Source organism: Macaca mulatta, chromosome 12 (assembly GCF_049350105.2).
Source record: "Macaca mulatta isolate MMU2019108-1 chromosome 12, T2T-MMU8v2.0, whole genome shotgun sequence".
In the NCBI taxonomy this organism is placed as follows: domain Eukaryota; kingdom Metazoa; phylum Chordata; class Mammalia; order Primates; family Cercopithecidae; genus Macaca; species Macaca mulatta.
Window position 1 is genome coordinate 143,294,336 of NC_133417.1, and position 107,788 is coordinate 143,402,123.

Sequence of the window (107,788 nt, forward strand, 5' to 3'; positions counted from 1 at the left end):
AAGACAGTATGAATAGAAATGATATCAGTGAAATTGGCAAATAATTTATTTTGTTTTTTTTAAGACAGGGTCTCGCTCTGTCACCTAGGTTGGAGTTCAGTGGCTTGATCTCAGCTCACTGCAACCTCCGCTTTCCGGATTCAAGCAATTCTCCTGCCTCAGTCTCCCGAGTAACTGGGATTTCAGGCATGCACCTCCACAGCTGGCTAATTTTTCTATTTTTAGTAGGGACAGGGTCTCACCATGTTGGCCAGGCTGGTTTGGAACTCTTAACCTAAAGTGATCCACCTGCCTCAGCCTCCCAAAGTGCTTGGATTACAGGCGTGAGCCACTGCGTCCAGCCAAGAACTTCTTAATCAAGCGATTCTCCTGCCTCAGCCTCCTGAGTAGCTGGGATTACAGGCATGCACCACCACACCCAGCTAATTTTGTATTTTTAGTAGAGACAGGGTTTCTCCATGTTGGTCAGGCTGGTCTTGAACTCCTGACCTCAGGTGATCCACCCACCTCGGCCTCCCAAAGTGCTGGAATTACAGGCGTGAGCCACCATGCCTGGCACACTATCCCTCTTTCACATCCTCAAACTCCACATTAGCCTTAAACACATTCACAATGAAAATGCACAGCCTGGACACTACTGGAGGGAGCAGAACGTGGCTGGAGATCCTTCGAAGCCTCATTCCTGGAGAAATTTGTCTTTTTCTTGCTATGCTGCCCAGGCTGGAGTGCAGTGGCATGATCTCACCTCACTGCAACCTCCGCTTCCCAGGTTCAACTGATTCTTTTGCCTTAGCCTCCCGAGTAGCTGGACTACAGGTGCGCGCCACCACACCCTGCTAATTTTTGTAGTTTTGGTAGAGACGGGATTTGACCATGTTGGCCAGGCTGGTCTCAAACTCCTGACTTCAGGTGATCCGCCCACCTCAGCCTCCCAAAAGGCTGGGATTACAGGCATGAGCCATCTCGCCCAGCTGAGAAATGTGTCATTTAACAAATCTTGTAGTTCCATGAAAGACCCCACTTGCAAGGCTGTATTTGACTTGAGTTAGAGCTTACTGAGGACAAAACTGCTTTTCCCAGGTTGCAATATATAAGTTCAATATACTGTAATCATTAGCAATGAACAATCTAAAAATGAAATGAAGAAAAGCAATTCCATTTGCAATGGCATACAAAATACTTAGTGATAAATTTAATAAAAGAAACAAGACTTAGAGACAAAAACTACAAAATGCCAGTGGAAGAAACTGAAGACAAATAAATGGAAAGCCATTCTGTGTTTATGCTTTGCAAGACTTAATATTGTTAAGATAACAGTACTCCCTAAATGATATGGTTTGGCTGTGTCCCCACCCAAATCTCATCTTAAATTCCCACATGTTGTGGGAGGGACCCAGTGGGAGGTAATTGAATCATGGTGGCAGGTCTTTCCCGTGCTGTCCTCATGGTGATGGGTGAGTCTCACGAGATCTGATGGTTTTATAAGGGGGAGTTTCCCTACACAAGCTCTCTCTTTGCCTGCTGCCATCCACATAAGATGTGACTTGCTCCTCCTTGCCTTCCACCATGATTGTGAGGCCTCCCCAGCCATGTGGAACTGTGAGTCCATTAAACCTCTTTCTTTTGTAAATTGCCCAGTCTCAGGTGTGTCTATCAGCAGCGTGAAAACGGACTAATACACTAAATAAACACACAGATTTAGTGCAAGCCCTCTCAAGCTAATCCTAACAGTCTTGAGAAAATTTAAGGGGTCCTGAATAGCCAACACAATCTTGAAAAGGGACAAATTTAAAGGACTCACACTTTGTGATTTCAAAACTTAACTATAAAGTCATAGTAATCAAGACAGTGACATAAGGAGACATGTATAGATTAATAGAGAATGAAGAGTCCAGAAATAAACCTATACATCTATGGTCAATTGAGTTTTTTTTTTTCCAAGTGACAGGGGTCTCACTATGTTGCCCAGGCTGAACTTGCACTCCTGGGCTCAAAGGATTTTTCCACCTCAGCCTCCTGAGGATCTGGGACTATGCCTGACTTGATCAATTTTCTTTTTCTTTGAGGCAAGGTCTGGCTGTATTGCCCAGGATGCAGTGCAGTGGTACGATCTCAGTTCACTGCAACCTCTGGCCTCCCAGGTTCAAGCCATCCTCCCGCCTCAGCTTCCCGAGTAGCTGTGACTATACGCATGCACCACCATGCCTGGCTAATTTTTTTGTATTTTTTGTAAAGACAGGGTTTCACCGTGTTGTCCAGGCTGTTCTCGAACTTATGAACTCAAAGCAGTCCACCCACCTCGGCCTGCCAAAGTGCTGAGATTACAGGCATGAGCCACTGCACCTGGCCTACAGTCAATAGATATTTGATGAGTATCAAGACAATTAAATGGTAGAAATAATTGTCTTTTCTTACCTCATGTCATATAATACAAAGATTAAGTCAAATGAATTAAAGACCTAAATACAAAAGCCTGGCCAACATGGAAACCACGTCTACTAGAAGTACAAAAATTAGCTGGGCGTGGTGGTGCACGCCTGTAATCCCAGCTACTTGGGAGGCTGAGGCATAAGAATTGCTTGAACCCGGAAGACAGAGGTTGCAGTGAGCCGAGATTGAGCCACTGCACTCCAGGCTGGGCAACAGAGCGAGACTCTGTCTCACACACAAAAAAGGTTTACTGGTTGCTAGGGTATGGGAAATGAATACTAATGAGCACAGTTATTTCTTTTTGTGGTGATGAAAATATTCTGGAATCAGTGGTGCTGGTCACACAACCTTGGGAATAGATGAAAATCCACTGAATTGTGTACTCTAAAAGGGTGAAGGTTATGGTATGTGGATTATATCTCAGTTTTTGAAAACAGTATAAAGAAATCAAGACAGAATACTGAAAACTGTTCAGGTAACCCAAAGGAAGGCAAGTAAAGAAATACAGGCTGAAAACCAGATGAAACAAACAGAAAACGGTAGATTTAAGAGCTAACATATCAGTAACTATCTTAAAAAGTCAAAGATTGGCACAGTGGATTAAAAGACACAACTCAATTATATTCTGTTTAGTAGAAACTCCCATCAAATTAAAAAACATTTGTAGATTGAATGGATGAAAACAGATATGCGGAATTTAATTTAAAAAAAAAGCAACAGTGACTATATTGATATCTGATCACTTAGACTTCAGAGCAAAGAAAATTGGCAGAGACAAAGAGCGATATTACATAACAGAAGATTCACCACCAGACAGTCCTACGTGTGCCTTTACCAACATCAGACTCAAAACACATGAAGTAAAAACTGATAGAGCTGAGACAAATCTGCAGTCATAGTTGGAAATGTCAGTTGCTGAGTCATTACAGTGAACATGCAATTACTGTATGCCCCAGCTACTACATTCCTGACCATTTATCCCACAGAAATGAAAACTTATGTTCACACAAAAACCTTTACACCAATGTTTATAGTAGCCTTATTTATAACAGCTATAATCTGGAATCAGCCCAGGTGTCCTTCAACCTGTGAATGGTTAAACAAACTATGGTACACATAGACCCTGGAATACTACTCAGCAATGAAAAGGAATAAGCTATTCACAGCAACTTGGATGAGTCTCCAGGAATTACACTGAGTTAAAAAAAAAAAAAAAAAAAAAAAAAAAAAAAAACTCAAGAAATAACATGCTGTATGTTTTTGTTTATATAACACATTTGGAAAAACAAAATTTTAGAAACAGAAGAGTTTAGTGGCTGACAGGAGTTAGAGGCAGGAATGGGCAGGAGGAGGGGGTGGATTTGTTTTAAGACTAATACAAGGACCCCTGTAATGATGGAAATGTTGTATCTTGATTGTGGTAGTGGATACACAAATGTACACATCAAAAAACTGCATAGGGCTAAACACCCCACAAATGAGTAAAGCTGGGGAAATCTGAATAAAAACAATGAATTGTCAATATCCTGGTTGTGAGATATATATATTTCTTTTTTTGATACAAAATATTGCTCTGTCACCCAGGGTGGAGTGCAGTGGTGATCTCCGCTCACTGCAACCTCTGCCTCCTGGGTTCAAGTGATTCTTCTGCCTCAGCCTCCTGAGTAGCTGAGACTACAGACACGCTCCACCATGCCTGGCTAATTTTTATATTTTTAGCAGAGGCGGGGTTTCACCATATTGACCAGGATGGTCTTGAACTCCTGACCTCGTGACCCGCCCACCTCGGCCTCTGAAAGTACTGGAATTACAGGCATGAGCTGCCTCACCTGGTCCTTGTGATGTTATACTAGAGTTTTCAAGATGCTAATCATTGTGGACAGCTGGGTAAAGGATTTTTTTTTTTTTTTTTTTTTGAGACAGAGTTTCACTCTTGTTGCCCAGGCTGGAGTGCAATGGCGCGATCTCAGCTCACTGCAACCTCCGCCTCCCAGGTTCAAGTGATTCTTCTGCCTCAGCCTCCCAAGTAGCTGAGATTACAGGCATGCACCACCACACCTGGCTAAGGTTTTGTATTTTTAGTAGAGATGGGGTTTCTCCGTGTTGGTCAGGCTGGTCTTGAACTCCCGACCTCATGTGATTCTTCCACCTCAGCCTCCCAAAGTGCTGGGATTACAGGCATAAGCCACCGCGTCTGGCCAGGATCTCTTTCATTTATTTACATCTGCATGTAAATCTACAATGATCTCAATAAAATTTTTAATTAAAAATATATATCCAGGCCAGGAGTGGTGGCTCATGCCTGTAATCCCAGTACTTTGGGAGGCTAAGGCAGAGGCCAGGATGGCTTGAGCGCAGGAGACCAGCCTGGGCAACATGGTGAGACCCCATCTCTACAAAAAATACAAAAATTAGCCAGGTGTGGTGGCATGCACCTGTAGTCCCAGCTAGTTGGGAGGCTGAGGTGGGAGGATTGCTTGAGCCTGGGAGGAGGTTGCAGTGAGCTGAGATCACACCACTGCACTCCAGCCCGGGTGACAGAGCAAGACTCTTGTCTACAAAAAAAAAAAAAAAAAGAAAGAAAAAGAAAAAAGATAAATATCCAGCAACCATCAGAGAAAATATACTATGCCTAGCATTCAATTAAAAATTACAGGCCGGGCTCGGTGGCTCACACCTGTAATCCCAGCACTTTGGGAGGCCAAGGCAGGGGGATCATCTGAGGTCAGGAGTTTGAGACCAGCCTGGCCAACATGCAGAAACCCCGTCTCTACTAAAAATACAAAAATTAGCTGGGCGTGGTTGTGCATGCCTGTAATCTCAACTACTTGGGAGGCTGAGGCAGGAGAATCACTTGAACCCGGGAGGCGGAAGTTGCAGTGAGCCAACATCGCGCCACTGCACTCCAGCCTGAGCAACAGAGAGAGACTCCATCTTAAAAAAAAAAAAAATCAAATAGAGAAAGACACTGGATGACTTTAACAGCAGGTTATATGTTGCAAAAGAAACATGGACTTCAAGGCAGAGCAACAAAGACAATCCAAAATAAAGGAAAAAAGTGGGAACCTCTCCCGCCATGAGAACTTCATGAGCTGTGAGATAACTCCTAATTGTGAATCCCCAAAGAAGCAGGGGAGAAAAATATTTCAAAAGAAAAATTTTCCAAATTGATAAGCACTCTAATCCAATGGATCTAGAAAGGTAAACCGAGAGCACGAGAGCATGAAGAACGCCACACCATAATGAAGTCTCATAGTGAAACTGCTCAAAACCAGTGACAGAGCAAAATATTTTAAATACTTTTTAAAATTGTTTGTGAAGAACGGGATCTCGCTATATTGCCCAGGCAGGTCTGGAACTCATGGGCTCAATCTGTCCTCCCACCTCTGCCTCCCTAAGTGCTGGGAGTACAGGCATGAGCCACTGTGCCTGGCCAGAGCAAAATATTCAAAGCAAGCAGGAAGGAAATAAAGAGACAACCTAGAGAGGAACAAAGATAGGGGTGACAACAGATGTCTCGTGCAGACAACACAAGCAAGAAAATATTAAAGAAGTAACTCTCAAGTGCTGAAAGAAAAAAAACTCAAGCCAGAATTCTAGATCTAAGGAACATATTAAATATGAAGGCAAAATACCGAGTTTTCGTGTGTACAAAAGCTGAAGGAAGCATACCAGCAGACTAGCAATACAAAGTCCTCTGGCAGAAGAAATGATACCAAATGGAAACGTGGAACCACATCAGGGTTTCTCCCCTTTGGCACTGATGACACTTTGGGGCTAATAATTTATTGTAGGGATGCTCAGTAGTATAAATAGCCCCTACTCACTACAGCCCAGAAGCACCACAGCTCCCGTTATGGCAACCAAAATTGTCTCCAGATACGACCAAAGGACCCCTGGAAGGAAAAATCACCCCTGCCTGAGAATCACCGTATTCAATGGACGATTTTATTTCATATTTTCCATCTCTATCCTTTTGAGCAATAATCAGAGAATTCCTAGGACCAGTTCACGAATTCACTCCTCAGCTATGCCTATTCTGCTCTTCAACCCATCTGTTGGGGGGTTCTGAAAAAAAAAAAAAAACTTTTTTTTTTTAGAGGAATTTTAGGTTCACTTGAAAATTGAGGAGTTACCATATATCCCCTGCCTGTGCACACACACAACCTCCTCCACTATCAACATCCACTGTGGTATTTTTTGTTAACAAGTGATTAACCTTCATTAACAGATCATCACCCATAGTCCATAGTTTATATTAGGATCCATTATTGGTGTTGTAGCTTCTGTGAATTTTGACAAATATATTACATGTATCCACCATTATAGTATACAAAATAGTTCATTGCCCTAAAAATTCTGTTCTCTGCCTATGCATCCTTTCCTCCCCCAACCCCTGACAACTCTGTTTTTTAAACTTCGATTATTAATGTCCAGTATCTCTTTTCACTGTTCTTGTTTCATGACTGCCTTTTTTTTTTTAATAAAATACCCATTTGTCTCAAGATCTTGCTGTATTGGAGACTTACTCTGATAGCTCTATTAACTTTTTCCCTTAGGTGAGAATTCTATTTGGTGCATGTGCTATCTTCATGGAGATGGCATTCCTCAAATGTCTGGCCACTATGGGGCAATTGCGTTTCTATTAGAGACATGTTGGTAGGTCATGTTGCGTGTGTAACCAGTACACTTGGAATGGCGGTAGCCGCTGCTGCATGTTACACCCTTCACTGTTTTCAGCTGGGCTATCTCAACACCTAGGCTTCTGTTTGTTTGTACTCAATTCTTTCTGGGTATCACCATTCCATGTTGGACACGATCTTGTCTGACTCCACCACTACACTCACTATGTCCACCTGGAAACACAAACCTTATTTCTGCCTAGGTGGCCCAAGGAGTGCTTGGGATGAATCATCACCTTGTCCGTTGTCCTTAGGCTTCTATCCTTACGGCCTTCCAAACAGATTTAGAGAATGAACTCTCCCCATACCTATCAACTTCCCTAGCCATCTTTGCTCTTAACTTCATCCCCTATCGTCTCCTCCAGGACTTTGGCTCCTCTTTCTGGCATGGCCTGTTAGCTACCTCCCTTTACCCTATGAACATGGTCAGTCTCTATTTGCTCTTTTTTTTTTTTTTTTTTTTTTTTTTTTTTTTTTTGAGACGGAGTCTCACTCTGTCTCCCAGGCTGGAGTGCAGTGGCATGGTTTCAGTTCCAGTGTGTAACCTCCACCTCCTGGGTTCAAGTGATTCTCCTGCCTCAGCCTCCCGAGTAGCTGGGATTACAAGCATGCACCACCACACCGGGCTAATTTTTGTATTTTTAGTAGAGATAGAGTTTTGCCATGTTGGCCAGGCTGGTCTCGAACCCCTGACCTTAGGTGATCCACTCACCTCGGCCTCTCAAAGTGCTAGGATTACAGGCGTGAACCACTGCACCCAGCTTGCCCGTAATCTCATACGCCGTTTTAATTCCTCCTTTCTCAACCATTTTAAGAGTTGAGTGCATTCTTCATTTTTTCATATCCCATCTTTGCATTCTAACTTCCACGCCTCTCCCACAACTGAGGCTTCTTCGCTAGTTTATCGGTGCCTCCTAATTGTTATGCACAGTAGACTTCGGATTGCCTCTCAGTCACACTTGACACTACTATCTGTCTTCTTGGCTTCTTTGACATTCCTTCCCAATTCACTTTCCTTTCCTCCTCTTTTGACTGTTCTCATGCTCCTGTGCATCCATTTGCTTCTTAAATGTTGGTGGGCCCTTTGCTATTGGCTGCATTTGCAAGAAATGAGCTGCGTTTATAGGGAAAAATGAGAGAGAATGAGTCCAGAAATGTGCAGATCTGCTGTGTTGGAAAAGTCAAGTTATTCTGGACCCCAACAGGATATAAAATAGAGAACGCCCCTGAAAAGCCAATTAAAATTCAACCTCTTGGCAAAGCATGCTTGAAATCGAATTTTGGCTCCACCGCTACTCGTGTGAACTTGGGCAAGATGCCTTTCTGTATCTTGGATTCCTCATATACAAGATACCTACCGGACTGGGTTAATCATCAATATTAAATTAGTGAACACATGAAAAATACTTAGAACACTGCCTGGCATAGTTCCAGGCTCAATTAAAGTCAGACACACTATTATGCCAAAACAACAACAACAACAACAACAACAAAAAACCAAGGGATAGTAGGATGGCTTCGTGAGAGTTCAGGGATTTTTGCTCCTTTTTACCACTTTCACAACTGACTTTTCTTAACGGTTGGTGGGACACCTAAATGGTGGATGTTTACACTTGTGACTGTCTCACAGACAACTCAACATGTCCAAAGCTCAACCCATCATCTTTCCCCCTCCCGTGTTCCCTCTTACCCCAGATAAAGGCACTAACATCTTTCCAGTCACTTGGCTAATCCTTGCTTCCTTCCTGTCCCTCATGCCCCAATTCCTATTTAACGGCCTAAACAGATCTTGAATTAATCTTTTCTGCGTTTCCACGCCCACTTAGAGTCCCTCATTTCTCGCCCTATTTTTTCAATGCCCTCCCATCCTCTACTCCAGATCCCCTTCCTCGACGCGTGACTCCAACTTCACGACATCCACGTCCCCTATGGAGCCGCTCCGACTACGGACGCGCAGGTCCAGCGGACCTGCTCATCGCTGACCAGGGCGGCCTGCGGGAGACTCCCGGGGCCCTGCCCCTGCCGCCGTGGTTCCGGCACTTCCCCTCGAGTGTTCGCGGCGAACAAGGCCACGCGGCCCCGGCTCTCCCGGAGCGCACGGTTCCACGCGCATGCAGCCAGAGGGGGGCACGCGCAAGACAGCACAGCCGCCTCGGCTTCTCAGGTCCAGCTCGGGCCTAGCCTGCTCTTACGCCGACTAGCCGGCCGCAGCCCGATAGCGGCCCTGCCCCAGAGAGCGAAGGTCACGAGGCTCCCCCGGAAGTGAAGTTGCGGGGATTTGCGCCAAGTTCCCGGGAAGCTCTGTGACGCGCTAGGCCCCGCCCCAATCCTTTACCTGACCCCCGCGCAGCCCCGCCTCCCACTGGGCGCTCTGCGGCCTTGTGAAGCGGGCGGATTGGCTGGGGGCGCTTCGCTCAGCCAATCCGGGCGCGTCCGGGCGTCGCGGCCCCGCCTCCTGCCCAGCGCTCGGGACTTGTAGCGCTCCGCGGGAAGAAGGCTGGAGCCCCGGTAACCGTGGGGCTGGGATGGAGGCGGCAGTGGCGCCGGGGAGGGATGCGCCCGCACCCGCGGCGAGTCAGCCCAGCGGCTGCGGAAAACACAACTCGCCGGAGAGGTGCGCGCCGTCAGGGGAGGGCCGGGGAGGCGGCCGGCGTGTCCCGCGCGGGAGGACGGAGGGCGCTGCCGGCCTGTGGCCGCTCTCGCGTGGGGCGTCCCGCGCGGGGTTGTCCTCGAGGTCGGTCTAAGTCAGGGATGCGAGCTTCGAGGAGGAGCAGGTGCGAGCTGTGGCCCGGGAAGGGGCCACGGAGAGGTGACTTTGGGGCCGAAACTCGAGTGACTTCCAGGGGTGAGGTTTACAGGTTCTGGGGTAGCAGAGCCTGCCAGGAAGAGGGCACAGCAGATGCGAAGGGCAGGGGACTTGTCGGAGGTGACCCGGCGGAGCCCCTGACCCGGGAAGAACTTAGGGGTTCATTCGGAGCCTTATGGGGCCTCGGAGGTTGATCACGCAGCGATGCAATTTAAGTGTTTTGAAGGAGTCCTTCTGGCTGTTTCCTAGAAAGTAGGAGCGCGGGTAGGCCTGGGACGGGAGGGAGCCGGGAAGCCAGTTGGGGATCTTGTAACCGTCTAGGAGGGAGATGTGGTGTGCCCCCAGAAACGGATGCATTGGTAGGAAGCTGTTGCACCGGGACAGGTGAAAGGGAATTAAGTATTCTCCCAGGCTACTGGCCCAGCTGCAGGAAACTGGGGATGGCCACCGCTGAGAAGCGCGGAGACCCGGAGCACGTGGTGTCCACACTTGTTAAGTCCGAGAAGGGCGGGAGGCAGGGGTATGCATTTTCCGGTCTGTGTGTCTTCTCTCTCTCTCTTTTTTTTTTTTTTTTTTTTTTTTTTTTTTTTGAGACGGAGTCTCGCCCTGTTGCCCATGCTGGAGTGCAGTGGCGCGATCTCGGCTCACTGCAAGCTCCGCCTCCCGGGTTCAGCCATTCTCCTGCCTCAGCCTCCCGAGTAGCTGCGACTACAGGTGCCCGCCACCACGCCCGACTAATTTTTGGCATTTTTTAGTAGAGACAGAGTTTCACCGTGTTAGCCAGGATGGTCTTGATCTCCTGACCTCGTGATCCGCCCGTCTCGGCCTCCCAAAGTGCTGAGATTACAGGCGTGAGCCACCGCACCCGGCGTGTGTGCCCGGCCTGTGTGTCTTCTTTTCCAGACCCCTCTTTTTCCTTTTTGTGAGCTCATTAGCTACCCATGCTTAGAATATGAGGGGTCCAGGCCTAAAGCACACACATTTGGCATTCTACTTTGGTTGGAACAAAGTGAAGGGATCTGGGAAAATATCCCCTATGGAATCAGTGGAGCGAGATTCCCAAGACTTTTTAGTTTTTGGTTAAGAAACTAATAAAGTTGAGCCTGCTCATCCAATACTGATAGCATTTTAAGGAAGCAGCAAATAATGAAGCAAAGGAATGTGTAAAGTATTAATCTGAAATTCGAGCCATAGATTTGTTTAGCCCAGCAGCAGATTGAAGAGCTATAGTCGCCCAACAAACACTAGCTAGACTAAGGTCCTTTGGATGCTTATTTATAGGAAAGAGAAACAGACTTAAGGACACATGCAAAGTCAAGCCGGGCTGGGGGTTTCCTGAGACTATTAATGTCTCACGGGTCTGTGTGAAGAGACCACCAAAAAGGCTTTGTGTGAGCAACAAGGCTGTTTATTTCACCTGGGTGCAGGTGGGCTGAGTCTGAAAAAGGAGTCAGCAAGGGTGGTGGGATTATCATGAGTTCTTATAGGTTTTGGGATAGGCGGTGGAGTTAAGAGCAATGTTTTGGGGGCGAGGGTTGGATCCACAAAGTTCTCAAGGGTGGGGAGAATTACAAAGAAACTTCTTAAGGGTGGGGGAGATTATAAAGAACATTGATCAGTTAGGGTGGGGTAGAAACAAATCACAATGGTGGAATGTCATCAGTTAAGACTTTTCACTTCTATGGATCTTCAGTTGCTTCAGGCAGTCTGGATGTATCCATGCAGGTCACTGGGGATATGGTGGTTTAGCTTGGGCTCAGAGGCCTGACATTAATACTAGTACCAGAGTGGTAAAGGACGGCAAGTCAAACTTGTCAAAGCCTTGTACCTATTGAGTGATTTTTTTTTTTTTTATTGAGATGGAGTCTCACTCTGTCACCCAGGATGGAGTGCAGAGGCGCAGTCTCGGCTTACTGCAACATCCACTGCCCGGGTTCAAGCGATTCTCCTGTCTCAGCCTCCCAAGTAGCTGGGATTACAGGCATGTGCCACCACATCTGGCTAATTTTATTGTATTTTTAGTAGAGATGGGGTTTTGCCATGTTGGCCAGGCTGACCTTGAACTCCTGACCTCAGGTGATCGGCCCGCCTTGGCCTCCCAAAGTGCTGGGATTACAGGCACAAGCCACAGCGCCCAGCCTATTGAGTGATTTTGAACAGAAAAGATGCTTCATTACAACTAATGCACATTCTGTCCACACTCTGTGTCTTAACAGCCGTAGTTAGTCATTGTATCTGGGGTTTCATGTGGATTGGTATAAGCGCTGTTTATTTTAAAACTAGGTAAATTAATATCAGGCAGGACTACTACACATGTTTCTAAAGGCTTTCAAAGATTTTGGATATTAGTAAAAACTTATACAGATAAATTTTACTTAGTGAGGGATCTTTCAGGGAATCTACTTTCTGTGGCATTTATTTTGTCATCTTATAAAAATCAGGCCCCTGCTGTGTGGCACCCATGGGCTTCCGCATTGGTGACAGGGCGGTGAGGAAAACAGAGCCCCTGTGCCCGTGGAGCCATACTTCTGTCAGTCTATGAAGGTGGACAGTAAGGGAACAAGTCTAGTGTGTCAGATGCTGCTGCTGCCTGGAAAGGAAGGAGAGAATGGGACCTGGAGGCTGGGGAGGGAGGGACATAGGTGGCTGCAGTTTTGTGGGTTTGTTTGTTTGAGACAGAGTCTCACTCCGTTGCCCAGGCAGTGGCGTGATCTCGGCTCACAGCAACCTCCACCTCCCAGGTTCAAGCGATTTTCCTGCCCCAGCCTCCCTAGTAGGGCTAATTTTTGCATTTTTAGTACAGATGGAGTTTCACCATGTGGGCCAGGCTGGTCTCAAACTCCTAACCTCAAGTGATCCACCTGCCTTGACCTCCCAAAGTGCTAGGATTATAGGCGTGAGCCACTGTGCCCAGCCGGCTGTAGTTTTAAACAGAGCTGCGGGGCAGGGGGTCACAAGAGGACTAAGTTGGAACAAAGATCTAAAAAAGTAAGGTGGAGGCAGGGCATGTAGTTTTTCTGGGCAAAGAAACGGAAAGTGCAAGGTCTGGGGCCAAAGTTCACCTGCCCCAGGGAGAAGCCCAGGTCACCACGAACCCCACAGGCCATCGCAAAAACGGGTATGGGGAAATAAGGCGAAACTCTGATGAAGTTAAAACAGCAAACAGGAAAGTTCCCTTGGGAATATGCAGCTGTTCCCCTCCTTCCATAAGAAAGAGGCCAACGATCTGCCCTTCATAGCTGTCAGATGGGTAATCTGGGCCCTACCAAGGGGTAGAAAGAGTGTTTGTTATTAGAGGCAGGATCTGGCTGTGTTGCCCAGGCTGGAGTGCAGTGGCTATTCATAGGCGCCATCATAGCTCACTGCCTCAAACTTCTGGCCTGAAGAGTTCATTCCGCCTCAGCCTCCCCCGTGGCTGGGACTACAGGCACGATCCACTGTGCCTTGCTAGAAAGAAATTTTGAAAACCTAAATGAAAATCCAAGTCCTATCAATTATAAAAGAAATTGGCAAAAACTAGATTATTAGAAATTGTGCATACGTTTTCCACAAGTAGTGCAGATCCTGGATATTCCCAAGTGCAGCTTGTGGGTGTCTGCAGTGCTTATGCAGGAGACCGCCGTGCCCTTGACATTATTTGCTCCTGCTGATGGGATAGACACAGAGCAGCCGTATTTCCCATGTGCTGTCTCCTTTTCCTTAAGGGGTGTCTTTGCTTTCTTTCCTTCAGGAAAGTTTATATGGACTATAATGCAACCACTCCCCTGGAGCCAGAAGTTATCCAGGCCATGACCGAGGCCATGTGGGAAGCCTGGGGCAATCCCAGCAGCCTGTATCCAGCAGGTAATTCTAGAAGATGCACATGTTCACAGATGGGAGATAATGGGGATGGGACGCTCTTAGAGAAATTGCACACCCACATGTGATGGCTTTGTTTTGAATAGATTTCTGTTAGCTGCAAATCTTTAGCTGTAATTTTTGATTGTTTCTTTTCTGAGAAGTCCCAATTTATAAGCTGAGCCTTGCTGCTACGGTAGTCTTTAACCTTTAATGTTTAATCTTTAACATGCTGTCCTGTCACCCTTTCCCCGATGAGAAAGGTGTCCACTGAGAGTTCCTTGCAGTGGCTGTCAGTGCCTGTTGAGCACTGCACAGATCTAGCTAAGTCAATCCTTACAGAATTCGCAAAATATGTCTTTTAGGTCATCAGGATAACGTACAATCCTGGCCCTTTTAAAAAATGAAAATTACTTTTTCTTTTTTTTTTTTTTTTTGAGACGGAGTCTGGCTCTGTCACCCAGGCTGGAGTGCAGTGGCGCGATCTCGGCTCACTGCAAGCTCCGCCTCCCGGGTTTACGCCATTCTCCTGCCTCAGCCTCCCGAGTAGCTGGGACTACAGGCGCCCGCCACCTCGCCCGGCTAGTTTTTTGTATTTTTTAGTAGAGACGGGGTTTCACCGTGTTAGCCAGGATGGTCTCAATCTCCTGACCTCGTGATCCACCCGTCTCGGCCTCCCAAAGTGCTGGGATTACAGGCTTGAGCCACCGTGCCCGGCCGAAAATTACTTTTTCATTAATCAGTTATAAATATTCTTATATGTTTCCAATTTATTCTTATTGTAATGTAGAGCATTAAATTGGAGGTTTTGGAGAATAATTTGCTTCAAGTCAGTTATATGGCAGAGTTACATTCTGTTTTTCAGATAGATGAGCAAACTCAAGTCTTACCTTTCTTATTTAATGTTTATTAGGGATAATTAAGATAAACTATGTTAACTGTGGATTATGATGAACTAAAATAACTTCAAACAGAATATTGCCAGGCCATATGGTTTAGTAACACTTGTGTACAACTTTACAGGTTTAATATGTTCTCATATTCAGTTGCTGTTAAGTTTCACAGCAACTTAATAACAAAGCCCTCAGCTTAGATACTAGTCATTCATTAACTTATTTGTTGGCTTATTTGTTGGTCTATTCTGGCTAATCTTCTGCACATTGCCTTGTATCCAGTCTCTCCTTTAGTAAAATTGAACTTTCTGACATATTAAACTTGAAAATACGGAGAATAACTAAATGCCAATGACAGGCATTGTCTCATGAAAAAGTCTAGGAATCGCTCTCACAGAGAAATCATGTTCTGGACCTGAATGAAGCCTGGCAGTGGCTTTTAGGTTTCCTTGACAGCCTTTGTTTCCATGAATTAAGAACCATAAACTCAGAAGTGTTGCAGTTTACTTTCTGTTGCTACTCAGATAGAAATGCAAAAGAAAAAAAATCAATTTATAGAGTGGTTTAATTATTTTCACAGTATTATTATTTAAACATTATTTAATAATATTTAAATATTATTATTATTTTGAGACTGAGTCTTGCTCTCACCCAGGCTGGAGTGCAGTGGCACTATCTCAGGTCTCGGGTCACTGCAACGTCCGCCTCCTGGGTTCAAGCGATTCTTCTGCCTCAGCCTCCCAAGTAGCTGGGACTAGAGGCACGCGCCACCATGCCCGGCTAATTTTTGTATTTTTAGTAGAGACGGGGTTTCACCATATTGGCCAGGCTAGTCTTGAACTCCTGACCTCGTGATCCACCCACCTCGGCCTCCCACAGTGCTGGGATTACAGATGTGAGCCACCACGCCCGGCCTAAATATTATTATCTAAAGTCTTTGAGGGAAATTTATTTTTATTTGTTTATTTTTTTTTGAACTCTGAACTTTTTATTGGCCTCCTGCTCCCCAAAGGGTACCCTGCTTCTGCTGGCTTAATGCCTCAGAACTTTGGTGTCGTTGGTCTCAGACACCACTTTGCCATCCACTATCCGGCAGGTGGTGGTCTTTTGGATGGTTTGCGTGGAGTTGCTGCTGTCCAAGGCATCACCAAGATTGAATTCCTCGCCATCTTCCAGCAGGCAGCGGTCGGTGGCGATCTCAGCTTCCAGCTTGACCTTGATGTTCAGCAGGGCCTCATACTCCTGGGCCTGTCGCTGTCCCTCTGTCCGGGTCTGTGCCAGCTCTGACTCCAGGTGCAGCAGGATCCCATTGAGCTGCTCCATCTGTAGGGCGTAGCGGGCCTCCACCTCCCTCAGGCTGTTCTCCAAGCTGGCCTTCAGATTTCTCATGGAGTCCAGGTCGATCTGCAAGGACTGGAATGTACGTCTCAGCTCTGTGAGCGTCGTCTCAGCAGCTCCAACCTCGGCGGACTGTGTGGTGACCACTGTGGTGCTCTCCTCAATCTGCTGAGACCAGTACTTGTCTAGCTCCTCTCGGTTCTTCCGAGCCAGCTCGTCATATTGGGCCCAGATGTCTACCATGATCTTGGCGAGGTCCTGAGATTTGGGGGCATCTACCTCCACGGTCAACCCAGAGCTGGCAATCTGGGCTTGTAGGCCTTTTACTTCCTCTTCATGGTTCTTCTTCATGAAGAGCAGCTCCTCCTCGAGAGCCTCGATCTCTGTCTCCAGCTGCAGTCGAGTGACGTTGGTGTCATCAATGACCTTGCGGAGCCCATGGATGTCATTCTCCACAGACTGGCGCATGGCCAGCTCTGTCTCATACTTGACTCTAAAGTCATCAGCAGCAAGACGGGCCTTGTCAATCTGCAGAACGATGCGGGCATTGTCCACAGTATTTGCGAAGATCTGAACCCTCAGGTCCTCGATGATCTTGAAGTAATGGCTCCAGTCTCTGACCTGGGGTCCCTTCTTCTCCAAGTGCTCCCGGATTTTGCTCTCCAGCCTCCGGTTCTCGGTCTCCAGGCTCCTCACTCTGTCCAGGTAAGAGGCCAGGCGGTCGTTCAGGCTTTGCATGGTCTCCTTCTCGTTCTGGATGCCGCCCATTCCTGCCAGACCCCCGGCCATCCCTGAGGCCAGGCCCCCGGACCCCATGCCGCCCCGGAAGCTGGTGGAGCGGGACACGGAGATCCGGGAACCAGAACCCCCAGCGCCTGCATAGACACTGGCCGCGCTGCTGACCGGCCGGGCGCCATAGCTGGGCGCCTGGACAGAGCCCAGGGACCGGTAGTTGGTAGAGAAGGTGGAGCGAGTGGTGAAGCTCATGCTGTATGGGAGGAAGGTGAGACAACAGGACTCAGGCTTTGCCGACGAAGAAGAGGGAAATTTATTTTAAGGAAAATGTTGAGGATGTGGGGAAAGATTTTACATACCTAAGATATTTATCACAGTCTTGCTTATAATAGCAAAAAAAAAAAAAAAAAAAACCTGAAAATAAGCTCAGCGTTCATGAATGTTTGTGAAAAATAAACTATCTTCGGCAAAACAGAAGAAACCTCGTGAGCGTGGCCCTGTTGTGCGTGTGGAGGTCTCTTTACAGCCTGTTGCTGGAAGATAGCCAGTGCTCAGACCTCCCTGTCCAGCCCACTGAAGTCACTACGTCGTCATAGCGACAGAAGCCTCTGGAAGCTTCACTGTATACCTGTGAGAAAAGGAGCGTCAACAAGGCAGCTGATCTTTTAGTATCATCATGAAAACAGTTTTGACTTTGTGGAGCTCGTGAGAGGGCCTTGGGGTTTTGGAAACCGCTGACGTAAGCGGCCCTGACTGACTGAGCATCAACTGTGTACTCAGCACCCTGCTGGGGAGGGATGAAGCACGGTGCCCAGAATGTGTTTGGGTTTTTGAGGCATTACCTTGTCCACTATGTGGAGAATGGACCCTGGTGGGGGCCTGCTAGGAGAACATCACAGCAGTGGCCTTGGCTTGGTTGGTGGCTGGGCGGTGGAGAGGCGGAGTCAGGTTCGGAATGTCTTTTTTTTTTTTTTTTTTGAGACGGAGTCTGGCTCTGTCACCCAGGCTGGAGTGCAGTGGCGTGATCTCGGCTCACTGCAAGCTCCGCCTCCCGGGTCCACGCCATTCTCCTGCCTCAGCCTCCCGAGTAGCTGGGACTACAGGCGCCTGCCACCTCGCCCGGCTAATTTTTTGTATTTTTAGTAGGACGGGGTTTCACTGTGGTCTCGATCTCCTGACCTTGTGATCCGCCCGCCTCGGCCTCCCAAAGTGCTGGGATTACAGGCGTGAGCCACCGCGCCCGGCCGGAATGTCTTTTGAACACAGAGCCTACAGCATTTGCTGGTGGATTAATTGGTGGGGAAAGAAAAGAGAAAGAGCCCGTGCTTTTGCCCTGGGCTGCTGAGGGATGGAGTTGCCATTTCCTCAGTGTATTAGTCTGTTCTCATGCTGCTAATAAAGACCTACCTGAGACTCGGTAATTTATAAAGGAAAGAGGGTTAATGGACTCACAGTTTCCCATGGCTGGGGAGGCCTCACAACCACGGAGGAAGGCGAAAGAGGAGCAAAGTCACACCTTACATGGCAGCAGACAAGAGGGCGTGTGCAGGGGAGCTCCCCTTCATAAAACCATCAGATTTCCTGAGACTTAATGACTGTCATGAGAACAGCATGGGAAAGACCTGCTGCCGTGATTCAGTTACCTCCCCCCGGGCCGCTCTGATGACACGTGGGAATTATGGGAGCTACAATTCAAGATGAGATTTGGGTGGGGACACAGCCAAACCATTATCCCTGAGAGAGGGAAGGCTGAGAGTGAGGGTGACAGTTTATTACGGTAACTTTTAGTGTCACCAAGTAAAATGCTGGAGTTTTCCTAAACACCATAGGCCTTAGGTGTTTAGGAAACTGCTACTAAAACTGACATCTATACAGTAGCGTTAAGGAGCGGCAGAATTACTTTGTGTATTTATTTTACCTCAGCTTTTTATGTTTCTCTTTTTTATGATGTTTTGTAATAGTATATGTTTTAGTGGTGCCTGTTCAATTTTTTTTTTTTTTTAAACAAGACTGAATGGTCAAAAAAGTTTGGGGACTCCTGGTGTGTACAGTAAGGATGGTCACTGAAACTTTCAGAATTCCCATGCCAGAGCCTTTCTTTCTTTGCCCCAGCAAGCATGGTTCCTGTGTTTTCCTTCTAGCCAGTGAAACTGGGTGATGGCCGGATGCATAGCCCTGTTTGAAAGCAGGTGTGTCCCTGAGACAGTAACCTTCGCAGCCCAGGTACACCGTGGGCGACATGCAGAATGAGATATGGCACTGGACTTTGTGTTGAGGAGTCATGAGTTCTGTTTTTGCTTATTTTTGTTGTTTGCAACTCATTCCATCCTTTCATTCTCCACTCTTCTTGAATGGGAAGCAAGGCAGATGGCCACAGCTTCCCCCCGCAGCAACTGGTAAGAAGAAAGCCACATCTTGTGGGACATCCAGGTTCTTAGCCAACCTCCCGTACTTGTTTCTGGGTCTCATGGAGTTAATAACTCTCAGTTTGGTCACTGGTTCGCTGCTGTCTCACGGCCGCCCCTTTGCCAGGTTGTGTCTAGGTTGTAGTGTTTTGCTGTGCTCACATTAAGGGGGCAGGTTTTTCTTAGAACGGCCCACGCAGATGTCTTACTCCTTTGTATTTGGTTGTCCTTTTAGAAGCGTTGATAGGGCTTGGTGAAGCAATGTTAACGAATTTCCTTTTTGGTCCCTCAAGGAAGAAAGGCCAAGGATACTATAAATGCAGCCCGGGAAAGCCTCGCGAAGATGATAGGGGGGAAACCTCAAGATATAATCTTCACTTCCGGGGGCACTGAGGTAAAGCTTCTGAACACGCTCACGTTCTTTTAGCTACAAGTTATAATAAAATACACAGAAAGTGATTCCCTTTTGCTACATTTTCATTTAAAGAAAGAGTAGGCCAGGTGTGGTGGCTCATGCCTGTAATCCCAGTACTTTGGGAGGCCAAGGCAGGAGAGTTGGTTGAACCTAGGAGTTTGAGACCTGCCTGGGCAACATAGGGAGAGTCCATATCTACAAAGAAAAAAAAATTAGCTGGGTGTGGTGGTGACACCTGTAGTCCCAGCTAGTAGGGAAGCTGAGGTGGGAGAATCATTTGAACCCAGGAATTCAAGGCTGCAGTGAGCTATGATCACGCTGCTGTACCCCATCCTGGGCAAGAGAGTGACACCCTGTCTCAGAAAGAAAGAAAGAGTAATGTGTGGTCTTGCTATATTGCATACTAGCTCGAGATAATTAGTATATATCCTTTAAGTAAATTTCAGGTAGCTAATAGGATTTTCGTAATGTAATATGTAAAGTAACCTGCTTTGCATTGTTATTTCCATAAAGGTTTCCCCATCATTTTTGCCCTGGAATCATTCCTTTTAATCCCTAATTGATAGATATTTAAGGGCTTTCCAAGGTTTTGCTGTAAGAAACAGTGCTGCACTTAATGTTAATAAATAACCTTTATACACACTATTTGGTTTCACTGTGAGTGTAGCTGTAGGAAAAAGTCCAAGAACTGGACTTGCTGGGTCACGGGGCTCATTTGGTAGATGTGACAGATGGCCCACAGTAGAGATTGTACCAATTTATACTCCCACCAGTAGTGGGTGGCTGGACAAAATACTCTTTATGGCAGATTTATAAAATTTAAAAATTCATAATATTCTATGCATATAACAAAACTGCACTTATACCAATACATTTATATGAATTCTTTTTTTTTTTTTTTTTTTTTTTTTTTTTTGAGACGGAGTCTTGCTCTGTCACCCAGGCTGGAGTGCAGTGGCCGGATCTCAGCTCACTGCAAGCTCCTCCTCTCGGGTTCACGCCATTCTCCTGCCTCAGCCTCCCGAGTAGCTGGGACTACAGGCACCCGCCACTTCGCCCGGCTAGTTTTTTGTATTTTTTAGTAGAGACGGGGTTTCACCGTGTTAGCCAGGATGGTCTCGATCTCCTGACCTCATGATCCGCCCGTCTCGGCCTCCCAAAGTGCTGGGATTACAGGCTTGAGCCACCGCGCCCGGCCCATTTATATGAATTCTTAAAAATTAATAATATTGCTTAACAATAAAATAGACATGATTGACTGGAAATGAATCTCAAGTTTTTGAATGTTGGAAAACCCCAAATCTTTCAAAAGGTCCAACCCAGGAAGCTGAATTTCTTTGAAGCTTTTTTGATATTAGCCACAAAAGAAATTAAGTAACAGAAATTGTTGCTCTAACCCTTACCTCAGCACAGTTTTTGTAAATGCTTTTTTTGCTGTATCTCTGCAGTCAAATAATTTAGTAATCCATTCTGTGGTGAAACATTTCCACGCAAACCAGACCTCAAAGGGACACGCGGGTGGGCACCACAGTCCAGTGGAGGGGGCCAAGCCCCATTTCATTACTTCCTTGGTGGAACACGACTCCATCCGGCTGCCCCTGGAGCACCTGGCGGAAGAACAAGTGGCAGGTGAGTGGGTGCAGGGTGGCCCTGGGGCCAGCCTGCTGGGCTCCAGCTGTGAGGCGGGGAGCGGCCTGCAGGCAGAGCCCGGGATCCACTGCGGAGATGTGGATTCAATGTGCCACTCACTGTAACTCCCCGGTTCTGATGGGGAGCCAGGCCCTGGCGCCTTGGTGAATAGATGCCCCTCACTGCGCTGGGCTCCCTGGCTGCCCCTCTCAGTGCAGAGACCAGCTGCCACGAGGGCGTCAGCCAGTGTGTCCAAACCTTCCCTTAGGAAAAACATCCAGAATGAATATGTAGAACTAGCCATTTGTGTAAACTGAGTGATATTTGAAACTTGCATATAAGAAATATTTAACCTTTAAATAGTACGCCTGCAAATGGGCAAATGAAGCTTGTCATTATTTGGTTTTCATCATAAAATCTCAGCTCCCACTCTCCTCTCCCATGAAGGGAAAGGATCAGATAGCCCTAAACTTCAGGTGTGAAGCCTGGAATAAGCGAGCTGCCGCACCTGATCTCAGCACCCATGAGGCAAGGCCTCCCGCTGTGTGCGGAAAAGCGGAGCGAGGTGGGGCCCAGGTGCAGCAGGAGGCGCAGGGGCCCGCGGGGAGGAGGAGGCTCGCTGCAGGAGCAGTGGCTCTGTGGCTGTCACACAGCACAGACAGAGCCACCTCTCAGTTTTCCTGCCATAGGACGTCCCAAAAGGGAGTGACATGTTCACCAGGTGTAGACCATTAACTTGTAAAACTGAGGCAGCCCATTAATCAACACTGTCCTTGAAACAGATTTTCTTCTCAGCCTGAGCTTTCTTGTGTAATCTATATGAAAACCTGAAAGCCCTTAAATATCTATCAATTAGGGATTAAAAGGAATGATTCCAGGGCAAAAATGATGGGGAAACCTTTATGGAAATAACAATGCAAAGCAGGTTACTTTACATATTACATTACGAAAATCCTATTAGCTACCTGAAATTTACTTAAAGGATATATACTAATTATCTCGAGCTAGTATGCAATATAGCAAGACCACACATTACTCTTTCTTTCTTTCTGAGACAGGGTGTCACTCTCTTGCCCAGGATGGGGTACAGCATATAATATATAATATACAAAATATGTGTTAATCAAGTGCTTATGTTATCATTTAGGCTTCTAGTCAATAGTAGGCTATTTGTTGGTTAAGTTTGCGAGGAGCTGGCCAGGTGTGGTGGCTCACACCTGTAATCCCAGCAATTTGGAAAGCCAAGGGGATACGGATCACTTGAGGTCAGGAGTTCAAGAGCAGCTTGGCCAACATGGCAAAACCCCATCTACTAAAAATACAAAATTAACTGGGCATGGTGGCACATACCTTTAATCCCAGCTACTTGGGAGGCTGAAGCAGGAGAATCACTTGAACCCAGGAGGCAGAGGCTGTAGTGAGCTGAGATGGTGCCACCACGCACCAGCCTGAGCGACAGAGCAAGACTCCATCTCAAAAAATAAAAATAAAAAGTTTTAGGGGAGTCAAAAGTTAGACACGTATTTTCAACTGCATGAGTTGCGCCACGCCCCAACCCTCACATTGTTCAAGGGTCAACTGTACAGTTGATTTTGTATGTTACTCTTGTATTCTGCAACCTTGCTGTATTTATTAGTTCTAATTGTTAGTCTTTTTTTTTTTTTTTTTTTTTTTGAGACAGAGTTTCACTCTTGTTGCCCATGCTGGAGTGCAATGGAATAATCTTGGCTCCTGCAACCTCCGCCTTCTGGATTCAAGCAATTCTCCTGCCTCAGCCTCCTAAGTAGCTGGGATTACGGCATGTACCACCATGCCCAGCTTATTTATTTTGTTATTTTTAGTAGAGACGGGGTTTCACCATGTTGGTCAGGCTGGTCTCGAACTCCTGACCTCAGGTGATCACCCAAACCTTGGCTTCTCAAAGTGTTGGGGTTACAGGCGTGAGCCACCATGCCCAGCCTAATTGTTAGTTTCAATAAGTTTTTTAATGGATTCCTTAGGATTTTCTATATAGAGGGTCCTATCATCTACAACTAGAGATAGTTTTACTTCTTGTTGTCCAACTTGTATTTCTTTAATTTTATTTTCTTGTCTGATTGCCTTGGCTAGGATCTCCATACAATGTTGAGTAGAAGTGGCCAAAGTGGATATCCTTATCTTACTGCTGATTGTAAGGGAAAGCATTCATTCTTTCATAATTTCATATACTGTTAGCTGTGGGTTTTTAGATGGCCTTTATCAGGGTGAGGAAGTTCCCTTCTGTGCTTGGTTTGTTGGGTGTTTTTATCATGAAAAGGGTATTGGATTTTGTTAAATGCTTTTTCTGCATTTATTGAGATGATCATGTGGGTTTTTGTTCTTTATTCGGTTTGTAATGTTGTATTACCCTAACTAATTTTTGGGTGTTAAACCATTTAATCCTTTTCATATGTTTTTAGATTTAGTTCACTATTATTTTGCTGAAGATTTTTCTGTCAGTATTCATAAGAGGTATTAGTCTGTAGTTTCCTTGTGGTGTCTTTGTCTAGTTTAGTGTCAGGGTGAAACTTGCCCCGTATAAATCATGGGGAGTGTTCCCTCCTCTTCTGTTTTTTGGAAGGGTTTGTGAAGACTTGGTTTTCATTCATCTTTAAATATTTGAGAGTTTGCCAATGACAACATCTGGGCCTGGGCTTCTCTCTGTGGAGAATTTTCAAGTTGCTGATTCAGTCTCTTTACTTTTTATAGGTCTGTACAGGCTGTATCTCTTTTGAGTCATTTTCAGTTGTTTGTGTCCTTCTAGGAATTTGTGCATTTCATTCGTTACCTAATTTTATTGGCATACCATTGTTTATAGTAGTCTCTGGTAATGCTTTTTTATTTCTGTAAGATTTATATATCCCTTTCATTTTATTCTTTTTTTTTTCTCTTGATCAATTTAGTAATTTTATTCTTTTTTTTCTCTTGATCAATTTAATTAAAGATTTATCTTTTTTAAACTCTTTAAAGAACTAACTTTTGATTTTCCTGTGTTATTTTTGTAGTCTCTATTTTATTAATTTCTACACCAATCTTTATTAACCCATTTATGCCGGAGGTTGCAAGTTTTTTTGTGTGTGAAAAATCAGACCTTGGCAATAACCTTGAGCAGTAGGATATAAATAACTCCCACAAGCTTAGCGTTCCAATAATGGAACACTAGGCATAAATAGGTTCTTTCTACTTGTTTTAGGTTTGATTTGTTCCTTTTTTCCAGTGTCTTAAGGTGTCTTAGTTATGATTTGAAAAAAAAATTTTTTTTTTGAGACAGAGTCTTACTGCTCAGGCTGAAGTGCAGTGACGCAATCTCAGCTTACTGCAACCTCCACCTCCCAGACTTGAGCAATCAATTCTCGTGCCTCAGTCTCCCAAGTAACTGGGATTACAGGTGTGTGTACTACCGCATCCAGCTAATTTTTGTATTTTTAGTAGAGACAGGGTTTTGCCATGTTGGCTGGGCTTGTCTCAAACTCCTGACCTTAAGTGACCCACCCACCTTGGCCTCCCAAAGTGCTGGGATTACAGGTGTGAGCCACCACGCCTGGACCTTCTTTTTTAATGTAGGCATTTACAGATATAAATTTCCCTCTAAGCACTGCTTTAACTACATTCCACATGTTTTAGTGTGTTGTGTCTTCATCTTCATTCATCTCAGAAAATATTTTCTAGTGTCCCTTGTGATTTTTTTCTATGACCCATTAGATATTTAAGAGTGTATTGTTTAATTTCCATATGTTTTTTTAATTTCTAAGATTTTTTTTCTGCTAGTGATTTCTAATTTTCTTCCTTAAGAGCTAGAAAATACTTTGATTTAAATTCTTTATTTTTTTTTATTTTGTAGCCTAGCCATATAGTCTATCCGAGAGTATATGTCAAGTGCACTGAAGGATAATGTATGTTCTGCTGTTGTTGGGTGGAGTGTCTTGTAGATGTCTATTAGGTCTACTTAATTTATAGTGTTATTCAAGTCTTCTGTTCCCTGTTCCCTTGTTAAAATTCTGGCTAGTTGTTGTATCCATTATTGAAAATGTGATTTTGAATGATCCTGCTATTATTAATTGGTGGTCTGATTAATAGTTGATCACACTATTAATCAGTTTCTCCCTGCAAACCTGTCAGCTTTTGCTTCATGTATTTTGGTGCTCTATTGTTAGGTGCGTATACATTTATATTTGTTATGTATTATGGATGAACTGGTTCTTTTATCATTATAAAATGTCCATCTTTATCTCTAGTAACTTTTTTTAAGTCCCTTTTATTTTATGTAAGTATAGTCATTCCAACTGTCTTATGGTTGCTGCTAGCATAAATATCTTTTTCCATCCTTTTACTTTTAATCCGTATATGTCTTTAAATCTGACATGTTGTAATACAGTGTAAGAGACATATTGTGGCTTTAAGATTAATGATAGCCATAGGCCCATGCAAACGTCTTGCAGGGCTGACACTGCGTGTCAATTAGCAGTATGACGCAACATGGCCTAGGGATTTCCAGCCCTGGCTGGGGAATTTCCAGGAGGTAAGACCACCTCAGCATAGATGGAACTCTCATAAACCATAAATACAAAGCTTACCCTTACCAAAATAGCTTAACTCCCTTATGGAAGAGAAACCTGGTAACTGACCTGGACTAAATACAAGATAAGAACGGGGAAGAATCCCTGAAACTCTGAGAATGCTCTCCGGACAGAGACCCTCCGGGTCAGGCAGTCATGATACCTGAATGTATCTGACCGTTGCCACCTGCCTGCTCCTGCTAGCTATCTTGTAAGAGCGCTGCCAGAATAAACTGCTTGAACATCACACAGTATCTAAGACTTATCTTTGATGTGAATAATACGAAAAGGGAAAAGTCACCTTTGGGGAAGGTTAACTAGGCCCACCCCAAGAGCCCTGAGCAGGACACATGGGTCCCCTGTAGATTCTTTTCTTGTTTTGTTTTGTTTTGTTTTTTACAGAGTCTCACTCTGTCGTCCAGGCTATAGAGTGCAGTGGCATGATCTCAGCTCACTGCAAGCTCCGCCTCCTGGGTTCAAGCCATTCTCCTGCCTCAGCCTCCCGAGTAGCTGGGACTACAGGCACCCACCATCATGGCTGGCTAATTTTTGTATTTTTGGTAGAGACGGGGTTTCACCATGTTGGCCAGGCAGACCTTGAACTGATCTCAGGTGATCCATCAGCCTTGGCCTCCCTAAGTGCTGGGATTATAGGCGCGAGCCACCGCACCTGGCCAGTTCTTTTTAAATCTAGTCTGACAACCTCTGCCTTTATATTAGATTGTTTAATCATTCACACGTAATGTTACTATTGACATAGTTGGATTACCACCTATATTTTTACTTTTTGTTTTCTAGATGTCTCATATATTTTTTGTTTTCTTTTCCCCCTTTACTGTTTTCTTTTGCATTAACCAATATTTTCTAGTTTAACATCGAAATTCATTAGTGCTTTTTTCACTTTTTAAATTATTTCCTTAGTAGTTATCAAGGGCTTACTATATACGTATAAACTTATCAGTATTTACTTCAGATTTATACTAACTTAATTCCAGAAAGACGTAGAAATGTTACTCCTATACAGTTCTGTTCCTTCTTCTTTTTTGTGCTTTTATTGTTACCGGTGTTACATCTATATATGTTACAAACTCAACAGTGCATTGTTACAAATATCTTTTTTTTTTTTTTGAGACAGTCTTGGTCTGTCACCCAAGCTGGAGTGCAGTGGTGCAATCTTGGCTCACTGCAACCTCCACCTCCCAGGTTCAAGTGATTCTCATGCCTCAGCCTCCCAAGCAGCTGAGATTACAGGCATGTACAATCAGGTCCATCTAATTTTTGTATTTTTAGTAGAAACAGGGTTTTTCCAGGTTGGACAGGCTGATCTTGAACTCCTGGCCTAAAGTGATCTGCCCACCTTGGCCTCCCAAGATGCTGGGATTACAGGCATGAGCCACTGCACCCAGCCACAAATATCATTTTAGTTAATTTCCTGCCTTTTCCCTCCCCTCCCCTCCCCTCCCCTCCCCTCTTTCCTCTCTTTTCTTTTCGACAAGATTCCACCCTGTCACCCAGGCTGGAGTTTGGTGTCACGATCACAACTCACTACAGCCTCAACTTCCCAGGCTCAAGTGATCCTTCCACCTCAGCTGCCCTGGTAGCTGGGACTACAGGCATATCCCATCACACCCAGCTGATTTTTTATTTTTTGTGCAGATAAAGTGTCCTGACGTTGCCCAGACTGGTCTTGAACTCCTGGGTTCAAGTGATCCTCCTGCCTTGGCCTCCCAAAGTGCTTACAGGCATGAGCCACTGCACGTGGCCAATTTAATGTCTTTTAAGGAAGCTAAGGGAAGAAAGAACAAGTGTATGTTTATAGATTTTGTTCGAGTAACCTTCTTAGTTGCCTTTTCACATTATCTTCATTTGTTCCATGGATCTGAATTATCATCTGGTGTCTTTTCCTTAATAGACAATTCTGCTGTCTCCTACCTCCTTTGTGCTGTTCTCATGAAATACTGTGTTATAGCCCTAACAAAATAATTATATACATGTCACTTTATACAGTTGCTTTTAAATCAGTTGAGAGAAGCAATATACAGTTACACTGCCCTTTTTTCCCTTTATTTTTTTGAGACAGAATCTCTTGTGCGGATTTCAAGATACTTTCTCTGTCTTTGGCTTTCAAGATTTTTATTATCATGTGTCTGGGAGTGAATGTCTTTGTGTTTTATCCTACCTGGAATTCATTTAGCCTCTTGGGTATGTAGATTAATGTTTTCCATCATATTTGAGACATTTTCAGCCGTTATTTTTCAGAGACATTTTCTGCCCCTTTCTCTTGCTCCTGCCCTTCTGCTACTCCTGTTTTCCATATTTGGTGCCTTATGGTGTCCCACATTTCTCTGAGGCTCTGTTTATCTTTCTCATGTTTTTCCTCTCTTATATTTGGATTTCATAATCTGTAAATCTACCTTCATGTTGAGTAAATGTATTTTCTGCCAGTTCCAACAAACTCTTGAGCCCCTCCAGTGAACTTTTCATATCGGTTGTACTTTCCAACTCCACGATTTCCTTTTGGTTCTTTTTCATAATTTCTCTCTTGGTTATCTTGAGGACTCTCTGTGTAATGAGCCACTGTCATCATACTTTATCTCTTTAAGTACAGTTGCAGGCAGTTTTTATCGCTTGCCTTTTTTCCTGCTTTTCCACACACTGAAGATACCAGTTAAAATTATTTCAGTTTTCCTGTTCCTGGGATTGCTTCTGTGTGATCTAGAATCAGTCATTTACCTGTTCATCCTGGTTTTTCCTTGGACTTGGGGATCCTGGATTGTTCCTGTGGATGGAGGAAGCATTTCGTTGTTTGATGTAGGGGCTAGGGAGGGCTCATCTGCAACTCTCAATGCGTTTCCCCAGGAGGTGTCTCCCAGGAAGGGAGGGCCCACAGTGGGCGCTGCATAAGGTAGTGGCAGCGACCCCGCCCACTTTTCTCTGTGACTTCCCTGGACAGAGCTGCTTTTGCTTTGCTCCTCTGAGTCCCCTAGCAGATGCCTCAAGCTCTTCCCCATTTTCTAGATCGTTCCCCCAGACAAGGAGCCTGCCTTGTGCCTGTTGTTCCCCTCTGGGCGTGTGGCGCTGTCTCAGTCTGAGGTCAGTGCCTCTGCTGCTGACTTGGTGTACAGGAGCAGGGAGTGCTCGGACATTGGGACACTGTCCTCTGCCGGCCTCGGTAGCTGGCCCCTGCCCTGCGCTTCCCGCTGTCCAACCTGAACTTGCATGGCCACTGGATCCTTTCAGATTTGCCTTTAAGTATTCTCTTCACTGTTAATTTAATGCCATCATCTTGCTACATTTTAGGGACTCCTCAAAATTCCTAGTCCACATAACTCACCGCTCCCCCTTTTATTTGAGACAGTGCGTTACTGTGTCACCCAGGCTGGAGTGCAGTGGCATGATTACCCTATGTTGCCCAGGCTGGTCTTGAACCCCTGGGCTCAAGCAGTCCGCTCACCTCGGCCTCCCAAAGTGAGCCACTGTGCCCGGCCAGATACCCTTTGTTGGTGTTTTGATTTGATTCTTATTTGGAGAAGTGGCTGTTTTCTCTTTCATTTCAGTAGGACCCTGAGCGGGCAGTGGATACATTTGTTTTTCACCATTTTAAACTCAAAGGACTAAAGCTAAATAAGGTCGTCTCCTCTGCTCATTTTCCATCCGCAGTAGTGAGACTGTCAGTGCCTGGGGCAACGCCTGGCGCGTAGGAGTGGCTTCATCAGCACTGGCTGGGTGCCGAGCACATGGCAGTGAAGTGCTGTGTGCTAGGACCCTCCCCTAAAGCAAGAGCCTGTGTCCCTGTTGCCACTTCCCCTTCGGTCCCTGTAGAAGCAGAAAGGCACATAGATCCACCCACTGCAGCCACGTTAAAGACGCGTTCACATTGAAGCACCCGACAGTGACGCTGGGCGAATGATGATGGGCGGCTTATATTCTTCTTTATAGTCTTCTGAACTTGGACAACAATTTACTTTTATAATTGTAGAAAACTGTTTTGTTAAGGTCTGTTGGAATACAATTTTGAGAGGAATCAATTTGTGCAACTTAGTTCGGTACCCATGTTTGTTTCTCAGCGGTCACCTTTGTCCCTGTGTCCAAGGTGAGCGGGCAGGCAGAGGTGGATGACATCCTCGCAGCTGTCCGCCCGACCACACGCCTTGTGACCATCATGCTGGCCAACAATGAGACCGGCGTTGTCATGGTGAGTCAGCCTTTGTTTCTCTTTAGGGAGAGCTCATGGGGAAGAACAGCGGCTTAGACTCATGGCGTTTCAGGTTTCCCAGCTCTGGCTTCTCCCATTTCTCTGTTCACTTTGATAACATTTGGCCTGTGCTCACTACTCCTGATTTCTGTCATTCAGTTTTCATCAAATCGGAGCAACATACTCAACTGTTTCCTTTCCCCGTCAGCCTGTTCCTGAAATCAGTCAGCGCATTAAAGCCCTGAACCAGGAACGGGTGGCAGCTGGGCTGCCTCCCATCCTCATGCACACAGATGCTGCACAGGCCTTGGGGAAGCAGCGCGTGGATGTGGAGGACCTGGGCGTGGACTTCCTTACCATCGTGGGCCACAAGGTATGTCTGCAGAGGCCTCCTCCCTCTGTGGGCAGAGTCTGCTGCGCAGGTGGCTGTTCACTGCTCGGTCCGTAAGCCTCACTGCCCGCTGTGAGCCAGGCCTTGGGGGCACTGCGAGGAGCAACATGGGATCCCTGTCCTCAGGAACTTTAAGAGAGGAGCCCCACATGGCCAGCAGGCCAAGTTGAATGCCATGGCAGGGATGATGGGGGTGCCCAACCCACATAGGGCAGGGTGGGGCGGTGGACCAAGCTAGGGGAGGAGACGTCGAGATCTCAGGGAAGTAAGGCAGGGGGTTCAGCCAGGCAGCAAGTGTCTGCAGCGGACAGAGCATATGCAGAGGGCGTGGGGTAGAAGATGTGGGGACAGGAAATTGTTGCTTTCTCTAATGTGATTTCAGATGCGGCTCCTCAACAAAAACTTACCAGCTATCTTTAAGGTGGGAGTATGGGGGAAAGAGTTAACAGTGAAGACCCTTCTGAAAATTGTGCACATCTTTCTGACAGCTTACCAGGGCCTGAGATATTTTTAGTACTCAATTTTGAAGCACAGTCCTCAGCTGGTTTCCAAAGGAGTATCTGTGGTGGCCTGACACTTTGGCACTCCAGAGTTCTGCATTGTGTCAGTTGGAAACGTGGAATCATTTGCAGGAAAGGCCGCGGCCAACTGCTGGTTCCAACTCCTCTCTATTTATGCATTCTCTTTCTCTTTTTTTTTTAAACCGTGATCCATATGATTTGAGATCCTTGTACAAATTCTATCACATGATGTGCGAGGGAGAGCTGCCTGCCACAGAGCTGGGCACGAGAGTCTAGCACCTGCGCTGCCTCCTAGGTTGGGGTTCCACCCTGCCCAGAAGGCTTTTGTGACTCTGCATGTCAAAAGGGGTGACCCTCAGAGGCGCCCCAAGGAAGCACTGTGCATCGCAGAGCATTTCTCCTGTGTGCCTCTAGGCACTTAGCGTGTCTACAGAGTAGGTCCTTGGAAAGTTCTTGTTGAATAAATGACCAACTTTTCCTTCCAGTTTTATGGTCCCAGGATTGGCGCACTTTATGTACGAGGACTTGGTGAATTTACCCCTCTCTACCCTATGCTGTTTGGAGGTGGACAAGAACGGAATTTCAGGCCAGGGTAAGGCAGAAAGTTAACAAGGTCTCTGACCTACTGACCGTGTCATTTGTAGAGCAGTGACATTGTAAAGAAACATGGCGCCATTTCTCTGTCTCGTGGAGGCTCTGTAGCAGTGTCCACACTGCTGCTGTCAGAACTGACTCCACTGACTGATTTCACACCTAGGACTTACAGGACCTGCGGTCTCTTTGGGAATGATTGAAAGCAATGAAGGAAATCTCTGTTTCTTTTAACTGCTCCAACGCATCCAATTCCCCTTGTAATTTTGGCCCAGCCCACTGAAGAGATAACTGTTGGACCCTTCATGGCTGAGGCCTGCTGCTGTTTTAACTTCGGGGCCACACAGAAGCACCCTGGTCTCCTTTCTGATAGCTCCTGTGTCCCCTCTAGGTACAGTGACATGAACTGGGAAATTAGTTGTTGTCCCCACTACACCTTGTGTTAGAAACTTGTTAACAAGAGGCAGAAACAGTAACAGCATAGAGGTGGAGGTGGAGATGGAGGTGGAGGTGGAGGTGGAGGAGGTGAGGTGAGTTCCCAGGTTTTCTTCTCACCTTATATATCCCACACTTAGTGCTGGAGAAGCTGGCAAACCTGAAATGCCAGTAAGGGCAGACACAAATTGCCCCAACCAAAGCCTGTCCTCTCTAGTCAGTGGACCAGGAAAGGAATGGCCTAGTAAGACAGAAGACTTGTAGACAACACCTGCTTTACTCCAGCCAGATGCTACAGAGGATATTGTGCGGCCACGCCTATCCACGCCTGCAAAGATGGAGCGGGAAGCCCAGACTTCCGCCAATACAGGCTGTAACAAGGCATCCCACACCGCCCCCGGGGGTGTCAAGAAGGCCAAGTAGAGAACCAGGACTTAGGCATCCCCACCATAGTGTCAGCAGAGACCATATAGGGATCTTGGACCCACACCTGTCAGTCACAGGGAGTGTCCTCCCATAGGGTGTCAACATCAGCCAAGTAAAAAATCTTGACGTTGACCAGACATAGGCTCATGCCTGTAATCCCAGCACTTTGGGAGGCCGAGGTGGGCAGATCACTTGGGGTCAGGAGTTTGAGACCAGCCTGGCCAAGATGGTGAAACCTTGTCTTTACTAAAAATATGGAAATTAGCCAGGTGTGGTGGCGCATGCCTGTAATCCCAGCTACTTGGGAAGCTGAGGCAGGAGAATTGCTTGAACCTGGGAGGCTGAGGTTGCAGTGAGCCGAGATGGCACCACTGTACTCCAGCCTGGGTGACAGAGCAAGACTCTGTCTCAAAAAAAAAGGCTAGGCACGGTGGCTCATGCCTGTGATCCCAGCACTTTGGGAGGTCAAGGCAGGCAGATCACAAGGTCAGGAGATCGAGACCATCCTGGCTAACACGGTGAAACCCCATCTCTACTAAAAGTACAAAAAATTAGCCAGGCGTGGTGGTGCATGCCTGTAGTCCCAGCTACTTGGAAGCTGAGGCAGGAGAATCACTTGAACCCAGGAGGCGGAGGTTGCAGTGAGTCAAGATCGCGCCACTGCACTCCAGCCTGGGTGACAGAGAGACTCCATCTCAAAAAAAAAAAAAAAGAAAAGAGAAAAGAAACCTAGACTTCTACTTCCAGTTGGCAGTAATGAATGGCATACCCCTTCTCCTGCCAGCGCAACATCAGAAAATGCCAGCCAAAACAGAAAGGTTGAATAAGATCCAGATTCTCATAATGTAAGGCAAAAATGTCCAGGTTTCAAGTGAAAATCATTCATCATACCAAGAATTAGAAAGGTCTCAAACTGAATGAACAATAATAATACATGCCTGCACTAAGATGATGACGTTAAAATTATCTAACAAATATTTTACAGCAGACACAGTAAACATGCTTCAATGAGAAATTGTGAACACACTTGAAACAAGTGAAACAAACTGTCAGCAAAGAGAAGGACAACATAAAAGAACTAAATGAAAATTGGAAATTGTAGAACTAAGAACTGCAGTAGCCAAAATATAAAGCTCAGTGGATGGGCTTAATAGAAAAATAAGAGGACAGGGAAGGAAATCTGTGAGCTGAAAGACAGAACAATAGAAATCCAGACCACAGAGAAGAAAGAGAGTGGGGCTTCGGCCGGGCATGGTGGCTCACACCTGTAATCCCAGCACTTGGGGAGGCCGAGGGGAGCAGATCACGAGGTCAGGAGATCGAGACCATCCTGGCTAACACAGTGAAACCCCATCTCTACTGAAAAAAAAAAAAAAATAGCCTGTCTTGGTGGCACGTGCCTGTAGTCCCAGCTACATGGGAGGCTGAGGCAGGAGAATCCCTTGAACCTGGGAGGCAGAGGTTGCAGTGAGCCGAGATCGTACCACTGCACTCCAGCCTGGGCAACAGAGCGAGACTCTGTCTCAAAAAAATAATGGGATTTAAAATAGAGCTGCAGGGACCTGTGAGACAATAACAAATGATACAACATTCATTTCATTAAAATCCCCTGAAACAGAGAAAGATAACAGCCTGCAAAGGTACTTGAAGAAATAATGGCTAAAAAATTTCCTGAATTTGGCAAGAGACATAAACGTACAGAATCAAGAAACTGAGCAAACCCCAAATAGCATAAACCCAGAGAAATCCATGCCAGAGACATATGATTAGACTTCTAAAAATGAAAGAGAGAATTCTTGAAAGCAGTCAGAGAAAGATGACATTTCACCAATAAGGGAAAAAGAATTTGAATGACAGTGGTCTCATCAGAAACCAGAAAGACCAGAAGAAAGGGGGACAATTATTTTTCTTCAAGTGCTCAAAGAAAACCATCAAGCCGGAATCCTGTACCCAGTGAATGTATCTTTCAGGAATGAAGAAGTAATCAGAATATTCTCAGATGAAGGAAAACTAAGAATTTGTCACCAAATAGAATAGGCTTTCCTTCTCCTTTAGAGTTTTCTGAATTATGTTTGATAGCATAAGCAAAACTCATAGCAGTATCTCCTGTGGTTCAAAATGTACATAAAGGACATATTTAAGATAATTATAGAAAGGCAAAGTAAAGGAACATAAAAGCAGATGAGGTCTGTGCTTCACTAGAACTTTGAAAAAGACAACACAGGCTGGCACGGTGGCTCACACCTATAATCCCACTGCTTTGGGAGGCCAAAGCAAGAGGATTGCTTGAGGACAGGAGTTCAGGACCAGCCTGGGCAACATAGCAAGATCTCATCTCTAAAAAAAATTCAGCCGACATGGCAGTGCATGCCTGTGGTCTCAGCTACTCAGGAGGCTGAGGGGGGAGGATCACTTGAGCCCAGAAATTCGAGGCTGCAGTGAGCTATGATCACGCCATTGCACTCCAGCCTGGGCAACATAGCAAGATCTCATCTCTAAAAAATTTTTTTTTAATTAGCCGACATGGCAGTGCGTGCCTGTAGTCCCAGCTACTCAGGAGGCTGAGCGAGGAGGATCACTCAAGCCCAGAAGTTCGAGGCTGCAGTGAGCTATGACCACACCATTGCACTCCAGCCTGGGCAACAGAGCAAGAGCCTGTCTCTTTAAAAAAAAGGCCGGGCACAGTGGCTCAAGCCTGTAATCCCAGCACTTTGGGAGGCTGAGACGGGCAGATCACGAGGTCAGGAGATTGAGACCATCCTGGCTAACACGGTGAAACCCTGTCTCTACTAAAAAATACAAAAAACTAGCTGGGCGAGGTGGCGGGTGCCTGTAGTCCCAGCTACTCCGGAGGCTGAGGCAGGAGAATGGCGTAAACCCAGGAGGCGGAGCTTGCAGTGAGCTGAGATCCGGCCACTGCACTCCAGCCCGAGTGACAGAGCGAGACTCCGTCTCAAATAAATAAATAAATAAATAAATAAAAAGACAGTATTAGCCAGGCATGGTGGCTAACACCTGTTATCCCAGCACTTTGGGAGGTCAAGGCGGGCGGATCACCTGAGGTCAGGAGTTCAAGACCAGTCTGACCAACATGGAGAAACCCCGTCTCTATTAAAAATACAAAATGAGCTGGGCGCGGTGGCTCAAGCCTGTAATCCCAGCACTTTGGGAGGCTGAGACGGGCAGATCACTAGGTCAGGAGATCGAGACCATCCTGGCTAACACGGTGAAACCCCGTCTCTACTAAAAAATACAAAAAACTAGCCGGGCGAGGTGGTGGGCGCCTGTGGTCCCAGCTACTCGGGAGGCTGAGGCAGGAGAATGGCGTAAACCCGGGAGGTGGAGCTTGCAGTGAACTGAGATCCGGCCACTGCACTCCAGCCTGGGCGACAGAGCCAGACTCAGTCTCAAAAAAAAAAAAAAATACAAAATGAGCCAGGTGTGGTGGCACATGCCTGTAATCCCAGCTACTAGGGAGGCTGAGGCAGGAGAATCACTTGAACCTGGGAGGCAGAGGTTGTGGTGAGCCGAGATTGCACCATTGCACTCCAGCCTGGGCAACAAGAGTGAAACTCCGTCTGGAAAAAAACAGAACAAAACAAAACCATTAGCTGGGCGTGGTGGCTCACATTTCTAATCCCAGCACTTTGGGAGGCCAAGGCACATAGATTGCTTGAGGCCAGGAGTTCAAGACCAGCCTGAGCAACATGCTGAAATCTTGTTTCTACAAAAAGAAAAATGCTGTATGTGGTGGCACAGGCCTGTAGTCTCAGCTACTTGGGAGGCTGAGATAGATGGTAGGATTCCTTGAGCCCAGGACAGACCTCTATGAAGACTAACCAGAAAAACAGAGAAGTTATAACATCAGGAATGAAACAAGGAGTATCACTCCAGGCCCTGCAGCCATCAAAAGGATAAGAAGGGAATGACACAAACAGCTCTACACATAGGAAGTTGACAACTTAGATGAAACTGACCACTTCCTCAAAAAGCACAAACTACCACAACTCACTTGATATAAAATAGGTCATTTGAATAGCTCTATAACCATTAGGAAATTGAACTTACAGCTTTAAAACTCCACAAAGAGAAGTCTTCAGGCCCAGTGGCTTCACTGGGGGAATTCTATCGAAGAATTCTTTGTTTAAAGAAGAATTAACATTTCTATACAGTCTCTTCCAGAAAATAAAGAGGAAGGACAACTTCCCGGTTCATTTTATGAACCTAGATCCTGATACTAAAACCAGGTAAAGACAGTACAAAAAAATCCTTTACAGCCCAACATCATCATGAATTTTGATGCAAAAAATATTTAACAAAATGTCTACAAATAGAATTCAGCAATACATAAAAGAATTATATACAGCTGGGTGTGCTGGTTCACGCATATAATCCCAGCACTTTGGGAGGCTGAGGCAGGGGAATTGGGAACACTTGAGCCCAGGAGTTCAAGACCAGACTGGGCAACATAGTGAGACCCCTCTTCAAAAAATAAATTAGCTGGACATGGTGGTACATGCCTATAGTCCCAGCTACTCGAGAAGCTGAGATAGGAGGATTGCTTGAGTGAGCCTGGGAGGTCGAGTCTGTGTTGAGCTATGATCACAACTGTACACTCCAGGCTGGGTGACAAAGTGAGACTCTGTCTCAAAAAAATAATGATACACTGTGACCAAGTGGCATTTATTCCACAGATGCAAGGCTGGTTCAGTATTCAAAATGCAATCTAGAGCCGGGAGTGGTAGCTCAAGCCTGCAATCCCAGAACTTTGGGAGGCCAAGGCGGGTAGATCACTTGAAGTCAGGAGTTCGGGCCCAGCCTGGCCAACATGGTAAAACCTCGTCTCTATTACAAATACAAAAATTAGCCAGGTGTGGTGACGGACACTAGTAATCCCAGCTACTTGGAAGGCTGAGGCACAAGAATCACTTGAACCTGGGTAACAGAGGTTACAGTGAGCTGAGATGGCACCACCACACTTCAGCCTAGGCAACAGAGCAAGACTCTGTCTCAAAAAAAAAAAAAAAGGAAAAATGCAATCAAGGCAGGGCACGGTGGCTCATGCCTGTAATCCCCCAGTACTTTGGGATACCAAGGGAAGTGGATCACTTGAGGCTAGGAGTTCAAGGCCAGCCTAGGTGAACTGCAAGACCCATCTCTACAAAAATAAAAAAATTTAATCAATGTAATCTACCATATTAAGAAGCTAACGAATAAAGAAGATAACATGTTCATGTTTGATGCAGCAGAAGCATTTGACAAAATTCAACCATTCATGTTAAAAACTCAGAATAATAGGATTAGTGGGGAACTTTCTTGATAAAGAACATCTACATAAAACCTACAGCTAACATCGTTCTTAGCGGTGAAAGCCTCAGTGTTTTACTCCTGTGGCTGGGGGAACAAAGCAAGGATGTTCACTGTCACCACACTTATCCAACATAGTGGTGGAAGTTCTGGTCAGCGCAGTAAGGCATGAAAAGGAAGCAAAAGGCATATAGATCAGAATGGAAGAGGTAAAGTTGTTTCTAATCATATCACACGATTGTCTATAAAGAAAATCCCAAGGAATGTACAAGAAAACTGCTAGAACTAATAAGTGAGTATAGCAAGGTTGCAGGACACAAGATAAACGTGCAAAAATCTGTCTTATTTTTATATAATGGTAATGAACGAGTGGACAGTAACATTAAAAATAAAATACCATTTACGACTGGGTGCAGTGGCTCAAGCCTGTAATCCTACCACTTTGGGAGGCCGAGACGGGCGGATCACGAGGTCAGGAGATGGAGACCATCCTAGCTAACATGGTGAAACCCTGTCTCTACTAAAAAATACAAAACCTAGCTGGGCGAGGTGGCGGGCGCCTGTAGTCCCAGCTACTCGGGAGGCTGGGGCAGGAGGATGGCATTAACCTGGGAGGCAGAGCTTGCGGTGAGCTGAGATCGTGCCACTGCACTCCAGCCTGGGCGACAGAGCAAGACTCCGTCTCAAAAAAAAAAAAAATACCATTTACAATGAAACAAAATTACTCAGATATAAACTAGCAAAATATAAAGGACTTATATGCTAAAAATAGTATACCATGGATGAGAGAAATTAAGATCTAAGCAGAGACACATACCATGTTCATAGTTTGGAAGATTCTACATACCAAAGATGTCAGTTCTCTCCAAATGGATACACAGGCCTAACAATTTCTGTCAAAATGCCAGCAGGTAGATCAGTGGAGGAGAATAGACCCATACAGAAATAGGCCCATATGAGTTATGGGTGCAGATACAACCACAGGAGATGCAAATCAATTCAGCAAATGAAAGTCAGCTATTCAGCAGATGGCAAGTTAGCCTTTCAACAGATGGTGCCAAGGCAGTTAGTTATCAATAGGCAAAAAATTAACCTTGACCCAAGTCTTGCACCAAGCTTTTCCAACCTGCGGCCTGCAGCTGCATATGGCCCAGGACAGCTTTGAATGTAGCCCAACATAAATGCATAAACTTTCTTAAAACATTGGTGGTTTTTTTTGCGTTTTTTTTTTTTAATTTTTAAGCTCATCAGCTGTCGTTAGTGTATTTTATATATGGCCCAAGAGAATTCTTCCAGTGTGGCCTCGGGAAGCCAAAGGATTTGGACACCCCTGTCTTATACCTCATAAAATAGTATCTCAAAATAGATCATGAAATTAAATGAAAAACATAAAGCAATAAAACCGCTTAAAAATAGGAGAAAATCTTCAAGTTCTAGAACTAGGCAAAGAGTTCTTAGACTTGACACCAAAAGCATCCATAAAAGGAAAAACGGATAAATTAGACTTCATCAGAATTTAAAGCTTTTGCTCTGGGAAAGACCATATTAAGAGTATGGGAAGATAAGCTAAATCTAGGAAAAAATATTTTCAAATGACTTTGACAAAGGAATGGTATCTAGAATATATCAAGAACTTGCAAAACTCAACAGCAAAAATAATACAATAAATTCAATCAGAAAATAGGCAAAAAATATAAACAGACATTTCACCAAAGACGAGACCCATGTAACAAGCACAGGAAAAGATGTTCAACAGCATTAGTTATTGGGGAAATGCAAATTAAAACCACCAGATATCACTAACACCTATAAAGATGGCTAAAATAAGAATAGAGACACCACCAAATGCTGGTGAGGGTGCAGAGAAAATATCTACTGGTAAACAAGCAATAGCCGGGTCCAGAGGTTTAAGAAAACTTTGTTCAGCCAAACTTAAGAAATTACTGGGCTGGGTGCAGTGGCTCATGCCTTTAATCCCAGCACTTTGGGAGGCCGAGGCCAGCGAATCATGAGGTGAGGAGTTTGAGACCAGCCTGACCAACATGGTGAAACCCTGTCTCTCACTTCTCAAAAGAAGACATTTATGTAGCCAGCAGACACATGAAAAAATGCTCATCATCACAGGCCATCAGAGAAATGCAAATCAAAACCACAATGAGATACCATGTCACACCAGTTAGAATGGCGATCATTAAAAAGCACCAACAGGTGCTGGAGAGGATGTGGAGAAATAGGAATGCTTTTACACTGTTGGTGGGACTATAAACTAGTTCAACAATTGTGGAAGACAGTGTGGTGATTCCTCAAGGATCTAGAACTAGAAATACCATCTGACCTAGCCATCCCATTACTGGGTATATACCCAAAGGATTATAAATCATGCTGCTATAAAGACCCATGCACACGTATGTTTATTGTGGCACTATTCACAATAGCAAAGACTTGGGATCAACCCAAATGTCCATCAGTGATAGTCTGGATTAAGAAAATGTGGCACATATACACCATGGAATACTATGCAGCCATAAAAAAGGATGAGTTCGTGTCCTTTGTAGGGACATGGATGTAGCTGGAAATTCTCAGCAGACTCTCGCAAGAACAGAAAACCAAACACCGCATTTTCTCACTCATAGGTGGGGATTGAACAATGAGAACACTTGGACACAGGTGGGGAACATCACACACCGGGGCCTGTTGTGGGGTAGGGGGAGGGGGGAGGGATAGCATTAGGAGATATACCTAATTTAAATGACAAGTTAATGGGTGCAGCACACCAACGTGGCACATGTATACATATGTAACAAACCTGCACATTGTGCACATGTACCCTAGAACTTAAAGTATAATAACAACAACAAAAAAGAAACCCTGTCTCTACTTAGCCAGGCATGGTGGCGTGTGCCTGTAATCCCAGATACTCAGGAGGCTGAGGCAGGAGAATCACTTGAACCTGGGAGGTAGAGGTTGCAGTGAGTCGAAATCTGCTGCACTCTAACCTGGGCAACAGTGTGAGACCCTGTCTCAAAAAAAAAAATTAAGCCCACCCCCCCACACACGCACACACACACACCCCTCTTGTTTGCTGATGCCTGAAATGTTGAGAACAAAGGTTCTCCCCTGTTCCATACTGTCCTGGTTTGGCAGTGAGGACTAAAGAGAGCTGTGCCTTGGGGCCTGCGGGAGGAAGAGTGCTTGCTTTGGGTTGGCAAAGGATCCAGATAGAATTGTCACAGTGAACACCCAACGCGTCACCCACAGTGGGCCTTGTTGACCTTCACTGGGCCAGGGCAAGTGCAGACTTGGCAGGGGAGGTTTCTGGGGCCTGCAGCTGCCATTGAGATAGCCACATGGCGCGTGCTTAGGAAAGATGGAGCGTGAGTTTATTTTTGTTTTAACACAATGACTTTCATGGAGACAGGATTCCTTCCTGAGACATTTGTTTATTCTTGCTGAATCCCTTGTTTCTTACAGGACAGAGAACACCCCAATGATTGCTGGCCTTGGGAAGGTGAGCCCTGGTGAGCTGGAGGAGATGGGTTGATTGCTTTGTCATCAGTGACCCCAGTGGCTCTAGCAGGAATCCGGGGCTTTAGGGAGATCATATTCGTGATCTCATAAACAGACTGACAAGAAAAAGCCTGGAATCTGATTTATCAACCCAGAGATCTGTACTTTTTCAGATGTCTGGATTAGTGGCACTTGCTTAGCATTTAAAAGGGAAAAACTCCTTGTCTCTGTCTCTCGTGACATGAGAACCAGTGATACTCTTACAGCAGAGGCGAAACGTCAGGCCGCAGGTTCACCATTCCCACAGGCGTTGGCAGCGCCCAGACCATGGACCTTCTGTCCCCAATTGGTCTGTGGGTGGCCAATCCAGCACCTGCCGCCAGCCCTCCACGGGGGCCTGTCCTGCTTCTGCCACAGTAACCAGGCTCAGGTTTTGCTGTGCGAGGGCAGGGGTCCTGGTCACGCCTTGGCATCTGCAGGCTGTTCCCTCACTGTGCAGGCCTCTGCTTAAAGGCCACCACCTTCAAGCACCCCTCCATGAACCACAGCTACATTGGTCCCCCCATGTCCCCTGCTGTCACGCTCTATCCCTGACACTGCTTTATTTCCCCTATCTGATGTTTCTCTGTAGTGTGTTCAGATATATGCCCCACTTCCTGCTTCCCCTTCGAAGGGGCTTGTCAGCTCCACGAGAGCAGGGGCTTGGCCTCAGTATCCCCAGTACAGAGAAACGGCTTGGCGCCCAGGAGGCCGGGCCTTGGGAAGAATATGAATGGATCCCCTGTTACTTAGAATACCCAAAATTATTAACAGTGATAACTAAGGCTACATTTACTAGAAGGAAGAGTGTTTTTGTTTGAGACAGAGTCTCACTCTGTCACCCAGGCTGGAGTGCAGTGGCATGATCTTGACTCACTGCAACCTCCACCTCCCAGGTTCAAGAAATTCTCCCACTTCAGCCTCCAAGTAGCTGGAACTACAGGCATGCACCACCGTGCCTGGCTAATTTTTGTATTTTTAGTAGAGACAGGGTTTCATCATGTTGGCCAGCTGGTCTCGAACTCCTAACCTCAGGTGATCCACCCGCCTTGGCCTCCCAAAGTGCTGGGATTACAGGTGTGAGCCACCGTGCCCGGCTGGAAGAGTGTGTTTTAAGTGGAGTCCAGTACCTGCTCATACTGAACTGAATGATGAAGTAGTGGTGCGGTCCACAGGCTTTGAAATACCAGGGTTCAAATCCTGGCTTGAAGTTTCACTCACCCTGTGCCTTGGGTCAGGTCGCTGGAACTCCCTGAGTCCTGGCTATCCCCCATGCCAGATGGGAATCATGGTAACAGCTTCCTCGATAGAGCCTCAGCTCACAGTGCTCGAAGCCCCCCAGCCCCTGACCTCCGTGCTCCTGCAGCTGCATCTGCACCTGTAACAGCACAAGTGCCACAGCTTGGTCTCAGCCCGAGCACCACACCCCCGCTGGTTCTTCAGCTTCGCCCAGACCCTGATGCCACCAGCGTGTTAGACAGCCCCCCCTGCTGCCCAGCCTGGAGTCCATCCTGCACACGCCCTCCCCAACATTCTTTCCCCCCCACCCATTCCTTTCTGCCTTGGTTGCGTGCTGGTAGCCCTTCCCTGCACCTGCACTCTCGTGGATCCCTCTGTCCGTCCTGTCACTGTGATGCCTGTGCTCCTGCCTTTGAACTTGACATCTCAGCTAGGCCCTGGCCCATCTCCTGAGAGACCCATTCCTCTCAGTTCAAAGCCTGTCCCGACCGCTCTCCTCCACCCTCTTCCCACCCTGGGTACCTCCCGCTATCCAGGTTCTCGCCTCTGAAGTCCGGGAGATGCCCTCAGTCCGTCCTTGTCATCGTCCCCTGCCTCTCATACAGCAGCCGTCCTGTCTGTCTGGACTCCAGAATACACCCACTACCGGCCTCATGTCCATTTTCTTGGCCACTAACCCTAGACCACGGGTCTGGATGCCTGCCATGGCCTCCTGGGGGCCTGCTGCTGCCATTGTCTACACAGCCACAGAGTGACCAACACACAGGCCAGTCAGACCATCGCATCCCTCCCTCAGAGCCTCACTGCGTCTGCCCCGTGACCAGGCCTGCAGGGCCTGTGGATCTGTCCCTGGGCCTTCACCCCCTCTGCACTCTCCACCCACCACACCAGGCCCCTCTGTTCTAGAGACAGAATGACTGTCCCCTGCAAAGCCCTTGCTGAGACGCCACTCCCTGCCCTTGTGCAGCCATCTGCCACCACCCCACCTCGGGCCTGTGAGGTCCCTTCACAGCGCCAACTGGTGGGTAGGAGTCTGTTCCCCCCGCCCCTGCTTTTGTCTGTCTGCCTCTTGGATGCTGGCTCCTCAAGGGTTGGGATCCCCTTTAGGGCTGCTTTGCTGGGGCATCTCCAGTGCCTGGCGCTGTCAGGAAGTGCCTGGTGGAGTCAATTTCTGTGGCACTTCCACACCCTCCAAATGGCAGCACTCAAAAAATATGGTCTGTCTGTGACTGTCAGGAGAATGAGCGGTTTCAGGAAATGCTGCCTGTGCTGTTGAAAGCTTTTTTGCCCTCCTTTGTTTTGTAAGAATTGTGCTTCCACTAGTGTGTCTGCCCCCAGGCCGCGGAGCTGGTGACCCAGAACTGCGAGGCTTACGAGGCCCACATGAGGGATATCCGCGACTACCTGGAGGAGAGGCTGGAAGTGAGTGCAGTGTGGGGTGGGTACCAGGAGAGGGAGGGTGTGTGGGGCAGGTGCCCGGAGGGAGAGGGGACATGGTGCTCCTAGACCTCAGGACCTATGGGGATTGCAGCGTAGCCTGGAACTCGTCAGGATGCAGTGAGGGAAGAAATAACAGTGGCGGGAAGCACACTGGGATCAGAAACCCCGAAAGTGGGGCCCTAGGCCAGGGGCATGATCTTTTTCAGAGACACATGATCAAATACGCAGAGGTGGTATACTTCATGGTTTATGTGGAAGGTTCATATGTTTCCGAATATTTGGTTTTTCTCCTAATTAACTTTGCTTTCCATAGTCTGTCCCCATAACTATTCTGGGTAGATGCTGATTGAAAAGTATGCACCTGCTGAGATTGTGTTTCTGGAAAAGTCTAAATTTCAAACAGTTGCTGATGGTGGTGTCTTTGAAGGCCACCAAATATTTCACTTATTTTTTTCAGGCTGAATTCGGTCAGAAGAGAATCCATCTGAATAGCCAGTTTCCAGGGACCCAGCGGCTTCCCAATACCTGCAACTTCTCCATCCGGGGACCCCGGCTTCAAGGTGACGGCCCCTCACCCTGGTCTCTCCGAGTGTGAGCATAGCTCCCGCGGTGCATGGGTTCTGGTCCGAGCCAGCAACTCCCACTCTCCCTGCCCTGAGCATGACACAGCTCGGGCTGTCAGAGGGCCTTGCTGGGATTGCTGAGAGCAGGCTCAGGTGGCTGTGCTGTGGTCCATCGGGCTCTTGCTGCCAGCCCCTCCTCTCCCTGACTTGGCTCATTTTGCTGCTGCTGGGATGTGGACCGTGGCGAACTCTCATGTCTGGCATTAGCACCGCCCCAAAAGCTGTCAGGGAAGGAAGTAACATTAAATTCTAGACATTTATCTATTTTGTTGGCAGTTTTTATTAAATATTTTATTAGAGTAAGGGAAAGGGGAGGCGATCAGTTTTAAAAACTGGCAGAGGCTGGGCACAGTGGCTCAGGCCTGTAATCCTAGCACTTTCGGAGGCCGAGGCAGGCTGATCACAAGGTCAAGAGATTGAGACCAGCCTGGCCAACATGGAGAAACCCCATCTCTACCAAAAACTACAAAAAATTAGCCAGCCATAGTGGTGTGCACCTGTAGTCCCAGCTATTCGGGAGGCTGAGGCAGAATTGCTTGAACCTGGAGGTTACAGTGAGCCAAGATTGAGCCACTGCACTCCAGCTTGGGTGACAGAGTTTGTGAGACTCTGTCTGTCTCAAACAAACAAAAAAACAATAAAAATAACTGGCAGACTAAGGAGCAAGTACAAATCTGGATTTCCTGCGGCATCCGCCTCAGCTAGGAGCAGTTAGGGTCACCCCTGTCCCAGATGCACCTGAAACCTGGTCTGCCCTGACTCCATGAGAGTGGAAGTCCAGGTCATTGACCAGCCATGTGTCATTTGGGAGCAGGTTATGGTGGCCCTGAGATCACGATGAGCTGCCTCTGTAGACGAGGTTTTGACTTCTTAGAGGATGAAGGTGTTGCTTCTTTCTTCTTCCTGGATCATGCGGAGAAACCCAGCAGTCGTGTTTGGCCCATGAAGAAGAGCCCGTGGGTAACTGTCATGATGGCTGCGTTCGTGAGAACCTGGGCTGAAATGCGTTCTTGTGGGCAAGGAAGCCTGGGTTTCTTTGACCATCTCAGATTCCTCACCATGGAAAGGAGAGTTCTCTGTCAACATTCCCCTTGTTCTGGGGTCAGACTTTGTATTCAGTGACAACCTATATCACTTTAAATGAGACAGAGATTCTCATATTGTATATTTATTTTTGGATTCAGGGTCTCACTCTCGTCACCCAGGCTGGAGTGCTGTGTAATCACAGCCCACTGTAGCCTTGACCTCCTGGGTTCAAGTGATCAGCCTCCCTAGTAACTGGGACTACAGGCATGCACCACCACACCTGGCTAACATTTTTTTTTTTTTTTGAGACGGAGTTTCACTCTTGTTGACCAGGCTGGAGTGCAGTGGCACGATCTCGGCTCACTGCAACCTCCGCCTCCTGGGTTCAAGCAATTCTGCTGCCTCAGCCTCCAGAGTAGCTGGGATTACAGGTGCCTGCCACCACGCCCGGCTAATTTTTGTATTTTTAGTAGAGATGGGGTTTTGCCATGTTGGCCGGGCTGGTCTCGAACTCCTGACCTCAAGTGATCCACCTGCCTTGGCCCTGCAAAGTGCTGGGATCACAGGGGTAAGCCACTATGCCCAGCCATGACTAATTTTTAAAAAATATTTTGTAGAGATAGGGTTTCCCCGTGTTGCCCAGGCTGGTCTCAAACTCCTGGCTCAAGCAATCCTTCTGCCTCTGCCTCCCGAAGTGCAGGGATTACAGGTGGAAACCACTACGCCTGGCTGAAATTCTCATGTTAATTCCATCAGCCATGCTTGTGAAAGAAGAGGGAAGTGCCTTCTGGCTTCATAGAACTCCCACGTGTCTCTGCAATCCAGAACACAGGTGGAGACGTGATATTGTCGGGACTGCCAGCTCGTAAGGACGGAGCTGGTCAGGACTCCAGGTGTCCTCGCAGGCAGTTGATTAAAATCGAGTGCCGTTTTCAAGGCCAGCTTTGTGAGGGAGAATAGCGTCCACGTTTCTGCAGCCAAAGGAGAGAGAAGCATCTTCTTCGGCTCCTGCTGTGCGATCTCTCCCCAGCTGCCAGAATGGCCGGTGCTGGAATTCCACCAGGTGGCACGGAGGGAGGGAAGCAGCCTGCGCCAGCAGGACCCTGGGAGGGGAGAGAAGGGCGGCCTGGCTGGAGCCCCATCTCAGTGGCGCGTACTCTGTCTCCACAGGCCACGAGGTGCTTGCGCAGTGCCGAGTGCTGCTGGCCAGTGTGGGGGCCGCGTGCCACTCGGACCATGGGGACCAGTAAGTGCTCTTCACAAACCCAGTCCAGGGCATAGGGGTCCTCCGGGCACTGGGTGTGCTGGGCAGGCGGCCACTGGGCCGCGCTCTGGCTCGTGAAGGGCGGCCCTGTCTGGGTCCTAGGAGGGCAGAGGGAGGGCTTCCTGGAAGAAGTGACTTCTAAGCTGCCGTCCGAAAGACTAGGACTTGCGCGGGGGAAGAGGGCTTCTCGTGCTCAGTTCTGAAGGCAGGGGGAGCAGGGCCTGGAGGGGCAGCGTGGCTGGGGCTGGGGAGGACTGGGGTGGGCTGGGGAGGGGTGGCCTGTCAGTGCTCACTTAAATCTCATGGAAGGGGGAGCCCTGAGGGCCATGGCGTGAGCAGACTCAGGTGTCAGATCAGCCATCTGCAAGATGCAGCAGAGATTCTGGGATAGCGGGTCCAGGTGAGCGGGTGGCCTGCCTGGCGGAGACTGGGGGGTAGAGGGCGTGGGGCACCCGAGCAGCAGCCTGCTGGCAGCGGGGGAGAAGCGGTTCCGGGTCTGGCTTGCTGAAAATGTGAGACCCCTGTGGGAGGTCGGAGTGAATGTAGGAGAAACACCCAGGGCTCTGGGGAGAGAGAACTGTGGCCAGCAGCACGTGGTCATCAGGGTCAGGGCGGAGGGATTGTGTAGGAGCACTTGGAGCGAGACAGTGGTGGGCCCGGCTCCAGGGAAAAGGAGGGGCAGGACAGGGCCCTGTAGGGGTGGGGGGCAGTGCCCTGCTATAGGAGGGGCAGGAGAGGGCAGGGGAAGAAAGGGGTCTGGGTGTGATGAGGGCAAGCACCTTGGCAGAGCCCACACCTCGAGCCTCCAGCAGCCCTGCTTCCGGACGCCCACACGCAGTCATCTGTTCCATGGCTAGATACTGGCTGGATCCCTAGTGTCTGCAAAGCCCCATGCCAGGTGCCGTGAAGTTACCAAGTGGCTTAGATGGGCCGCATGGGTGAGGTACTGTCTGTGTCAGCATCAGTGTTCTCCAGGACCTCAGACCCCTCAAGGACAGGAGAGCCCCTGGCCCTAGAGCTCAGTGCGAGAGGGGGGCAGTGTCACCTGGGAGTGCCAAGTGCAAGAGAACTCTACAGGGAGAATGGTGGCGACTTTGAGCCGCACCTTGATATGGGTGGTCTTAGGGGTGTGCTTGGTCCAGGAGTTCAGCAGGAGGCGGATACCAGGCAGGGCAGGCGCGCACCCGGGTGGGCAGAGCCCCACTGGGGGAGTAGTCCAGAGCGGGGAACGCTGTGTCTCTTCCATGTGCCTTTGGCAGCAGCTGCCACCCGGTCTCGCCCTCCCCAGGCCGTCCCCAGTGCTGCTGAACTGCGGCATCCCCTTCGACGTGGCCAGGAACGCACTCCGCCTCAGCGTGGGCCGCAGCACCACCAGGGCCGAAGTGGACCTCGTCGTGCAGGACCTGAAGCAGGCCGTGGCGCAGCTGGAGAACCAGGCCTAGCGCCGGGGCCGCCCTCCCCGCCCCGCTTCTAGGAAGCCCGTGGCAGGGCTCAGGATTGTCCCTCCAGTTCCCTCCTGAGGGCTGGGCCAGGATGACTGTCTCATGCCCCCTCTGCATTCTGTCCTGGAGTGCCTGCAAGTGTGCACCCCCAGTATCCTTCCCTGGACCCCTGCAGAGCTCACAGGGCCCAGGACACCAATGCCACATAGGAACGCCCACATAGAACCGTCCTCCAGTGGTGAAGTGGAAACACCAGCTTCATCCACCCTCCCCACTGGGAACTGGGCAAGCCTGTTGGAAGTGCCCTTTCCTGGAAGGTGTTTTTATCAGGAAGATAGAATCCAAGTATTTATAACTCATCGTCAGCCAAATGCTATCATGAACATAGGAAACTTGATTTTCTTGCTTTGATCGTGGCCTCGCACCTGTACTTTTCCTGAGTGGTCTCTTCTCAGGCCCTTTTTAGTCCCTTTCCAAAGCTGCCCCCACCACCCTGCTCCTCTGGCCTCAGTGCACAGTGGCCCCCAGCCTCAGCCAGGCCTGCTCTGCTCAGCGCCTACCGCACACCACCCCTCCTGCTTCCCCGAGCCTGACCCTGTTCTGCCCACTGGCACTCAGGGCTGCGCGCTTCCCCATCCACAGTCCCCAGGCCTTCTCGTCTTGTCCCTTTTGATCATTAACTCAGGGTTTCAGCTCCAACTTCACTGAGCTGGTGCAGCTCCAGGTCATTCCTGGGGTGGGAATTGGATCATCCCTGACTCAGCTTTTACCTTAATTTTATTTGCAGAGGATTTTTTCTCAAAATACTCTGTGGCATTTGGACACACATCCCATGTCGATGTTTGCATAGGAGTCATTTTCAGTGGAATAACACTTTTAATGTGTAGTTTTACGGTTCAAGGAACTACATAATGATTTTGAGGAAACACTTGCCAGAAACTAAATGAACAAAAGATTTCAGTGCCCGGCTTGGGTCTCCTGTGGTTTCTCTAGTGGGCCCTGCGCTTGGGCACGAAGGCATCTGACGGAGCCTGTGGATGGGGGAAACCAGGGGTGCAGCAGCCCCCAGGTCACCATTGTGTGAGGATGCATTAGCCCAGAAATCCAGCTTGAGGCTGCGTCTCCAGGAGCCCCTACAAATGGAATGGGTCCCCGATCTGCAGCTTCCCATTGCTGCCAGGAAGAGGCTTGGTGGTCCTGACTTCCCTAAAGAAGAACTGTGGATTGTCCAGAACAATCTGGAAAGGGGTTAAATGTACTTGGGCTCTTTGGACTGCAGCCCAGAGACTCGGTCAGTGTAGTTGGAGAGGGGGCTGAGGCAGGGGCTGGACACACCCAAGTCAGGGTCCTGGGCCCGTCGCAGGCCCTATGGAGCCACTGCATCCCCAGAGATTCATAGCCTCCAGGGCCCAGGGCCAGATCCAGAGGCGGAGCGCTCAGCTCTGTGCCAACATAGCCAAACACGTAGACCTACTGGGCAGCCTTTACTTCAGGCGCACTGTGGTGGCGGCTGGGGGTCTGCCCTTCTGTGAGAATTGGGGGAACCATCTCCCAGGCTGCTCGGGGCTCCTGTGAGAAGCTCAGTGATGCGTGTCCTCAGCCCTCGCTCCGCAGTTGAAGAGGTGGGTTCGTGCGGTCTGGACAGATGTGAGCAGCCTCAGGGCCAGCCTCCTTTCTCTGCGGGCCATGCCCAACCCTGACCTAGCCTGGTGTGGGCCTTTCCCTGTGTGCTGCACTCCATCCTCCCAGCTCCAGGCACCTGGCGCGCTCATGCTGTGGGAGTGGCTTGGGCAGGTCCCCAAGGTGTATCCCCCCCACCCCGCCCCAACGCCTCCCATCTGCCCTGTGGCGGCTTATCAGGTAACCAGAGCCGGCAGCTTCATCCACGTCTGAAACAAGAAGCCCTGGCCTGTGCATGAGTCACCACTGAGAGCCCGGGCCAGAGGATGGAGGAGCAGCGGGCACTCGTGGCCGCCAAGGATGGGGATGTGGCAACACTGGAGCGGCTGCTGGAGGCTGGCGCCCTGGGCCCGGGCATCACCGATGCTCTGGGGGCCGGCCTGGTTCACCACGCCACCCGGGCCGGCCACCTGGACTGTGTCAAGTTCTTGGTGCAGCGGGCCCAGCTGCCTGGCAACCAGCGGGCCCACAATGGGGCCACCCCAGCGCATGACGCCGCCGCCACAGGCAGCCTGGCCGAGCTGTGCTGGCTGGTCCGCGAGGGGGGCTGCGGTCTGCAGGTGAGCGGGGACGGGGCAGCCTGGCCTCCACAAACCTGGCTGGGGTGGAACCAGGGAGGTGTGAGCCACGCAGGCTCAGCACTGGCCACCCCGGGCTCCACGGCCCTGGGCTCTTCGTTTCTCTTGAGGACTCAGTGGTCGCCGTCTCTGCCCCACGCTTCTCAGAGCACAAAGTCTTGAGAGCCAAGAACACCTCCTAAATGTTCTTATCACCTCGCCTGCCAGGAAGCTGGGTGTTACCAGTGGGGGTCTTGCCAGAGGTCAAGACCCCTTGTCTCTGATCAGGCCTGGTCCACAGGGCCCGCTTCCCAAAAGGTCTAGAAAGGGATCCTTACAGAAGGGCTGTGGGAAGTCGGGCTTGAGAGCTGGGAACCTGGTTGGGAGACGGGAGTGAGGGCTGCTGATGGTGACTGTCTTGTCTGGAGCATTTCTACTGGGCCCCTCCCCTCTCCTGCCTGCCCCATCCCCTTGTGCAGGTGAGGGCCTTCCAGCTGTTGCTCAGCCCTGTGGAGCTTTCAGGACTGAGGGTGAGCAGGACTGACGGGCCTTAGAACACTGCCCAGAGGTCAGAGTTGGGGTGAGGGCCGGTGGGACCTGCTGAGATTAGGGAGCGGGAAGGTTCCCCGGCACCTGGCTCACCAGAGGGCCTGAGAGTGCCAGCCTAGCATCCCATTCCGCCAAGCTCAAGGGCAGCAGGTGGGAGCTGCGCCTGCCTGGGGATCCATTCTGACCACAGGGCCCTTGGAGAAGGCCTCGGTCTGCTGGACCCCTGGCACCTGTGGTGGGAATGCTCCCTGGCCCCGGGGCCCTGTGGCCAGAGGGAGGGCACTGGGGCAGGGAACCAGCCAGAGGCAAGTGTCCTGGGAAGCCTTTCTGACCATGAGCAGAGTGGGCGGGTGTCTGTGGGCACCCAGCTGAGTGGGAAAGGGCCTTCTCCGCACTGGGGACGGGGGCCCAGGAGGGGCAGGGTTGCCAGAGGTGGCCTCCCAAGACCTGGACCTGAGTCCTGGCCCTCCTCTCACCTCAGTCCCAGCAGGGAGCACCTCCCTCCATGTTGCAGGCAGAAACGGAGGGAAGGAGGAAGGAGCTGGAAGCCCCTTCGCTGGGTTGCAGGCAGTGTAAGCCCTCGCCTGGGGCTCCTCCAGCAGCTGGCTCTGGCCACACGGCCTACCCCCCACTCACTGACCTGCCTGGGCCTCGGTAGGACCAAGATGCCTCGGGCGTCTCCCCGCTGCACCTGGCCGCCCGTTTTGGACACCCGGTGCTGGTGGAGTGGCTGCTCCACGAGGGCCATTCGACCACACTGGAGACCCGGGAGGGGGCCCTGCCGCTGCACCACGCCGCCGTCAGTGGGGACCTGACCTGCCTGAAGCTCCTGACAACTGCGCATGGCAGGTAAGGAGCCCAGGGTCCCACCTGAGGGGCAGCCTGGGGCCAGCTGGCCAAGGGGAGGCTGCACCGAGGAGGGCCAAGAGGACAGGCTGGTAGCCTTTGAGGTGAATCCTGCAGACGGGCATGCTGTCACTGTGGGGTGAGCTGGCAGGAGTCAAGGGCAATGAGGCCTCTACCCACAGGCCAGGCAGTGGCGGTGCCATGCCAGGGCCCAAGGGGACACAGGCCAGCGCTTCAGCCTGGAGAGTGGCTGGGGGCAGTGAGGACAGCAAGATGCTGCTGTGATGCCCAGGGCAGCTCTGGCCCCGCCTGGGGGCGTCTCAGGACCTAAAACAGCTCGGGACGTGGGCAACCGGCGACCTGTGAGGGCACCCTCCCCTCACCTGACAGGGGTGGGGACTGTCTGGTGGACTTGGGGACACAGAGACTGGAGCTGCCTCTGCACTGCCCCATCCCTAGAGCCAGGCACTGGCCTCATCGTCTCCGGGGCCCTGTGCCCCTGCCAGAATTGGTGGATGGTTAAGGAGGAAGGACAGGGTCAGGACAGCCAGTGAGGCAGAGGGCTTCCCTCCCCACCTGCACGCTCCTCCAGTCCTCGCCCTGCTTACCAAGGTCACCGTTGTCATAGGAACAGGCCCTCTGCCTCCTGCTGTCTTGGCTGAGGGTAAACCTTTCCATCCCCCAGGGACCCACCTACCCCTGACCACGGCTCTTCTCTCTTCGAGGGAGCATCTCATTTGCCTGTCGCTGCCCCAGAGGCCTCAGTCCCCACATCCTCTTAGCTCCAGGACAAGCCCCATGCTTGTGGAATCGGGTTCTCACTCCTGGGTGTTCCCATCCTGGACCGCTTGGCAAAGGCCTTGGGATTCGCTTCTGTGGCTTTTTCCCCAAGCATCCACACCACCCCCAGCCTTGGCTGGCCACAGTCTCTCTCAGACCCACCTGGCTTTTAAAGAAGTTTCCGCCATTGAAAACTGGGAGACTTGGGCTGAGTGCAGTGGCTCATGCCTGTAATCCCAGCATTTCTGGAGGCTGGGGCAGGAGGATTGCTTGAGCCCAGGAGTTCAAGACCGGCCTGGGCAATATAGCGAAGCCCCCATCTCTACAAAAAATGTATTTAAAAATTAGCCAGGCATGGCGATGAGTGCCTGTAGTCTCAGATACTCAGGAGGCTGAGGTGGGAGGATCACTCGAGTCTGGGAGGCAGAGGTTCCAGTGAGCTGGGATTGTGCCACTGCACTCCAGCCTGGGTGACAGAGCAAGACCCTGTCTAAAAAAAACAAAAAGAAAACCAGGAGACTTCATGTTAATATGTACACACACACACACTCACACACACAAATGGGAAGGTCCTGTACCCCTAGCCTAGTTCCCACCTAGCACTGACCAGCAGCCGAGAGGTGGCTGCTGCTGGCCAGACCATGCCCCTCCAGTGGCCCCCGACCCACTGGCTGCATCATGGCCTGCTCCCAGCCACCGCACTGGACACTGCCTGTTCCAACCCTGGATGCAGTTAAGGACGCCTGGCAGAGTCCAGTGAAAGCACGGATCCTTCCCCGAGAAGGACACCAAGGCATACTGGCAGCCCTTTGGGGCACGTTCCATGAGCAAGTGTACCCTCAGGCTCAGCAGGTGCAGGGGACGATCTCTGTGTGGTCCAAGGCCAGGGAACAGCCACCAAGGTCCTGTGTCCCCCTTGCTAGGAGCAGAGGAGAGGTTGGTAAGGCAAGGGGGCTGGTACTGGCAGGGACTTTGTGAGGGGAGGGGGGCTTAAACCCAGGTGCAAGCTCCTGGACAGATCAGCTCCCAGCCTCTGTCTCCCCTCTGCCAGCTGAGGCCTGTGACTAGACTCTCCTCTGGGGTGGACCCCGAGTTGCTCAGATTCATCCATCAGAAGTGGGGAGCACGTGTGGGGGTGCTCGTGAGATCCCTTCATTATTACCCAGCTTCTCCTCTTGAGAGAGGAAGGGCCTGGAAGTGGAGGGTCTGGAACAGGGTGGCGTGGTCAGCAGGCTTGGTGGGAAAGGAGGCACGAGCCGGAGAGTTGATCCTCCCTAGTGACATTGGCCCTGCCTCCATACCGCCACTGCGACCCCAGCCCAGCCAGTGCAACCCTCACCTCATCACAGGCTGCCACAGCTACCAGGCACCCAGCATCACCTGCCACAGGGCACAGGGAAACCCCTAAGGGAGTCGGGGTCAATCCCGGGCCTCCACTGGGACAACTGAGAACCTGGAAGGCAAGACCGTGACCCCTCAGATCTAAGAAGATGCATGTTTCTGACCTGGACCCAGGAGTTCCCAGAAAAGGACAGAAGGATAGGAGAGTGGGGTTGCACAGCCACCTGGGGGAGCAACCTGGAGGAGGGAACCCCACAGTAGCAGCTGGAAAGCATGTGGGAAACTCAGCCATCACGGGCAGGGCCAGGAGTCAGCAGTGAAGTCCAAGCAGCTGAGGGATGGGCTCAGCCCTAGGCAGGGACTGGGCCTCCAAACCCTCCCTTCCCTGCAGCAGCGTGAACCGGCGGACACGCAGTGGCGCCTCCCCACTCTACCTGGCCTGCCAGGAGGGCCACCTGCACCTGGCCCAGTTCCTGGTGAAGGACTGTGGCGCTGACGTGCACCTTCGTGCTCTCGACGGCATGAGCGCCCTACACGCTGCCGCCGCCCGCGGCCACTACTCCCTCGTCGTCTGGCTGGTAAGTAGGTGCCAGAGGTGGAAAGGGGGACATCCAGGGAGTGTGGGTCCTGCAGCAAGCAGAGTCTGGAGCCTGGATAGGGGCTCCAGAGGGTACTGGGGACACGCAGGGCTGTTGGGGCCTCCAATGAGCTGGTCCATGGCTCCTGAGACCCTGCAGGCCCGGCCAGGCTGGGCCCCGGAAGTTTTGACCGCCTGCAGTGCACTCTGCTCTGTGGGGTCGTGCCATGGCTCCCCTGGGGCTCTCCTAGTCCCTCTCTCCCCGGAAGTCCTGGTGGGCCTCCCGGGTGCTCTCACAGTTGGTGGTGGCCCATGTGCTTTGTCTGCGCCCACACCAGCAGTGCCCAGTTCGGGCCACTCGGCCGCTTGTTCAGGCCCTGCCGCTTGATATCCCCGGGCCAGTCCCCACCTTTCTCCACTTCTGGCCTCTTTGGGGAAGGAAGACCTGAGACCCCAGAGCAGAGTGACTGAGGTTGGGGAGGTGCCATCTTCAAGGGTGGGCTGGGGACTTCCTGCCTCTACAACAGAAAAGCAGAGCAGGTGGGCGCCTGTAATCCCAGCTACTCGGGAGGCTACGGCAGGAGAATCCCTTGAACCTGGGAGGCAGAGGTTGCTGTGAGCTGAGATCACGCCACTGCACTCCAGCCTGGGCAACAGAGTGAGACTCCGTCTCAAAAAAAAAAAAAAGAGTGGGGGAGGCCCTCTTTGAGGAGGGGACTTGGGGGCAGAGCTGAGGATGGACAGGAAGTGGCTGAACAAGGAGCAGGGCCCAAAGCAACTTCCTGAGGGGGGCACACCTCATTCAGAGGCAGGGAGAGCCTGGCCCGTGGGGCCTGAGGGTGGACCGGAAAGGCAGACAGAGGTGCTGGGAGGACTGGGGCTCTTTCCTGAGGGTCCTGGGGAGCCATGGAAGGCTCAGAGCCAGGAGCAGCAGGATCTGACTGGCGTATCAGAAGGCCACTGTGGCTGCTGGTGGAGAAGTGCGAGCTGCCTGCCCCCAGCCCTCCCATGCTTGCCTGAGGCCTCCTGTCTCCCGGCTCCCACCCACTCAGCTCCAGCTCCTTCTCCAGCAGGCCAGGCTGGCTGTGCCCCCGGAGCCTTTGCATGCGCTGCACCCTGTGCCTGGTACACAGCTCCCCAGGCGCCCCTGGGGCCTTCCCTGACCAGCTGGTTTACTTGGGGGAGCTGCCTGCCCAGACCATCCTCACTCCTGCTTTCCTCCCCCGCGCACCAGCACCGGGCACACGGCACGTCTGACTCCTGGTCTTGGTGGTGGTTTCCACCCGCCGGGGTGTAGGCGCCAGGAGCTCCGTGGGTGCAGGACTTCGCCACCCGCTGCGTTCCCCGCACCTGGCATGCGGTCAGGCTCGAGAGATGTTTACTGAACCAATGGGCAAGTGAAGGAACGGGGGCCTAGTCCCTTAGGATGGCACCCGCTGCTCACCATGGCCCTGAGGCCCTTGGGATGGGTCCCGCCTGCTCACTGTGCCCCCGGGCACTCGGGATGGTGCTGGCCTGCTCCCCGTGGCCCCAAGGTCCTCAGGCTGGTGCCAGCCTGCCCACTTTGGCCCCAAGGCCACCTGAATTGGCCTCCAGCCTCCCTCTGTGGAGACTGCAGCCCCTCCCGGTGCCTCGCCTGCGTGTGCGCCCCTCCCCACCCCGGGGGCAGCTCCTCCTGCTGGAGCGGCCTCCCACAGAGGAAGCTCTCTTGACCTGGTCCCGCCCTGGCCGTCCTCCCCTCGCCCCTGCAGCGGTTCTGACCCATTCACTCCAGACCTCAGCCTCCCAAACGATGCCTGGCCCCTGGGATGAGCGGTGGCTGCACACAGCTGGCAGAGCGGCAAGAGCTCACCGCAGGGGGTCCGCTGAGCCCTGGGACTGTGCTGAGGCATGAGCGGCCCTTCCTGGGGAGAAAGCGGACAGGCCTTGGGGTCTCAGGGCCAGAGAAGCCACTCCAGATGCGAAGGAGCCCCGCGGCAGCCCTGTCCTTGTCTCTGTTCCCAGCTCGTTGTGCTTTGCCCAGCAGACACTTCTGATCAGTCAGGAGCGCCCTGTTTCCAGCTCACTGTGCTTTGCCCAGCAGACACTTCTGATCAGTCAGGAGCGCCCTGGCTGCGCTGAGAGGCACTCACACCGAAGGTGGCGGGGGCTGCTGACGGCTCTCCTGTCCTCCTGGTCTCCCCGACAGGGAAAGCGGGCACACTCAAGGCAGGAAGGAGGAAGGAGGGCGAAGGCAGGGAGCCAGCACGCCTATCACCCCTCTGTCAGGAAGGCAGTTTGTCCTAGAAGACCCCCGCGTCCCACTGGCCGGCCCAGGCCCCATGGCTGTCCCAGCTGCACAGGTTTCAGCGAGTCAGTGTAGGGGACCATCACCTGGCTGGTGCTGTGGACCAGAGCAGGGGCCGTTCAGAAGGCAGATGAGGCCCCAGAGGCAGGGCTGGCCTCAGCCAGCAGTGGTGGCCGGCAGGTCAGGGCCCCAAACCTCATTGCCTGGCTCAAATCCAGGCCCTGGAGGGAGGCCAAAGGACCCGCTGCTCCAGCAAAGGGGCTCAGTGCAAATGCCCAGCAAGGCAGCGCCACCCTCAGGCCAAATGAAGTTCTTTCCTCCCCTGCCCCTCCCTCCCTTCCTTCTTTCCTTCTCTCCTTCCTTCATAGCAAATGCTTCTTTACTGTTCCCTAGGTATTTCATTTGCCATGATATTTGCTTTCAGATTTAGGGCCATGGTGTCTCCAAATTAAGCTACTGCACTCACTTCACCCCCACCTGGACCCCAGAGGTCCTGCTGCCCCAGGGTGACGGGGACGCATGTGCTGAACCAGCCCTGTCCGAGGTTTCCTGAGGTTGTGCCCTGTGCCCTGAGAGGCACAGCCAGAGTCCACTTTCAGTTCTGCTCTCAGTTCTGCCTCCTCCCTGGGAGGGTGGCTGCTCCCACTGCTCCTCCTTCCCAGGTCACATTCACCGACATCGGACTCACGGCACGGGACAATGAGGGGGCCACGGCCCTGCACTTTGCAGCCCGAGGCGGCCACACACCCATCCTAGACCGACTCCTGCTGATGGGTGCCCCAGTCCTGAGAGACTCCTGGGGTGGGACCCCCCTCCACGACGCAGCAGAGAACGGACAGATGGAGGTAAGGTGGGCGTGAGGGAGACAGGGTGAGCAGTCACGAGTGTCAGCCATGCCCAGCACTGTGTCACTGACGCTCATGGCCACCCTGTAAGAATGATGACTTCCCTTATACAGATGGGTAAACTGAGGCTCAGAGTTGCAAAGTCACTTGCGCAAGGTCAAGAGCCCAGGGTCAAGTGGCAAGATCCAAGCTGTATGCTCTCGTCCTGCGTACCATCCTCCCTCCCTTCGCACAGAAACTCCCTGGTGCCTGGTCAGGGCTTGGTCTTGGTGACAGTCTTCTCAGAACAGCCCTTGGGGACGGACCCTCTGCCGTGAGCAGCCTGCGAGCAGAGTTGTGGCAGGGGTGTGATGTCAGCCCCTTTGCTATTACCCAGATAAATCTTGGGGGCTCACATGGCCCAGCCTCAAGGACACGACATCCAAAAACCCCACGTAGGCAGGGATGGTGTTCAAATGTTCAACAACATCAGAACTACACCCAGCCTTTGAGGGTGGGCGCAGCCATAAGCCTCTGGCCCTGCACGGGTGCCCACCCGATGTTGACCTCGTCTAAAGGCGAGACCCCATCTCAGGAGAATGCACACAGTTTACTTCTCCCCAGCCCCATCCAGTCCTGAGCGGTGTCGGGTCTGTTCACCTCTATGAAGTCTCCTGGTTCCCCAGAAGCGCACTCCAGGCCTCTGCGAGGCTAGTCTGGGGGGATTATAAGTGGAAGTGCAACTGACCATCGCATTCTGGGTCTGCAAGCCTGTTGGCCAGGCTGGTCTCGAACTCCTGATCTCAAATGATCCGCCCACCTTGGCCTCCCAAAAGTACTGGGATTACAGGCAGGAGCCACTGCACCCAGCCTAGTTATTCTTTGAATGGTGTGAATTACACTAATTATTTTTATTTATTTTTTTTTTTTTTGAGGCGGAGTCTTGCTCTGTCGCCCAGGCTGGAGTGCAGTGGCCGGATCTCAGCTCACTGCAAGCTCCGCCTCCCGGGTTTACGCCATTCTCCTGCCTCAGCCTCCCGAGTAGCTGGGACTACAGGCGCCTGCCACCTCGCCCGGCTAGTTTTTTTGTATTTTTTTAGTAGAAACGGGGTTTCACCGTGTTAGTCAGGATGGTCTCGATCTCCTGACCTCGTGATTCTCCCGCCTCGGCCTCCCAAAGTGCTGGGATTACAGGCTTGAGCCACCGCGCCCGGCCTACACTAATTATTTTTAAAAATTGTTAAATTGTGATTTAAAAATGCATAACATAAAATTTACCATGTTAACCATTTTCAAGCATACACTTGAGCAGCATTAAGTCTGTTCACATTGTTGTGCAGCAGAATCTCCACAACTTTGTCATTTTGCAAAACTGAGACTCTATGGCCATCAAACAGCAATTCTCCATCTCCCTTTTCTCCCAGCCCCTGGCAACCAACATTCTACTTTCTGTTTTTTATGAACTTGATGACTTAGGATACCTCATATAAGTGGAATTTTACAGTATTTATCCATTTGTCTCTGGCTTAGTTCACTTAGCATAATGTCCTCAAGGTTCATCCCTGTTATAACGAGCCAGAATTTCCTTTTTTATGGCTAAATAATATTCCATTGTATAGTGTATACCACATTTTCTTTCTTTATTCATCTGTTAATGGACATTTGGGTTTTTCTGCCCTTTGACTGTTGCGAATCATGCTACTATGAACATGGGTGTGTAAATATCTCTGAGATCCAGCATTCAAATCTTTTGGATATGTATACCCAGCATTAGAATACCTGGATCTACCCTGATTACTTTCAAATGTTACACTGACCTTGCATTCCTGGAATAAATTCAATGACATATTATTCCTTTTAAATATAGCTGAATTCAATTTGCTAACATTTTGTTTAGGACTTTTTGGCCTTATATTCTTGAGTAAAATTGGCATGGAATGTCCTTTTTTTGTTTTATCCTTGTTATATTTTGGTATCAAAATATGCTACGAATTAGGGAATGTTTCCTCTTTTCCTATTTTTTGAGACGTTTTGGTTACATTAGACTTATTTTTTTATTTAAAGATTTTGTGGGCCGGACGCGGTGGCTCAAGCCTGTAATCACAGCACTTTGGGAGGCCGAGACGGGTGGATCAAGAGGTCAGGAGATAGAGACCATCCTGGATAACACGGTGAAACCCTGTCTCTACTAAGAAATACAAAAAACTAGCCAGGCGAGGTGGCGGGCGCCTGTAGTCCCAGCTACTCGGGAGGCTGAGGCAGGAGAATGGCGTGAACCCGGGAGGCGGAGCTTGCAGTGAGCTGAGATCCGGCCACTGCACTCCAGCCTGGGCTACAGAGCGAGACTCCGTCTCAAAAAAAATAAATAAATAAATAAATAAAATAAAGATTTTGTGGAATTCACTAGTGAAATCCTCTGGATCTGGCTGTTTCTTTAAGGGAAAGTTTTTAATTACTAATTCAATTTATTTAATTATAGAACTACTAGGGCTTTCTATTTCTTATGTGTTGGTTTCATCAAATTATATTTTTCTAGGATTTATTTCCTAGAAATGTTCTAGGAATCAATTTTATCTAAGTTATTAAGTGTATTAGCATAAAGTTATTTTTAATATCCTGATGATCCTTTATTGTCTGTACGTAGTAAGTTCCCCACTTTTAATTCTTGATGTTGGTTATTTTCTTCTTTCTTTTTTTGTCTCAATCAGCTTCACTGGTTATTAGTCACTAGTTTTTCCAACAGTCAGGTTTTAACTTGTTCAGGGTCCTCCAAAAAGCATTTGTTGTCTCCAATGTATTTTTTTTATTTCATTAATTTCTTTTTTTTTTTTTTTTTTTTTTTTTTTTGAGACGGAGTCTCGCTCTGTCACCCAGGCTGGAGTGCAGTGGCGCGATCTCGGCTCACTGCAAGCTCCGCCTCCTGGGTTTACGCCATTCTCCTGCCTCAGCCTCCTGAGTAGCTGGGACTACAGGCGCCCGCCACCGCACCCGGCTAATTTTTTGTATTTTTAGTAGAGACGGGGTTTCACCGTGGTCTCGATCTCCTGACCTTGTGATCCGCCCGCCTCGGCCTCCCAAAGTGCTGGGATTACAGGCGTGAGCCACCGCGCCTGGCTATTTCATTAATTTCTACATTTATCTTTGTTATTACTTTCTTTCCTAAATTACTGAGATGGGTGCCTACTTCACTTACTTTTCAATCTTTTTTCTTTTGTAATATATTTTTTGAAGGCTATAAATTTTCCTCCAAGTACTGCTTTAGCTGTATCCCACTGTTTGATAATTGTTCAGTTAAAAAATATTTTCTAATTCCCATTTTGATTCTTATTTGCCCTAGGGATTCCTTGGAATTATGTTTCTTAATTTCCAGATATGAAGGCGTTCCTTCCGGCTATCTATTTGTTATTAATTGCAGTGTGGTCAGAAAATATACTCTGGTGATTTCAATCCTTTGATTTTTTGAGAAGTTACTTTATTGCCCTGTGTATGGTCAATTTTATCAATGTTGCATGTGTTCTTGGAAAGACTGTAGAGTTTGCAGGCTGTTCTCTACATGTCATTATATCATTGTGTTCTTCAGATCTCCATAGGTATACATTTTAGTTTATTGGATTTCAAATGGCTCGAGAGAGGTGTGTAAACATTCCTGGCTATTATTCTGGATTTGTCTGTGTTTCCCTATAATCCTGTCACCATTTGTTTTGTATATTTTGAACCCCATATCTAGTCTGTTTTATCTAATATATGTATACACATGACTTTTCTTTCTGTACTCATTTGATGGTGAAGCTTATTCTTACTTTACTTTCAGCCTTCTGAATCCTTATGTTTGCTAGTACCTCTGGTTAGCCACATGCAGTCATATTTAGTTTTTTTCATCAGCCTGACAGTCTTTATCTATTGGTGCATTTAGACCATCTACAGTCGTATAATTACTAATGTTTAGGGGTTTATTTTTACTCTCTTATTTTGAGGAGATGTTATCTGGCTGCCTGGGTTTTTCTTTATTTAAAAGTAGTAAGCACTTTTGTTTTTGTCTGTTAGTTCTCAGAGCTTTATTTGTATTTCTTTGTGGGCTGGGTCTTCTGGTTCTCATTCATGGTATCTTATTTCCTTGTATTTTTTACCTTGTATCTTATTTCCTTGTATTGTTGACGTATGCTGACATTAAATATGAAAAATGAAGTGTAGGCATAACTGGAGGCCTTGGCAATATCTTATTTGCCTTTGCTGGGCACATGTGGGCTCAGGATCATCTTTTTTTTTTTTTTTTTTTTTTTTTGAGACGGAGTCTCGCTCTGTGCCCCAGGCTGGAGTGCAGTGGCGCAATTTCGGCTCACTGAAAGCTCCGCCTCCCAGGTTCACGCCATTCTCCTGCCTCAGCCTCCTGAGTAGCTGGGACTACAGGCGCCCGCCACCACGCCCGGCTAATTTTTTGTATTTTTAGTAGAGACAGGGTTTCACCGGGTTAGCCAGGATGGTCTCGATCTCCTGACCTTGTGATCCGCCCGCCTCGGCCTCCCAAAGTGCTGGGATTACAGGCGTGAGCCACCGCGCCCAGCCATGATCATCTTAATCTGCATTCCAGGCAGGAAGTTCCCAGGACCACCTCCATGATAGGAAGCAGCAGAGGCCTGACTGGCATCTGGCTTCCGTTTTCTCTGAGGGTAGAGCCCTTGGCCTACATCGGGAGGTGGTCAACCAGAGCTCCCACCCTTGGCAGAACCCACACTGTTCCTGGCCTGCCTGGTCCCCTGAGGCTGCTGGAGGACAGTGTTCTTCTGGCATCAGCCCAGGCTCAGGGCAAGGGCAGTTCTGAGTGCTGGGCTCCCCCACCACCCCCCTACCCCCCAGGCTTTCCTTTTCCCCTGAGTGTGGCCGGATCACTCCTCCCTGACTTCTGTGTTACCTTACGGAGGCTGTTGGCAGGTGACTTTTACAGAGAATCCATGTTTCATGTCCTTGGGCAGTGGGTTGGTTTGACCCACCTGGTTCTCTCCTCCCTGGAGTAATGGATCCATCTGCTCACCTGCCTTTCCACTGGTGTGGCCTCTGCACAGACTTCCGGACAGAGTTCCGTCTGTCACCACCCACCCTCTGCTGACAATCCCAGCGGCAATGGGGTCCATTACTCTGGGGGAGATGTTCCCTTCCTCCTCCCCATGGCTCTGTTCCTGTCAGGGCCATGCCCTCTCTCCCCAGCACCATCTGGGGCCAGGTCTGACACCTGTCCCCCTTCCTCTACCGTGACACCCCTCATACTCCTGCAGACCCCGTAACTCCCCTCCTCCGCATCCTGGCCTCCTCTTCCCAGCAACAGCTCCTTGGGGACGCTCTGCCTCCACCCACCCACACACCCACCACGTCCTGGCAGACTTTTGCCATTCCCCCAACCCAGAGCCTCCGGGAGCAGTGCCTCTCCCAGGGACTGGCTTCAGCAACCGGCCCCAGCCTCCCCAGCCCCAGCCTCCTTGCACATCTGACAAATGCTTCCTGCTTCCTCAGCCACACCAGCCACTGGCTCAGCCCTTCTGGTCCTCCAAGAGCCTTCAGGCGTTATCTGGTTCAAGCCTCCCAGCAGGCCCCCAGGAAGGGGTGTGCGCACACCTGATTTTGTGTGGCCCCACAAGCTCAAAATAGTTCTCCCCTTTTTAAATGGGGAAAAAGCAAAAGAATCACATCTCATGACACATGAAACTCATCTGAAGTTAAAAGTGTCCACAAATAAAGCCTCGTGTGCACCCGGCCATGCTATGGGTGGCAGCTTTCACACCACAACCAGGGTTACGTATTTGTGCCAGAGCCGGTGGCCCCCGGCCTGAGCTGCTTACTCTCTGGAGGGCAGCGCGGCACCCAGGAAGGCAGGCAGTGCGTGAGCAGACACCCGAGTCCACAGCTTAGAGGCACAGGGTCATTCTCCTCAGGCAGTACAAGCCCGTGGCTCTGTGGTTCTGCAGCAGGCCTTGTGGATCTGCAGGGCTTCCAGGATGCAGGGCTCTTTCCATCTTCATGTCCACCTTCCTCTGGCGGTGCCGTGGCCTCTTCAGGCTGTGGCCACCTTGGAGGCCATGGAACTCAGGGCAGAGGAAGGAGGGGAAGGGAAGCCCTCCAGAGAAGAATTCCCCCAGGACGAGGCACTCACCCTTGAGGTCTCGAGCTGACCTGCTAGCTGCACAGCTGGGTGTTGGTAGAGGCCAGGGGCGACGAAGGCTGGTGGTGTCGGCCATAGATCAGTGCAGCTGTCCCTACTTTACAGACAGGCCCAGTTAGCTGGCCAAGTTCTCTGACCAGCAAGTCACAGAGCCAGATGAGCTCAAGGCCACTGGACTTCGCTGCCAGGCCCCCTGCCACGCACGACAGCGTCACGTTGTGTTTACTCACGGTAGGCACACGCGCCGCTCCACATGCATGCTGAACCTGTATTTATCTGTAGAGAATGAACACTAATTGCACCTTTTATAGGTGAGGGACCTGCAGTCCAGAGAGGAGCTGAAATTTCCTTTGGGGTCTCACAACTTTTTTGAGATGGAGTTTCACTCTTGTTGCCCAGGCTGGAGTGCAGTGGTGCCATCTTGGTTCACTGCAACTTCCGCCTCCCGGCTTCAAGCAATTCTCCTGCCTCAGCCTCCTGAGTAGCTGGGATTAGAGGCACCTGCCACCACACCTGGCTAATTTTTTGTATTTAGTAGAAACAGAGTTTCACCATGTTGGTCAGGCTGGTCTGGAACTCCTGACCTCAGGTGATCCACCCGCCTTGGCCTCAAGTGCTGGGATTACAAGCATGAGCCACTGCGCCCGGCCAAGGGTCTCACAACTTCTTACTTAGTTCAATTCAGTGTCACCCAAAGATGCTGAGGCCCAGCTGGTCTATCTCAGAGATACGTTTGCGTCAAAGGCACAGTTTTGTGAACACGGCATTCGCCTCACTCAAGTTCGTTTTTGTGTTTCCCTAGTACCACCAAAGAGACACAGAAATATTTATAGAATAAATACATACAGAATAAAGTACAGAATTCATTATTGAGGTCCCCTGACCCTCTCCCATATGAATCCTTCACAGGCCCAGATGTCCTCCAGCCTTCCAGTCCTGTGGACTCCCTCCCCAGCTTTCTTCCCTCCCCTCTTCCTCCCCATTCCCATCACAAGAGCCCATCAGGTACAAGCAGACAGGAGGGCCCTGGCCCCAGGTTGGCTGGGTAGGAGCATGCAGTGTGCCTGGCAAAGGTGGTGAGCAGCCTTGGTCAGGCATGAGCTGGTACTCTGGGTGCCAGAGGGGAACCTCGTGGGGCCAGGAGGATGGTCCTATGGAGAGTGGGGGTGTGGTGGGAGGTGGCCCTGAGTCCCCGGCACGGGGGCCGGTTGCTTGTCTCTCTGAGCCTTGTTTGTTCACGTGCGTTGATCCACATCTCCAAGCGTGGCAAACATGGAAACTGGTTCTGCATTTAATGCCTAGGACATGGCAGCTGTGAGGGGTCTGGACGGGGCACCCTGATGCCTGTCAGCTCAGCACTGCTTCATATGCAGTGCCTGGTACTGTCTGTGCCAGGACAGGGTGGCTGTGGGATGAGGCTTGGGTGCTCCTAGGCAGGTCTCTGGAACCCCACGGCCCAGATTCAAGCCCTGCCCCTGCTGGGAAGGGCACCAGGGCAGCCTGTGCCATGGGGCCAGGGGAGCGGCCTGCACAGGGCCAGCCCATGGGCACCTGGTGAGTGTCGCGGTGGGTCACACGTGTGCCCTCCCACGTGTGCCCTCCTCACTGCAGTGCTGCCAGACCCTAGTCTCCCACCACGTGGATCCCTCCCTGCGGGATGAAGACGGTTACACGGCGGCGGACCTGGCGGAGTACCACGGACACCGGGACTGTGCCCAGTACCTGCGGGAGGTGGCCCAGCCGGTAAGGCTCAGGGTCCCCAGCTGCCCTGGAGGCATGGAGGGTGGGTCCAGATCCCAGCCAGGACCCCACTGCTGAACCTGCAGCATAGTCAGCTGGGAAGCTCACCATATCCAACTCATACATGGCATCGGAGCCAGGAGCAAGGGCCTGGGCAGGACTGAGGTGCCACAGGGCAGCCAGTGCTAGGGTCAGGCTGTGACAGGAGCTGTGACAGGGGCCAGGACAGGGGCTGTGATGGGTGGGGCCAGGGCTATGACAAGGACAGGGGCTGTAACGGGGATCAGGAGAGAGGGCATGTGACAGGGCCTGGGGCCATGGCTGTGGCCAGGGCCCGGCCTGGGCTTGTGGCTGGAACTTGGCCAGGTCATGCCATTCGTCTGGGTCACAGAGACCACACCTGTGACTCAAGAGCCTCTGTGGCCAGGGTTCCTCATGGGTGATGTACGTCAGACTGAGGAGCCCCAGGAATGGGAGCAGAACCTCCCGGAGGTGACCGCAAGGCAGCCAACAGCCCTGCAGCAGCCGGAAGGCAGCAGATTCCAGCCCTGGCTCTTGTCTCTCAGCCTGGGACCCCACAGCCTCTCATTTCCCCATTTGTAAGGACAGGGATCTTGTCTGTCCCACTAGTCCCCAGCCCTTAGCACATGACAGGGCTCAACAAGTGTTTACTGAATGAACAAATGAGCAAATGGACAGAAAAGCAGGTGGATGCATGAGGGTGAACAGAGGAAGGGATGGATGGGGAGGGAACAGACAGAGGAGGAATGGATGGGGCAGGGAGGCCAAAGGAGTGAGAAATGAGGAGAGGGCTACATGGAGCGGGGAGAGCTCAGGAGGGAGGACGGAGAAGAGATGGGTGGAAGAGGAGTGGACGAAGAAGGGTGGAAGGAGGAGGGTGGATGGAGGAGAGATGGGTGGAGGAGGAATGGATGGAGGAGGGTGAATGGAGGAGGAATGGATAGAGGAGGGTGAATGGAGGAGGAATAGATGGAGAGTGGATGGAGGAGGGTGGATGGAGGAGGGTGGATGGAAGAGAGTGGATGGAGGAGGGAAAATGGAGGAAGGTGGACAGAGGAGGCTGGATGGAGGAGGGTGCATGGAAGAGGGTGGATGGAGGAGAGTGGTTGGAGGAGGGTGGGTGGAGGAGGGGAGATGGATAAGGGTGGATGGAGGAGGAAGGGATGGAGGAAGGTGGACGGAGGAAGAATGGATGGAGGAGGGTGGTTGGAGGAGGGTGGATGGAGGACGGTGGATGTAGGAAGGTGGATGGAAGAGGGTGGATGGAGGAGGGTGGATGGAGGAGAAATGGATGAAGGAGTTGGATGGAGGAGTTGGATGGAGGAGGGGAGATGGAGGGTGGGTGGATGGAGGAGGAATGGACAGAAGAGGAATGGATGGAGGAGGGTAGATGAAGGATGGAGATGGGAGCTGGGTGGATAGAGGAGTTGGATGGAGGAGGGTGGATGGAGGAGTTGGATGGGGGAGGTGGATGGAGGAGGGTGGATAGAGGATGTGGATGGAGGAGGGTGGATGAAGGAGGAATGGATAGAGGAGGGTGAATGGGGGAGCTGGATGGAGGAGATAGATGGAGGAGGTGGATGGAGGAGGAATGGATGAAGGAGTTGGATGGAGGAGGAATGAATGGAAGAGGATGGATGGAGGAGGGTGAATGGAGGAGGAATGAATGGAAGAGGGTGGGATGGAGGAGGGTGGGATGGAGGAGGGTGAATGGAGGAGAAATTAATGGAAGAGGGTGGATGGAGGAGGGTGGATGGAGGAGGGTGGATGGAAGAGGATGGATGGAGGAGAAATGGATGAAGGAGCTGGATGGAGGAGTTGGATGGAGGAGGGGAGATGGAGGAGGGTGGATGGAGGAGGAATGGACAGAAGAGGAATGGAGGAGGGAGGAGAGTGGATGAAGGATGGAGATGGGAGCTGGGTGGATGGAGGAGGGTGGATGGAGGAGGGTGGATGAAGGATGGAGATGGGAGCTGGGTGGGTGGAGGAGGGTGGATGGGGGCAAATGAATGAAGGAGCCAGTGGGAGAGGGTGCTTTGGCATCCACATTGGAGTCAGGTCACCCCCATGTGCTCCCGACCTTCCCTCTCTATTCCAGGCCCAGGGCAGTTACTGTGACAAATTCATCTAACCTGCCTCAGTTTCCATCACACTTCTTTTAGTGACCACCCCTTCAGAAAGGTGTTCTGAAATCACCTGACCTTTCTTTTTGGGTGAGGGGACTGAGGGCCAGAAGGTGTCATTGCCCTCCACCCCCCAAACCCCTTTTCTCCCCAAGGGGTTGCTGGCCTCCTCTTCTCTGATGTGTCCTCTCAGAGCATCTGGGGCCAACTGGGGCAGAGCCACAGTCCCCCCCACCCCCCAGCCCCTGGGGCCTGCCGGACACTTGTCACACTGCCACCACCAGGGCCTCTGTTAGCACTGGTGGAAACCCACACCAGTCCTGCCGAGCTGCGCAGGTGGCTCAGGTGGCCTCCAGAGAGCACGGCTCTGTCCTGGTTTTGCCCCGGTGCAGCAGTTTCAGGAAGTAGAATTCAGTCACTGCTGGAAGTCATGTATTTACTAAATGGTGTGCTTGCTAGACGCCCAACGGGTCCTGGTTCAGCAGAAGGCTGTCTTTCTGGCTTGGCTTGAGAAGGTGGTGGTGCTCTGCTGGCTTCTCCACAGAAAGCGGGGCTCCACGGCCCGCAGCCCAGGAGTGCCGACTGCCTGGGTCTCCCGACTGCCTGGGTCTCCCACAGCTCCTTCAAGGCCGCTGGGTTGGCCTCGGCCTTTTTTGGGCCCCTCCCCGCACTTCCTGCCTGGATGGCAGCCGAAATTAGGCGGTGGGGAGGGCAGCCGCTCTGCTGGTGTCCCAGCCTCCACAAGCCACTGGCACAAGGGAACAGCCGCGCCCAACCTCCTGCGAGTCTCTGACACTGTTCCTGCCCAGCCATTCTGGGGTCCCAAGCGTGGGCTTCCTGTCCAAGCAGCGCCTCTGCCTTCTGTCCCCAGACCCCGTGGTAGTGGAGGACGGGTCACGTTAGGCTCACCATGTCCTTTCCATCTACAGTCCCCTCCTGCCTGCGCCTGGGCGCCCCCTGCCCAGCGCATGAAAACCCAACCCTGCCACCTTCCCGGCTCCTCGGTGTGCAGCTTCAGGAGCCGGTTTGGGAGCTCGGGGTCGGGACTGGAGCATGTCTCTGTCTTCAACCTCTGGGAGGGTCTGGTGACAGCAGGGGGTGCTCATCTCTCATCACTGGAGCTGTCTCCCCTCCAGGCCTCTGAGGGAGAGCAGGCTGTCAGCTGTGGGCCGGGGGAGGCCATGTGCCTGCGGCAATATTGATGGGAATGCAATCCGCAGGGGCTGCTCGCACTCGCCGCCTCCGAGCTGGCCTCAGAAGAGGTGGTGAAATCCATCATCTTCCCCATGACAACACAGCGTGTCTCCGCCCCCAGGGAACTCGTGCACTCCAAGAGCAACAGCAGCGTGGGGAGCAATGCTTGACAGCAGTGCTGAGACCTGCCCTGTGGGAGGTGCCCCCTCGTGCCTCCTTTGTGTCGGGTCTGTGGGGCCCGCCCAGCTTGGGGTCTGCTCAGGGTGCTAGGGAAGGCCAGCCCTGCCCCTCCCTGGGCCTTGGGGACCCCTCTCCATGCAATGAGAGATGGGGTCTTGAAGTCCTGGGGCTGCCCTCGAGGCAGGCCCCCTCCCCTCTGCTAGCCAAGCAACTGGGATCCTGGCTGTGGGGCTCTGAGCGCCCTGTCTGGGCAGGGACGGCGCATAGAACCCTCCATGCTTGGGGAAGAGCTTCTGGCACCTCCCGTGGTGTCCAGGGCTGTCCCACTCACCCCCACCTGCCAGCACTGTGCTGCCCTTCCTGGGCATGGGGCGCTGGCAAGTTCTGAGCATCTCTAAACCCCAATTTTCTCACCACAGAGTCTCTCTCTGTCACCCAGGCTGGAGTGCAGTGGCACAGTCTCAGCTCACTGCACCCTCAGCCTTCCAGGCTCCAGTGATCCTCCCACCCCAGCCTCCCAAGTAGCTGGAACTACAGGCACATGCCACCACACCCAGCTAAGTTTTGTATTCTTTGTAGAAATGGGGTCTGGCCATGTTGGCCAGGCTGGTCTTGAGCTCCTGGGCTCTAGTGATCCTCCCACCTCTGCCTCCCAAAGTGCTGGGACTACAGGCGTGAGCCACCGCAGCCGGCCCAGAGCCTTGTTTTTTGGGTAAAGGAGAAGCTCCTCGAGCACCCAGTGAGGTGCCTGCCCTGGTGGGCCCTCAGGACAGGTGTGCTCTCCCCTTCGGTCCAGAAAGGTACTGACACATCTTTATTTTATATACGAGGAAACTGAGGCCCAGAGAAGGTGAGAGGCTTCCTGGGCACTCTCCTCCTGCTGGGAAGGGTGGTACCCGCCCAGTCAGTAATGGAATCTCAGCCATGGCAACTGCTGTCCGGCACCCATCCGTGGGCCGTGATTCTCTCTGCCCGGGTGGCATTACAGGCCTGTGACCTGGCTCACCACGATGCTCTCCATGTATAATGCATGGAGCCTCCGCGGTGCTCAAATCTCACCAAAAACCAGGGACAGGGATAGCGGGCTGGGCCGTGGGGCCACATGACCACCAACCTCAGGGCAACTGTCCAGTGCTGGGATTCGGGGCAGCACGTGTCTAACTGTTAAAACCCCAAGGGACAGGACTCCCACATCAGTGCCTCCAGATCCCTGAGGCTCCACTGTGTCCAGGGCCTTCCTGTGGGAGGCAGGGGTGTGGTTACTCCCGTTGCCGGGTAAATGCCACAGCCAGGCTTCTCATCCCTGTTAAAACCCAGAGACCATCCTAATACCGACGGTGGCAGCATCGTGGAGGTCTGAATGCCACCGTCATGCAGGCCCCTGCCAGGTGCTCTCCATAGTCCCTCAACTTTCCAAGAACCCTGATTTATAGGCAAAGAAATGGAGGCTCAGGGGGTGGCGTCCTGGGGCTTCTCGCTGGTGAGGAGTGGAGCAGGGCTGGGCCACAGGGACCTCGAGTAAGGTCCCCCAAGCCACAGGTGCCGTGCTGGGGCCAGAGCCCGGTAGTCGCCTGAGCCCCAAACTAACTTCCACCTCTTTTGTCTTCCCCAGCACAAGAGGGCCGCTGCCATCCTGCCAAGCCCCTCACTCTGCCAGGGGTGGCCCCTCCCCACTGACAGCAGGTTTGATCTCAGGGAGGGGGCTCAGGGCTCCCAGGCAAGGGCAGAGAGGAGGCGAGAGGCACCATCCCACTCCTAGCTCGGTCCTGGCTGGGCAGGGGACAGTGCAAGGGCATTGGGGTGGCCTTGCTGTTGAGGGCCCACTCGAGGCAGGGCTTAGCCACCTCTGTTGGTGGTACCACTTGTGTCCGGCTTTTCTGGCCGTGTCTGGTCTGGAGTCTGACTGCCCTGCTTGAAGCGGCGAAGCCAGCCTCTCACTATGGCCTTCCTTCAGCATGGCAGGGAGCACACATCATGTTTTGTGGCGTTACCTTGCCCCTGAGTCCCAGGTGGTGCGAGTTGGGTCCCGATGGCAGCTGTGCCGCATAGGTTTGTATCTCCGCTGAGGACCCTCGAGTCTGGGGAACACCGTGTTGTTCAGCAGAGGGCAAGTCGCTCCCCGTCCCTCAGTCACTCCCCGTCCCTCCGTCGCTCCCTGCACACACAGCCCTGAGAAGCGGCCCAGAAAGGACAGCCAGGCTTTGTGTTCTTGGTCTTTCCCCAGAGGCTGACCTCTGTGGTGTCCCCCACCAAGGAAGCAGCTATTCAAGGGCACTGGAGGGAGCAAAGGCTGAGGTCTCCCGTGAGACTCTCGTCCCAGCTCTGTGGCAGCCTGGCTCTGGGGCCTTGAGAAAGCCCCACTGCCCTCTCTGAGTCTCAGTTTCCCCATCTGTGCACTGGGCGCCGTACTGTGGGTGGGGCCGGGGACTCCTCTGGATGGCTTCTCTTCTCATGGGGCCAGGGGTCTCAGGTCCCCTTTGGTCTCCCAGAGCGTCCCCTCCCCAGCCGCTGCTCTGTGGAGAGTTAAAGGGGCCGTGGTAAGGAATCCGGCACCCAGCCCAAGCCCCGCCTGGCCACCTGACACCTTGGCCTTCAAATATTCATGTGACACCTCCCACTCCTGGGGGCGGCAGCCTCAGCAGCCCCCGGCGTCCCAGGACAGCTGTACTCCCTGAGCTCTGCAGTTCGCGTCTGAGGTCCTCCGGGGCTGGGGCTGGGCGGTCACTCCCCAGCCCACCATGCACCAGAGTTCCTGGGCTGTGGGCACAGATTCCTGGAAGGAGTGAGGTGCGTGGGGCTGGGAAGATGGGCTTTCAGACTGTGTTCCCTCCCCCGTGGCCCAGTGGGGTGAGGGTCCTGGAGGGGAGGTGGCTGAGGGGCCACCCAGCATCCTTGCCGGGAGGCAGCTTGTGCCACCTTGTCCATGAGCAAGGGAGGCTTGGGGAGGTCAAAGTTTTGCTCACGTAGGACCGGCTTCACTGCAGTCCGGCCCCAGTGCAGTGTGAAAAGGGGCCCCTGCGTTCAGAAAGGAGAAGGAATTCGAAGGCAGAGACAGCCGTGCATTCGAGCAAGCTGCAGCAAGGGTCCCTCCCACTCTCCCAACAGGCCAATGTGAATTCTCTGCTCTGCCCAGGGCTCTCGCTAGCACTGACCCTGGAGCCCTGATAGCCACGTCTGGTTTCCAGTGCCCACTGGAGGGCAGGGACAAGAGCTTTGGTCTGACAGGCACGGTGGGGGGGGTGCCCAGAGGGTCGGTGGCGTGTGGCCCTGCTGGCTAGGGACAAGGGCTGCCCATGCCCTTGGCTGGTGGGCACATTAGGGACCCCCATCCTACTCCACTGCCCTCCCCTCTCCTCACCAGGTTTCTCACGGGGCCTCCACCCCCAAGACACTGACCCGTGTCAGCCCCAAGTCAGGGCTGAAGTTCCAGGCGGACTACAGCACAGGAGTCAGGGCAGTCGGGGAGGCGGGTGTGCGGAAGAGTGTACTTGCATGTGTGCAGGAGAGTACATGCGTGTGTGCAGGAGAGTACATGCCTGTGTGCAGGAGAGTACATGCGTGTGTGTGCAGGAGAGTACATGCGTGTGTGCAGGAGAGTACGTGTGTGTGTGCAGGAGAGTACATGCGTGTGTGCAGGAGTACATGCGTGTGTGCAGGAGAGTACATGCGTGTGTGCAGGAGAGTACATGCATGTGTGCAGGAGAGTACATGCCTGTGTGCAGGAGAGTACATGCGTGTGTGCAGGAGAGTACGTGTGTGTGTGCAGGAGAGTACGTGCGTGTGTGCAGGAGAGTACATGCGTGTGTGCAGGAGAGTACATGCCTGTGTGTGCAGGAGAGTACATGCGTGTGTGCAGGAGAGTACATGTGTGTGTGTGCATACGTGTGCACGTGTCTTTGTGAGACCACAGGGCGCTGAGCACAGCTGAAAACCAGGCTCTAACCCAGTGCCCAGAACCCCAGAGCTCAGCTGCCTCCAGAGGGAGCCTGGAAGCTGAGTTTTGAGATGGGGGTGGCCCACTCAATAGAGGTGGCAGCAGGTGGGGAACCAAGGTGGGGTGCTGGGAAGTGATGGCACTCAGGCAGGAGATGACCCTGCGGCAGAACCCTGATCAAGGACCTGCCCCTCTTTCTTACCACCTCCTTACCTGTCCCAGCCCTTCTCAGATGCACAGGCTCGCCCACTGGGTGCTCCCACCCCATCTAGGTGAGTAGGGAAGAGCCCACAGGGGCCCCCCACTGACCAGGTCCATCCACCCACAGGTGCCCCTGCTGATGACACCCCCACCACCGCCGTTCCCCCCACCTCCACTGTTGGCCACGAGGCCCTCCCTGGAGGATGGAAGAAGAGGAGGCCCAGGGCCCGGGAACCCCATCTGTGAGTGCACAGCCCCACGTGGGCCGGCTGGGGCATGGGCCTGGGAGTGGGTGCCACTGGCCTCCCCTCCAAGGTCCTGGACCGGTGGGGAAGTCTGCGGGCAGCCGGGCACCCCATCACCCTCCCTCCCCAGTTGCTTCCGGGTGTCCTTGTCTGCCTTTGTTGCTTTGGAAAGCAGAGGATTAGCATTTTGCATGGTGAGCACTTACAGTCACAGCAACTTGTCCAGGGGTGAACGCGGGGAGACGGGCCGGTTGGGCCCAGGCCCCTTGTGGATGGGCTGCTGTCCCTGAGACCCCAGCACACCTTGCATGCGTGGGCTAGCGGGGCAGGGGACAGTCCTCACACTGTGGGCCACCACCATTAGGGGTCTGTGAGCAGCACTGATTGGAATGGCATGGAATGGCATGGCATGGCAAGAAAACATCAGGTGCCACAGGTAGTGAGGGCAAGCTTCCTCCACAGGCCCCGCTGTGGCCCTGTACTCACACGTGGGAATGTGCATGTGTGTGTGTGGTTGTGTCTGTGTGTTCTGTGTGTGATACACATAGATACGGGGACCCTTCTCTTTGTGTGACTGTGTCTGTAGCTGTGTATGATTGTGTCCATGCGATTGTGTCTGTATCTGTGTGTGATTGTGTCTATGTGTGTGTCTCTCTGTGATTGTGTCTGTATGTGGTGATTGTGTGTTCTGTGTCTGTATGTATCTGTGTGATTGTGTTTGTGTTCCTGTGCCTGATTATGTCTGTGTATCTGTGTGTGATTGTATGTCTGTATGTTTGTGTTTGTGTGTCTGTTTGTGTTTGTGTGTCTGTGATTGTGTCTGTGTGACTGTGTGTCTGTGTGTGATTGTGTCTCTGTATGATTGTGCCTGTGTATGTGTGTGATTGTGTCTTTCTGATTGTGTCAGTGTGTGATTGTCAGTGTGTGATTGTATCTGTGTGATTGTGTGTGTGTGAGTCTGTTCTGTGTCCGTTTCTGTGTGTGATTGTGTCTATGCATCTGTGTGTGATTGTACCTGTTTCTGTGGGTGATTCTGTTCGTGTGTGTCTCTGTGTGATTGTGTCCGTGTCTGTGTGCTTGTGGGTATCTGTTCTGTGTCTTTCTGTGTGATTGGTCTGTGATTGTACTTTGTGTGATTGTATGTGATTGTGTATGCTTGTGTCTGTGTGTGTGTATGACTGTGTATCTGTGTATGTGTGTGATTGTGTCTGTGTGATTGTGTTTGTCTGTTCTGTGTCCGTGTGTTTCTGTGATTGTGTGTGATTGTGTGTCTGTGTGTGATTGTATCTGTATGTGATTGTGTGATTGTGTCCGTGTGTGTCTGTCTGTGGTTGTGTGTGTGATTGTGTCTGTCTGTGTGATTGTGTCTGTGTGTGATTGTGTGTCTGTGTGTGATTGTGATTGTGTCTGTGTGTGATTGTGTTTGTGTGTCTGTGTTCTGTGTATGTTTCTGTGATTGTGTCTGTGTGTGTGTGTCTGTGGGTGATTGTGTCTGTGTGTGTGTGTGTGATTGTGTATGTGATTGTGCTTGTGTGTGTGTCTGTGTGATTGTGTGTGATTGTGTCTGTGTCTGTGATTGTGTCTGTGTGTGTCTCTGTGTGTCTGCCTGGCTGTGATGCAGACGTGTTCTTCACTCAAGGTTGACACTGAAGTGTGTGTTTGCATCGGGGCAAGGAGCATTGTGGGCAGCGAGGGGACCAGCTTTGGGGCCTGCAGAGCTATGTTAGCAGCCTGTGACCTCCAGGCCTCAAGCCCTTCCCAGCTCCTCCCCTGCTGCAGGAGAGGCTGCAGCGTGGCCCAGGGGTGTGCCTCGGTCTCCAGTGGACCAGGCCGACTCCCCAGAGAAGGTCCAGTGGGGCCCTGAGGTGTTCTGGGGCAGGGCAGGCTGGGGTTGGCTCCCAGCTCGCAGCTCGTTCAGGAGGCCGGCTCTGCCCCAAGGCCTAGACCCCCGAGGCTCTGCGTCTCTGCTCCCCAGCCCTTGCCCTTTCTGCAACACCCCCTTCTTCTCGGCAGCCACATCCCTCAGCCCGGCCTGGCCTGGCCATCCTGACCAGCCTCTTCCCAGGGAGCAGATGACTGGCCCGGCCCCTCCGAGGATCACCACCAGTGCCATGGCTGACCCTGCGGTGTGTCACCCACCCGTGCATTCCTGTCTCCCGGGGCCCCCAGCCAGCCTCCATCCCCATCCTCTTAGGGGCCCAGGGAAGCCCCCAGCACAGCCAGGCCTTTCCTGAAGGGTGGATGCCAGGCTGCCTGCATCACTCCGCGGCTTGCTCAAGAACACCTTGAGTTCTGAGGAGACGGGAGTGTCAGGGCGATGGCAGCTGTCCCCCCACCACAGAAACACGGGGACCCTTCTCTGTCATCCCAGAGGGCTGCAGTGGCCCAAGCCCCTCTGCCCGACCTCTGAGCTCAGGGGTGTTCCGTGCCTGCTTGGAATGCGGAGATCGCAGCAGCCACCCATGGGCAGGGCCCCGCTGCCCCTGTCCTCCTCCTCAAGGCCTCCGCCAGCCCAGACCAACAGAAGGGTCCTGCTCCCCCTTACCCTCCCTTTCCTGGGCGCCAGGCCCATAGAAAGCCAGCCCAGCCTTTCCCTGAGTGGTGCTGCAGATTCTCAACCACTGAGATGTTCGGTGGGAGTGGGAAATGCCACGTGGCGCTGCCCGTCCTGGAGAGCTGGAGTGTGCACAGTACACTGAAGCCTCTGACGAGCCCTGTGGCACAGGATTGGCTGCCAGGCTTTGTCTATGTAGCTGTGCCCAGAGCAAGTTTGCCCAGGGACATGGTGTGCTCCGCGAGCATCAGCTGGGCTTGTATAGGGGACTGGGAGGGACCTCTGGTTTCATTTCTCTGCTAACAATCCCCTCCCACACATCTTACCCCCGCCCCACTCCCATCCTTCCCCTCCGAGGCCTCACTCTTAAGCTGGGGATGAGAGGGTGGGGTGCTGTCCGTGACCCCAATTGTCCCTTCTCTCAGGGCGCCCTGTTAGGGTGTCCTGGGCGGAGCCAACCCCCCATGTCCTCTCGGATCTTCCCTCCACTTAGGGCCTGGGTCCCCTTCAGGCCTGTGTGACCCACCCCCTTCTGCACAGGGGACAGAGACTGCGCTGGCGGGGGACGCCTCAGATAGCCTGGCGGCACTGCAGCTGGATGCGCCGCCCTCAGGCGACATCGACGGGTTGGTGCCCACGCGGGATGAGCGCGGCCGGCCCATCCCCGAGTGGAAGCGGCAGGTGATGGTGCGGAAGCTGCAGGCGCGCCTGGGCGCAGAGAGCTCCGCAGAGGCCCAGGTAGGCCCAGGGAGGTCCAAGTAGGCCCCGGGGAGGGGCGGGACCAGTGGGCGGGGCGGGGCCTTTTCCGGGTAGGTGAAAGTGGAAGTCAGAGCACCCGAAGCCCAGAATTAAATCCAAGGCCCAGGGGCCCCTCTCCTCTGTGGCCTCAGGGGCTGCTTCCGCCAGAGGATGAAGTGAACCAGACCAGAGGACTCTGAGCAGAGCCCGTTCACCTGCTCTGGAGGCATGGGTCCCACGTATCCTTCCACTTGGCGGATTTGTGGCACACGCCTGCCTGTGCCAAGCGTTGTTCTAGGCAGTGAAGGGCAAGCCCTGCCCTCCTGGGCGCAGCGTCTAGCAGGGAAGACGGTGGCCCATGGGCAGGTGCCAGCAGGTGTGGGGGTGCGATTCCCACTGCTATGGAGAAAGCAAAGTGGTTGGGGGATTATGATAGATGGGTGCTTACGGGGCCCCCTCTGGGGACGTGGCCTTGAGCAGGGGCCAGAGGGAAGAGAGGTGGAGCCCTGTGGGAATCTGGGGCAGGCACCTCCTAGGCAGAGGGAGCAGCCAGTGCAAGGGTCCTGAGGCCCGGCCGGCCTGGGGAGAAGCAAGAGGCGGCGCTCTGGTGTGGGCGCCTGAGGTTGGAGAGGAACCTGGCTGGGATTATTGCACCTCTGTGAGGCCGTGGGGAGCCACTGAGAATCTGAGCAGAGAAGGGCTGTGATGTGCCTTGGATTTTAACAGGCTCCCCCGGCTGCCGTGCAGACAGGAGTTCAGGAATTGTACCCTCAGAGGCCTACGATTTTGTCAGGACAATTGCGTCCTGCATCCCCAGTCTAGCGCTGTGCTGTCCAACACAATCACGCCAGCCACGTGCAGCCATTGAAATTCACTACAATTTAAGGGAAGTAAAAGTCCTGCCCCTCCATCGCACCAGCCGCCTGCCGTTTCTGTAGCCACAGGTGGCTCCTGGCTGCTGAAATACAACCCGTATCCATCATCTCAGGACTGTGGGACAGCCCTGTCTGAGGGCCCAGCCTGTCCTTGCCTATTGGGCTGGGAGCCATAGGGGCTGAAAGCCACAGGGTTGAGAGCAGAGCAAGACTGGGGCAGAGCAGGTCAGGGGCTTCTGCCCTAGCTGGGAAGCCCTTTAAAGTCTTACCTTGGGGCAGGACCAGGGGCTCTGCAGAGATGCTGAGAACTCAGGGATTTGGAGGCTAGGTGGGCTGATGGCAGGTGGGCGGGCTCACCCTGCTCACCCTGCCCTTCCTGTGCCCAGGACAATGGTGGGAGCTCAGGGCCCACAGAGCAGGCGGCCTGGAGGTACTCACAGACCCACCAGGCCATCCTGGGGCCCTTTGGGGAGCTACTGACGGAGGACGACCTGGTCTACCTAGAGAAGCAGATTGCAGACCTGCAGCTTCGGCGCCGCTGTCAGGAGTATGAGAGTGAGCTGGGCCGGTTGGCGGCTGAGCTGCAGGCCCTGCTGCCCGAGCCCCTCGTCAGCATCACGGTCAACAGCCACTTCCTGCCTAGGGCGCCCGGACTGGAGGCTGAGGAGGCCTCAACCCCAGCGGCTGAGCCCACAAGCTCTGCGGAGGCCTCGCAGGTGGCCCCCGGGGGGCAGCCTCTGCCCTTCTGGTGCAGCCACATCTCCCGCCTGGTGCGCAGCCTGTCCCTGCTACTGAAGGGTGTGCATGGGCTGGTGCAGGGGGATGAGAAGCCGGCCACCCAGCCCCTGCAGGAGACCTGCAGGGAGGCCTTGGCCAGCCCCCCTCGGAGCGAGGCCCAGCGCCAGATCCAGGAGTGGGGGGTGTCTGTGCGGATGCTGCGCGGCAACTTCGAGTCGGCCTCCGGCCCACCCTGTGGCTTCAACCCTGGCCCCTGCGAGCCAGGGACCCAGCGCAGGCAGTGCCTGGGTGGCTGCTGGCCGGCTCTGCCTAAGCCCTGCAGTGGCCTGGCTTCCGGGGAGCCCAGGCCTGGCGACACAGAGGAGGCCAGCGACTCCGGCATCAGCTGTGAGGAGGTGCCATCGGAGGTGGGCGCCGCAGCCGGCCCGGACCTGGCCAGTCTGCGCAAGGAGCGCATCATCATGCTCTTCCTCAGCCACTGGAGGAGGTCGGCCTACACGCCAGCCCTCAAGACAGCAGCCTGCAGGACCCTAGAAGCCCGCCACGCGGGGTTGCGGGGCCAGGAGGCCACCAGGAGCCCTGGACCACCCTCCTTGCCCGGCGAGGGCCCCCGGCTGGGCCACCTGTGGCAGCAGCGCAGCACCATCACCCACCTGCTGGGCAACTGGAAAGCCATCATGGCTCACGTGCCCACCCGGCAGCTGCGGCGGCTAAGCCGGCGGCCCCGTGGGGCCCTGTCCCCTGAGCAGTTCCTGCCCCACGTGGATGGGGCTCCCGTGCCCTACAGCAGCCTCTCGCTGGATCTCTTCATGCTGGGTTACTTCCAGCTCCTGGAGTGCGACCTGCCGGCCGAGGAGCGGAAGGTGCGCCACCTGCTCTGCTTCGAGGTCTTCGAGCACCTGGGCACCCACGGCTGGGAGGCGGTGCGCGCCTTCCACAAGGCTGTGACCGACGAGGTGGCCGCCGGCCGCCGGGCCTGGACCGACGGCTTCGAGGACATCAAAGCCCGCTTCTTCGGCTCCAGCCAGGGTCCCGCCTGGGATACGGAGCCTGGCCGCAAGTCAGGCCTGACCCCGCTCGGGCCCCTGCCACATGCCGCCGTCCCCTGCAGCGGCCCTGAGCCCACAGCACAGCGGCTGGGGTCCCGCTCCCAGCGGGGCAGCTTCAACAGCGAGGACATCTGTGGCTACATCAACCGGAGCTTTGCCTTCTGGAAGGAGAAGGAAGCTGAGATGTTCAACTTTGGAGAATGACCCAGCTGGCAGCCTGCTTTCCAGAATGTGGTTTGGGGGTAACTTGGGGTTTCCCTTTTCCTTGCTCACACCCTTGGTGGCCGGGTGAGCCGGACAAGGCTGCCTCCAGTCCTGCGGGTTATCGGAGGCTGCGGGACTCTTCTGTTGTGGTATGCTTCTCCTCCGAGTCGGGACTCAGACTCCTTCTCACCACTGCACCCAGGAAGCCCCTGGGCAGGCCCTGAAGTTAGGCAATGGGCCACCCCAGCCCAGGGCACCTCTGCCCGGCCAGCCCCCGAGACCAGGGATGCTGCCTGTTTCCCACTTGTCCTTCCCCAGCACCACCAGTTACCTGGGCGTCCTGTCCCTCAGTTTCTCTGGTGCTGGTGGCCTCGGCCACATCCACCTTCCATGTGAGCCTGAGGTGGCCCCAGGTCCTGGTCCTGCCCCTGTTTCTCCTGCTGACCTTGGGCCACACCCCTTCACCTTCCACCTCTGAATGGTGGGGAGATGGAGTGATTCCGAGAACAGATTCCATGGGGAGGAGACCTTCCTGCCAGGCCATCCTTGCTGGTCACACACCGATGCCCGCCAGGCCAGTGCCCCACCCCCAGGGTGCTCCAGAGACCCTGCTCCCTCAAAGGAAGGCTCCCCATGGGGCCCCTGTCCTCCAGCTGACGAGCCTCAGCCTAGTCATGGGCCCCAGCAAGGCCGGTGAGCAGGGACGTGGGAGTAGCAGTGGCTGAGAGAGAGTCCTCCAGACGGGGTGGCTGGCGTCCACTCTCAAAGGCTCTGAACACAGAGGAGAATGCCGGCAGGGGTGGGCAGCAGCCGGACCTTGGTGGGGCATGGCTACTCCGTGAGGGCACTTGGGTATCACCCACAGTGCACCTCTTCACGGGGGCCTGGGTACTGGAGGGAGGGATACAGGAAGGGAGATGGATTCCATCCTCGGGGGCTCTGGGTGCTGCCAAGTATCCCTGGACATGGTGCTGGGCATGGCTGGCATAGGGTGTGGTTTGTCCCCAGCTCCTGATGGCAGCCAGGAGAATGGGTCATCACCCAGGCTCTGGGGCTGAGGAGGGCTGGGCCCAAGCCCACAGCGACTTTGGGGGCGGGGCTCTGCAGCTGTGAGATGGCCCAGCGGGGAGTGGCAGGGAGGGGAGGCTTCAGGAATAGTCTTCCTGGCATCCAGGCCCTCTGGGACAGAGGAGGGTGCAGTCAGGGGACAGGCTTGTCAGGGGTCCCCGCCTCGCTCCCGGGGATTGTCCAGGCAGAACCTGGAAGGCAGCAGGCAAGCTGTTAGATGGAACAGAGAGACCCTCTCGGCTGACTGGGGCCCAAGGGGAGGGGCGCTGAAGAAGATGTAAAATTGGCCGGGCGCGGTGGCTCACGCCTGTAATCCCAGCACTTTGGGAGACCAAGGTGGGCGGATCACGAAGTCAGGAGATTGAGACCATCCTGGCTAACACGGTGAAACCTCGTCTCTACTAAAAATACAAAAAATTAGCCGGGCGTGGTGGCGGGCGCCTGTAGTCCCAGCTACTCGGGAGGCTGAGGCAGGAGAATGGCGTAAACCTGGGAGGCGGAGTTGCAGTGAGCTGAGATCGTGCCACTGCACTCCAGCCCGGGCAACAGAGCAAGACTCCGACTCAAAAAATAAATAAATAAATAAAAAAGAAGGTATAAAATTGGGAGGGGTGGTATTGGCCATCAGGGCGGGCAGGGCCAGGAAGGGAAGTAGCACCCGCCCCAGCCCCAGGCCAGTGGCTTTTCCCCAAGAGCCTGCTCTGCGGCCGGCCTGCTCGGGCTTCCTCCACTGATGAAGACACTGCCATAGAGCTGAAGCTGAACATGTGTTTGCTAAATAAAGATTCCCATTCCTCGCCCACCCCTTCTTGTACTTGTTGTTTACCCATCCCTGAGAGCCGCCTGTGCCCTCACAGACCCCGGTACCAAACCCGAGTCTCGTCTCAGCTCTGCGGAAATATCGGGGCCATTGTCCTTGGTCCCTCAGAGCCTCTGGTTTCTCATCTGCAGCATGGGACACATATGGAGCTCACGCTCCTGGGGTTGCAGTGAGGGAGGACGGAGGTCCCACGTGGGAGGGGCCTCTGCTGGGGAATCAGCATCGTCTCAGACACTCACCAACATGCAGTGAGCACTTCAGAGTTCCTTCTCTCTCTTTCTTTCTTTCTCTTTCTTTCCTTTCTTTCTCTTTTTTCTTTCTTCCTTTTCTTTCTTTTCTTTTTTTCCTTTCTTTCCTTCCTTTTCTTTTCTTTCTCTTTCTTTCTTCTCTTCTCTTTTCTTTTCTTTCTTTCACAGGGTCTAGCTCTGTTGTCCAGGCTGGAGTGCAGTGGTGCAATCTCGGCTCATTGCAACTCCTGCCTCCTGGCCTCAAGCAATCCTCCCACCTCAGCCTCCCGAGTGACTGAAACTAAGGTGTCAGCCACCATGCCCAGCTAATTTTTTTTTTTGTATTTTTTGTAGGGACAAGGTCTTGCTATGTTGCCCAGGCTGGTCTTAAACTCCTGGGCTCAAGCAATCTGCCCACCTCAGCCTCTCAAAGTGCTGGGATTACAGGTGTTTCAGAGTTGTTTCTAATGAGCAGGGCACTGGGAGCAGCCAGGAGCATCCTGAACGCTGCTTCTCCGTCAGTGGGGCCCTGGCTCTTGGCCACAACACGCGCCCAGTGGAGACCGACGAGGCTGCTCCACCCAGTACAGCCACTGCCCAGGGCTGGCAGAGGGCAAGGGGCAGCAGGTGGGTCTAGGGAGAGCCCTTGGCTGGGGGTGTCAGAAGGTTTGGGCGCTCCGGTGTCTCCTGGAGTCCCCTCACGCACCGCTTGCTGGCAGTGTTGTTCTGAGGGCCCTGACAGAGGAGGAGGCTGGAGGTGAGGGCAGCGGGCCTCAGGTTGCTCCCCGGCTGAGGGTGCTCAAGAGAGAGCACTGGGCAGGGAGTCAGCCCTCCTGGCTCCGGGTGTCCCTGCCAGCTCGCTGTGGCCTTGGGCAAGTCTTCCATGGCCTCCAGGCCTCAGTTTCCCAACTGAGGAGCTGGATCAAGGCCAGCAGCAGACACACGCATCAGAGGTCCCAGGAGAGCCTGGGGTAGAATGCCAGGCAAGGGGTGGGGTGTGGCTCAGATCCAGGCTGGGCCCCTGGAGTGCTGCTGGGATGCCCTGGGGTGACCCCTAAATGACCTTCTGCAAATACCCTGCCTCTGGGGGAGCTGCCTCAGGGATTCTGATTCCCTTGGCCTGGGGTGGGTCTGGAAAGCTAGGGTTTTAAGACATTTCAGGCGATTCTGATGCCCGGCAGCTGGAACCCGTGCCCACCAGCAGCTCACCCGTGGGGAGCACGTGTCCCCGGAGCAGGCAGGCACTGGCCCCTGCAATGCCACACTCACAGCTGTAGGGCCCGTTTGGTGCCTATAAATCTGTTGTTCAATTGACAAAAAACTAAGGACCAGAGATGGCAGCCACAGCACCCTGGAGGTGCCGACATCAGTGAGGTGGCCACATGCAAAGCAAAGGCGCAAAGTCTGGGGACTTCCCGATGAGTCGAAAACATCCAGGGGAAAGGGAGCCCTGTGTCCCCAGCCCATAGATGAGGGCAGGATGGAGATATGGAAAAACAGAAACCTTCCCCAAGGGCAGGGCAGGAACCCCAGCTTCTCCCTCACAGCTGGGTCCGTGTGCAGAGGGCAGGCTCCCTGCATGTTGGTGCACAGATTTAATGCAAAGCCTAACTCACTTAAAAATTTAACGTCGGCTGGGCACAGTGGCTCAAGCCTGTAATCCCAGCACTTTGGGAGGCCAAGGCAGTTGGATCACGAGGTCAAGAGATCGGGACCATCCTGGCCAACATGGTGAAGCCCCGCCTCTACTAAAAATACGAAAATTAGCTGGGTGTGGTGGTGGGTGCCTGTAATCCCAGCTATTCGGGAAGCTGACGCAGGAGAATTGTTTGAACCCAGGAGGCAGAGGTTGCAGTGATCAGAGATCGCACCACTGCACTCCAGCCTAGTGATAGAGCAAGACTCCATCTCAAAAAAAAGAAAATTAATGCCTCTGAATTAATGCCTCTGAAGGCCATTTAAAAGAAGAAATGAATGAAGCCTGCCATGGAGGCCAGCCTGCACGAAGGCCCCCAGCAACCCCTGCCTCCGGGTGGTCACAGCATGCAGCCCCGTTCCACCCAGGGTACCCCAGAGTAGGATGAAGTTGCAGACATCACTTCTGAGTGGGCTGCGAAAGGCGTCACGGCTCCACCTCTGCTGCTCGCCTTATTTCGGGGAAGCAGCCGCCTCGTGTTGGGAGTAGCTCTACAGAGGGACCCGTGGGGGCAATGGGTTCTCCAGCTCACAGCCCGCAGACCCTCCCGCCCCAGGCCAGCCTTCCGATGACTGCAGTTGGACTGAGCACGTCGTGGGACCCTCCTGAGACATCCTGAGGTGCAGCCACCCCACGCACGCGCTCCCGAGGAGAAACGGAGAGACGACGCGTGTGTGCTGTTCCAGGACATTGGATTTTGGGGCAGTTGATGATGCGGTGTGAGATCACTAATGCGGCAGGGCAGCAGGGGCTTCCATCGCAGATAGAAGACGTCCTCATTACAGTGCGATATGCCATCAAACAAGGTGGTTTAACCCAAGAATCAACAAATCCCAACAGCGAACACACAGAAAGTGGTGCCGCAGCCAGTCCGCAGGGAAGGAGCGGCCATCTGACAGGTGAGAGTGCTGGTGAAAGGGAAACAAGGACAGCCTGATGGAACCCAGGCCCCAAATCACCCCAGAGGGATGAGAGGTGCTGTGCAGGGCTGTAAGGCCCCCGAGAGGCAGGCAGACTGACATGCGGACCCGGCCTGGGACATCCTCACAGCTGGAAGGCCCCCGGCCTAGCAGAGGGGAGCTCACTCACACAGTTTTTTATTTATTTTATTTTATTTTTTGAGATGGAGTCTTGCTCTATCACCCAGGCTGGAGTGCAGTGGTGCGATCTTGGCTCACTGCAACCTCCGCCTCCCGGGTTCAAGTGATTCTCCTGCCTCAGCCTCCGGAGTAGCTGGGATTACAGGTATGCACCACCACGCCCAGCTAATCTTTTTGTATTTTTAGTAGGGACGGGGTTTCACCATGTTGGCCAGGATGGTCTCGAATTCCCGACCTCAAGGGATCTGCCTGCCTTGGCCTCCCAGAGTGCTGGGATTACAGGCGTGAGCCACTGCACCCGGCCTCACACATTTTAACTTGGTGATTTCACGCTCAGAATCTATTCTGAGGGAATAGTCACACAGGTGACGCCACCTTCGTTGTAATAGTCCTAAATGGAAAACAGCCTGAACGTCCATGAACAGGAGGAGGTTACCACTCCCAGCTTCACAAAGTGCGATGTCATCCTATTGAGATGAAATTGAAAATCTTTTTTGTTTTTGAGACAGACTCTTGCTGTGTCACCCAGGCTGGAGTGCAGTGGCACGATCTCGGCTCACTGCAACCTCTGCCTCCCAGGTTCAAGCAATTCTCCTGCCTCAGTCTCCCGAGTAGCTGGGACTATAGGTGTGCACCGCCACTCCTGGCTAACTTTTTGTATTTTTAGTAGAGATGGGGTTTCACTCTGTTGACCAGGCTGGTCTAGAATTCCTGACCTCAGGTGATCCACCCGCCTCAGCCTCCCAAAGTGCTAGGATTATAGGCGTGAGCCACCGCACCTGGCAAAAACAGAAAATCTTTCAGTGCTGATCCCATCAGAAACGCCCACAATCTAACAAGGTGTGAGGAAAGGGTGCTGACCCACACGCACCGGCAGGCTCATTTTGACAATAGGAAAGAGCTGGAAGCACGTTAATGGCAAATGATCTTTTACTGGTGACATTTTCTGCTTTTTATTTTTCTGTTTTCCAAAAGGAACTTGTGTTATTTTTATCCTCATAAAAAGAAACAAGTGGTGTATTTTTAAAAACTGCACCACTCAGTAGCAATCTGTTGATGAGGATCTGTTTTGCGCCCCCGGTGTTGAGTTTCCCAAACTGACCTGTCATCTGAGGTGCTGGGACTCCGAGCCCCACGACGGCTGCTGTGAGGCCTCCACACTTGGCAAGCAGTGCTGTTCCCCGAGCAGAGCCAGCTCCCCGTGACAGCAGCCTGTCATCAGAATCCCCTGTCCTCATTTCCTCCAGCCCGAGCTGGGACCGCATTAACCCTGCATGTTCCGCCTGCAAACAGCGGGGACAGTGGGGAAACCCAGCACTCCAGCGCCCACCCCATAGTGGTCCTGGGCACAGCGAGAGTTGGGGTCTTCCATAAGCGTCCCCCACCCAACGTGAGGCTGATGTCCAAGGCCAGGGGGAAAATCCCGGGACAGTGTGGGACAGGAGCAGGGGAAACAGCAGGGGCGGGGGCCAGGCTGGGCTATGGCTGGGCTATGGCTGAGCTGGGCTGGGCTATAATTGGGCTATGGCTGGGCTATGACTGGGCTGGACTGGGCTATGGCTGGGCTGTGGCTGAACTGGACTGGGTTATGGCTGAGCTGAACTGGGCTGTGGCTGGGCTGGACTGGGCTATGGCTGGGCCAGGCTGGGCTGTAGAGGAAGCATGGACTCAGGGAACCCCTATGGAAGGTAACCCTCAGGGCACCTTGCAGACTTGGCAGTAATTTGTGGGTGAGCTTCCCCTCCACAGGCTGTGTGCGTCTCAGGAGCAGGAGTGGGGTTCTGTCTCCCTGGGGGCCACCTGGGCCTCTCTGGTCTGTAAGAGCATTAGGACAATCCCTAGTAGCATCAAGAGGCCACAGCCAGACCCAACACTCCCCAGCTCCTCTAGGTCGCAGCACACCTGGAAATGGTCATACTGGTCAGACCCACGTGGCCGATGGGTTGAGGGTTGAGGGCTGAGGGCTGAGTGCTGAGGGCTTCTCTCCCATGCACCTGAAGCTCCTCAGCCTCAAAGCTCTGCTCTGGCCACTGGTGTGGGAAATGTCCAGTGGCCTCCTCGGCTCCCAACTCAACGCACCTGCCCTTGGTCAGGGCCTGTGGTTCTGAGCCCAGTTCAGTCCCAGGCGTGAGGGCTTCCCCCTGCGACTACTGTGAACCAAGCGCTGGACAGGAAGCTGAGAGTCCGCTGCTGTATTTTTAGATGACCCTGTTTCTTAGCCGCCCTGGGCAGCCCCGAGGCCAAGGCCGTGGGGTAGCAGGGCAAGGAGCCCCAGCGTCTCTCCTACCTGCGCTAGCTGGGTGGGGCACCTGAGGGTGGCACCTCCCCTCTCTGGGCAAAGTTCCCTCACCGCTGCCATGGACTCCCAGCTTGGAAAGCCTCTGCTAACCAGCTGTGCTTATTCATGATAATCACGTTTTCCCACGTGACAGCAGAACAAGAGGACACATAGGTGCCACTGACATCAACAGCGAGGGCAGCACCTGTCGGTGTCCTGGCCCTGGGCTGAGGCTCTCTGCCACCCCAGGCCCCCACGACAGGCTCCACTGTCCCCACCTTGTAGATGAGGAAACAGGTGGGGAAGCTGCACCCCTGCCCCCACCAGCCAGCCCCACCGCCACAGCTTTCACCTGTGCTTGCCCTGGAGCCCTTCCTGATGTCTGTCCTAGGCCGCGAGTCCCTGGAAGGCCTCGATGGGCTTTCTGAGCTGACAGTCACCGAGGAGCCGGCATCTCGCTCCTTCCCCCACCAGCCCAGCCCTCACCACCTGACCCTCCCGCCACCCTCCAGACAGAGGCTAAAAATACCTCCCCCGGGGCCACCAGCCTCGCCCTGCCCCGCCCTGCAGGCCTCCGTGTCCCCGGGCTGCCGGCTAGGCAGTCCTGCTCTGGGGTCTCTGTTCTCAGCTTCAAGGTCCAGGCCGAGTGAGAGGTAGGATCCAGGGGGCTCTGGGGCAGGGGACAGCAGAGAGGGCAGGGGGACCCAGCAGGGGGCAGCGGGGAGGATGGGTTAGGCCCTGGAGGCCGGGATCACAGCCGAGTGCTTCGGAGACGCCCCCTGGCCCCTGCCAGCGGCCAAGCCAGGCTCCTCAGGGTGGGGGCTCAGGAGACAGGATTCCCTCTGTTCCAGCTGGAGAGGTGGGAGGGGGAGGCTGGGCCACCCCTCGGATGGCAGCCAGGGCCACTCGGCCACAGTCGCCAGCCTTGGTGGGCTCAGGCTTTTTATTGTCCTGCCCACTCAGCTTCCTCACTCCAGGCCTGGGCAGGCACTGGGGTGAGGCTCTGAGACCCTCAGGAAGCCCCTGATCCATGCAGGGACTGCAGGGTGACAAGTGTCAGCAGGCACCCCTGAGGCCCCCAGGGAAAGTGGGGGCGCTTACGCCTGCCGGCCCATCGCCCCAGCAGCAGCTGGCCCAAGGGAGCACAACAATGACGGGAATGTGACGCCTGCAGGCGGTGGCCCAGGGACAGCCCCATCGCCTACTCAGGCCCCAGCTCATCTCTCAGCTGCCCAGGAAGGGCAGAACCGCCTTCATGGGGGCCAGGGCCTCCTGGGGAGGGGCCAGGCAGGACCCCCATGCCTGCAATGTTGGTTGGGTATTTCGAGTACTGGCCGGGATGCTGGGGCGTGGGGCCGCCGGCCGCCTGAGCTGCCCTGTGCGCGAGCCCGGGTTGGTCTGTGAGGCCCTGTGGGCTCCCAGGTGCTTCCCCGCTCTGGGGTCAAGAGGTGGCATCCGGGTCGGGAAGTCGGGGAGCCCTAGCTCCCACTGCCTGCACCTGCACCGTGACTGCGCGGCCAGACTCTTGGCCTCCTGGTTCTCCAGCTGAGCTTTGTCATTTCCGTGCTGCTGGCGTTCCCACGCATTTTGTACCTGTGGACGCGCGGCCGCCTCTCTTGCCCGGGATGGCTCCGCGAGGCGCCCCCTAGCGGGCGAACGGCCCCTCCGCTGTGCAGCCTTTGGCCCTGGGGTGACCCGGGTCAAAGGCTTGTGCACAGACTTGATCTCTCCTAGGGACGGTTGTCTTAGGGTGCAATACCAGAAGGACATAAACCACATGCGTATAATTACATGAGCCTGTAAGCAGCCTTGCTGACTTCAACCATAGGAGAGTGGTGATGCGAAACCCTCCAGAACGCTGCCTTTGGCTGGCCGTTTCTGTTTAGCAACCTCCAGCAGGCCACGTGGAATGCAGGGTTCAGAGCCTGGGCCCCCAAGCCTAGCTCTGAGTTCAAATTCCAGCTTCACCACTTCCTAGATGTGTGATCTTGGGCAAGTGACTGAAAGGTTCTGTGCCTCAGTCTCCCCAGCTGTAAAAGGAGCAATGATTACACCCACCCTCCAGGACTGTTGTGGGGCTGAGTGGTGAATGCACAGCTTCTCTGCATGTTTGGCACGTGGCCTGGTGCCTGGGAGCACCACGGGAGCAGGAGCTGCTGCAGCCCCCAAATGGCCTCCCCAGCAGTGTGGGATCTGGGACAGAGGACACCTCTGGGAGTTTGGGTGCCTCCGGGGCCCCTGGGGGTGGGCTCAGTGTAGCCCAGGGTTGTGGACGAGACCCAGGGCATGGGTTCTCTTGCCAGCCCTGTTCTGCCCCGAATGCCTGGCCATGGGTAGGTCTCCCACCCCTCCGAACCTCAATTTCCTCACTGAAAACAGGAATGACTCCTGCCCTACCTTACAGGGTTCTGGGGGTGGCTTGAGGCAGATGGAGAGTGAAGTGATTGACACATGGTCGATGCTCATCCTGTGTTTATCAAGGGATGGAAAGGGCTGATGGGCAGACTGGATGAGTCACTCAGGAGGATGAGACCATCCCCACTTGGCTGACCCTGCTGTCTTCTCTCCTAGGAGCTCGGGCGGCTCCACGCACTTCTTCCCTTGAGTGGGTGGGCTGCTGAGGGTCCCGTGGGCACAGCATCATGGTACGGAACGTGGATGACCTGGATTTCCACCTGCCCTCGCATGCCCAGGACATGCTGGAGGGCCTGCAGCGGCTGCGCTCTCAGCCCAAGCTGGCCGATGTCACACTGCTGGTGGGCGGCCGGGAGCTGCCATGCCACCGTGGCCTCCTGGCACTCAGCAGCCCCTACTTCCATGCCATGTTTGCGGGTGACTTTGCCGAGAGCTTCTCTGCGCGCGTGGAGCTGCGGGACGTGGAGCCAGCTGTGGTGGGGCAACTGGTGGACTTCGTGTACACAGGCCGGCTGACCATCACCCAGGGCAACGTGGAGGCACTGACACGCACGGCTGCGCGCCTGCACTTCCCCTCGGTGCAGAAGGTCTGCGGCCGCTACCTGCAGCAGCAACTGGATGCTGCCAACTGCCTGGGCATCTGTGAGTTTGGGGAGCAGCAAGGGCTGCTGGGCGTGGCTGCCAAGGCCTGGGCCTTCCTGCGAGAGAATTTTGAGGCTGTGGCACGTGAGGACGAGTTCCTGCAGCTTCCTCGAGACCGGCTGGTCACTTGTCTGGCCAGTGACCTGCTGCAGGTGCAGCCAGAGCAAAGCCGACTTGAGGCCCTGCTGCGCTGGGTGCGCCATGACCCACAGGCCCGAGCCTCCCACCTGCCTGAGCTGCTCAGCCTAGTGCACCTGGACGCCGTGCCCAGGCCCTGCGTGCAACAACTGCTGGCCACAGAGCCCCTGATCCAGGAGTCAGAGGCATGCCGGGCAGCCCTGTCCCAGGGCCATGATGGGGTGAGTGAGCAGCTGGGAGGCCCCCATTCCTGGGAAGCAGGGAGGAGAGCCCCAGAAACCCCACCTGAATCAGGACAGAGTAAGGAGTGAACATTCCAAGGTACACTGACCTTGCAATGCTCCTTGTTTTGGGCCAGTTCCCTATAAGGACATCACCATTCACCCCTCAAGTGCAGATCGTGCCTGTGTGCGTGTCATACCCTGGGTGCAAGGGGCAGGGGAATGTAGAAGTGGTAAGATCTGACCCTGTCCTGAAGGAGCCTGCAGCTCAGTGGGACAAGCCTGGAAACAGGCAGTGTGGAAGGGCCAAATATATGCCCAGGATGCATTCTGGGAGGGGCTGGCAGTCAGGGAGTGCTTTCTGGAGGAGGCAGCATGTGAGCTGGGCCTTAGAGGAGGGATAGGAGCTCACAGGGAGAAAAAGAGGGGAAAACCATCCAGGAAGGTGGTGCAGCTTATGCACAGGCAAGGAGGCACAGACAGGCCTGGCAGTCCACCGGAGCTTTTATGGGGTGCTACTTCCTGTTTGTGCTGGCAGTGGGCCTGGCAGGCACGGCAGGTCATGATGGAGTGACAGGTCTGGGAGTGGCTGCGCGGTCAGCTGCCAGACACCCTGTTTAGGTGCCTTGCTCCAGGGCACTCCTTTAGAGCCAAATCCGAGGACAAAGAGTGGCTCAGGCTGATGGTCCTCAGGCCAAGGGTGGAGTGAGTAGTGGGCTAACCCCTAACCCCTGTCCCCACTGGATTCCAGCCAGTCACAGAGCACCTGGCCTCCTTCTGGAGCTGGCTTCAGAGCCTTGCCAGTAGGCAGTCACCTAGTATTCTAACTCCTGGCAGTGGGAGATCTGGGGGTTCCATATGGGGGCCAGGGCGGGTGGCTGTTGGGGAGCCTGGGGTTCTGGGAGCCCTAAGCAGCGACTGCTTACCGGCCATTCCTAAGACAGCCAGCGATTCCCACTGAGCTGGGACACCCTTGTGCCGCCTGCTGGAGGCCACCCAGGGAGCGGGGATGGGGAGAAGCTCACGCATGGCGCTGCATACCTGCTATGGGGCTGGTTCTCAAGGTGGTTCAGGAATGCCCCTGAAAGGCACGTGGTGCAAGGAGCCAGCAGCTTGTGCACTCGGGCACACACCATCTCCAGCAACACGCATGCACACATGCACACACATGCCGAGGCCTGCCCAGGGCATACGGGGGCTCAGGGCATGGGGAGACTTTGCCGTTGCCCTGACCCTGGCCTCCCACCCCACAGGCACCACTCGCCCTCCGGCAGAAGCTGGAGGAGGTCCTGGTGGTGGTGGGCGGGCGGGCGCTGGAGGAGGATGAGGCAGGTGAGGAGCCCACTCCCCGCCTTGGAAACTTTGCCTTCTACAACAGCAAGGCCAGTAAGTACCCCTCCCGCGTCTGGGCCCACCTGCCATCCCTCGGTCTGGCGAGAGCCGCTGTGTCCACCTTGCAGGTGGAGCGACTGAGGCTCGCAGAGGACCAGGAGCTGTGTGAGGCCACTGTGAGGGGCATGCCTGGGTGGGCCTCACCTGGGGGCTGCAGAGGAGCCTGTGACACCCCAGTGAGGAGGAAAGCTGGGGGGCACTGCTGTTTCCTTTCTCTGCAACCAGAGCCCAGGACTCTGGTCCCTTTTAGGCTCTGGGACTGGTGTACAGGGCTCCACGGCCAAGACTGCACTCTGTGGAGTGGGCGGCCTGGCCGCTGCCTCCTCCCCATGCCCCCGGCTCAGTGCACCTGCCGGGGGAATCGAGACCCCAAGGGGAGAGCGGGGTGGGGAGTAAAGGGGTGCAGGCAGCTGGAGGAGTGAGAGCTCAGCTTCTGGGTCAGCCCAAACGGGGTTGTAATCCCAGCCCTCAAACAGGTGACCTCACCTCTCTGAGCCTCAGCTTCCTCATCTGTGAAATGGGCTCCTGCTGTTTCCTCACACAGTTGTAGGAAGCCCTGAAGTGGGCACTGAGGCCAGGTCTGCCATTTGGTGGGAAAGGAGGCATGAGGGCCCCGCAGCAGTTCTGGAGGCCCCTGCACTGGCCCCAGGAGGTGCTCTGGGAAGGGCTGATGCAGGCTGGCTGGTGTCATGGGGCCACCAGGCAGGTCGCCATCCATCTCCTTGGCGTCAGAGGCTGGCAGACTCCAGGAAGCCCGAGGCCAGCTGTTCGGGTCAGGGGCTGATGAGAGGGGTCTGGGGCTGGCGTCAGGAGGGAGCAGCTGTCTCAGACCCGGCCGGGAGGCGGGGTGCTGGCAGGAAGGGCCTGTTGATGGCTGGGCAACCCCCTCCCTGGGGTGACAGAGCCATGAGTCACGGGGACATGGTCCCTGCCCACAGTGCCAGGCTGTGCTCCCAGGGAGGCCTGGAATTCCACATCTCCCAAAAATGGTCATAAACAGTAAACAGAGTCTTCCCAGGGGACGTCCCGAAGGCCTGGGGCTCTTCCACAAACACCCAAAATATGTCCATTTATAGGACTTTACCATTTCCACAGTTATTGTCTTGATTTTCCAAAGCATTTTCGCATCTCTTGCCTCAGTTTACCTCTTGTAGCTCTGAGAGGCAGGCCTGACTTGGGCATATCGCTCTGCCCCACCCCACAACCCGAGCAGCAATCATCCTAACAGCCGCCATCAGTGAGCAGTCCCATGAGGGTCCCCATAGCTCCTGGGAGACAGGGGTCAGTCCCACCCTACAGCAAGGAAACTGAGGCTGGGCTTTGCCCAAGGACACACAGCTGGGGCACGACAGCTGGGATTTGGACCCGCTCTGCCTGCTGCAAGGCCTGTGCCTGATCCCCTGTATGTGCCTGGCTGCCTGGAGGGCAGGGAGGGTGCAAGGAAGGAAGGGAGGGAGGGAGGAAGGCATGCTGTTGGTGTTATCACACACTAGTGACACCCACAGATCAGGCCACTTAACCCACACCACAACTAACCGACAGGCCAGCCCCAGGGGCTGAATGGTCCATTTGGGGTCAGTGGGGTCAACTGCAGGGTCAAGGTGAGACCCCGGCCTCCAAAGCCTTCCTGCTTCTCCAGGGGGCTATCCTGTGTCCACTCTGAGTGCCAGGCTCTGTGGAGGGGGTGGAGGGACGCATTAAGCCAGAGCACCCAGGACCCCCTGGGCCCCTGCACCAGTGTCACCCTGCCCTTCCCTTTCCCCACCAGTGAGAGAGGCATTTCTGCACCTGGTGCACGGAAAGGCACCTGGGAAGGGGTAGTGGGGACCGCCCCAGCAGGGAGCCTGGCAGCCTGACCCTTCTGCCTCTCTCCTTCTGCCAGAGAGGTGGATGGCGCTTCCAGACTTCCCCGACTACCACAAGTGGGGTTTCTCCCTGGCGGCCCTGAACAACAACATCTATGTCACAGGTAGGCAGCTCAGGGACCCTTCCAGGGATGCCCTGCCCAGCCAAGCACCGGGCTCAGTGCAACTCCCCGCGCTGAGTGGGGTCTCTGATGGTTAGTCAAGGCTTGTCGAGGCCTTTCCATGCATGTGAAAACAAGGACATTTAAAATCCATGGTCACTCGTGGGAGCCGGGAGCTGCTCCTGTACACAGGCTGGCGCGGGCCCACCCCTGCATCGCACAGCTCCTTCAGGGGAAGCTCCAGACCTCCCCGCTAAGTGCCACGCTGGCGTGGCTGCTGTGGACGCCACGAGGTTCCAGGTGGCCTCCTTCGGTGAGAAGCCCCAGGCCTGGGTGGTTGACCAGATGTCCGTCTTGGTCCCCAGAAGGAGTCATGTGATGCAGGGGTCACTTTGTTCTTTCCTATCTTCGAAATTGGGATTCCCTCCAGCCTGGGTGACAGAGCGAGACTCCATCTCAGAAAAAAAGAAAAAAAGAAATTGGGGTTCCTTGTAAGATTTGGGAGGGGACAAGCTTCCGCTGATGGGGGCTTGAAACCACTGATCTTGTCATCCCTGTTTATGGGGGATAGAGGGACCTGTGCAGTCACACAGCTCGACTGTGCTACGCTGGTCCCACCCCTGGCTCACCACACTGGAGATCATGGCCTGGCATGGGAGGAGGCCCCTGGACATTGGTACCCAGACCCCATTGGCCTGGCACCCCAGGCTGGTGGTACCCATGTAGACAGAACTTCTCCCGGCAGGTGGCTCTCGGGGCACCAAGACAGACACCTGGTCAACCACCCAGGCCTGGTGTTTCCCACTGAAGGAGGCCGCCTGGAAGCCCGTGGCGCCCATGCTGAAGGCCCGCACCAACCATGCCAGCGCGGCACTCAATGGGGAGATCTACGCGATCGGCGGTGAGGCCTTCCTCTCCATTCCTCCCTGGGGCCTGGTTCTAGCCCCTCTTCCCTGCAGCAATAGCAACAGAGAGCCCCATGCTGGCCTCAGAGACCACAGACATGCTGCTCCCAGTGCCACCCTCAGGGCTCGCTGTCTGGTGGGGTGGGCAAGCCATAGGCCAGGGCTCCTGACCAGGTGGGCCATCGAGACCCACAGCCCGGGTGTCCTCCCTGGCCAGCTCCCAGTGCCTCTGCTGTGCTGGGACAGAAACAGCAAGATGGTGACTCAGGCCCCAGGAGGGCTTCCTGCAGGAAGGGCCAGTGGGGACAGCCACACCCACCCGCCAGCACCTGCAGCTACAGCAGGGAGTCACCCAGGAGCCTTCACCGATTTTTTTTTTTTTTTTTGAGACGGAGTCTCGCTCTGTCGCCCAGGCTGGAGTGCAGTGGCGCGATCTCGGCTCACTGCAAGCTCCGCCTCCCGGGTTCACGCCATTCTCCTGCCTCAGCCTCCCGAGTAGCTGGGACTACAGGCGCCCACAACCGCGCCCGGCTAATTTTTTGTATTTTTAGTAGAGACGGGGTTTCACCGTGGTCTCGATCTCCTGACCTTGTGATCCGCCCGCCTCGGCCTCCCAAAGCGCTGGGATTACAGGCGTGAGCCACCGCGCCCGGCCTGCCTTCACCGATTAAAGGAACATCGAAAAACAAAATGTGGCCAGGTGTGGTGGCTCACTCCTGTAATATCAGCACTTGGCGGGGCCAAGGCAGGAGGACTGCTTGGAGAAGGACAGGGTCTCTCTATGTTACCCAGGAGTTTGAGACAAGCCTGGGCAACATAGAGAGACCCTGTCTCCCTTTTTAAAATTATTTATTTTTTATTTTTTTTTTTTTTTGAGACGGAGTCTCGCGCTGTCGCCCAGGCTGGAGTGCAGGGGCCGGATCTCAGCTCACTGCAAGCTCCGCCTCCCGGGTTCACGCCATTCTCCTGCCTCAGCCTCCCGAGTAGCTGGGACTACAGGCGCCCGCCACCTCGCCCGGCTATGTTTTTGTATTTTTTAGTAGAGACGGGGTTTCACTGTGTTAGCCAGGATGGTCTCAATCTCCTGACCTCGTGATCCGCCCGTCTCGGCCTCCCAAAGTGCTGGGATTACAGGCTTGAGCCACCGCGCCCGGCAAATTATTTATTTTTTATTTATTTATTTATGAGACAGTCTTGCTCTGTCACCCAGGCTGAAATGCAGTGGAGTGATCTCAGCTCTCTGCAACCTCCATCTTCCAGGTTCGAGCAATCTTCCCACCTCAGCCTCCTGAGTAGGTGGGACCACAGGTGCGTGCCATCATGCCCAGCTAAATTTTGTATTTTCTGTAGCGACGGGGTTTCACCATATTGACCAGGCTGGTCTCAGACTCCTGGGCTCAAGTGGTCCACCCACCTCAGCCTCCCAAAGTGCTGGGATTACAAGAGGGAGCCACTGCCCCCAGCCCATAAAAAAAAAAAAAATATATAGCCAGGCCGGGTGCGGTGGCTCACGCCTGTAATCTCAGCACTTTGGGAGGCCGAGGCAGGCGGATCACAAGGTCAGGAGTTCGAGACCAGCCTGGCCAACATGGTGAAATTAGCTGGACGTGTAATAAAAATTAGCTGGACGTGTAATCCCAGCTACTCGGGAGGCTGATGCAGGAGAATTGTTTGAATCTGGGAGGCAGAGGTTGCAGTGAGCTGAGATCGAGCCATTACACTCCAGCCTGGGTGACAGGGTGAGACTCCATCTCAAAAAAAAAAAAAAAAAAAAAAGGCAGTCATGGTGTCACGTGTCAGCCAAGGTAGAAGGATGGCTGAGTCTGAGAGGTCGAGGCTGCAATGAGCTGTTATCGCACCACTGTACTTCAGCCTCAGTGACAGGGCAAGACCCTGTTTCAAAAAAAAAGAAAAAGAAAAGAAAAAACACATGTGGCCCAAAAGCTCTGTAGGTGATGAACTGGTCTTAAGGCCACTTCTAATGCCCCACCTGTCCCAGCTGTCCCCTTTCTCTCAGTGGCTACCGTGTCCCCAACCAGACAGCAGAAAGCGCCCAGGGCTTGTGAGGTCCCCAGGTGCTCACAGAGGCCCAGGCCAAGGCCTGCTCTCCCCAGGAGGCGTCCTCATCACTGTCACACCCAGACTGTATCTGGGACTGGGAGGGAGCTGCCTACAGCTCCAGGGTCTCGCAACCTGCCCTCCCAGGGCTGGCATCCTCCATTCCAGTTCAGAGCACTCCAGGAAATGACTCCTGGCACATGAGGGGCCTGGGGGAGGGCAGCCTGACTGCTCCCTGCCACCCCGTTCCGCAACATCGGCCCCAGAGTGGGGCATTTCTAGGCCCGAGTGTCCATCCCCTACACCACTTCCTGGCGGGGTGGCCTTGGGAGGTGCCGGCGCCTCTCAGAGCCTCAGCTTCTCTATCTGCGAAATGGGGAGCCCACCCCGCTTCCCACCACGGTGGTCCCTGCTGCTTTACAAAGCCCCAGCCCCTGCGTTTCCAGGCCTCCCCTCTCCTCCCCAGCCCTGACCTGCCCCCGCCCTCACCCCGCAGGCACCACCCTGGATGTGGTGGAGGTGGAGAGCTACGACCCCTACACAGACAGCTGGACGCCCATCAGCCCAGCCCTCAAATACGTCAGCAACTTCTCGGCCGCCGGCTGCCGGGGCCGGCTTTACCTGGTGGGCTCCAGCGCCTGCAAGTACAACGCCCTGGCCCTGCAGTGCTACAACCCTGTCACAGGTGGGCGGGGCTCAGGGACCGAGGACAGGACCACAGGCCCCTCTGACAGGTGACAGTCTGCTGGCAGTGATGGCGAGGATGGGGGCTCCTGAGGATAGACAGGGCCTGGGGTGGAGAGAGCTGGTGGCCGCAGCCTCTCACAAAGAGGAGGGGACGCGGAGGAAGGCAAGGGCCCAAGGGGTCGGGGACCCACTGCGTCACCTCCGCAGAGTCCCAGCGCAGAGGCGAGCTGCACATCTGTCCTGCTCAGGCCTTAGGGCAGCAGTGGGCTGGGTCTGGGCACTGAGCCCAGCACCTGGCAGCTGCCTGACGGTTCTACCCAAAAGGGCCTCACGGACCAGGAGTGGTGACCCCCAACCTCCAAGGCCCTGAGGACCATCTTGGGTTCTGGACTCTGTGCCAGAGTTGGAGGCCCAGCTCAGCCTCCCTGAACTCTGAGCCGTCCACCCCTGGCCCTGGTCTCCAGTCCTGTTTCACCCTCTGGACAGTGTAGATGGTGGCGGACCCTGTTTCGCAGTGTGGGTGTGGGGACAGTGTAGATGGTGGCGGACCCTGTTTCGCAGTGTGGGTGTGGGGACAGTGTAGATGGTGGCGGACCCTGTTTCGCAGTGTGGGTGTGGGGACAGTGTAGATGGTGGCGGACCCTGTTTCGCAGTGTGGGTGTGGGGACAGTGTAGATGGTGGCGGACCCTGTTTCGCAGTGTGGGTGTGGGGACAGTGTAGATGGTGGCGGACCCTGTTTCGCAGTGTGGGTGTGGGGACAGTGTAGATGGTGGCGGACCCTGTTTTGCAGTGTGGGTGTGGGGACAGTGTAGATGGTGGCGGGCTCCATTCTGAGGCGTGGATGTGAGGACCCTCAAGAGACTGGCTGGGCCCGGGGTCCATGCAAGGCCCACCTGGGTACCAGGCCCGGGGTTGGGGGCTGGGCAGGGAGGGGCCCCAGCCAGTCAGGTGGGGTGGGTGGGGTGGCAGCCAGGCCAAAGCACCCCCAACAGGGAGAGACCTGAGGGATCCCTGTACTCTTCACAGGCCCCTCACCTATGCTGCAGCCTTGTGAGGGGTCACTGTCCCCAGGGGGGATATCAAGGCTGGGTGAGAGGCAGGTGTGGGTCCCTCCCAGCTGCACCACAGGAACCTACTCCCATTTCACAGACAAGTTCACTGAGGTTCAGAGAGGCACTGAGTCTGGGGTCCCTCAGAGTGGGGGACAGTGCCAGTGCCAGTGCCCGCACTGGCAACCCTGGTGATGGTGGCCGGTGCCTGTGCCCCCCGCAGATGCGTGGAGTGTGATCGCCTCACCCTTCCTGCCCAAGTACCTGTCCTCGCCGCGCTGCGCCGCACTGCACGGGGAGCTCTACCTCATCGGGGACAACACCAAGAAGGTCTACGTGTACGACCCTGGGGCCAACCTGTGGCAGAAGGTGGGCCACCCCCTCCCCCCACATGTGAGCCCCTGCCTGGGACTCCTGACATCAGAGAGCCAGCCTGGGAAGTGAGGGATGGGGTGCCACAGAGGGCCCACTGCGAAGGGGACAGCACAGGATGGAGTGCCCACAGAGGGCCCACAACAAAGGGGGTGGTGCAGGTTGAGATTCCCCCCAGGCTACAAGGCGACAATAGTGCCCTGGCCTGAGCCCCCTTGAGGATAGGGGAGACAGTGACAGTGGGAGAACGTGGTTTGGGGTTGCCGGCCACTGGTGCTCTGTCCCTGCACACCCAGCTTCCTACAGAGGAGTGGCCTGTCCTCCTTCTCAGGGAGAAAAACCAGGTTCAGACGGAGGGTGCTATAGGGACCAGGAGGGAGGGCGTCCTCTGCCTCAGGGTGGCCAAGTCAGAGAGGGGGTTCCTGAGCTGAGGGGAGGTGAGAGCCGCCAGCCCCGGGGCCTTCCTATTGTCCTCAGCACCATCCCACCATGGCCTGCTCTTTGACCATCAGTCCCTGAGGAAGGGGCGGGAGGTGGACCTCTGGGCGGCCTCCCTGGTGGAGGGGACAGTGCCCAGGAGGTTGGGGGTGGGTCTTGGCACCAAGCCAGATGCCCTGGGCCTGCCCACCTGCCCCAAGACTCCCAGTCCCTGCAGTCTGAGAAGGGGGCACTCTCTCCTGCAGCCACCCCGCAGGCTCCTGGCCTGGTGACAGCTGGACCTCTGCAATCCTGCTGCCCACAGCTGTCCCCTGGCGTCACTGCTCAGCTGACCCAGGGCCCCCATTACAGTGGTGAGACAGGTGCAGGGTGGGCTCTGCCAGGCCAGCGTGTCAGCCTGGGCCCTCTCAGCCGGGCCACAGCCAGGCCTTCCTCCAGCCCAGGCCATTGTCCCAGCCTCAGGTCCCAGCACAGCAGGACTCTGCCTTACCCTCTCCGGGCCTGGGTCCTCATCTCTTCCCTGTCTTCATCTGGAGACCACAGACGGGCCTCCTGCTTCCCACCCGCCCAGGTTCTTCCTGAAGCCACACCTCTCTCCAGCCTCTGGAACGTCACTGCCCTCACCCCACAATCCCTCCCGGGGCCACTCCCAAGGCCACAGACTGAGCAGGGGTGCAGGGGTGAGGCGAGGGGGCCCACGGTGGGCTAGGCTCTTCCTGGGTGTCTCCTGTGAGACAGCGAAGCCTCAGTGAGGCCTCGAGTCAGCCCAGACCTCCCTGGGAGGCAGCTTTGGGCTCAGGCCTCAGGGCCCCCCTGACTGCAGGGGGCGGAATTGTCCTCCCGAGCGCTGAGGGCCAGAGAGGGACGGGGCCTCCCCACCAAAAGAAGAGTCTGAGGAGGCTGGAGGGGCTGGGGTGGGCTGCCTAGGGACCCTGTGCTCGTGCCGTGGAGGGGATCTGGGCCAGGTGGCTGGCCGTCCTCTCTGCCACTCCCCCAACCCTGCTGAGGGCACCCTCAGCACTGCTCTCCGGCTCCCACCATGGGACATTAACCCGCTGACCGTGTACAGGTGCAGTCCCAGCACAGCCTGCATGAGAACGGCGCGCTGGTGCCACTGGGCGATGCACTGTACGTGACGGGCGGCCGCTGGCAGGGCATGGAGGGTGACTACCATGTGGAGATGGAGGCCTATGATACGGTTCGGGACACCTGGACCCGCCACGGCGCCCTGCCCCGGCTCTGGCTCTACCACGGGGCCTCCACCGTCTTCCTGGATGTCTCCAAGTGGACCCAGCCCTTCAGCTCCACCCAGGAGCACTAAGCCAGGGCTGGGCTCCCCGGAAAGGGCCCCCCAGCAGCCCCTCATCACCCTGTGGAACGGCCCCCTTTCATTTTCGCTTAGTTCTTCACTTGGAGCTACCATTCCTTCCGGGCTTGGGCCACCAGGGGTGATCAGACAGCATGGCTCGGAGTACACAGTCTTGGTCTCTGTGGCCACCACACTAAAGTCTGAGCTGAGCAGTGATAAGGGCCTGAGTGCCGGACACCAGCATAACAGGGTCAGGAAGCTCTGCTGCCCCTGGGGTTACCGAGACCTCAGAGAGAGGAGCCGGGGGCTGGGCCAGCATTCCCAGAGCTTGTGAGCTCCACTACTGCCCTGCAGGGCCTTTTGGAGCAGTTGCATGAATGTAGGGTGAACACGGAGTGTCCCAGAAAGCTGAGGCTGCTGGGGAAGGCAGGCCCCAGAGATGGGGTCAGCACCAGGGCCTCGTGGGCCTGCTTCTGCGTCGCTCACAGCAGTGTAACCATGGCAGGCCACCTCCCCTCTCTGGGCTTCAAGCTCCGCATCCGCCACCCATGGGGCTGACTGTGTGGGCTTTGGGTCCCCACTCAGCCTTTGCATGTCGGTGCTGTTTCTGCTTCTGTGGACAAAGGAGGCCCCAACCATCTCTTGCACCCAGCGGGCAGCGCCCACAGAGAAACCAGGAAGGAGGGAGGCGGGGCGTGGGGCGGGCCGGAGGGTCCCAGGGAGGTGAGCAGGAGAGCCTGCTCTCAGAAGTGACTGCTGCATCTCTTTGTGTCAGAACAAAGGCTCTGCATCAGAATGGAATTTCCCACCAGGGGATGATTCTTGGGTGCACTGGTGGCACCCTCCTGAGGGTGAGGGGTAGCATCTGATGGGCCCCTGGCAGCACGCAGCCTGACTCCGGCTGGCTCAGGCTAAGTGACTTCTCCCTCATCCTGAATGAGGCACCCACCTTTGGAGCTAAGGAGACAATGAAGGACACTCCCTGGGTGCCCAGTGGCATGTCCTTACTGTCACAGGCTTTGCCCCAGGACATGGGGCTAGAAGTCAGGAGTCAGGCCTGGCCAGGCACAGGCCCTGGTGTTGCCCCGCAGAGGCCTTGAGCAGCTCCCGTCTCCCACTGGATCCAGGCTTCCTCTCCAGGAGCAGCCCATGGATTCCTCCTTGAAGAGCCCCTGCCCCTAGGGACGAGAGGGGCCTCTGACATCCTTGGGTTCTAAGGACAGGAACCCCTGGGTCTCTTGAGCTTCCATAGGTAGGGATCTGCTTTGCTCCCAGACCTGCCTCTCATAGCATTTTTTTTTTTTTTTTTTTTTTTTTTTCCTCTTGTTACCCAGACTGGAGTGCAATCTCACTGCAACCTCCACCTCCTGGGTTCAAGCGATTCTCCTGCCTCAGCCTCTCTAGTAGCTGGGATTCCAGGCACCCATCACCACGCCTGGCTAATTTTTGTATTTTTAGTAGAAACAGGGTTTCACCATGTTGACTGGGCTGGTGTTGAACTCCTGACCTCAGGTGATCCGCCCGCCTCAGCCTCCAAAAGTGCTGGGATTACAAGGTGTGGGAGAAGTGAGCTGACCCTGGAGGGCCAGAGAGAGTGGGGCCACTGGGTGCTTCCAAAGGAACAAGAGCCCAGAGCTGAGGAGACCTTTGGTGGCAGGTGGATTGGATAAAGCACGGGTGAGGGTTTCTGGGGCCCTGGGCTCTGTTTCCACGTGGAAATCTGAAATGTTTTCTAGACAGTGATGGAAGGAGGTCAGCCAAAGGGCTGTTTAAAAACAAAGCCTCCATGTAAACCATTTCTGCAGAAATATTTTAAAATAAATAAAAATACAACTGAAGACATGAAATGTCAAAATAGGCTGACTTTGATCACAAAGTAGCCACAAGGGCGGCATGCCAGAGCAAGACCTGCTCTCCACCCCTGCACACCCTGCAGGAATATGAGCGCTCCACGGGTGGAGGGCGTGGGCCTCTCCAGGTCCTGGCTCCCAGCTTTGAGGTGCCGATCAGCTGGGCTCCTGATTCAGGGGGCCATGGCACCAGGAGGAAAGGGGCGCCTGCTGGGTATTGAGGTGAGAGGCTAAGGAGAGTTTCACGACGGCCTCTCCCCATGCTGTGGGGAGAGTGAAGGGAGCCCAGAGGCTGGAGAGGCGTCCCAGGACAGCAGCAGCGGGGAGCGCAACCCCCTCTGTCTTGGGGGAAGGGAAAGGGCAGACACAGACTCCAGGGAGCTGCTGAGAGAGGGCCTTGGCGGGGGAATGCAGCCAGCACCCCTGTTGCCCAGCTGGGAGGAGGTGGCAGAGTCCATCTACCCTCTCTGTCCAGCCTGCCCCCTGTCTCCCACTAGTGCCTCCTACAGGTCAAACCCAATCAGAACCCAGAAGGAAGAGAGGCCATTGACAGGCTGTAGTGGCCAATTGGGGATAGAGAACAGGTGGAGAAGGTGGCCAGGGCACCAGGATGGCAGCCAGAATGTCTGGCACACGTCACCCACTTGAGAGCTTTGCAGGAAGGGACATTAATGCACTCACCAAGCAACAGTCATAGGGCAGCCAAGGCACCCCCTTCCACCATCAAAATCCCAGGACAGCAAGGACTCATTAGAAGGCTTGAGGCTAATAGGGGCTTCTAGAAAGGGGAGCGCGTAGTCTTGGAACATGTGCAAAAGCCCACAGGGGTGTGCGAGTGAAACCCACCTCCCCAGCCCCGTGTGCTCATGTCCTCCAGGTAGCTGTGTGTTGTCTTGGCCACAGAAGATGCTGGGTAAACTAAGGCCCCTCAGCCTTCAGTGGGCACACAGGGCCCTCAGCCAGGCCCAGCACCACCAACTCTATCTCAGCTCCCTCGGGTCCCCAGGTAAGCCAGGGCCTAGGCATGCTTCCAGCCACTTCCATTGGACTTGAGTTTCCCAACACCTGCCAGATAGGCCCCTTTTATTATCCAGCATCTTCTCTATTCAGGCAGGGACAGTGGTTCCTGGAATCAGGCCATTGACACCCTCATGTGACTGTAATTAAATGGACTGGTCACCTGACAGTTTTCCGTAGTCAGGTAGACCGTGACATAGCTTGGAGATCTGTCCCCTCCGAATGTCATGTAGAGTCTGATCGCTGGTGTTGGAGCTGGGCCTGGTGGGAGGACCCCTCAGGCGTGGCGTGGTGCAGTAATGGTGGTGTGCTCCCGCAGAGCTGATCGTTAAAGAGCCGACACCTCCCCTGCTCTCCCTTGCTCCCTCTCTGTGTGACACACCTGCTCCCCTTCCCCTGCCACCATGAGGGGAAGCTTCCTGAGGCCTCGCCAGAAGCAGATGCTGGTGTCATGCTTCCTGTACAGCCTGTGGAACTGTGAGCCAAATAAACCTCTTTTCTTTATAAATTACCCAGCCTCAAGTTTTCCTTTATAGAAAGAAAACAGACAGATACAGGCCACTACTCCAGTTGGTTGGGCCATCAGTTGATCCAGTTGAAAGCACGTGTATGGCTGGAGAATGTGCCAGTGGCTTAAGGAGAGAGGGCACAGCCACATACACAGAAAAGATGTCTATACTATCCATCCCCAGTGCCCGGTGTGGTGCCAGCTGCTTGGTCTGAAGTGTGGCTGCTTCTCCCAGGCTCTGCAGCACCAGGTACGTGGCAGGGCAGCCAGGTGTGTGGCTGTCACTGAGAGTGAGGAATCTCCATGGGGGAAGTGTCCTCTTTGGAACAGACCCCAGGAGCCATCATGACTCTGTCAGATGCCAAGGTGATTTTGATCACAGTCACATTTAAGAATGTGATTCCTTGGTGTAAACCCGGGAGGCGGAGCTTGCAGTGAGCCGAGATCGGGCCACTGCACTCCAGCCTGGGTGACACAGCGAGACTCCGTCTCAAAAAAAAAAAAAAAAAAAAAAAAAAAAAAAAAAAAAAAGAATGTGATTCTTTCCAAAATGGCATTGTATTCAATGGAGAGGTGAGCTAAAGATGATTATTTTAATTAATCTATTAAAACCATGTAGACAATTAGCAGAAAACTCAAGAGACCCTCTGGGCAGAAGTGAGAAAGAACTGTCCCCCGTGAGACCCGAGACTGCCCACACATCCATGCAGCAGGCCACAGTGTATTCTGAGGGCTCGGCCTGGTGCCGGCACGTTGCGGGAACTGCACAAATGCTCACTGAATTGAACTAAATCTGTGGGTTCTCCAGAGCAACGGACCTCAAGTTGTAGGGGCCAGACCTGGATGTGGTTTCATTTGATGGTTCCATGATCTTGGGCCAGTCCCAAGATCTGAGCCTCAGTTTCCTCATCTGTGCAATGGGGATAATCACATGATTTGCAAATTAGATGATGTCGTGGACTTGCAAGGCCCAGTAAACAGCCACGGCTGCCCGCCTGGGCCTCGGGAGGCCACACAACAAGCTGACTTCACAGTCCCACTGTTTTCGGAGCAGAGGGAACTTTTATTCCCATGACTTCATCGGCAAAGGTCCTTCCTCTGGAGGAAGAGAGAAGAGTGGGAACAGCTTGACTGCATCAGGCTGCTGGGAAGGCAGGCCTGGGCCGTGACATGAGGGCCCAAGAATGAGGATTAGATTTCAGCCAGGCATGAAGGCGCGTGGGGGAGGCCACCTCCTGCTCCAGTGATCCCCGTTCTGTGGCCACTCATTTAGTCCTTCCACCCTGGGATGCACTGGCTTGCCCTGATGCCAGCCCCACTTCTGACCCATGGGCTGCTGCTGCAGGGGGAAGCCCCCATTTCTGCTGCTCCTTGATCTGCACAATTCTTTGCTAAGCTCCACCTTCCTCTGAGTGAAAACCACTTTGAAATGTCAACATAGATACACGCAGGGGCCGCACCTGAAGACCCCTGGCCTCTCCGCTGTCTGCCCCCAATCCAGGAAGAGTCATCCCCTCAGGATAGTGTTACAGGAGGCTGCCCCAGCACCAGAACCGATTTGATTTGGGCCCTCTGGCAGGGCCTATGACATCACTAGGATTGTTCATTGTTTGGGAAAATAACTTTTTCACATGGCAACGGCACTTGTCCTTAATGCTGGCCTGAAAGCTGGGGCCCCCCACTGTGAAGTGGAATGACATCACACCAGTATCTTAAGGGTAATGTTCCCCAAATCGGGGCACCTCAGCCTTGTGTGTCCTCAGTGTTGCTGACGGTGGCAGAGCCTCCTCTTCCCAGGGCTTAGGTGCAACCAATCGGCTCCCACCTTGAACCACAGCTGCAGCCAGGACCCCAGAGGGAATTCAGACCTGTGGGATGCCCATTCCTCACAGGGAAAAGATGGGGCTATGTTTTCTGCAGTAATGCTCCAACTCATCACGGAGCTCTTATTTCACACCAACTAGGGGAGGAGGAACCCTAACGAGCAAAACATAAGGCCGTGAAGATGTAACCTGCCCAGTGAGCAGGAGGCCCTCTCCAGCCCCACTCCGGTTCTGCCCATGGGCTGCATCCTGGGCAAGCTGCCCACCTCTCTGGGCTAATTGATGGGGAATCGAATGAGGTGCTGGTGTGGATGAGCTTCTCCAGAAGCAAGAAGGTACCATTCACACAGCTGCAACTCCTGGGGACAGGAGCCCGTCTCTCTTTTTATTATTATTATTATTATTTTTTGAGATGGAGTCTCGCTCTGTTGCCCAGGCTGGAGTGCAGTGGCGCCATCTCAGCTCACTGCAAGCTCCGCCTCCCGGGCTCACACCATTCTCCTGCCTCAGCCTCCCAAGTAGCTGGGACTAAAGGCACCTGCCATCATGCCCGGCTAATTTTTTGTATTTTTAGTAGAGACAGGGTTTCACCGTGTTAGCCAGGATGGTCTCAATCTCCTGACCTCGTGATCTGCCCACCTCAGCCTCCCAAAGTGCTGGAATTACAGGCATGAGCCACCGCGCCCGGCCAACAGGAACCCCTCTCTACCAGCAGAATACAGGAGAATACGGCACGCGGGGGTCCTGTGGTTCACAGATACAGTCCCTCTGAATAAGAGAAACCGAATGAAATGTTAACACATTATACTGAATGTGCATGTCACATTCAGACATGTCATGACAAAGTTCCACACATCAGGCTTCTTAATAGACATTCCAATAGAACCAGACATGAAAGCCCACCAGAGAAAACCTTCATTCTTTGAGGGCTTTAAGACATCCCCCTCATATGTGTGAATTTAGGAGCAAATGTCTCTAATTGTGACAAACCTGTGGAATGTTTGCAGGTGAAATAAGTTCACATATCTTGCTGGGCACATATGACCTAAGCCAGTGTTTCTCATATTTCTCAAATGTGTCTTAAAGACTTGCATGTTTTATAGGAATTCAAATGTTTTCGTTGCATTGGTTTAAAAAAAAAAAATCATTTGTGGCTTTTTGTTGAGATGGAGTCTGGCTCTGTCACCCAGGCTGGAGTGCAGTGGCTTGATCTTGGCTCACTGCAACCTCTACCTCCCAGGTTCAAGCAATACTCCTGCCCCAGCCTCCTGAGTAGCTGGGATTACAGGCACTCGCCACCACGCCCAGCTAATTTTGTAGTTTTAGTAGAGACGGGGTTTCACCAGGTTTGGTCAGGCTGGTCTCGATCTCCTGATGTCAGGTGATCCACCTGCCTCCGCCTCCTAAAGTGCCGAGATTACAGGTGTGGCCACTGTGCTGGGCCCATTTGTGGCTTTTAAAGGCAGGACTTCTCTCTTGTGTCCTCACCTGCCATTGAAAGACATCTTCATAGAGTAAGTCCGTGGGACTTACTCACTCACCCCTGCTGGACAGATTCTCACGCTGGGCAGGGCATGTTTATCTTTAAACGCCCTCCCCACCCAACTCTACACCATTCCTATATCCTATGGGAAAAGGGGTGGAATCACTGGGAATAATTACCTTCTGATCCCATGCTTTTCCTAAAGTATTAAGTATTTCCTGGTTTCCCCACCTGCCAGGCATGAGGCCAGCCAGGTGGAACATCGCATGAGTGGCCAGAAAAGGCAGGCGACAAAGGCCAGCTTGCATCTGAGGACTGACTTTGGCCCATCCCCAAGCCTGGGCGGGGACCACCTGTGGCTGCTGGTGCCCCTTTCAGTCCGTGCTGCCACATCCTGTGAACCAGGACAGGGTGAGGCCTCCTTTCCCCAGTGGGCTCTTCTCAAAAGAGGGGAACAGCAGCCCTCCGTGTGAGTGGGAGGTGCTTCTCCAGCGGAGCCTTCTCCCGGTCTTTAACAAAACGCACTGTGTACCCACCGGGGCAGGTGCCTCCGGGGTGGGGCAGGAGAGCCAAGCCTGTGACCCTCCTCGGCGTAGCGTCTTAGTGGCGGGGCAGATAGCCAAAAGGGTACGCCATATAACAAAGCCAGGGGTGGGGTGGGGCTGGGGGCTGCCTCTTTCCTGGTAGGGGTGCCCAGAGGCCTGCCACCTTCTCTGAGGCCTGCAGGGTCTGGTCCACCTCTGGGGG

At 53.4% G+C, this 107,788-nt stretch overlaps 3 protein-coding genes, 1 long non-coding RNA gene and 1 pseudogene across 11 annotated transcripts; 3 read left to right on the top strand and 2 right to left on the bottom strand.

Annotated features, from left to right (window-relative positions):
- Nucleotides 1-9,583: 9,583 nt before the first annotated feature.
- Nucleotides 9,584-49,158, top strand: SCLY (selenocysteine lyase). 3 transcript variants are annotated; one of them, XM_015111463.3, is made up of 13 exons: nucleotides 9,584-9,726; nucleotides 13,649-13,761; nucleotides 19,420-19,520; nucleotides 20,990-21,170; nucleotides 29,812-29,939; nucleotides 30,148-30,312; nucleotides 31,337-31,443; nucleotides 41,082-41,118; nucleotides 43,734-43,817; nucleotides 44,293-44,395; nucleotides 46,655-46,730; nucleotides 47,058-47,148; nucleotides 48,037-49,158. In XM_015111463.3, exons 1-12 carry the CDS (start codon nucleotides 9,638-9,640, stop codon nucleotides 47,137-47,139), a joined length of 1,266 nt encoding a protein of 421 aa, XP_014966949.2. In that variant the 5' UTR covers nucleotides 9,584-9,637; the 3' UTR covers nucleotides 47,140-47,148; nucleotides 48,037-49,158. The 3 variants fall into 3 exon arrangements, with proteins under 3 accessions (XP_014966949.2, XP_014966948.2, XP_077814133.1); XM_015111462.3 differs by lacking the exon at nucleotides 47,058-47,148; XM_077958007.1 differs by lacking the exon at nucleotides 47,058-47,148 and having other exon boundaries at nucleotides 9,584-9,620.
- LOC144333537 (keratin, type I cytoskeletal 18 pseudogene) lies at nucleotides 15,275-17,149 on the bottom strand (annotated as a pseudogene). Its single transcript, XR_013402257.1, has one exon. The product of XR_013402257.1 is annotated as a keratin, type I cytoskeletal 18 pseudogene (transcript).
- A 515-nt stretch (nucleotides 49,159-49,673) lies between the features above and the next one.
- ESPNL (espin like) lies at nucleotides 49,674-81,448 on the top strand. Of its 3 annotated transcripts, XM_077958003.1 has the most exons (10): nucleotides 49,674-49,812; nucleotides 50,051-50,430; nucleotides 51,635-51,825; nucleotides 54,335-54,521; nucleotides 57,470-57,652; nucleotides 65,394-65,525; nucleotides 73,303-73,417; nucleotides 75,434-75,546; nucleotides 76,515-76,712; nucleotides 77,974-81,448. In XM_077958003.1, the coding sequence occupies exons 2-10, from the start codon at nucleotides 50,137-50,139 to the stop codon at nucleotides 79,576-79,578; spliced, it is 3,018 nt and encodes a 1,005-aa protein (XP_077814129.1). In that variant the 5' UTR covers nucleotides 49,674-49,812; nucleotides 50,051-50,136; the 3' UTR covers nucleotides 79,579-81,448. The 3 variants fall into 3 exon arrangements, with proteins under 3 accessions (XP_077814129.1, XP_077814130.1, XP_028687114.2); XM_077958004.1 differs by lacking the exon at nucleotides 49,674-49,812 and having other exon boundaries at nucleotides 49,888-50,430; nucleotides 51,458-51,825; XM_028831281.2 differs by lacking the exon at nucleotides 49,674-49,812 and having other exon boundaries at nucleotides 49,888-50,430; nucleotides 54,338-54,521.
- A 377-nt stretch (nucleotides 81,449-81,825) lies between these two features.
- KLHL30 (kelch like family member 30) lies at nucleotides 81,826-103,738 on the top strand. 3 transcript variants are annotated; one of them, XM_028831286.2, is made up of 8 exons: nucleotides 81,826-84,288; nucleotides 89,339-90,183; nucleotides 91,437-91,569; nucleotides 93,458-93,544; nucleotides 94,287-94,442; nucleotides 97,001-97,189; nucleotides 98,465-98,610; nucleotides 100,121-103,738. In XM_028831286.2, exons 2-8 carry the CDS (start codon nucleotides 89,410-89,412, stop codon nucleotides 100,370-100,372), a joined length of 1,737 nt encoding a protein of 578 aa, XP_028687119.1. In that variant the 5' UTR covers nucleotides 81,826-84,288; nucleotides 89,339-89,409; the 3' UTR covers nucleotides 100,373-103,738. The 3 variants fall into 3 exon arrangements, with proteins under 3 accessions (XP_028687119.1, XP_001086595.1, XP_014966954.1); XM_001086595.5 differs by lacking the exon at nucleotides 81,826-84,288 and adding an exon at nucleotides 86,302-87,420; XM_015111468.3 differs by lacking the exons at nucleotides 81,826-84,288; nucleotides 94,287-94,442 and adding an exon at nucleotides 86,302-87,420.
- LOC144333538 (uncharacterized) lies at nucleotides 85,402-87,234 on the bottom strand. The gene is made up of 2 exons (XR_013402258.1): nucleotides 87,120-87,234; nucleotides 85,402-86,304 (listed from the first exon to the last, which is right to left on the bottom strand). It is a non-coding gene; the product is annotated as an uncharacterized LOC144333538 (long non-coding RNA).
- Nucleotides 103,739-107,788: the final 4,050 nt, after the last annotated feature.

What these genes read in the sequence shown, in the direction of transcription:
- KLHL30 (XM_028831286.2), top strand. Translation starts at nt 89,410, where the DNA reads ATGGTACGGAACGTGGATGACCTGGATTTCCACCTGCCCTCGCATGCC. An exon ending in CTTCTACAACAGCAAGGCCA is followed by an intron (nt 91,570 to 93,457) that starts GTAAGTACCCCT and finishes TCCTTCTGCCAG; the next exon opens with AGAGGTGGATGGCGCTTCCA. An exon ending in GGGCCAACCTGTGGCAGAAG is followed by an intron (nt 98,611 to 100,120) that starts GTGGGCCACCCC and finishes GACCGTGTACAG; the next exon opens with GTGCAGTCCCAGCACAGCCT.
- SCLY (XM_015111462.3), top strand. Translation starts at nt 9,638, where the DNA reads ATGGAGGCGGCAGTGGCGCCGGGGAGGGATGCGCCCGCACCCGCGGCG. An exon ending in TCACTTCCGGGGGCACTGAG is followed by an intron (nt 19,521 to 20,989) that starts GTAAAGCTTCTG and finishes GTATCTCTGCAG; the next exon opens with TCAAATAATTTAGTAATCCA. An exon ending in CACTCGGACCATGGGGACCA is followed by an intron (nt 46,731 to 48,036) that starts GTAAGTGCTCTT and finishes CGCCCTCCCCAG; the next exon opens with GCCGTCCCCAGTGCTGCTGA.
- ESPNL (XM_077958003.1), top strand. Translation starts at nt 50,137, where the DNA reads ATGGAGGAGCAGCGGGCACTCGTGGCCGCCAAGGATGGGGATGTGGCA. An exon ending in AGGGGGGCTGCGGTCTGCAG is followed by an intron (nt 50,431 to 51,634) that starts GTGAGCGGGGAC and finishes GGGCCTCGGTAG; the next exon opens with GACCAAGATGCCTCGGGCGT. An exon ending in AGGGCCCGGGAACCCCATCT is followed by an intron (nt 73,418 to 75,433) that starts GTGAGTGCACAG and finishes TCTTCTCGGCAG; the next exon opens with CCACATCCCTCAGCCCGGCC.